The sequence below is a fragment of the Bombyx mandarina genome, chromosome 11 (genome assembly GCF_030267445.1).
Source record: "Bombyx mandarina strain Sakado chromosome 11, ASM3026744v2".
In the NCBI taxonomy this organism is placed as follows: Eukaryota; Metazoa; Arthropoda; class Insecta; order Lepidoptera; family Bombycidae; genus Bombyx; species Bombyx mandarina.
In genome coordinates, this window is record NC_143218.1 from 14,570,493 (window position 1) to 14,686,280 (window position 115,788).

The 115,788-nt window shown below is 37.9% G+C and overlaps 2 protein-coding genes and 1 long non-coding RNA gene across 3 annotated transcripts in view; 2 read left to right on the forward strand and 1 right to left on the reverse strand.

Annotated features, from left to right (window-relative positions):
* Positions 1 to 5,740, forward strand: part of LOC149502060 (WW domain-binding protein 11) — a 14,874-nt gene extending 9,134 nt beyond the window's left edge. Inside the window, exons 9-10 of the mRNA XM_089731044.1 lie at positions 324 to 482; positions 5,058 to 5,740. Coding sequence (XP_089587170.1) covers positions 324 to 482; positions 5,058 to 5,266 — 368 coding nt within the window. The 3' untranslated portion in view covers positions 5,267 to 5,740. The remainder of the gene's footprint in view (positions 1 to 323; positions 483 to 5,057) is intronic.
* Positions 5,310 to 10,640, reverse strand: LOC149502061 (uncharacterized). Its single transcript, XR_016323802.1, has 3 exons — positions 10,273 to 10,640; positions 9,337 to 9,514; positions 5,310 to 7,837 (listed from the first exon to the last, which is right to left on the reverse strand). It is a non-coding gene; the product is annotated as an uncharacterized LOC149502061 (long non-coding RNA).
* Positions 10,641 to 32,015: 21,375 nt separating this feature from the next.
* Positions 32,016 to 111,111, forward strand: LOC149502062 (ATP-binding cassette sub-family G member 1). Its single transcript, XM_089731047.1, has 10 exons — positions 32,016 to 32,258; positions 79,845 to 79,909; positions 89,113 to 89,233; positions 94,194 to 94,451; positions 95,078 to 95,264; positions 100,193 to 100,307; positions 100,655 to 101,044; positions 102,454 to 102,618; positions 108,884 to 109,140; positions 110,571 to 111,111. Exons 2-10 carry the CDS (start codon positions 79,855 to 79,857, stop codon positions 110,910 to 110,912), a joined length of 1,890 nt encoding a protein of 629 aa, XP_089587173.1. The 5' UTR covers positions 32,016 to 32,258; positions 79,845 to 79,854; the 3' UTR covers positions 110,913 to 111,111.
* The last annotated feature ends 4,677 nt before the right edge of the window (positions 111,112 to 115,788 follow it).

The window sequence follows — 115,788 nt, forward strand, 5'->3', positions numbered from 1 at the left end:
GCGGTTTATTAACTGTTTAATATCTGTGTAAGTGCACAAATGTGGGAAAATGAAACAAAGCCGCTGAGCTGAATCTCGGGATCCTTCAAAAAATCCACTGAAAAATTCTCAGTAAATGACCACCATTTTACTGAGATTATATTTCATCCCATATCATTTCATCTCATTTCATATGATTTTATTTAAATTCATTTCAGTTCATTTCATTTCATAAATTCATTTTTCATTAAAAAAAATATTCAAAGATTAGGCTGTATGGTATGATACCTTTGCCTTTCCAAGTGGAAAAATAATACTACTACTAAAGTATACGCGTGTGTAAGGTGTCCGGCCGGCGCTGCGCCTGGCGCCGCCGGGGCCGCCGCCGGGCGCTCCGCCCCGCCTGCTGCGGCCGCTGGTGCCGCCGCCGCCGCCCAAGCCCGCGCCGCACGTGTCTGTGCTCTCCGCCGCGCCACAACTCATCACCAAGAAGGACTCACAAGGTACCTCACCAAGCTTCTATGGAACACTTTAGAGAACACTACGCACCTACATGTTTTTTTGCTACGATGGGTGGACTAGCTCACGGCCTACCTGGTGTTAAGTGGTTACTGGAACATATAAACATTTACAACGTAAATGCGCCACTCACCTTGAGATATCTAAGGTCTCAGTATAGTTACAACGGCTGCCCCACCCTTCAAACCGAAACGCATTACTGTTTTACGGTAGAAATAGGCAGGGCGGTGGTACCTACCTGTGCGGACTCACAAGAGGTCCTCTATACCTGTCTTGCCATAAATACTGTGACAAAGGAAAAAAATCTATTGCAAATAACATTTATTACTTTTACAGTGTGTTAGTTTAATACATAAATATAAAACAATTTAAAGTATAAAAAGCTTATTCGAAGTGGTCTCCATTGGCTGCAATACAGTCCTTTAAACGTTGAGGACAGTTATCAATAGAAGCACGCACTCTTTCCATGGGAAAAATTTTCACTGCCAATCGTACGGATTGCTTTAGGGACTCCAAATTATCATAGCGTTTAGAGCAAGCCGTACTCTCTAAAACTGACCATAAATCATAATCCAGCGGATTAAGATCGGGACTAGACGACGGCCAGTCTTCAGCTCTGATGAAGTCCAAAACGTTCGTTTCCAACCAAGACTGCGTAGACCGAGCTTTATGACCTGGCGCCGAGTCTTGCTGGAAGGACCATTCTTGATTATTGAACATGGTGTTGTTAAGGGACTTCACTACCTTCTCAAGAATGGTATCCTGATACAATTGTGCCGATGTTTTGATACATTTTTCACAAAAGTATGGCTCAGTCACTCCATAGCTAATACCCCACCAAACCATCAGTGAAGTCGGATAGTGCCCACGTTGCACTCTGTCGATTAATTGGGAAGCTTCCTTAGAACTTTGAGCACAAATACGGTCATTTTGTTTGTTAAAATGTTGCTCAATTGTAAAAAATTTCTCATCCGTAAACAAAAATTTTCTATGACCTCCCTTTGCGTACCGCTTCAGTAGTTGTTTCGATTTTACCACCCTATTCTCTTTTAAATTATCAGTTAAGAAATGACCATTACGTCTCTTATAGGCTGCAAGTCCTAAGTCATCTTTTAAAATACGCGACATGGTTCTAGGTGCTATCTTCATCTCCCGAGATAAAATCTTTTGCTTTCGGACAGGATTTCGTCGAATTCTTTCCCTTACTGCTTTGACCACCTTTTTCGTACGAACACTACGTGGACGGCCAGCTCTTTTTCTGTCACAAACAAAGGAGGTCTCATTGCACCTATTAATAGCCCGGTACACAAACATTTTACTAATACCAAGCGTATGGAGAGTTTTAAAAATTGCATTTAGCTCCATACCTACTTTGTGCAATGCAATCACAGCGATTCGGTTCTCTCTATCACCCCACTCCATTTTACGAGGGCGGCACTGAAATTTTCGGGAATTAACGAAGTGACACAACATTACCATTTAAAAATGTATTTATTGCTTTTCGAAATATTCTCCGCGAAATTTGACACATTTTTCCATAAGATGGAACCAATCATTGAAGCAACCATTCCATTCGGAAGTTGGGGTCTCCAAAATGGCCGTTTTGTAGGCGTCCATAGCGTCTTCAGGTGATGAAAATCTGTGTCCACGCAATTTATTCTTTATTTTAGGGAAAGTATAGAAATCATTAGGGCTTAGGTCGGGGCTGTACGGCGGATGGTCTAATAATTCTATGTTTTCTTGCTCTAAAAACTCTTTTGTTCTGTGCGCGGTGTGAGAACTCGCATTGTCGTGATGTAGGATGATGCGGCGGTTGCAGTTCTCTTTACGGAGTTCAGAAACGACATGTGGCAAACAAATGCTAGCATACCATCCTGCATTAACCGTTCTTTGTCCCTCAAGAGGAATAGTCGTAACATGGCCGGTTTTGGAGACAAACGTGGCCACCATTTTTTTTGCAACACTCCGTGAACGAACAATTTTTGTTGGCTTTAACTCATTTTCGAACACCCAAACTCGTGACTGGTTTTTTGTTTCGGGTTCTTACGCGTATATCCAGGATTCGTCACTTGATACAATGTTGTATACAACATTTGAGGATCCTGCGTGGAATCTTTCGAGAGTTCTGACGCACCATGTAACGCGAGCCGCTTTTTGCTCTTCACAGAGCGAATGCGGTATCCATCGGGAAAACAACTTTTTTACACCTAATTGTTCATGCAAGATTATTTGTATTTGACTCATGCCAATGTCTAAAGTTGCCTGAATTTCGCGGTATGTCACATGTCGATCTTCCTCAATCAGCTTACGCACAGCATCAACGTTTTCTTGGGTGACTGCAGTTTTTGGACGACCTTGACGGGGATCATCACTGAGCTTGACACGTCCACGTTGAAACTCAGCAAACCAGCGATAAATTGTGGTTTTGGATGGGGCTTCATCACCAAATGCAGAAATCATCTGGTCAACACACTGTTTTTGTGTTAAACCACTTCGAAAGTCATAATAAATCATCGCTCTTGAATTTTCTCGAGTCAATTCCATTTTCTCAACGACTAAACAAGTTTGACAAAACCTCGTGACAAGACCGAGAATCTTTTTTTAAATAAATAAATGGTATTCGATTTTTAAAACCAAGGAGTTTTCAATTAAAAAGATTTTAATATGACAGGAACAGTGGAAATATTCCATTCCCGATACTTTTAGTGCAGCCTAGTACCGTACAATGGGGTAAATAGGGACAAAATCGACCTTCAGATTGAATTTTAAAATAGTTCCAATTAAATAGTCACTGCTCAACCAAAGAAATAAGTTGAGTCTTGAACGTACCTAGGTGATAAAAACCGTTACATTATTTTAATTATTCATTTTAAAGAAATAATCGGTAAAATAATGGCCGTCCCAATTTACCCAGCGTCCGGGGTAAATTGACACGGTTAAGGGTTAAATTGGGATATTTGTAAGGGTTGTCAACTCGCAGTACTGCGATATATAGGTAGGTGCCATATAATTATTTATATGGACCGAAATGATGAATACAATCCATAATTTAAGCACAATACACAACATAGTGTAAATTAAGCTGGTTTCTATTCCGAAGCGATGTGACATGAATGATAATCAACAATACAATGATCAAAAAAGTATGTGCATGTTATATTTTAGAAAATTATTATTTAATTTCCTTAAAAATCACAACTCTGAAACAAAATCATAAAATAGAATAAAAAATTGAAAACAAAAGGACTGGAAATGCAATAATACAATTTTATTTAATCAACATTTTCAAAATAATCTTTGAGCAAGAGTAAGATATCAGGTGAATAAGATAAAAAAACAGCTTTATCTGATTACTGCCAATAATAACAAAAATAAAAGAAATTCTTTCTAAGCGAAATAACTGAACTCAATTAATTCACTCACTCATAATTGGATATCTCGGATTTTTAATTAATGTTACATTTAAAATCTGAGGCCTGTTTTTATTTGTGTGTGTTCGTTGTGAATGTTAACACAATCATGATTCGATGCGTGAATAGATTCTGAAATAACAAAGGTTTTGATTTGTTTGTTCTTTTAACTTTTAATTTTTTTTATTGCTATAAAGAACATACGACCGGGCAGATATTACAAGGTAAATGTCGCGAAAAAAAAGTACTTATATATATACTTTTCTTTTACCTATAATACTTACATAAACTAACTGATAAACACATTAACCTTCTTTACATCACGCAATTAAGTGATAGTATAGGCTAAAAAATCTATTATAAGATATCAGTGACAACCCTAACAAGCCATCCCTATTTTGTCTTTTGGCGTTCCAATTTTGTGTTTTCTCGTCCCTAATTTTTCCAGTCTCGTTCCAAATTACCCTACATACGTCCCAATTTTCCCCAAAAAGAAAGGAAAAAATATACATTTTTTATTTTGTCGAAATATTGTATTTAAAATAAGAATATTGCAACTTACCGTTTGTTGTGGTATTTCCAGGTGTATTAAAAACTTATATAAACTGTGATCTTATTGAAAAAACAACGATAATATCACTTTTTTTAAAAGTTCTTTAAGCTGTTCTAAAACGCACTTTTCAACCACTATTTTAAATTTAATTTGACGAATTTTTGGGACCAACTTAACTCATGTTTAGTACTTCCATAGTTAACTTGGTTTTTCTTCTATACATTGATAAATATTACCTTAAAGAAAATTAGGTAGATTCCGTGCTACAAGTACTTTGAGAATCTTCCGCAGGTTTGTCCCAATTTACCCCAGGATCCCAATTTACCCCATGTCATGGTAATATCGCAAAATATTGGACAATGTATTGGCGCCAAAATGAGAAAACGCAATGAGCAATCATATAAAATGACAGATTCCAAATTCAAATGTAATTTGTTGTTTATTTTTAATTGTAACAGTATTTTTGGCCAGACTAAGTATACCTCTAAGAGGTATCTTCGGTTTCGTCTTTCCCGCCGCATAGGGTACCGGTGACCTACAAGGCAGTCAAAGGGCTAATGGACAATTAACAATTGGAATCTTCAATCGTTTTACAGGTGCGACTATAAGTGCGAAACCTCAAATAAGGAACCTGTCGGCCGACGTTACGAGATTCGTGCCGTCGGCTCTGCGAGTGAAACGCGAGGACAAGAAGTCTAAACCGATCAAGTCTAATGTTCACAAGCCGACAGATATTCCTAAACAGGCTCCCACTAAAGACGACGCATACTCACAGTTCATGAGGGAAATGGAAGGACTTTTATAAGCTATATTGATAGGTTTACGTTTTGAGTACCACAACGCAGATCGAAACAGCGTGCCTTTGAAATTCAAATAGTAAATTTATAGTAAAATTTAAAAAAAAGGTATTACAAGCAATATCCAATTAATTTTAATTTTAATTTGGCAAAATTTGTACTAAATGTTATTTAACAAAATTTTCTTTTTAAATTTTAACATAGAATACCTACAAACCGTGTTTGTGTAGTTAATAATCTATGGATAGCACTTGACGTAATTTGGTACTACGAACTGTGTGTATGAAATATTTTTTTTGAGAATTGCTTGTGGCATTAATTATGTAACTGAAGTATTTTATGAAGATATAAAATGTTTATGGCAGATGACAACTTGGTATGCAGCGCTCTTCGTAACGGATTTTCTGTCAGTCTTATTTGTAAATAAGTGTTAAAAATAAAGTATCTTTCAGTTCGAATAAATAGTACATTTAAGTACGGTACGAGTATTGTTTTCTTATTTTTCTAAACTAGGTTTTAGTATTAACTAAAAATATCTTGACAATAATAATTGCTTTAAATAATCTGTAGAAAGATTGATAAAGAGGGGTCACACAGGTGTATGGTGTGTACGCAGAAACCCGCTGAGTTTCTTGCCAGATCTTCCCAAATTCCGGTAGTTGATTCAAATTCGCGAAGCAGCTACTCTTGAGCTATTAGGTCTCCTTTGGAGGCGCTCGGGTAGCTATTAGAAAATCTTACCACTCCAGGTTGATCCCTTACCCGTCCACCTGTCCTGGTAAAACTGGAAAAGCCTCCGGCCCAACAGTAATCTCTCAAACATAAAAAAGCGCGCATACTATACACGCAAGCACGTCATCGCTAGTGGCTATTCGTATCACTGTTGCCCATTGAGTTGCGTCGATGTCTCTTGCGGATACGCCACGTGCCTGCTTGTGACGTCATCAAGCCGTGCATCGTAACGAATTGATCCTGCATTTTGACACAATGTACCTATCTAAGTAAAGGTTCGTAGCTGGTTTTATAAGATTCGAATCCCAACATACATTGAGGTCAGGTGACTAGGGGAAAAATATGTTCATTATAATAAATATATTCATAGATATTTTAAAATTTTCGAGTAGGAACACTTATACATAACCTATTCTAATTTTATCTTGTCATAAAATTTTCATCGAAATAAATATTTTGCACAGATATAAGCAATCTCAGGAAATTACTTGAACACTTACTAAAATTGAATTCAAAATATCACTTAAGTATAAAGTGAAGTAAAAGGTAAGTTTTAAATTTATTATTTAATTCAAGATTAAGCGTAAAATAAATCTACGTATATCTAGTTACTGCTCTATGCTGACTCTCTAAAGCATAATTTTACTAAAATTTCAATAAATAGTTTTACATTAATTGCGACGAAATTCTAATACATATATCTACAGACAGTTATAATAACCGGCAAACTTCTTGAGCATTTGTTGACGTAGTGGGGGTAAGTTTGCGCATGGTACACTCACGTGCAAAAACATTATTTACTCTGCGTCATAATGCAATTAAATTATTAAAATCAACATATGTATTTATTTATATATTATTAGAACATCAACAAAAAATATAGGTTAATAATTGTAATAATTTAATCTTGGGGTATGAAGATATTCGATTCGTAGTAATCGAATGTTACTTTTTTCAATTACCAGCTTCTGATTATTTTCTGTTTTTTTTTCCATCTGAAGCCTAGCTCTTTCATAATTCGTCGTAAACTTCATTCCGAGCCATTAAAATGTATATCTTCTTTAAATTTTTCGAAGCCTTTCTACGGTACGGAGTTTCGCTGCTTGTTATGTAGTTATTATGATTACATCTTTTTATTACAGATTGAACGAAACTATCCATTCCGGTAACTTTCTTCTTCCCTGATCTTTTCTTACCCGGAGTCCGAAACACGGCGAGCAAGCCAGAGCCTTTAGCTTCGTTAATAATGCACCTAACAGTACTCACTGATGTTTTTGTTGCTTCCGAAGTCTGTTTTAATTTTTCCATATCATTCTTCCCCTGTTTTATAAAGAAGCAATATACGTCGTACACAAATTTTCTACCCTTTCTTTTAAGTACTACACCAGTTTGTCACGGCATAGTGTATGTTTTATAAAAAATCAACAAACACTCAACAAATAGCAATGGCAACAAAGTCCACAAGCAATTATAACAAATAACTTAACGATTAATAACGATAGACTTTCCACTGTACGCAAGCGTACTTTTGGGAGCAAGCGGAATGAGGGCGCGGTGCGGGACGCAAGGTTCGACTGATCTACCAATAACGCGCTCGATACGATTTCCCCTGCCGTCGCGCCTCACCCTCACCACCAAAGTGATCTAAAATTCGGTTCTGCGCAGTCAAGGTCATTTGCTCAAGAAGTTTGCCGATTACAATACGTGTTATGTTTTCTATACATTTTCAAGGTCGTTTTAACACAAATACATCAATTCGGCGACTGTACAAGGATTCGTACAACACTTCCTAATCATTTTCTGTTGGAACTCCAATTTTCTAATATCCGTATCAGTAAACGGGTAACCTGAAAAACAAAGAAATATTGTACGCTCAGAAATAGTTTGAGATGATTTGCTACCTAATACACTGCCGACCACTGGAACTGAGTTCATCCACTTTTTTAGGTATTTTATTACCTGGTAACTAAGACCTTTAAGTCATGTCTTATTTTAATTTATACTCTTATTTTTATGAAAAATGATGAAATGAAATGAAGATGATTAATTTGAGACATTAATCAACTGGGATTAAATCAAATGAAATGAGATGAGATGATATGGGATGAAATATAATCTCAGTAAAATGGTGGTTATTTACTGAGACTTTCGTCGGACTTTTTGGAGGATCCCGAGAAGTGACGTCCAGCGGCTTTTTTCTTTTTCCCACATTTGTGCACTTTCACATATATTAAACAGTTAATAAACCACCATTATTACACATATAAACCTGAAGAAACACCAAATAGACAAAATAAAACAAATCACACAACTTCACTCTTCGCGTTCCCGTCAAAAAGTCCAGTTCATCCACTTTGTTGAACTAACCATAGATAATACACATTGTCAATAGTAAAAAGGTCGAAATTTTCAAAAAGTCTTCATAACGTACATGACTTATTACAGATTAATTGAATAGTAGCAGGAAGGTGTTAGCATAAATGGAGTTATAGACTATAACTTATAGTATACGAAACCTTAACTCTATAGTTCATTCCCTTCCCTATGTTCCAAGGGATGTAACATGACGCTTTCAAACGATATTTGACCAGTCATAAGTACATGGTTGGCAGTGGCCAAACTGTGCCCAAGGCATTATCGATACTTATGATAAATGGGAACCACTAACATATAGGAGTCACATGTCCCTGGCTCATCGATTGTGTTAAAAAGGGTATCTTCAAACTAGTTGCGTAAAAACTTAAGAATGTATACATGCCGGGCTTTGCAATGATATAATCGTCATTCAAATTCAATTGTAATTATGACGTCAGGTTTCAAGATTGGTGGCGGCATGATTCTGTTGTGTGTATAACTCCTGCCTCATCCTTCAAACCGAGGAATAATATCATAGATCATCAGGATTTGCAGGCAGGGTTAGGTGTTACCTATCCGTATGGACCTACAATCCGTCCCACCAGCAAACTTCCCTCTGAGCTTTTGGTATTTAAAACTAAGTTCCGTTTTACATTTAATTTTTTAAATCATGTTATAGTTTAGTCAGCATATCAAGTTTACAGAAATGTGCTTTAAAGGTCTTTAAAAACAGAATCCTATCGGTATGGACACGCGTGAAAATATTGTATAGCAGTAACGGAAATCTGATATCAAATATCTTTCATAAAGTTCGAAACCGAATCCCGTGGTACAGTAACCATGCTCACTAACCACTGGAACAACGAGGCGTAATATTATGTGGCTAGTATGATCATCTACCGATCTATGTCGATGAATTAAAAATCAAAGGACATACAGATCTGAGTATAGAGCGCCCTTGGTATTTTATGTACTTTTCAGTTAAACTTACCGCCATGTAAATGTCCGTATATCTGGCATAAGTCCTTGAGAATTAGTGTTCTTAGCATTCTGGGGCAGAATTTGGACGCTTCACCTAAAGAAGCGGTCAGGATGTGCGGATATACTATATTTAGACCGCATATTATCAGCACCCCGAACAACCAGCACTTGGCCTGCATTTTATAAACCTAAACAGAAAAAAAAGAAAAAAAATTGTACCTATAAAAACAAATTTGATATAAAATACTACAACTACAAAACAACAGTTTAAACCTTATTTTTACGTTTATTACTTTTAGTTAATTTTGTTGGGCTGAACAGAACAGTACCATCGCTGGAGCCATGTTCTTATCAGGTACGTGAATGGGTTAAGACATGTGATTGAAGACTTAATTATATTTTATAACCTCTACCGCACCCTTTGTGCCGGAAATATAAATAACTATTCAGCGTCAGAAATGATACGATGGTAATACCTACTTGTGCGAGCTCACAATAAGTCAAACCATCAAGTAAGTAATTAGGTGTTTTTATGATGGTGCAGAAGCCTTTCCAGTTTCACCAGGACAGGTGGGCGAACAATGCAATTCGTTCGTCGTACTAGGTTAAAGATATAATAAGCTGCTATGAGCCAGATTATCGCCGAAATTAATTTATACTTGTAAAAACTGTTAAAGAGGGGACAGATTTGTTTTTTAAGTTTTTTAGTAGTTTGGCTAATCTAGTATTAAATCCTTACCACGTCTCTAATTTTATTACCTACATCTAGATTTTCTTTATTATTTCTAAAAGTTTGTGAGTTACTTCAGCAGATGAGTTAATATTAATAATCAAAACGTATCGACTTAAAATAAATAAATCTGTGGCATAAAATTAAAAATTAACATTTTGAACCTACAATATGTAAGTGACAGAGGCAAAAAATAGAAAAACAACAAAAACTCACCTTAATAAGTTTTTTATTTATTTAATGACTCGCCCAGGGATATCCGAAAATCAGAATTGGATCCTTCTAAGGATACGTCTGTTTAAGATATGAACGAAAATTCTTGAAAGCCAGTCTTTTATACTTTCAAAACATCCCTCTTAAAAATATCAGCGTGCGTAAAAATTTTTTAAGTAATATCCTGACTTTTCTTATTATTTTTATCTATCAACACAGCTCATCAAATTCAGCACGTAACTCGCGTTCGGTCACAACATCAGCGACTACAAAACTTAAATGAGCCCTCGGAGAAATCACAAACATGTTGTTTTTTATATAAATTGTAATAACCCGACCATCATAGTTTATCGGTCAATTTAAATTTATCAAGTGCAAATTCTTCGTCAACTGCTAAACATAATATGTAAATATTAACTGAATAAATTGGAGTTCTCTACTCAAATCAATGAATACTTTAAAATATTCATTTGTGTTAACATTTTGCAAACTTGGTTCACATGATTCTAAAATATCCTAAAAAATGTTCTGCTCTGACGTGTTATGATAGGTTTTAAATTCCCTGGGGGACCGACTCTTGAGGCTTTACAACTCCTGCCTCGAGTCGGGACGGTTTCCTTCATCGTGGAGGACGGGCAGACTCGTGCTGTTGAGAAAGGAGGGGCGCCCGGCGGATACTGCTGCCGGGTACCGTCCCATCGTGTTGCTGGATGAGGTGGGCAAGCTGCTGGAACGCATTCTGGCAGCCCGCATCATCCAGCATCTGGTCAGGGTGGGACCCGATCTGTCGGCGGAGCAATATGGCTTCCGAGAGGGCCGCTCAACGGTAGACGCGATCCTTCGCGTGCGGGCCCTCTCGGATGAGGCCGTTTCCGGGGGTGGGGTGGCTTTGGCGGTGTCACTCGATATCGCCAATGCGTTCAACACCCTGCCCTGGTCCGTGATAGGGGGGGCGCTGGAACGACAAGGAGTGCCCCCCCTACCTTCGCCGGCTGGTGGGTTCCTACTTGGAGGACAGATCGGTCACGTGTACCGGACACGGTGGGATCGTGCACCGGTTCCCGGTCGTGCGCGGTGTTCCACAGGGGTCGGTGCTCGGCCCTCTTTTGTGGAATATCGGGTATGACTGGGTGCTGAGGGGTGCCCTCCTCCCGGGCCTGAGCGTAATCTGTTACGCAGACGACACGTTGGTCGTGGCCCGGGGGGGGAGTTTTGCTGAGTGCCCGTCTTGCTACGACTGGGGTGGCGCATGTCGTCGGCAAAATCAGGAGATTGGGCCTTGACGTGGCGCTCAGTAAATCCGAGGCCATGTGGTTCCACAGGCCCCGGAGAGTGCCACCTGTCGATGCCCATATCGTGGTTGGAGGCGTCCGTATCGGGGTCGGGGTGCAGTTGAAGTACCTCGGCCTCATTCTAGACAGTCGTTGGACCTTCCGTGCTCACTTTCAGAATCTGGTCCCTCGTTTGTTGGGGGTAGCGAAGCTGCTGCAACGGCCGCAACGCACCATCGCGGTCAGGGTCATCCGTGGTTATCGCACCATCTCTTTCGAGGCGGCGTGTGTACTGGCTGGGACGCCGCCTTGGGTCCTGGAGGCGGAGGCGCTCGCTGCTGACTATCAGTGGCGGGCTGACCTTCGTGTACGGGGCGTGGCGCGTCCCAGCCCCAGTGTGGTCAGAGCGCGGAGGGCCCAATCTCGGCGGTCCGTACTGGAGTCATGGTCTAGACGGCTGGCCGATCCTTCGGCTGGTCGTAGGACCGTCGAGGCGATTCGCCCGGTTCTTGTGAACTGGGTGAATCGTGACAGAAGACGCCTCACTTTCCGGCTCACGCAGGTGCTCACTGGGCATGGTTGCTTCGGTGAGTTCCTGCACCGGATCGGAGCCGAGCCGACGGCAGAGTGCCACCATTGTGGTTGCGACTTGGACACGGCGGAGCACACGCTCGTCGCCTGCCCCGCATGGGAGGGGTGGCGCCGTGTCCTCGTCGCAAAAATAGGAAACGACTTGTCGTTGCCGAGTGTTGTGGCATCGATGCTCGGTGACGACGAGTCGTGGAAGGCGATGCTCGACTTCTGCGAGTGCACCATCTCGCAGAAGGAGGCGGCGGGGCGCGTGAGAGACGCACAGGCCCGCCGCCGTCGAGCGGGGGCCAGGGAGGCGGATATCGCCCAGGCCCTGGCCCTCTAAGTGTTTCGGGTCCCCTCACATGTCGGCCTGGGGACCGGCGAAGGGGGCCTAAGAAGACGACGTGCAAGCTGCTCTGCACGCGTTTTATGCATGAGCATCCGGGTGATGGAAGGCCGGCTATCCTCAACCCACGCTGGTTCTGACCCAGCGGGGTATTCCGTAGGATAGACCATTCTAACCGGCGCCATCTAGGCGGGCTTCGGATAGCCTGCCGACCGAGAGGGCTGGTGGTCGTGGCGCCGACGACCGCCAGTCCGGCGTCCCGAGGGGGAGGGTGATGGGAGAGATGTGCTCCGCACTAAACGCTTCACTTTCCCCCCTTTGCCTTTTCATGAGTTTTGTCTCATGCGAGGTTTGGACGTTGGTTGTTGAGAGACAGGAGGTTTTAGTCGGTTCGACTCCGACATGCCCCGCCCTCCATCCCCAGTGAAGGGCGGAAGTCCGGCAATTTCCTCCTGACAAAAAAAAAAAAAGAAGGTTTTAAATTGATTGTAAGGAATTAAAAATTACCGACATACTACAGTAAATAATGCTTTTTGTTCACTGTCTTAGGAGTACTACATTTTTAAAAGCTCAGTCTCAGTCTAGTATTTCGAATGTATAGATGTATGAATAGGTTATCTCAGCCCTGGCGGAGACCAGCGTCGTTGGTCGTCGACTATCGCCTCTCGCACTCGGAGTGGCGCCGCGAGTTTGGTTGTAGTTTTTTCTCCTACCTACGCCAAAAGTTCGGTTTTCGTCCCCCTGTATAGGGAAGAAAGTAACTTTTCCTCCCTGGGTACCGACAAGTGCGCATGCGCGTTAGTGTCTATGTCTGCTCTCACGCACCTAATATTATCCGCCATTGTTATGCTCGGGTAATTTGCAATATTTTGTTTAGTGTAAAAGTGAAATAAACAAAAGGCAATAAAATTTAATAGTGAAGTATCAAACAAAGATGAGCCCACGGTCTGCTCTCAACATCTGCAGGTCATCAAGTCCCACACCCCGCGCGCCCCCCAAGCCACGCGCGGGGACCTCGTAGGAGGTTCGGCCCCCGTCCCGAAAAAAAAGGCCTGAGGTACTCAAACTAAAATGTCGTTGATTTGTAAAATTGCTTGATCTATTGACAATTACTCTACTCGAGTTAGTCTATATTCGTTTTTGAACAATAGCAAAATCAACATGTCTTCGATTTCGACTAGGATAGCCTTCCTGTAGCATCACTGACTTCGGTGTAAATAATATTTTGTTACGAGGTGCTTCCAAGTGGGGACTCAAGTTTAGAAACGTTGGCTATTATGTTGAAGCATCTTCGAGGAAGTAAGCAGCACAACATATTTTCGAATTTCAATTATTTTGCTATTGATTTAGGTAAGCTATTGTTTTATTTATGCTATTCTCAGGTCCTCTGCTGATGATTATGGAGGATGACATCTATAGATTAAACACAATTTTTTAAGCAATTTTATATCAGCAAAATGGAAACTGATATTCCTAATTCATTATACTACGAAGTATTAAGCAAGACTTATATTATATTTCTTGGGTACCAAAATAATATATACGGAACTTTATTATTGATCGTGACAAATAACGTAACACACACGGTCGCCTTTATTTTTATTTCGATAAAAGCTTTATTTTTAAGTAAGTAGTTAATGAGTTTGAGATTTGTCACTGATAACATTTCAGTTGTTGAAAATCATTTAAAACACAAACGAGCTTCGTAAAACCAAAAAAAGATGAATGGTGTCGTTGGACACCGGACAGGAACGAAGTTCCTTATTATAAAAAAAAAATATTCTTCGTTCTATTCGAGGCATACAGAAAACAATTATTCGGGCATACATTTTTTATTACGATTTTTTTATTGATAAAAATAAAAAAACTACTTTACAAAGTTATCAGCATTATTTTATTCACAATGATTTATAAAAAATATATAATAATAATATACAAAGAGACAGCTATTTATATGAATAATAATAATAACCGTCATCACGTAGACTATACTAATGTATACATTGAATAGCCATCATACTAAGACTAAATAATAAAGATCTTACGTTACGGACGTTTTTTCCTGGTTAAGGTACCTCTCCGCATCGTCCCATATAGAACTTCATTCCAAAAAAACAAATTTTATTCCAAAAATAGTTTTAGGTAATGGTTATTATGGTTATTAAAATTTATTAATTTAATTTTTACATCACACTTATTAGAAATTACAAGCTTAATATTTTTACTACCTATGTAGTTTATATATTTTTTATATTTTTATTTATATATTTTATATGTAAACTTATTACATGTAAAGATATCGTGTTTTTACATAGAAATATATACTTTATTTTTAATTGATACTACTTTTATTTCAAATTATAAGATATTCGAAACGTAGGAAATAACAAAAAGCCAGACAGTACCATAAAAGTGGTTTTAATTATGTCAATAAGTCGCGAAATCTGCAGAATATATTACATGTTTAATTGTTAATTTTGCTTTAATCAAAAATAGGGAAAGTGAAATGTAAATAGTATCCAGCATTGGTAAATTCGTGAGCTGATCAAATAATTGCATTTAAATTTTCTAATTTAAATAAGACCAAAAAAATTGGTTCGGAAGACGTCGCATTTAAAATAAAATACAAAAATTACAAAACTATTTCGTTTGATATAATAAAAAGTATACGATGAAATCGTTTTTGGCTTAAAGTTGGACAAACCAAAGTCCGACACAAATGAATATAAATTTCAACGAAACAGTCTAAAAAAAAAAGATCAAACGAAATTACTTGACCTACAAAACATTGTTGTTTTGGCTCGTCGCTCAAGATAACTCCGTTTCACGTGCGAGATTAAAAGACCTGCCATGTGATATTAAAAAATGGTATAAAAATTTTAAGTACATTAAAAGATAATTAAAACCCCACGGCTGTTCATTGTACAGAGTTGTCTTAACCTGGAATTCGATTTCCGGATCATTTAAGCTCATACTTGCTATAAACATTTTAGTAATTGTAGAAGTATTTTTATTTAAGTAGTAAAGTGGAAGATAAGTGCAAAAACAACTTAAATGTACTTATTGTGGCACAATTTTCAACTTGCCGGTTCGATTATATTTTTCGGATCTTTTTATTATTATTATACAAAGTTATATAGTTTCATAATATATTAGGTAATTAAAGCCTTATTGAATGACAACATGGTAGTTGATACAAGTACCTAACTCTCCGTTGTACTAGTAGTATACTCGTAATAATCCTCATGTCAAAATATCTTCTTGACTTCAATCAAATTAATATTAACAACTATATATGTAGTTCTATACACTTCACGCTACAAAACGCCTGATGTATTCCTGAAATTAACATTAACAAAGCAATAAACTGTGACTACAATAAAACTTTTGCTCGATCTCTCGTTGGACAAAGCATTATTAGTTGTATAGATTTGTAGTTTTGGAGATTACTATTTGTACTACAATCCTACAAAATATTTTACAATGAATAACATCTTTTGTAGCTAGTGTGCTCTTGAAATTATATCACTAAAATTTTTTTTCGTCTCTGCCCATTCGCTAGCCTAAGGGGCTATTCCAACTACGCCCGGACGAGTAGGTGAGCTCATGAACCCAGCCTGAGATATATTTGCTAACACTAGCCCTAGCTCTAGCAAAAACAGTGTTTCACAGAATCTACCACCACCGGATCGGAATCCCTACCCACTGAGAAGATCTGACGAGAAACACAGTGGGGCGCTATCATCAAATCTGGTTCCAGGTTCCGATGACTCTTGTACGTGTTTGTATCAAAACCCTTCTTCCAGCTGCTAAGTAGGTATAGAAAGTTTGATCTGATTTTTCAAGGCCGTCACTAATTTTTAGGTTAATATCCGATGACTGCCTGAGGCCCGACGGAGTATGGAGGTCTGTCCTTGAAACAACACTAACGAAAATGTCACTTCATATTACTTTAATTTAACAAAAATCTAATATAAATCAGAAAACCTTAATATAAACGGAAAAAAATATTTTGCCGTGTGAAGTATAAAATACGCCTTTAGAAAATATAAAGCAACGGAATCAGGCAATGAAAGCCAATATAATAGCCGGCAAACTTCTTGAGCATTTGTCGACGTAGTGGGGGTAAGTTTGCGCATGGTACACTCACGTGCAAAAACATTATGTACTCTGCTATTTATTTATATATTTATGAGAACATCAACAAAAAATATAGGTTAATAATTGTAATAATTTAATCTTGGGGTAAAATTGATATTCCTTCTATTAAGTCAAAACTAGAGCTGTTGCCAGGTCTTGGTTCAGTTGAAGCGAAGCTGGTATTTGTAATTTTTTTTTTCGTTATCATAATCTTGACCATCATCATCACTTTTTATCACCCGAGTTGCTATCATCGTGATGAGTCGACATAGGGATCATCGGTGTAGTTTACAACTCGGTCGGTTCGGTCTACTTTTTTGTCTATAATTAATTATTTTTTGAAGATATTCGATTCGTAGTAATCGAATGTAACTTTTTTCAATTACCAGCTTCCGATTATTTTCTGTTTTTTTTCCATCTGAAGCCTAGCTCTTTCATAATTCGTCGTAAACTTCATACCGAGCCATTAAAATTTATATCTTCTTTAAACTTTTCGAAGCCTTTCTACGGTACGGAGTTTCGCTGCTTGTTATGTTGTTATTATGATTACATCTTTTTATTACAGATTGAACGAAACTATCCATTCCGGTAAATTTCTTCTTCCCTGGTCTTTTCTTACCCGGAGTCCGAAACACGGCGAGCAAGCCAGAGCCTTTAGCTTCGTTAATAATGCACCTAACAGCACTCACGGATGTTTTTGTTGCTTCCGAAGTCTGTTTTACTTTTTCTATATCATTCTTCCCCTGTTTTATAATGAAGCAATATACGTCGTACACAATTTTTCTACCCTTTCTTTTGAATACTACACCAGTTTGTCGCGGCATAGTGTATTTTTTATAAAAAATCAACAAACACTCAACAAATAGCAATGGCAACAAAGTCAACAAGCAATTATAACAAATAACTTAACAATTAATAACGATAGACTTTTCACTGTACGCAAGCGTACTTTTGGGAGCAAGCGGAACGAGGGCGCGGTGCGGGACGCAAGGTTCGACTGATCTACCAATAACGCGCTCGATACGATTTCCCCTGCCGTCGCGCCTCACCCTCACCACCAAAGTGATCTAAAATTCGGTTCTGCGCAGTCAAGGTCATTTGCTCACGAAGTTTGCCGGTTACTATACCTATGTTGACATTTTGTGACGTGATATTAATTATATGAAATAATGCCATTCAGATTTAAATTCGCGTTTTCTCCGAATTAAGCGAGACTAATGAGGGTACTAACCTCTTACAGACAGGCTAGCAACATTATTTGCCATATGGGGAGGTTAGAGACAAAATATCCTACCGCGTTCGGATTAACGGAATGAAATACTACCCTTCCAGATTTTTGCAAAGCTCTTTGACAATACTGATGATGACGGTCGGCGTCATACGCTAGTCTCTGCTTTCGATAGTAAAAAAAATAAAATAATCACGTGTTCATTGATTAAAGATTTCGCTTGATTACATGATATATTAAAAGATTCACCAGACTGGTTATTCCATTACCGCCAAGTTCAAATGTGTTAATATTCCGTCACGTGACTTGTTATTTCTCGTTAGACACCTTCTATTGTCCCTTGAGTACGTAAGTGTCTCTAAGTAGATAAGTATAAAATTTCAAATAGGACATTTCTCGCTAATAAATATACCTAATATTGGATTCATATTATAAAAGTAGGTATTGCTATCAATTTTTTGTAGGATCGAAAGATTTTTTTTATTTTTCCTAGTAAATTACATTTACATACCTTTGATTTTTAGTTTTGTAGTATTTAAATGAACTAAAAAAGATAATTAAATAAAGAAAATAATATTCGTACTGATACAAGTTAATGTTTGGAGAACAGTAATTTGCTCCATCATTATTAGAAGGAACATGCTCAAGACTAACACAAGACAAAACATAAAAGGTGATAAAAAAAAAATACAAAAATTCGTAATAAAAATAAAACCAGTACTTTAGTCACCGCTTTCTGCCCTGATGTTTTATTCGACCAACATCACGTGTTTGAAATAAATCTGTCTCACTATAAGTCCGTGTACACAAGGAAACAATTTTATACTTTACTAACGTATTATTATAAAGTGTTCTGAGGAATTGTTCGAAATGATACCATCATCTCGTTTTTACCATCGTACCGCCCGCCACCGTAGTAGAGTCCATCCATACTACCTGGAGCCACTGCGATCATCCACAGTGCGTTTCCAGAGGTATTTTTTGCCATGTACCATCCGGCAATGGAATGAACCCCTCCACTGTTTCCCGAGCGCTATGACATATCCTTCTTCAAACGAGGCTTGTGGAGAGTATTAAGCGGTAGGGAGCGGCCTGGCTCTGCCCTTGACATTGCTGAAGTCCATGAGCGACCACTCACCATCAGGTGGGCCGCATGCTCGTCTGCCTACAAGTGCAATAAAAAAAAAAGTATGTAGCTATCTAGTTTCTACGTTTTCTGATATATATTCTACATGGAGAGCACTGTGGAGCTAACGGAGACTATTCTCTTTACAGTAGAAAGTCTCATCACGGTATTCATGAGTTTTATCTCCAAACACTTTAAGCTTGGTATACTATAATAAATAAGCTTAAGGCGTAAAATTGAGATTTTTTTCAATTGAAGTAAATGGGAGTTGCACTCCTAGCCCTGCAACTGAAAGGAAGAGATTACGATAGATCAGAAACATCACAAAGTGAATGCTGCTGTTCATATTGAAATATTAGATGGAATTCTCAATCTAGTATCGCTTAATATGGCTCTTCTAATCCTTAAACCGAAACGCACTGATGCTAAGAGCTACTATGGGTCAGCAATATTATGCAGTAACTATAGATAGACCGGGTCTTCTATCTGTAGTCCTTGAATAACCGGATGGACTATTATTATATTAAAATCCTCTGACCAAAATTAGCTGTTTTTTTCTTTTCTAACCTATGTTGATAGCCTTGAGAGGCTATTGAGGCATGTAGGTGAGCTCTCGGGGCTGAGCTTTATCCTTAACCGAACGTATGAAACGTCTTAAGAAGATTTAATTCCAAAGACCACCATGATATTGACCATGACACCGAAGCTTTCGGCAGCTACGGTAAGATGCGCATTGTTTTTTTTACCTATCCTGATAGCGTTGAGAGGCTATATCAGCTTCGCCCTAACGTGTAGGTGAGCTCACGGGGCTCAAACCGGAGTGTTGCTAACAATGGCCCTAGCAAGAGCAGTGCTTCGCAGAATCTACCACCTGATCGCAAACGCGACCTATTGAGAAGTTCCGGCGAGAAACTCAGTGAGCAGTTCACTATAATTTACATCATTGTTTCCCTAAGCCCTGCCTAGACAACTATAAGCAGATCGTACGCTCGGCAAATGAACTGGCAGTGGCCTTAAACGGACTTTAAAAGGACTATTTAAAAATTATTCAGTTCAGCGAAATTATTGTAAGAAAATTAAAGAATTTTATTTATGATTAAATCGATGCTTCAATTTAAATTCATTATGGATTGGCATTATGTGAATATAAAAAACATTATTTTATAAAATGAAATGCTATCATTTTCAAGGAAGTGTTTGGCTCCATCAAAGTATTAAAATATAAATGTACATGCCAGGAAAACGTCTGGTCCGACCCAAACTTTATTCGATGACTCAAAAAACAGTCATGTTCACAGCATGATTCGAAATTTTCGGAAGGCTACATTGCCCTTTTAACAAAATATTTTTTTTAAGCCTTGTATAAAAGTGCTACGAATGGCATTTGTATAACAGGTTTGAATGACACGCTAAATGTATGTATGTAACATTTCACTGCCAATTTCTTTATATAATTCAAAACCTGAAGTTCAGTTTCACTTAACTTTTTTCTTTCTAAACTCGGATTTTATGCTTAGAGTCGACACAGTGACCGGATTTACGCTTTACGTTCACAGCAATCACGGTCATAGTTCTCATTACCATTAATTGAGTTAAATCCGACTGATGTTCCTTTGTTGTTGAAAGCAAAATATCGTGAAACACATGTAATGTTATATTTTGTGTTACATCAATATTTTCATTAGAGCTAGTTCTCCTGACCCTTGGACGCTGATAGCTGTGGCAAATAAATTCATAATATACAAACAATATATTATACTTCTCTAGAATTATATATTAAGCATGAAAAGTGTTGCTCCCCAATTATTCAATGCTGGTATGGTAAATGCGAATGAAAAGTAAATAAAGAATAAGCTTTAGTAGTCTAAACATGCGATGTTTTCATTCAGAAATAAAAAAGATTGACAGCAATAACGTCGGAGATGTCTTTTATTGCTTCAACACCCTAAATTGCTTGACTCTTTGGAAGAAATAAGTCGTTAATCACTGTAGTACCCGGTGATTCAATTTAAAAAAACTCTAGTGTGTTGATTATTTTATCATGCTACGTTTTTGGTCTTTCCTCGTATCAAAAACTTCACAAGAAGAATTTTATTGGCATACCCGTTCAATGCACTTCGATATAAAGTGGAAAGAATTTTATATCAGTTTGAGATATTTTCGTTACGCGAAAACACGTTCGGTAAGATGCATAAATATATCGTTTGGAACCTTTGAGTCTGCGAAGGGACCTCGGTTCCCTCTATATTTTGTACCGAATGTTCCATGGGGAGTGCTCTGAGGAATTGTTCGAGATGATACCGGCATCTCGTTTTTACCATCGCACCGCCCGCCACCGGAGTAGAGTTCATCCATACTACCTGGAGCCACTGCGGTCATCGACAGTGCGTTTCCAGAGGTCTTTTTTGCCACGTACCATCCGGCTATGGAATGAGCTCCCCTCAGCGGTGTTTCCCGAGCGCTATGACATGTCCTTCTTTAAAAGAGGCTTGCGGAGAGTATTAAGCGGTAGGCAGCGGCTTGGCTCTGCCCCTGGCATTGCTGAAGTCCATGAGCGACGGTAACCACTCACCATCAGGTGGGCCGTACGCTCGTCTGCCTACAAGGGCAATAAAAAAAATAAAAAAAAATACATAAAGGATAATAATTTTTAACTTCAAAGCTAATTTTTAACAGTCTTTGTCAGTCAGTTGTTAAGAGGCTTAATCATTCTCCAGAACTTCGTATCTTGATAGACCTCACTCCTCTTTGAAAATGGTCACTTCACCAAATCATCAATGCGGCCAGATAATAACATTGTTGTACAGTACCCATTGAAAAGATTTTATAGAGCTTTGTATACAAACTCGGTCATTCAGCTTAATAAAATGTTTCTAAATATTAAAAAAAAAATTACACGTCGGTATTTTTTCCTGCAATTTTCCCATTGTCTATCGCCGAAGAATTTGGTGAAGAAGTTGATTTTATCTATTCCTTCTCAATTATGGGCAAGATAGGACCAATGCTTTTAATATTTTTTTAAAACTCACATTGTCTCTGGTAATATTAATTTCATTACATATATACTATTTTTTGCTTCCAAGCTTCGGATTCTTTCTTTCGCTGCTTTCTTTGTCTTTTTAGTACGTTATAGCCAAAATATTTTTCTGAGCAGCTGATGGACATTTCATAATACCTATACACAAATATTCGACTAATAATACAAACCAATGAAGAATTTCAAAGTTACATTTGGCTCCATACCTAATTTGGGAAGTGCAGTCCATTTGAAAAATACAAAATTATTTAAAAGAGATTAAGCCTGAAGATGAGATAACAAAAAATAATATTACCGAATATTAAGAATAAGAAGAAGAATATTAATAATATTACATATTATAGGTTCCAAATTCAAATATTATTTGTATTTCTAAAATTTTTTTGGTTTTCCTCGCCAACTTGTCGCCAGCAACGTGTCGTATGAAGTCGTCGTGGCCTAAGAGATAAGACGTCCGGTGCATTCGTGTTGAGCGATGCACCTATGTTCGAATCCCAGGCGGGTACCAATTTTTCTAATGAATTACATACTCAACAAATGTTCACGATTGACTTCCACGGTGAAGGAATACCATCGTGTAAAAAAATTGAAACCCGCAAAATTATAATTTGCGTAATTACTGGTGGTAGGACCTGTTGTACGACAGGTATCCTACCGCGGAAAATCGTATACGAATGCGTGCCCTACAACGCGACGTAAAGTCTCGCATCGCCGAAGCCCGAGATGCCAGATGGTCTGATTTCTTAGAAGCACTCGCGCCCTCTCAAAGGTTTTACTACCGCTTAGCTCGTACTCTCAAATCGGATACGGTAGTAACTATGCCCCCCCCCTCGTAGGCCCCTCAGGCCGACTCGCGGCGTTCGATGATGACGAAAAAGCAGAGCTGCTGGCCGATACATTGCAAACCCAGTGCACGCCCAGCACTCAATCCGTGGACCTTGTTCATGTAGAATTAGTAGACAGTGAGGTAGAACGCAGAGCCTCCTTGCCACCCTCGGATGCGTTACCACCCGTCACCCCGAAGGAAGTTAAAGACTTGATCAAAGACCTACGTCGTCGCAACGCTCCCGGTTCCGACGGTATATCCAACCGCGTTATTAAACTTCTACCCGTCCAACTCATCGTGTTGTTTCTTAAGTGTATAATCTATGGTGTTGTTGGCATCTATTTTCAATGCCGCTATGGCGAACTGTATCTTTCCCGCGGTGTGGAAAGAAGCGGACGTTATCGGCATACATAAACCCGGTAAACCATAAAATCATCCGACCGCTACCGCCCGATTAGCCTCCTCATGTCTCTAGGCAAACTGTATGAGCGTCTGCTCTACAAACGCCTCAGAGACTTCGTCTCATACAAGGGCATTCTCATCGATGAACAATTCGGATTCCGTACAAATCACTCATGCGTTCAACAGGTGCACCGCCTCACGGAGCACATTCTTGTGGGGCTTAATCGACCAAAACCGCTATACACGGGAGCTCTCTTCTTCGACGTCGCAAAAGCGTTCGACAAAGTCTAGCACAACGGTTTGATTTTCAAACTATTCAACACGGGCGTGCCGGATAGTCTCGTGCTCATCATACGGGACTTCTTGTCGAACCGCTCTTTTCGATATCGAGTCGAGGGAACCCGCTCCTCCCCGCGACCTCTCACAGCTGGAGTCCCGCAAGGCTCTGTCCTCTCACCCCTCCTATTTAGCTTATTCGTCAACGATATTCCCCGGTCGCCGCCGACCCAGTTAGCTTTATTCGCCGACGACACGACTGCTTACTATTCCAGTAGAAACAAGTCCCTAATCGCGAAGAAGCTTCAGAGCGCAGCCCTAGCCCTAGGACAGTGGTTCCTAAAATGGCGCATAGACATCAACCCAGCGAAAAGTACTGCGGTGCTATTTCAGAGGGGAAGCCCCACACGGATTTCCTCCCGGATTAGGAGGAGGAATCTCACACCCTCGATTACTCTCTTTAGACAACCCATACCCTGGGCCAGGAAGGTCACACGGAGTCAAGTACCTGGGCGTTACCCTGGATGCATCGATGACATTATACCCAGGAAGGATACAAACAGTAGATGTGAAAGGAAATAGATCTTCAGGCACCACGTTGAAAATGGGTGTACCTCAGGGTTCCATTTTGGGTCCTTTTTTATTTCTAATATATATAAACGATTTGCCTAGTTTTATTGAGTCCCGACATGAGGTCGTATTATTCGCAGATGATACATCTTTATTATTTAAAATTAAACGACAATTACAAGTCTATGACGAAGTGAATGATGCGATTTCGTGTGTGGTTCATTGGTTCCGTATCAATAACCTATTATTGAATAGTAAGAAAACGAAATGTATTAAATTTACTTTAAAATGTATTAAATCATCTTTAAATGTGAGACAAGTAGATAGTAATGTAATTGTTTCTGAGGAATCATTGGAGCTTGTTGAGTCAACCGTATTTCTTGGTATAACAGTGGACTCCAAACTGCAGTGGGGACCTCATATTCATAAATTGGCGAGTAAGCTTAGCTCTGCAGCATACGCAGTAAAAAAAATTAGAATGTTAACAAATGCGGACACGGCTCGTTTAGTTTACTTTAGTTACTTCCACAGTGTCATGTCCTATGGCATTTTGCTATGGGGCAATGCGGCCGATGTAGAAATGATATTTATTCTGCAGAAAAGAGCTATACGTGCTATTTATAACATGCACTCAAGGGAATCCCTGAGGGAAAAATTTAAAGAAATTAAAGTTCTCACTATGCCATCCCAGTACATCTTTGAAAATTTGATGTATGTCGTAAACATATTGAGGAGTTTCCTAAGATGTCGGACATACATAATAGAAATACTAGGAACAAACACAAGCTTGTTGTGCCGATGAGTAGGTTACATAAGATACGAAATTCTTTCGGGTGTTTGTCTGTGCGCCTGTACAACAAAATCCCACAAGATGTTCAGAACCTACATATACATAGATTTAAGAAAACTGTTAAAGAACATCTGTGCAATAAAGCTTACTATAAAGTCAATGATTATCTAGAAGATTGCACAAAGTGGGAATGAGTTGCTCGCTCCGGGAATTTCAATATTGTAAAATTGTTATGTTATAATTACTTATTGTAATATGAATATTTAAAAAAAAAAAAAAATTAAAATAAAAATAAAAATCTAATATTTAAAAAAAAAAAAAACATGCCCGCTGAGTTTCTTGCCAATTCTTCTCAGGACGGAGGCTAATTCTTGTGAATTGGCGGTAATTCTTTTGACGTTCAACAAGTATGTACTTTCATTTATGTTGAATAAAACTTTTTTGATTTGATTTGATTTGATTTGATTTGATTTGATTCCGCCCGCATATAAAATCAGTCCGTGACCCTGCCGCGTTTATTCTTGGTAGACTCTACCCCATGATCTGTAAGCGGAGTAAAATGTCCCTTCGGAAAAAGGTGACACTTTACAAAACTTGCATAAGGCCCGTCATGACTTACGCGAGTGTGGTGTTCGCTCACGCGGCCCGCACAGGCATAGACACCCTCCAATCTCTACAATCCCGCTTTTGCAGGTTAGCCGTCGGAGGACGTGGTTCGTGAGGAACGTTGACCTACACGACGACCTGGGCCTCGAATCTATCCAGAAATACATGAAGTCAGCGTCGGAACGGTACTTCGATAAGGCTATGCGTCATGAAAATCGCCTTATCGTTGCCGCCGCTGACTACTCCCCGAATCCTGATCACGCAGGAGCCAGTCACCGTCGACGCTCTAGACACGTCCTTACGGATCCATCAGATCCAATAAATAACCTCGCATTAGACGCCTTCAGCTCTAACACTAGGAGCAGGCCTAGGGACCCCGTTAACCGTACTCGTCGAACTCGACAAAGAGTTCGCCGTGCAACCTAACCTATGAATCAGCTCGCTGAGTTTCTCGCCGGATCTTCTCAGCGGGTCGCGATTCCGATCCGGTAGTAGATTCATTCGCGAAGCAGCTGCTTTTGAGCTGTTAGGTCTCCTTCGGAGGCGCTCGGGTAGTGTTAGCAAATCCCACCCCTCCTGGCTGAGCCTTTGCTCGCCCACCTGTCCTGGTGAAACTGGAAAGGCCTCCGGGCCACCAGTAATCTTTCAATCATAAAAAAAGGACCTCTTGTGAGTCCGCGCGGGTAAGTACCACCGCCTTGCCTATTCCTGCATGAAGCAGTAATGCGTTTCGATTTGAAGGGTAGGGCAGCCGTTGTAACTATACTGAGATCTTAGAACTTATATCTCAAGGTGGGTGGCGCATTTACGTTGTAGATGTCCATGGGCTCCAGTAACCACTTAACAACAGGTGGGCTGTGAGCTCGTCCATCCATCTAAACAATAAAAAAAATAAAAATATGCACACAAATAAAACATATATTAAAAAACCGGATGGTAATAGTAATAATAGCTCATTAAATCGGTGCGTAAGCAGAGTATCCGATGTCCTTCATCAATGAGGGCTTGTTATCATTTAATTTCGTAATGAATAAATACTCGGGGATAAATCACACCCAGATACCCGGCCACAAGCTAGAATTCTCTGTTCGATGGAAAACCGGGACTGATTTGGTTGAGGCTGTGAGTTTGTCTATCCTATTATCCCATATTGAGAAAAATAGACGAATTCGTTCGTCGGCGAAACCACTCGAAGCCAGTCATCTCGGTCAACGGTCCAGATAATGCCGCTAGTATTCCGAGATACCCTGGACCAGTCTGCAGGGTCAAACTGGAAAGCGACACACCGACAACCAGTCGCTCTTTAGTATCAAATTTGCGGAGCGCTAGAGTTCATTAGCGCGCCGCACGGTTTTTTTCCACTAACCTATTCTAGTAGCCTCGAGGGGATATACTACATTCACCGAATTAATAGGTGAGCTCACGGGGCTCAAACCTGATGTCGTTGCCAATACTAACCCTAACAAGAACAGTGCTTCGCAGAATCTACCACCGGATCGGAAACGCGACCCGCTGAGAAAATCCGGCGAGAAACTCAGTGGGCTATGTCTGTGGGTTAATTTACTCGCCGAGCCCTTCCTCGCAAGCGACGGGTTCGACGAGAATGACGACCGCGGCCTCTACCTCCTGTCTTCTCAAATCAAATGAACTTATGAGGCCCCTAAAGAGGGAACATAGATTCACCTTTTTTTTATTGCCCTTGTAGGCAGACGAGCATACGGTCCACCTGATGGTGAGTGGTTACCGTCGCCCATGGACTTCAGCAATACCAGGGGCAGAACCAAGCCGCTGCCTACCGCTTAATACTCTCCACAAGCCTCTTTTAAAGAAGGACATGTCATAGCGCTCAGGAAACACCGTGGAGGGGAGCTCATTCCATAGCCGGATGACCTGACATAAGTGTAGCGTTTCAGCCCGTGGAGCATTAAATCTGTTTTTTTTTTTTCAGAACTTAAGTCTGGTCGTTTCCAATAATCATAAAACACTAAGTATAACGCTGTTGATAGATGTTGTCAACTACTGTACTGTCGTTTGTATCTATAATTGAGGTGACACTTTTCAGCTACCTTCTTGTCAATTCGTCGATGCTTTGTATTGGTGTTCACTTTGTTGGTACAGCCAATTAAGGAAATAAAAAAATTAACACGGCTTCACAATAAGACTAGTTTTTGCCGCCAAAAAACACCACTGTACTGTATCCGTAGCTAACATGATGGATAATTATTATCAGCCTACTAGTTTTTCAAGTTTACGCGTGTAGGATACGAACCTGAAACTAGTTTGCGAAATACTAACCTTGACGAGCTAGTTTTTTTTCGCAGTTCCTCATTCGTTAATATTACCAATACTTAGGGTTCCGGTCGTTAAAAAGAAAAAAATTTAAAACCTTAATGGATCGCTTTTCTCTTTGTCTATATGTCTGTTTCAGAGATTTGAGAGGTTAAAAGCGGGCATTAATATCTTTCCTACGCGAAATTGAAGTTACACCCTCTGTGTGATGAAGAAGTCTAGGTTTATCTTAGCTCACTGCAAAAAACATATAGACGAGGCGTATTAAACTTCGTTTTGCACTTAAGATATTAAAAACATTATCTCGGGAAAGACTAGATGTATAAAATTTAAAGTACATAGTACCAAATACTGAGGTTTATGACGAAAGAAAGTATAAGGATCACAAACTTCTTTGATTGAGATACAATCAAAAGACATATTATGACTCTCAGAAAAACTTACTGAGCACTCCTCATTTACTTAGTGTGGTCACGACAATATCTTATAACCCAAGTAAATGGAAACGTCTGAAGATAATGTGTGGTCTATATGGTTTCTTTAAAATTTTAATATATTTTTGCAATTACCATAATTGTGCTTGTAGGTAAGGCATCAACCATTACGTAAAAAATGAATGGATATTTTTTGACTTGAAAATTATGTTTGTCTTTGCAATATCCGTTATATGGGAATGTCCAAAATGTTTGTGCCTAAAACGACTATGGTCGCAGTTATTTCTGTTTAATATCATCATTAATTGAATATCATTAATTTTAGTCAGCTTCTTAAGAAACTAACTATCTTAGAACCCGCAGCTTCGCATACGTGTACTGCACTTTCTACGGCGTGGGCGGAAACCCGTACTTCAGATGTGGGAAGAAAGGTAGCACAAATCCTAAAACAGAAGCGGACGGGTAAAGGGTACTCAGTCCATACAGCCAACTCTTATAACAATATTTAATTTATTAAACGTTTATTAGTTTAATTTGTTAATTTACATGCATAAATCAAGTACATGCACAACAGTTTCGGGTGAGCTACGTAGCCTTGTGTACGAAGAGCTTTAGATTGCATCCGGAACCCTCAGTGCGCGAATTTACTTGCACTTGACCGGTTTTCGTAATGTATTCAAGTCTTCATTAAAAAAGTTAGCATTGTGTTCGTGATTACTCATATTAAGAAGACTATGTTTCGCGAACACATTCGCTAGAATTAGAGTTAAAAAAATATCAAAATGGTTAGTAGTGCGCTACAACAGCTAGTAATATATTGTTATTATTATTTTTTCTAAGATGCGTGTTCATGCTCACGGCCCACATGGTGTTAAGTGGTCATCGGAACCTATAGTATCAACAAACTAAACGCCGCCACCAACCTTGAAACACGAGTTCTAAGTCTTAGTTTTTCAGCACAACGGCCGCCCGACCCTTCAAACCGAAACGCATTACGGCAAAAACAGGGAGTCGCAATTAAATTTTACGTAGTTTTCAAACGAGATTTCAAGGGATTTTTCTCACACGGCAGCGGTCTGTCTCTGTGCACCCACTACTGGTATCCAGCTTATCAAGTAGGTCCTCAATTGCCATCGACGACGATCATATTGACAGGATGGTGGCCCAACCTCGTTTGGGCATACGCAAAAGCTCGATAAGAGAAGCCCAGGATCGTGCTCAGTGGCGTGCAATTGGAGAGGCCTGTGTCCAGCAATGGACTGCTAAATGCAATGGACATGACGATGATATGAAGGCTATACCCATTTATCCGTGTTCCCAACACGACGTTCTCGAATAAAAGTTAATCCGTTTCCATAATTAGGTAGACACCCAGTTTTCACCCACACTAAAATACTTATTAATAACTAGCTGAGTCCCGCGATGCTACCCGCGGTTATTGTCGTACCGCGGGTGACACCGCGGGGCGAAGCTAGTCTGAAAAAAGTAGCGTTAGTTACTCCTTATATCATTAGCTAGCTATCAGTGAAAGTCTCGTCAAAATCGGTTCAGCCATTCCAGAGATTAGCCGGAACAGACAGACAGACAGACAGACAGACAGACAAATAATGTAAAAAATGTTATTTTGGTGTATGTACCGTATACATATTCATATGCATGTAGTAAAAAGCGGTTATTTCAATATTACAAACAGACACTCCAATTTTATTTATATGTATAGATGTATGCATACTTACGCATTTAGTAAAAAGTGGTTATTTTATTATAAAAAACAGACACTCTAATTTTATGTATTTGTATAGATAATAAATAAAACTTACGTCCGCTTACTATTATATATTGAACTTTAACTATATATTACTTTAACTTAACTATTTAAACATCTTCACGCATAGCTTTATACGTTAGCTAAGCGAAATACCGGCGAGGGGGGCCTAAGAAGACGACGTGCAAGATGCTCTGCACGCGTTTTACGCAAGAGCATCCGGGTGATGGAAGGCCGGCTATCCTCGACCCACGCTGGTTCTGGTCCAGCGGGGTATTCCGTAGGATAGCTCACTCTAACCGGCGCCATCTAGGCGGGCATCGGATAGCCTGCCGACCGAGAGGGCTGGTGGTCGTGGCGCCGACGACCGTCGGTCCGGCGTCCCGGGGGGAGGGCGATGGGAGAGATGTGCTCCGCACTAAACGGTTCACTTTCCCCCCTTTGCCTTTTCATGAGTTCTGTCTCATGTGAGGTTTGGACGTTGGTTATTGAGGGACAGAAGGTTTTAATCAGTTCGACTCTGACATGCCCCGCCCTCCATCCCCTAGTGGAGGGCGGAAGTCCGGCGATTTCCTCCTGACCAAAAAAAAAAAAAAAAGCAACATATTCATCCCTAATCGAAGTATCGAAAGTTTTTTTTTGGCTGCCTTGTCCCGGTCAAAGAATTCGTCTCCCTGAATTTTTGAATACTGCGATAAATTGTATGAAACAAACCAAACATTCTGAAGATCATGACTCTCCATACGTTGGTTAATTTTTCCTCATCTCAATTATTGTTCAAGCAACTTCATCTCGTCAATTCAAATACGGCGTAATTATTTCCTCGAACTGATTTGAACATTAAAAAAACAAACAATACTATTTAACGAAAACTTTATGATAGATAAAGTTAGTACTAGTTGTTACTGAACTAAATATTAAACATAAATTGTTTTTTTTTGTAATATATTTATAAATAATTTTAATTATATGCAAAACAATGGTTTTAATATTTTCCAATTTGTAATGCCATTGGTTCTTAAACAATTTCATTATATTTACTTAATGATAATAAATTTAATATAGGTACTTTATCTACGAGTTTCTTGTGGCCGTGTTATTTATCCATTTTATAAAACAATTAATGTTTAATTTTGTAGGTTTTGTTTGTTTCGTTGGAGCTTTGTGAGTTCAGTCGTCGCTCGATTGATTTATTTGAAAAGTTCAATTGGTTTTTAGCAGTTCAGGTCTTTTTTTACCATAGTTACATTAACGAATAGTCAGTACGGTGTGCCTGAAGTCCACACCGCTAAGTAACTACTATACAACCTATTTCTGCTACCACCTGCGTTTACATTTACATTATAAGAACAACCGTTATACCAATATAATTGAGAATTCGAACTCATTGCTGTAGTTAGAGCAGCATAGACTTGTGAGATCTATTGGTTCCGCTTCCAGGTCAACCGGAATGAAAATTGTTGGGACGACAAATATATATGCCCAACACCAGCCCATATTTAAAACATTCCCCATTTAACGCAAAAAAAAAGGTTGTAGTATAGTTGAATTTTTTGACACCAAAAAATCCACGCTAGAGGAAATAATGGAACTTCGGCAAATCACAATCAGATGTCGTTAGGGTAATGCCCTAGAAACTGTATTTATTTTACAAATATGTATTTAACGAACAAACACGAGTTGTCTAAATTGTATTTTACATAATAAAACTAACATTGGATCGATGCCTCAACTAAAACAGGGAACTAGGTCAAAATATTTAATATACGTTGAATCGTTAATAAATAAAAGAATCGAATTAAGTACAGTTTCATTTACTGAAATCGATCGTGGATTTAACCCTTTTTTAATCTCTAATTTATTTTTGTTAGCTATAATGTAAACATAAATTTTCAGGTCAGGAACGATCTAAGTTTTTGCAGCAATTTAGATTTTTTGTGTAGAAACTCAGAAACACACCGGACACGGAACCCCGATGTTTTTGAACAATGACCGCTGTTGTGTGTCAGTTGTTCGGCAATCGGTAGTTGTGGTCGTATTCCCGATTCGCGGCCGAAGTCAGTAACTCAGTACAGCGTCGAGCGGCAAGAAGCAATGGCTGCGCGTTAAGCTGAAAGTATATTATTTGAACATCGAACGCGGCTCAATGAAAATTCATTACGATTGTCATTGATTATTTTTATTAAATATTAATACAAAAGCGTTTGAATAGTTTCGGTGATATAGTGCAGCTTTAACGCGTTTGCGAAACAAGCTATTTGTGTTCCCGAATTTTGTTTTGGTTGCGCGTTATTTCAGACGTTTTGGAAGGTAAGTTGTTTTTGTTTTGTGTTTACGTGTTGCATGCATTCAAAAATAAAATTGATTACATGCTATTTAAAGATTCTAATAAATAAAATGATGTCTTATCTTAAAATGTTAAAATTTCAGTGTTCTTTTAAATATTTATTTTGACATTACAAAAATTGTTTGATTGTTATGAAAATTCAATTTAATGGGAAAAGTGTTTAATTTTGATTAATTTTGTAATCCTTTTATATTTTACAATTATCGTTTTTTCCAAATTGTAATAAAATGTAATCTTTATGAATTGAACTAAGAATGAATCTTCGATATAAGGTAAAATTTATAAATTATAAATTATTCATTGCGTTACTAAAACTAAAAATAGCTATCGGTCGGTACCTGCTCTTGTTTAAGATTGGTCCAGGTTTTTTTAGTTGACATCTTTGTTTTCCGAAACGTCCGTGGTATAGTAGAAAAGACAAAAAAGGTATTATATAGGCATATATAGGCAGGTAAAAAAAAGTTATATTTCTACGATGCTCGGTACACTCTACTAGCGACTATGTATCGGAAATTCGGGTAAAGGTTTTTTTTTTAAATAGGTCAAATACGTGCCAACAAATGATCTTGATTAAGTACCATGATAGCATCGCGTGATGATAAAGTCCCTAAATCATTTTGTAATGTTGTTTATAGACGCACTGCGTCGACGAAGGGACTCATGTTTGTGTGTTTTTTTTTGTTTTTTTTATATCGTTCGTTTTATATCATTCGCTTTATGGAGAGTACTGTGAGGAATTGTTCGGGATAAACCGGTTATCTCCTTTTATAATCGCATTAGTTTGTCGAGCCCAATGTTGAAACTGCATTCCGACTAATTCAAAAAATTATATCGCGAGCGTAAAACGGACTAATTACTATTTACTTACTGGTGGTAGGACCTCTTGAGAGTCTGCACGGGTAGGTACCACCACCCCGCCTATTTCTGCCGTGAAGCAGTAATGCGTTTCGGTTTGAAGGGTGGGGTAGCCGTTGTAACTATACTGAGACCTTAGAACTTATATCTCAAGGTGGATGGCGCATTTACGTTGTAGATGTCTATGGGCTTCAGTAACCACTTAACACCAGGTGGGCTGTGAGCTGGTCCACCCATTTAAGCAATAAATAAAAAAAGGTATAGCATCGACCTTAATCCCATTAAAAGCACAGCCGTGCTCCTCAAAAGGGACCGTCCTCCCGACACCACTCTATCTGGTCGCGAATTAGGCGCGGTAACTCTATTCTAGTCATCTAACATCTTTGACCAATCCATAATGTGGGCTTCGAAGGCCAAGTATCTAGACACGTTTTTTTTTTCTTCGGGCCGGTGGCCGAACCCCCTATGAGGTCTCCGCGCCTAGGGCGCGCGAGAGGTATGTGAGACTCAACGATCTGCAGGTGTTGAGAGCAGATCGCGGGCCCAAGGATTTTAGGGCCCACCCACTAAACTACTCCCCTGCACTCTTACACCCGACGTCCGATCTCCGTCCGGGGTCAGAACCCGGTCAGAGTAGGGGGGTTCCCGCGGTCAACACTACAAACAGACACGCGGCGCCACCCCGAGAACGCCCGACCGACGGGTCGTCGAGGCGATAGTCGACGACCAACGACGTAGGTCTCCGCGGTATGGCGTCCCTACCAGGCCGCCCAGGCGATGCCGCTGGTGTTCCGGGATACCCCGCTGGGCCAGAACCAGCCTGCCGGGTCGGAACGCGATACACCGCCGACCGGGAAGTACCTAGACACACATTAAGGTGTAGCTGAAATAGCGCCTTAGGCTACGAGCGAATGGGTAGAGGAAAAAAAAAAGAGGTAGAGCCAATGCTCGATATAGCACATTGGCTCTCTTGAGTCTTAGTTTTAACATTAATTAACACTATAGCTGTTTATTTTTATCGGCAATTTTAAATTTTAAGAACAGATGTGGGTTGTTCCGAGAAAATAACTTTATTTATAATGACGCTTTCGATCTTTCGATAGAGTTTCAGAGTTTTATCACACGTTTTTATAAGCTATTATCAGATAACTATCTCTTTTTTTCAATTGCAACGCGATTTAATATTTCCAAATCAAAATTATCACTTGATGCAGTAGATTCGTTTTTAAATTTTATCAAAACTAATATATTATATTTATCTTTTATTTTACTATTATATACGTTTTTGATATCTGTGGTCTCAGATAACCACTTAATCCCAGATGAGCTCGTCCACCCATCTGAGCAAATAAATTTTATTAAGAGTTTATTATTAGTAAGATTATTGATAAAATAAATGTTGACTTTACATTTTTTTTCCCTTAAATACTCAAATAAGTTAATTATTTACATTCTAATTAATATTTTATTTATTCAAGTAAACATGGGTTTGAAAAACAATGTTTGACGCACTTCCGAATAATAAAAAACAAGGTGCCTAATTAATGCAGGAATTAATTAAGTTATCGGAAAAATTCTTTCATTTGACATTGAAGTTTATTTTTAACCAATGCTCGAAGACGAGTGATCCGTATTAATAACTGTGTAGCCCTTGCAACTGTATTATTATTATTATACTACCAACAAGCTCATTATTATGGTCACAAGAGAATATTATTGAAGCCTTTGAATGTAGGACGCTTGGTCTTTTGCTACATTTCATTTCGTATTTATAAGTAACATCAATTAATATTAAAATATATTACAGTAAACTGCATCTTCCTTCTTTAAAATGTTAATTTTCAGTACATTTTGCCACCAATTACATTACTGTTTTTTGAAATATATTTTTATTTAAATAACTAACTATTTTATATTCGAGGAAGGGTACGGAAAAAAATCAGACGAGAGACAACCCTAACGTAGTGTAACACTCAACTTATCGTTGTTCGTGACCCTTGCGTCTTTCAAATCCCCTTGTTCATTTCGCGACTTCGCAGCTTATAATAATAATCATTTATTTTCTTTATTTAAATATTTTGAAAACTTAATAAAGCATCAGTATTCCTTTTTCGACCGAACCGTTCCGGAAAATTTAGGTTAGGGCTAATAAAGCCCTACAGCAGCGATTTCACTTCCCTTCGCTTCCACAATAGATTTAATTGTTATTTTTATGCTCTTTATGCCTACCATTAGAAAAGTAAAAAGCGTAAAAGTAGAATTGATGTCCGTAAACAAATGAAATGTCTCTTATTGATTTACCTGCCCTATGAAAAAATTGCGCTTTTTATGATACACAGTTTATTCAAAATTTGCAAGTAAAAAATATTCATTCTCGATAAATCTAAAGATTAAATCTCTTGAGTTAGTTACAAAAAATCCGAAAATATTAAAAAAAATTCACAACAACATGTTTATAGTTATTGCAACAACGATTAATTCAGAATGAGTACTTATTGTTCTGATATCTGTACATGAATAGAACGAACGTAAATTCAAAACTTTATAGACATTCCCATAATTTACAAAATTCGTTGTTGCTTAATGTCTAACATAGATAATTCTCACTCAAACGATTTTAAAATTTAACACACATAGTTTAAGATTACATTATTTTCCTAATAACTAATTCTAATAACTGATGTATACTTTTTTTTTAAAAAAAATAATCTTATCTTACTGCAGACCCTGCTCGACTATACATATTATGTAATTATTGTTAACAGCTTACCCATGTCAATGACCGAGAAAAAAATGTTGCATCAACTTTTTCGTAATGGTATTTTAAATAAGAAATTGTCTTAATTACGAAATAAAACATGACAAACGCGTAGAATTCGTTGGTAAGTTCTAATAATGACATAGTGTGGCAACTTATTATCATTATTACCATTATTTTATTTTATTTTTTATTTTATTATCTTATCACTATTATTTTAGATGCTACTTTTACTGACTACTTTGGAAACACAAATATAGGTCCAGAGTGATCTGATGGGAAGGGACCCTAATCGCCCATGAACATCGGCAATACTAGGACTCTCATCATTCTCCTGCCTTTTTCCCAGTCACCTGGGGTCAGCGCAACATGTTTTCTCCTTTCGTACTCCTCTATCATATACCATTTCTTTTCTTACTCCCTTCTTACACATATCGTCTTTCACGCAATCCATCCATTTCTTCTAAGGTCTACCTCTTCCTCTATATCCTTCCACATTCATAGTTAACATTCTCTTACCAACTCATTTTCATTTCGTTTCATCACATGTCCAAACGCGCACTTCTCAACTTTTCTGTCTTAAGTGCCACTTTCAGACTTCCTCTAACATGACAACACTAGGGCACTACAGCATCATTTTCTAATGCATTTTCAGACACGTAACGATCCTACAATTTAAATCCCTAAGCTCATTATTGTATTACGATTTAAATATTAAGCGAATATTTACATCGATCAAGACTTACAACTTGGACACGTAAAATTATAATTTACCGTGAATTTAAAAACGGTAAACAAACTTCTGCATTCCTAATACAGCAAACACCTTAATGTACAAAGAATGACCAATTAATTACTTTACGAAGCACACCCATGTTTGAAACATTACATTGATGAAACTCCACCCCTTGCATCAAATCCCTGTCCAATTTCGAAATCAAATGTTAGCTATTACATTACGTTGACCTCGGAGAACTAAATACGCGCCTTAAAGCGTATACATATATGTGTGTGGAACTGCAAAATTCACCAAATGTTTTTTTTTTGTTTTTTTTTGGTACTCGTTTGATCGTTCATGGTCAATGCTCTCGCGCGTTTTTTACTCGATTTTTTAAATCACAATCACCGATTATCTACATCATTGAAGCTTATAAAGCTCATGAATTATGAGTACGTATGAATTTCAGATATTGACAATGACCATGCTTTGATTGCAATGCCAGATGAGAATCGAGGTTGTTTTAAATGAAACAGTGTATGGATTAGGTATTAATTAATTGTGTAATACTGACTGAATCGGTGATGCAGTGGTTGGCGCTACTGACTGTTGCGCCGAAGGTCGTGGGTTCGATTCCCACATCGGGCAAACATTCGTGTGATGAACAGGTTTGTTTGCTCCTGATCTGGATGTCAATCTATACTAATATTATAAAGAGGAAAGATTTGTTTGTTTGTTTGTATTGAATAGGCTCCGAAACTACTGAACCGATTGGAAAAATTCTTTCACTGTTGGAAAGCTACGCTATCCCCGGGTGACATAGGCTATATTTATTATATTTTCAAAAAAATTAGGGATCCTTACTGAAACTCCAATAATGTAACCCAACGTGTAAAAAATTACATATTTTTTTTTACATCGCGTGCGCTACTACCCATGCTAAGCCGGGGCGGGCCGCTATTTATCTATATAAGTATATATTTTAACAAAAATAAATATGTTTATCAGTCTCTAATACCCATAACACAGGGAATCCTAAATTGAAGCCGGATGACCGTGCATCATTTGTTCCCAGTTATTATTATTTATTATAATTCCTTTGTCCACTTTATATTTCTATTATTCTAGGATTCTTTACATTATATCAATAACTAGCGACCCGCCCTCGCTTCGCTTCGGAAAATGGTAATTTATTATTGATTTCTCCACTATTTAATGGATGTTATTATACATATAAACCTTCCTATTCAATCACTCTATCTATTAAAAAAAACACATCAAAACGACTTTGTTTTATACTATGTAGTGATTAAGTAAACTAAACGAGACAAGATTGCTAATTGAAATATTTATTCGTACAGGCGCGGAAACTTGACTCAAAAAGAAGCGATAGCAAGTTACAAAAAAAAAAACTAATTGCAGAAATACACCTACAACAAAATTGCTTTCTAAATACTGAAAGCATTTTACAGACTTTACAAATTTTACCAACCGAAGGTCGTTGAGCTGTTCTTGCTTCATACCTCTCTCGACGTAAGAACCCAAAATCTATTTGCACTAAATCACGATTACATTCTGTATTGTCACTAATGCAATACATCTTTACTAGTACTGTACTACATACAATTTGTACTATTTGTCACTCTCTTTTGTTTTTATATTAAACTAGCTGACCCGGCAGACTTCGTAGTGCCTCAATCAATAAACAAAAGACCTAAACTTTTGTATAAAATAAACTTAAAACACACAAAAGGAATCCGTCCGACGGGATCACATCAAAGGAAAAACAAAATTGTTATTTTTATTTAATTCTGAGTATTTCCATGTTTATCTACCTTTTAAACCTTCTCTGGACTTCCACAAATAATTCAAGACCAAAATTAGCCAAATCGGTCCAGCCGTTCTCGAGTTTTAGCGAGACTAACGAACAGCAATTCATTTTTATATATATAGATAATAGCTGACCCGGCAGACTTCATAATGCCTCAATCGATAAACAAAAGATCTAAACTTTTGTATAAAATAAGCTTAAAACAAACAAAAGGAATCCGTCCGACGGGAGACACATCAAAGGAAAAACAAAATTGTTATTTTTATTTAATTCCGAGCATTTTCATATTAATATACCTTTTAAACCTTCTCTGGACTTCCACAAATAATTTAAGACCAAAATTAGCCAAATCGGTCCAGCCGTTCTCGAGTTTTAGCGAGACTAACGAACAGCAATTCATTTTTATATATATAGATAATTAATTTTTAAATTACCGACTAATCCCATAAAAGTAATATATGAAATTCAAATGGCAGCGAATTTCTTAAAGCCTCAAGTAATGATCGATTAAATTGCCGATAAGAATTGTGCACGAGATCAAGAAATAATGTTGTATTATTGTTTTATTACGAAAGCATTACCATCGAATGCATGCAACCATCACGCATTGAAATTCTTGTTACTCGTTTTATTTCCTGTGGAACAATGGCAACTCGGCAACCGACATAAAGGGTTGTTAAATTATTCTTCATTCATATGCGATAAATAACGACAGATATCTTGATGCGATAAGTTAACAAAGCACTTTTCCAGTAAAAAAATCCAAACATTAACATTCTTAAAAAGGTATTATGATTTTATTTATTTTATTAGATTTATTAGTAAATCATCCACAATAAACACCTATTCGCAACAAAAAAAAAAAAAAATTAGTATATCATTTACAATTATAATGTAATATAATATTTTTTTTTTTTTTGAAGCAACGCGTATGTGTTTCAATGTTATTTATCTTTTAACATGTTTTTATTTAATACATACAAAGTTTAAAAAAACCTACATATTTGTCTATAAAGGCAAATCTAATAAATTATAACGGTCGATTTTTTCTACTCTGCACTTACTAGATGTCACTATCTTAATGTTGAATACAAATTAGAATAGAATTAAATTCAAAAGCTTAGAAGCGATAGGTCACAAAGCGCTGAATTAGAAAAAGCTTAGATGTATGTAAGGCATGGCAAAGGCAAAGTATCAGAGTATTAGGTTTACTAACTACATAACAAAATATACTGGTACACAAATTCATTATCGTCATACGTAATTCTTACATATTTCGATGCTGTTCTAAATTTAAGCGACCCAAAAAGTTAATTAAGGGCCAAGAACCCGACCCGTATTGGTAAGAAACGTATAAATTTGCGTAAATTGAATGGTTAATTAAATTATTATACAGACGAACAAATCTGCGTCATATTATTGAAACAAAATCGTTATTGCTGGACCTCACAACGTGATATCACCTTGAGATTTATCTGTGGGCATCTTAGATTTATCATCATATAGAGCGTAAGAAACAATGCCTGAAAATGAAAGGATGCATCCTAAAATTTTAGTGGATTATTAATTTTGTTTAATTTTTACCATTTTATCGTATTAGGATTGTTAAACAAAACTATTATTGAAAAAAACAAATAATAACCCAAGAACTAAAAGTTAACCAAAGATCGAGGTCAATGGCACATCGCGGCCTCACAGATGTGCGATTTGTCTGATAGCTTTTATATAATGCGAGCGTTATTGATTCTCAAGTTTTGTACGCTTTACATTGCGAGTATAATACTTTCTTTTTGCTGTAATGGAAAGCCGAACCTTAATAAGCTCGTTTGTTATATTCCTAGTTTCCCGCATTAGGGGAACGATTAAATTAAAGATTTACGATTAAACATATAATCTCACATATATTTGTGTTGCGTCTATTTCTTATAGGTATCTTGAGGTGGCTAGGAAAATGAATAAATGCGTTTACTTCTTCAAATACTAATTATATTATATTATATTTAATTATTTTACAAATATAGAATTGACATGCGCGTGCATATTTTTTCTTCATGTAATATTTTTAAAATTTTGACAATTCGTGCCACTGTTGCGTTTCCTGATTTGTTATTGGTTCGTGCGATATGACCTCATCGTTGGCCAATCATAGCCATTAATGTATGATGCGACGTACATCAATTTGTTAATGTTAGAATACTACTATAATCGGTAGCCTCTCTCAGTTTCCCTTGATCGCGAAGTAAAAATAAAAACTGCAAGATTAAACTGTAAATCTTTAATCTAAAAAAAATGGGCAGTTTCGTTTGAACACACTTCCGTTTATTAAATTCTTACAGGTGTTACTTAGTAGTTACTTATTATATGAACTATTCCAAATTCATATGAGAGGAATTAAATATTAAATAATATCATATCATTTTAACAACGTAATACCAGACAACTGCGTGATTAATGATTATCACTAATTCGTAGAATATATAGGTTATTAAATTTAAATCAAGTAGCTCTAGCAAAAATCAAGCCATAAATCAATTTATGATAAACGATAATTATTACTTCAATGTCTTTTGTAAAGGGTTTATAAGTAGATTTATTAAAATGAAAGTATTTTGTTAGAGTTTAACACATAATCGATAATTCGATTTCCAATAATAACGTTTGCAGACTAGAAACCGGAATTCAAATGCAACAATTACATAATACCGATTTTATGTTTATTTAAAAGAAACAGCATCTGATTAAATTAATATCTAGTATATTACATAGATGCATTTATCAACTGTTTCAACATGCCGATATATTACAACACAAATAGTGCATCTACCTCGGCTCGTGGAAATTTGTGAAATGACAGCATAAATCGGTGATAATGAGCAGCTTTTAAAAATTGTAAAAAACTAGGTTGCTTGGTCGTTTTGAAGTATTATAAGAGAGACGTTTGCCTAATTGATTGACGAAATGTTTGACTATGATTGCAACGTGTTGCCATGAACTAGTAGTTGCTGTCTACATTCTAACGTATTTCGATGTGAAAAGTGCAATAAAAAGATCGGGCGACTCCTTTAATAGACGAAATATTTAATAAGTAAAATCATTAATGATGTTTTATTGGACGAAACGTTTATATCAAAACTTTATAGAGCAAATAATAAGACTAAAAAACGTGAGGCTGTCGTCTGGTTATCAGCGTTCAACTATGGCGCAGTTTGTTTTTTTCAAGGATTGCTTTAGGCTTGAGGTTTTACCAGCTCCGCCGGGACGGGTCGGTGAATTCTAGGGTCCAACCAGAAATCGAGCGAGGCGCTTGGATTACTGCTAGCTTTAGAACTAGTATCGTCCAGTAGCCTGAGAATGAGTCAGCTGGATCCATCAGGACGTGTCTAGGCTCACGACGGCGGCTGACCAAAGCATGAGCCGGGTCAAGAGAGTAGCTAACGGCGGTCACGATAAGGAGGTTATCGTGTCGCGTCGCTGTCGTGAAATAGGGTTCACACGATGACTTTAGGTACAAGACGTATAGATACAAGAGCTAGCTCATCGTAAAGATTTCTTTAGGGTGGTGCTTTGTATATGAATCGCTATTTAAAACCTTTGAAATCCCTGCAACCTTTATTATATACCTACCTAATACCTTTAGCCTATGTCTCCGATGGATTATGCATTAGTTTTTATGTCTATGTAAAAATGTAGTTTCATCGCAATCATGTTTTTATTCGTTTGCCATTTAATAAAAAATCTACGAAAGGTCAAATATGTTAATTTTCGAATGCACAAGTTTTGTTTTAAAATAAAAGCAAAGGCAGTTCAAAAAAAACCATCACAAAAATTTAATTGAAGTGATGATTTTTTGTCGACAGAAGAATTGTTCTGAAAAAAAAGGGTGACTTTCAGTTTTTTTTTATAACACGAATGCTTGGTTCTTGCCATAAATATAACACTAAAAAAAGTATAACAAAAAATTGTCGAATTATTAATATTCTATGTAAATAAATTTATGTAAATTATAATGTGTAAATAGGGGCACAGCTACACTACCTGTCATTCAGGACTTTTTTTCTTCTAATTTATTTATGAAACACATATGTACATAACAAATACGTAATAAAGGTGTCCCACCAAAGCCTTTACTTAAGGAAACGTCATAACGACTGATGAAAAAATTTTTTTTGTTGCCCTTGTAGGCAGACGAATATACGGTTCACCTGATGGAAAGTGATTACCGTCGCCTATGGACTTCAGCAACGCCAGGAGCAGAGCCAAGCCACTGCCTACAGTCCACAATGAGTCCATTCCAGATCCAAGTGGCACTGGGCAACAATTATCCCTGCAAATTCATTGCTGATGAACCCCGGTAGGATGGTAGGGCGTTTTATGAGTCCGCACAGGTAGGCACCACCACCCAGACTATTTCGGCCGTGAAGGAGAAACACTTTTGGGTTTGACGGGTGGGACAGCCGCTCTACTGAAAAACTAAGACTTAGAACTCATGTTTCAAGGCGGGCTGTGGCATTTACGTTGTTAATGTCTGTGGGCTTCGTTGATAACTTAACAGCAGGTGGGCCGTGAGCTCAGGCACCGATCTTAACAATAAAAAATGTTTAAGAAAAAAATCCGCTTTAAGCAGATCACAAAAACAAAAAGATTTTTTTTAAAGAATCGTCAAGAGCCTCGATGTTCAATTTAAATTTTATATCAAATAACTCTAAAAATAAACTGTTACCTACGTTGAACTGTTGTTGATGACAGAATAATACAAAAAAATATATAAGAATAACCAGTTTTTGTATAGCATCAAGCTTAATCTTAAAATTAATATGGATGTCGTGAAAATAATCTGTTTTTTTTTTGAATATCTATTTAATTATGTAAAAATTCCTTTTGATTCATAAAATAATATGGATTGGATTTTATAAATAAAACTGTTTTGTAAAATAACAATATGACATATTCGCTACAAGTTTAAATTGGCTATATAGAACATAGCCCAATGTTGAATATCATAGCGCAATGTATGTTTCTTAATATTCTTCACGTCCTTACGGATCCATCAGGTCGAATAACCTTTGCATTAGACGCCTTCAGCTCTAACACTAGGAGCAGGCTTAGGGTCCTCGGTAATCGTACTCGTCGAACTCGACAAAGAGTTCTACGTGCAACCTAACCCATGAATCAGCTCGCTGAGTTTCTCGCCGGATCTTCTCTGGTGTTTTAGAGAGTTCCGGGCTAAATTTATAACTGAAGAAGAAGTTGTATTTTCCTGCGCTGATCTCTTATCGGGGTAGTCGTACCCCCTTACGGAGGCACGGAGCGGGCCTCGGGGCAAACCCCACTACCCGGGCAGACGCTCCCTGCCACACAGGGCAGGGGTGATGTGGGTGCAGGACGAGAGTAAGAGGGGAGTGCTGTTCGCAGCGTGTACGGCTACACTACATCGACAAAAATATATACATATACATAATACGATGGGCTTGAAAGACTCCGGGAATGACGCCCGGCGGCAGGGCCCTCCGGCGTCGTGTTGTCCTCTGCTTGCGGTTTTTTTTCTCTCTTAAAAATGATTACAAACTAACTACAACTAACTAAAACGAGGGGCCCACCACCGACCCCATGCCGCGGCCCCACCTCTACAAGCCAGAGGGGGGGCCGCAGCACTAGTTAGGCGCTCACCCGCTCCGGGCTCCCCAGAAGGGGAAGACCGTCGCGGGAAGGGACCGACATAAGAACACTCCCCTTACGAAGGAGTGGTCCACCTAACGGGGGTGGGACATGGCCCATAGGGGGGCAACCCAAAAATGTGGGGGGAAGTGACGAGTGAGGACAGCTCAGTCCCATGGGGGCACTCATTATGAGCAGTCCCATATCACTCCGGTTAAGCCGACTATCTTACCATAGAAGGAGGTTTCACTAGCTCCCTTGGTAGCACCCGACCATCAGGTGGTCTGGCATACAAGGGAGCTAAATTGTGGAGATGCTCGTGGGGTCCACCGTCAGCCCGTTCGTAAATATTACGAGCTAGCCTCCGGATGAACTCCTCGAGCGACTCCACATCTGCGCTGATCTCGTCGTGGCCTAAAGGATAATACGGCCGGTGCATTCGTGTTGAGCGATGTATCGGTGTTCAAATCTCAGGCGGTTACCAATTTTTCTAACGAAATACGTACTCGATAAATGTTCACGATTGACTTCCACGGTGAAGGAATAACAACGTGTAATAAAAATCAAACCCGCAAAACTACAATTTGCGTAATTATAGTGGTAGGACCTCTTGTGAGGCCGCGCGGGTAGGTACCACCACCCTGACTATTTCTGTCTTGAAGCAGTAATGCGTTTCGGTTTGAAGGGTGGGGCAGCCGTCGTAACTATACTTGAGACCTTAGAACTTATATCTTAAGGTGGATGGCGCATTTACGTTGTAGATGTCTATGGGCTCCAGTAACCACTTAGCACCAGGTGGGCTGTGAGGTCGTCCACACATTAAAGCAATAAATTTTTAGGGATGTCTCTGGTCCATAAGCCGCTAGTCTATTTGTTGAGCTTCTGTTACATTAAATAGAGAACCAACTCATACGGCAGTGATCTTGGCCTAGAACACAACCAGCCCGTTTCTTCCCGTAGACGTAATGGACAGCAAGATACTTTATGTACCAAACCTACATACTGCGATCACCAACTAAAATTTATTGGCATTAGGGTAGTACTGTGAACCGGTACAAGTGAATAGCACCATATTTCCTATTTTTACCGCGAAGCAATGGACACCGTGAACTCACTCACATAACTACGCAATAAAAAAAATACTATCGCATGTATTATAGCAGATATAATAGGCGTCCAAGTCATATCATTCACCATGACAAAAATGTTGAAGTGGCAATAGGCAGAGCACATTGCTCGTAGAACGGATGAACATTGGGACGGAAAAGTTCTTGAGTGGCGATCGTATACCGGAAGACTTAGCCTGGGTAGGCTTTCCTCAAGATGGACCGACGACCTATTGAGGTTCGCGGGGATCCGCTGGATGCAAGCAGTGCAGGATCGATCTTTGAGGGGAAGCCTATACCTAGCAGTGGACATCTGTAGAATATTGTGTATCTCATGTGTTAATCTAGATTATAAACTATTTTTGTGCGAAAAGCATGACCATCCAAATCCGATCGGCCATGTTTGCCTGATTGATGACAATGACAATTTGCTATTGGAGATGAAGCGTGACGAAGATGACGTGGAAGCGAGAATCCATTAGCACCATCATGCCGCTTATCTCCCAACGGTAAATTTCGTACATCGCATTCGATTGTTCGCCGCTGACGTAAATCTAAGCCTTTTATCGTTAATTAAAGTTTACGATTATATAAATCGATAAATCGAGATTAATCGATTTAAATTTATATTCGATATATTTGGCCCATAAATATCTCGAGAAATAATGGGTTCTGTGAACAGTAAGCTGCCACTACAATAAGCTTAAACAATTTTTGATTGCCTTTCAAACACATACGTAGGCGGTTAGCACTTTTTATGAGTTATCATATTTTAAATGACTAAATTTGTTTATTCCAATTATGACAACAAGCGATTACTTCCTTATCACTGATAAGAACATCAACAATGCACTTGGCATTCTTCATCTTGGAAGCTTCTTTTGTTAGTGCAATCTAACTTAATAATTAACTAATAAGCTTTGAAAAATAAATAGAATCTCATTATTTTAGTTAAGTCCAACATTTTATGCTTAATAATTTATAATTGCAATTGGTATTAAATGAAATTACCTGATTATTTTTATTAAACACTAGCTTCGTAGTGCCTCAATCGATAAACAAAAGACACATCAAGGGAACACATCAAAGTAAAAACGAAATTGTTTGTTTTTATATAATTCCGAGCTTTTTTATATTTTCTCACCTTTTAAACCTTCCCTGGACTTCCACGAATAATTCAAGACCAAAATTAGCCAAATCGGTCCAGCGGTTTCGAGTTTTAGCGAGACTAACGAAAAGCAATTCATTTTTATATATAGAGATTATAAAATGTCTTAAAATATCCCAAATATCCGACACAATAAACAATATCTATCAATCCAACTTTCCAACTTTGCTTGATCTATTGTTCAAATATTTCAAATTATAATATTAAAACAAACCTGATCCTTTTATATTTAATTATTTCGAACGAACTTAGAATATGTGGTTGCGAATACATATTTATTATGTTTATATTTGGTTAATTCCGATCCGGTATTAAATTAAGCGAAGCCATGCTCTCACTAGGGTCAGTTAGCAATACTCTCAGGTTGAGCTCATGAGCTCACCTACCGGTCCATGTGTAGTTGGAATAACCCCCTAAGCTACCAACAATTGAGTTGGGAAAAAAAAGAGTTATAAATTTCGTCTGATTTAAAGTGTAGTCAGATTAAAGTTGTTAATGGTTAATTTAATGCAGTTTGTAAATTGATCTTTAGTCTTGTTAATAAGTATTTAATAAACAACAACATTGGTAAATAGGTTTCGGACCTTCGATTTTCACTATCAGTATTTATAGGAAGTGTTTGTCTAATTAATTTAAATGCAAAATACTGCGTAAATACATTTATTGTGAGTAATGTTCGTAAATGTTGCTCCTTTTGTGTGGTTTATTTTGGTTCACAACTCTGTATGTACATTAAGGTTCAAAATGAAAATGATCATTTATTAATACTAGTGGTCCCGCAGTAGTCGAAATTCGACTATAATTAATTGAAATTATAAGTTTGAACATTATTATGGTTATATTGTCAAAGACTACTTCTATAATCACAGATTTCGCCAAGACTTCAATATAGACAAATAATATAAAAGATAAACAATATTAACCTATTTTCAATTTGATCACAGACTTTAAGCAATAACTAAAGTTTGACAATAAACAAAGAGAATATAGACATATGTGTGTGTGTCAAATACATGGCAGTGTGTGTAATGTTTTCTTTATTGATTTAATGTACCTTTAATGCATTTTTTTTTTAAATATTATCATGGTGCACTCCTTCTCTATATTCTCTATAAGTGTGGGAAATTTTATACTCCTCCGTCCGCGCAATTTTCAAAAAAAGGGGTACAAAGTTTTTGCTTCCCGTATTGATATATAGATATTGATTTTTATCCAGTTTCAATTTTAATATCACACACATACATGATTTTGACAATTTATCTTGACAGTTATGTTTATCAACAGTGTTACCTTGACCTTAAATGCAGTTCTAGACGTCTCTTTTTTCTGTAATTGCCATTCAAATCAAAATATCAAATAAATACAGTAAAAACGCTGTCCGTCTAATCGTCCGTGACCACGAAAATTGTAAACAATTCGAAATGTCGGAAACGAAATCGATATCGAAATGTCAACATTTAAAAATGAGTGTACTCGTAATAAACGAGTTGTGTATCTGTAAACTCGTGACTCGTGAAAAAAGGAAAAGAAATATGCTATTGTATATATATCGACGCTTGAAAGGCAAACGTGACTAAGCGACAATGCGTGAACTTTACAGTAGACTAATTTAAAGTTGAAATACCTAAAAACAATAACTATTTTAACGAATCTAGCTGTGGGATTGAAATGATTTTAATAGACCTAGAAATTTTTTTTTTTGCGCATCGAATTTGGTTATTGCCTATCATTTATGTACAAAGCAGTTATTGTCGCTTAGTCATGTTTGCCTTTCAAGCGTCGATATATATTATGTGGATGTTAAAAAATATGTAGCTGCTAAAAACCCTTGACCAACACACGTCACATAATATGACATTTATACATAAATCTAAAATGAAACTTCATGATAATTGAACCGGAGTTCGACCACGTTTCGAGTTTATCATTATGAATAATAATATTGACACTAGGTCACATCATTTTAAGTAGTAAGTATTCAGACAATATGCCATATTTGTTTTTGTTTTTTGACAAACTATTTTGTTCTACTTTTTAATAATTGAAGTCGTTGTGGGCTAAAGGATAAGGTGTCCGGTGCATTCGTATCTAGCGATGCACCGGTATTCGAGTCCCGCAGGTGGGTACCCATTTTTCTAATGAAATACGTACTTAACAAATGTTCACGATTGACTTCCATGGTGAAGAAATAACATCGCGTAATAAAAATCAAACCTGCAAAATTATAATTTGCGTAATTACTGGTGGTAGGACCTCTTGTGAATCCGCACGGGTAGGTACCACCACCCTGCCTATTTTCTGCTGTGAAGTAGTAATGCGTTTCGGTTTGAAGGGTGGGACAGTCGTTGTAGCCATACTGAGACCTTAGAACTCATATCTCAAGGTGGGTGGCGGCATTTACGTTATGGATGTCTATGGGCTCCGGTAACCACTTAACACCAGGTGGGCTGTGAGCTCGTCCAACCATCTAAGTAATAAAAAATAAAAAAATACGGAAAACTACAATAAATCGGGATTGTATAAATCAAATTAGATTTACACGTATTTTTGTTTATTGGGTAATTGCGATCTATAAATACTTTATTTCCTTGTAAATGACAATGTTTTTGCAGGGGGTCCACGAAGACGTACGACAAAATAAATTAACATTATTTTAGCAATGATTTATGATTTAGGGATTTTTTGGTCATATCCAATATTTTTTATATTATTACTTGCATTTAATTAAAAATGATATACATGAATTAACTTAACTGCTTCTGAGATGGATTCATTGGAAAAAGATAATCCACGGAAACATCTTTTAAAAAATATGCACCTTGATTGAGAATTGTAAATTATATCCAAATTAAAATCATGAGCAATGACTAAATAATCAACACTTAAGGAATAGGATAGAAATTGAAAACTTTGAGGCCCAGCACACAAAAACTTATACCTATCAACATTATGGTTACAACGTAGAACAGATATATTTTCTTGTGTTCATAAGGGATGGGCATTACTTAAAACAATCTAAGGCTTAATCACGTGTTGAAGTGCAAATTTGCGGCATTTTGAGAAGGCGGCATGACATGAGAACCCTCTCATCGTGGCCGCTGGAAACTACATACCCGACCCAGTAGACCGAATGGTAAACCGTCGACGTCGCCCAAAGCACGTCATTACGGATCCTCCTGATCCATTAACGGTGCTTTTAGGCACCACAAGCACCGGTCACCGTCCTCGTCGAACCCGTCGCTTGCGACGAAGGGCTCGACGAGCGAACTAACCCATAGACACAGCCCACTGAGTTTCTCGCCGGATCTTCTCAGTGGGTCGCGTTTCCGATCCGGTGGTAGATTCTGCGAAGCACTGCTCTTGCTAGGGTCAGTGTTAGCAACTCTCCGGTTTGAGCCCCGTGAGCTCACCGACAAACATTAGGGCGAAGCTGAAATAGCCTCTCAAGGCTATCAGCATAGGAAGGGAAAAAAAAGAAGTGCAAACGTCAATAATTAAATAAAAAATGACTAAAAGGCATAAAATTAAACAGTAAAAACGTTTTTCATTTCATATCAAATAAAAAATATAGCTTTGCCGATTACGTTAAATAAATATACATGACAAAACAACAATACAGTATACAGGATGTAGATAATTTATAGTCGATATTCTCCATGGCCTGTGACATATGGATATGTTAGGATCGCGATTATATGCCAAAGCAAAAAAAAAAACCTAAATATATTTCCTCTGTAAACAATTTAATACTGAGATATTTACTGATATTGTAATATGTACACGTTTAAAACAAAATCAATAAATAATATAATTAAGACAATATATTTTTTAAATAATCTAACAACAGCCACATTGAGTATGTAATTTATATTCATCAATTCTGTTCATTTATTACATCCTGTAAGTTCTATATATTCTGGGATCATTTTAACCTCACACACTTCTTTTTCACAACTCTTCGTAATTATGATATTAATTGGCAAAGTCAATACTAATTTATTTAGTAGAACTCATATCTACCATTAGACTTGTATCGCATATAGGTCATTTAAACAAATAGATTATTTGGAACGATTCCACATGTTATTTTCCATGCAGATCACTTGACCACGTGTTCGGATGATAAACAATACATTATTAAATGCGTTTTGCAGACTGAATAATAAAACGTATTACAACGCATTATTTTCTTGTATTCTTGTGACTATATTACTTAGTCATCGATTCCACCCAGAACACATTTCTTTGTGTATGTTTCCTTATACTTCTGATATATTCTCCATTTAAGTTAAAACTTTGGATTAGGCTCTAGACTTCAACCCATACTATCCAGTTGCATCAATACATGTAGATTCAACTTCAAAATCTTGTAGCTACATAATTTTTAATAATATCTCATCAGCATATAATGGATCAGGAAAAATCATAAAATGTGTCGAATATTGTCTCTTGTCCAACTAAGTAGGTACAGAACAGCATTTATTTTAAACTAGCTGACCCGGCAGACTTTGTAGTGCCTCAATTGATAAATAAAAGATTGTATAAAATAAACTTAAAACAAAAAAAAGGAAAAACAAAATTGTTATTTTTATTTAATTCCGAGCAGTTTCATTTTTATTTACCTTTTAAACCTTCTTTTAAACTTCCACAAATAATTCAAGACCAAAATTAGTCAAATCGGTCCAGCCATTTTCGAGTTTTAGCGAGACTAACGAACAGCAATTCATTTTTATATATATAGATTTGCGGTGTCAGCCTCGAAAAACCACATCCAATCTCTTCCCGTTGAGGTCGTAAAAGACGTTTAAAGGAATCGTCGAAGTTTAGGCAACGATGTTCTTCGATGATCATTCCAGTGCTCTGCGATCACCAACCGCCATTTACTAGTTATATATATGTTACCGGAAATGTATGTAATCCGTCATTGTATACAATTCCTAGGAAATGTATGTAATTCCTAAAATCGCACGGAAATGTGTGAAATAAATTATATTATACTTACACATTACACATTTCCTAGGAAATCTATACATTTCCTAAATAGCAATCGGAAATGTAAAACATTTAAGATATTGGTGGGTACGCGGGGACAGCGGGACGAGTCTTACACTACGGTCAGTTGCCAACTTGCAATCCACTGGAACCGGCCAGGGATTTAAGAAGTGCGTTTGCAAGAGAAACTGTGCTACATCAAGATGTCTGTGTTTTAAAAATAAAGTATTATGTACTTCCAAATGTCATTCGAGCTTACCCTGCAAAAATAAATAGCTATATGGACTGACAAAGTATTATAATATAAAGATTTACTTTTATACTTTGACATTTATAATTACTTAATTATCAAACTGATTACTTGCCAAATGAAAATTTGATTTTATAAGAATAAAATATAAGTTGATTTTGTGATACGTTAAAATTTAATAGATAGTTGATTTTAGAAGTTTTAATTAGTAAGATAATATGAATATATTATTATTATTTTACGGTATGACTGTTACCCGATTGTCTCAATAGTGTTATAATAAAAAAATATTATTAACAACGTGTTTTATTACAGAAAGCATTTACTTTATACATTTCCTAATACGATATTGGAATTATATACAATTCCGAGGAAATTTATACATTTCCTAGGATATCTATACATTAAATAGTTTTTCAAACAATATTTTATACATTTCCTAAATAGTATCGGAATTGTACACATTTCCTAGGATTTGTATACAATTCCTTGATTTCATACATTTCCGGTAACATATATACCATCCTGCCCATGCCTGCCAAGAAGTAATCTTGCGTCCGCTTTGTAGAGTGGTACAGCCGTCGAAATAAAATGTCAAAAAGTAAAAAAAAGGTTTTTGGTAGCCATTATTGAATTAAAGCGCATAGCGCATTTGTACTGGTGGTAGGACCTCTTGTGAGTCCGCACGGGTAGGTACCACCGCCCTTCCTGTTTCTGCCGTGAAGCAGTAATGTGTTTCGGTTTGAAGGGTGGGGCAGCCGTTGTAACTATACTTGAGACCTTAGAACTTATATCTCAAGGTGGGTGGCGCATTTACGTTGTGGATGTCTATGGGCTCCAGTAACCACTTAACACCAGGTGGTCTGTGAGCTCGTTCACCCACCTAAGCAATAAAAAAAAAAGTCCGGAGGGCAATCCCGGAAACCAATGGTTATCTAACGAACACATTGTCAGTGCAAGCACGAGTGCTCTGACATAAGTACCCGACTAAGAAAAAGAACCGACTAAGGAATTATCAAACAATTTTGACGTGATCCTAAAGACCTCATTTGGCTACACTTGTATGTAATCCGTAAAGGTCACAATCCTCAGCACTGAGGAAATTGTGTGTTCAACACGATGCACGGATTCGTTTTGACAGTTTCAGCCAAAATGACTGAAATGAAGCTAAGCTTAACAAAAAATTGTGGACCGTCTCATTTCGATTCATGTATCTTTATTGAATGCTAGTGACCCGCCCTCGCTTCGCTTCGGAAACATTAAAACACACAAAAACCAAAAAAATAAAATTTAAAAAAAATTAAAATAAAGTAGCCTATGTTCATCAGGGACAATGTCGGCTTCTAATGGAAAAAGAATTTTTCAAATCGGTCCAGTAGTTTCGGAGCCTATTCGAAACAAACAAACAAACAAATCTTTCCTCTTTATAATATTAGTATAGAAAATATTAATCGCAACATTCTTGTGTCATATATTATGTAGATTTTTATGTTAATTTTAGACCACACCGCTATATTTATTACACATCGTCACAGCAGTTATTTAAAATGCAGTTAGACCACTCTTGGTTCCATGCTCTCAATTCATTAAGTCACATGCCATCTTTGAATGGTGACGAATTGGTTAAACAAATTGAGATGTATTGTAAAAAAAGAGTAATGTGGCTATTTATTTATATATTACATCTGCTATAATATATAGTAAATAATATAACATATAGTAGTCGTTGTTAAGTTTTGAGAAGCCTTCGCACGTTCCGAGGTGGATTTCAAGCCTATGGCTGGGCTTATAACGGATTAGGTAAGTGGTCTGTGGTAAGCCAAGCCGTAAACTTTGGATGGTCGAAGTTTCTCTTGAAAAAGTTTACTGCCGATCCAGTCTCAACTTTTGAATACAAATAAAATACTCTGGGATACAAAAACATAAATACTCCTTTCATACGCTCGAGATCTAACCTTGCAAACATGTGAGGTGTTTTCGAAGAACAAGATCTAAAAGCGCATAGTATACTGCTTACTGGAATTCATAGCCCATGATACCGTTCGAATTTGTTTTAGGCGTGTGCCGATGACTCCTTAGGTATAATTAAAAAGCAATGTGTTTGATTAGCATCAAATGCAAATGCATTCGCTCTATTTAAGATTCAATATGTCGTTCGATGACCCCTTAATATATATGTTTTTATTCATAAAAACTGATAAAGAATTAAATGTGCATTCCGGTTAGAGTGAAATAGAGGTTGTACGGTATATATTTATAACACGCGAAGCAATCGAATATTTCGGTTTGATATGTGGGACAACCGTTATATTATAATGCGATTGAGATCTCGACCTCATGTCTCAAGATGGGTAGCATTTCTGGTGTGATTTCTCTAGTATGGGCTCTGCTAAGAATTTAACACTGAGTGGGGGCCGTTAGTTAGCTTGTCTCTTTGTTTACGAAAACATAGTATATATCCAAATTCTATATTATAATTTTATTATTATAATCGCCTTATCGTTGCCGCCGCTGACTACTCCCCGAACCCTGATCACGCAGGAGCCAGTCACCGTCGACGCCCTAGCCCCAGCGTCGACGACACGTCTTTACGGATCCATCAGATTATATAACCCTTGCATTAGACACCTTTAGCTCTAACACTAGGAGTAGGGACCCCGGTAACCGTAGGTACTCGTCGAACGCGACAAAGAGTTCTACGTGCAACCTAACCTAAACATCAGCCCGCTGAGTTTTACGCCGGCTCTTCTCAGCGGGTTGCGATTCCGATCCGGTAGTAGATTCATTCGCGAAGCAACTACTCTTGAGTTGTTAGATCTCCTTTCGAGGCGCTCGGGTAGCTGTTAGCAAATCTCAACCCCTCCTAGCTGAGCCCTTGCTCTCCCATCTGCCTTGGTAAAACTAGAAAGGCCTCCGGGTCACCAGTAACCTCTCAAACAAAAAAAAGATACGCTGGAATACATGCTCGCGGGGACGGTGTCGTATCCTCGTGCATAGTGCACTATTTGAAGTCGTCGTGGCCTAAAGGATAAGACATCCGGTGCATTCGTGTTGAGCGATGCACCGGTGTTCGAATTTCAGGCGGGTACCTATTTTTCCGCCTGCTGAGTTTGTTTCGCCGGTTCTTCTCAGGACTGTGGCTTTTTTGGAACCGGTGGTAGAGTTAACATTGTTATTTATATTTTTACATTCAACAAGTGTGTCATACTGACATCTAAGTTGAAATAAATGATTTTGAATTTATGAATTTGAATTCTAATGAAATACGTACTGAACAAGTGTTCACGATAGACTTCCACGGTTAAGGAATAACATCGTGTAATAAAAATGAAACCCGCAAGATTATAATTTGTGTAATTACTGGTGGTAGGACCTCTTGTGAGTCCACCCTGTCTATTTTTGCCGAGAAGCAGTAATGCGTTTCGATTTGAAGGGTGGGGCAGCCGTTGTAACTATACTGAGATCTTTTAGAACTCACATCTCAAGGTGGGTGGCGGCATTTACGTTGTAGATGTGTAACCAATTAACACCAAGTGGGCTGTGAGCTCGTCCACCAAACTATGTAAAAAAAAAAATAAAAAAAATACTTTACATAAAACATCATGTACCTACCATCTACTGACGCGTTTACGTTCTTTAAACATTTTGCAATTCAATCAAAAATCAATGACTCATTGAGTAATAAAATAATCATAGGTTAATTATTCATTTATTATTAAATGATCTTTCAAAAAAGAACAGCTTGATTTATTGTGTTTTTTGTTATCGATTAATTATTGTCAGTCGTCACAGTTGTGCGTCACAGCAGTTTTTTAAGAGACATCCTTACGTCATTGCGTTATTTCACCGAGCAGGTAGCAAAAAATATTTACATTAGATATTGAACTAACGAAACTGCTTCTAATCCTATTTTTTTTTAATTACTTGTGTAGGCAGTATAGTTCATCCATACTACCTAGAGCCACTGCGGTCATCCATAGTGCGTTACCAGAGGTATTTTTTGCCACGTACCATCCGGCTATAGAATGAGCTCCCCTCCACGGTGTTTCCCGAGCGCTATGACATGTCCTGCGAGGCTTGTGGAGGGTATGAAGCGGTAGGCAGCGGCTTGGCTCTGCCCCTGGGATTGCTGAAGCCCATGGGCGACGGTAACCACTCACCATCAGGTGGCCCGTATGCTCGTCTGTCTACAAGGGCAAATTAAAAAAAACAGACGATAGGAACGGGACATAAAACGCCGCACACAGCTAGAATGCGCTGCTTTCGGTAAACTCACTGAGGTACTAAAGGGGAATACATCTGTGAAATCGAAGCGTCGAAATTCGAACAATGTGTGTTTTTTTATTACCCTTGTAGGCAAACAAGCATACGGCCCATCTGATGGTAAGTGGTCATCATCGCTCATGGACTTCAGAAATGCCAGCCAAGCCGCTGTCTACTTTTGTATATTGTGATTGTATATTTATATGCTCCACAATAGAGCTCCTTTAAGGGTAAGCCGGCAGATGTACATCGTGACGTCACGGCCATCAGTCAATTGGTTAAAATAAAAAAAGCTTCATAAATGAGATGTGTCCACCCAGTCTTAAGTTTAAAACCGTGAAGGCATGTGAAATTTCAACAACGTACGAATAGCTATAATTTTTATTAAATCTATAATTTAATGGGATCGTTTTCTTAAATAATTTCACGGACATCCTTAGTAGTTAGTACGATTCCCATTTATATATCATGGAACACATATAAACACTATCAAAATACTATTGCTAAGTATGAACTCTTATAAGTTAACGATCTGTTGAATACCTAACGTTGGATAAATAAAATATTCGGCTTAATTACGGCTGATTCACGATGTTCTGTGTTATTGGGAATCCATGGAAATTGTTACATGGTTACATAAACTCTTACCAGCAGCTTACTATTATTTAAGTTTTGCAATGAGAAAATGTTATTCGTTAATAAATAAAATTAAAAATAATAAAACTGCTGCTATCAAAGTAGGTACTATATTAATCCATGAATTTTCATTAAAAGTATTTATTACGTTATTAAAAAAACAGATTAGCTGCCTAATAAAATCCTCTTAAACTACAATATTTCCTACATAGTACATAAGTTCTTTTGCACATAAGGCGCAAAGCGGTGTGCGTTGTCAAAAACATCAAACATGTGTCAGACTCTCAGTCCCATGTTGCTCGGCAAAGCTAATTAATTTAAACAGCTAATGTAAATATAGAATAACTGAAAGGTGAGAAATAATGAAAAATAATGAGATAGTCTGGTTTGGATATATTATGTATTTAAATGTGATAATTACTACCGCCAAGGTTAAAATAAATTGACATGAAATTTTGCTTTAAATGTCGAATGAATACTTGGTAAAGATTACTAACGATTACCTAACTAAAACTAATTAAAGCAACAAAAGTAAGTGAAATTTTTTAATTATTAATTATTATGTTTTAAGTTAGTTAAGTCCATCTGTAGACTGCTACAGGCTGATGATGATGATGATCATTATGATGGAGTAACATAACGGACTTAATTGTAATAAATCAAATACCTTGCACGCAGCAAAAAGTGGTAATCCACTCAAAAGTTGTCGATTATTTACATGAACTCTATGTGGGTATGTTGCGGTGTAACATTGACAATACATTATTATAGAAAATATATAGATATATACCGCTACATACAATAAATAGATATATACCGTTTACATATAATATAAAACAACTATTTGAAATAGCTTAAGGTAATATAAAACAAAATTTTGCAAATTGTCAGTACTAATTACTTTTTTAACGTAACTACATATTCTGACAGAACTAGCAAGACCAACATAACTCTATCGCGCGTTGCGATGCCAACAATATGTTTGGTATCCACGACAATATTATTAATAAAGTTAGTATTGTCTTAGGTTTTCCCGAGCCGTAGTCAGAATCAAAATTACTTTGACGGCATAAACTCGCAGCTTATGATTTTCGCCGTGAGTAACCACAAGATTTTTTAAAGTATTAGTAAATGATGAATTAAAACAATTAAACATTAAAATTGTTCATAAGAAATCTCTGTGCACATTTATTCTTATATATTGTTCTCTCTCCGTTCATGCTTACTTTTTTACTGAGCACTCTTTAATTAAAAATGTATTACAAGTCATTTAACATTTTTAATAATTTTATTTTTGGAACGAAACTCCTTATGGGACGATGCGGAGGAGTACCCTAACCGGGAAAAAACGTCCGTAACGTAAGATTTTTATTATTTATGTATAGTCTTAGTATGATGGCTATACAGTGTCTAACTCTAATGTATAGTCTACGTGATGGCGGTGGTATATTATTATTATATATTTTTTATAAATCATTGTGAATAAAATAAAGTTAATAACTTTGTAAAGTAGTTTTTATTTTTATTTTTATCAATAAAAAAATCATAATAAAAAATGTATACCCGAATAATTATTTTCTTTATACCTCGAATAGAACTTAAAATTAATATTTTTACAATAAGGAACTTCGTTCCTATCCGGTGTCCCACGACACCACATACCTTCTTTTTTATTTATTTATATTAAATAATATATTATTTACATAAATAAATAAAATAAAAAAATATTCGTTGCGGGAATGGCCCATTTGGAAATAAATATTACGAATTTAAGATGACTTTAAGCCACATAATATAATTTATAAATATAAATTTTCACCGCCGCAGTATATAATTTTTAATGAAATTTAAAATTCGAAGTGATCACGACACGAAACTAAATAAAAATGTTAACAATAACCTTTAAAACATAGACTTAAAAAAAACGTTATTATTGAAAAAATACATTATTATGTTCAAAAAATTCGCAATACGAAAAGACTTACCAAGTAAATTCAACTAAGAACGACAGCACACTGAGTTTCTCGCCGGATCTTCTCAGTGGGTCGCGTTTCCGATCCGGTGGTAGATTCTGCGAAGTACTGCTCTTGCTAGGGTTCGTGTTAGCACGGGGACGGACACCCGGCCTGTCGGCTGTCAGTCGGTGGAGGCGTGCTGCGCGTCATCTGGCGTACGCTAAATAGAGGGAGCGGTTGCTGGAGGAACTTCATCAAACCTCAACCACCCGCCGGCGCACCCTCGAGGCCCTGGTGCCCGTGCTGGAGACATGGTCAGATCGGCGACACGGCGTGCTCTTCTTCCGCCTTACGCAGGTCCTCTCGGGGCATGGCTGCTTCGGTAGGTACCTGTGGAGGGTCTGCAGGAGAGAGCCACATCCGGGCTGTCATCAGTGCGGGCATCCGGATGATGACGCTCAGCACACACTCGAAGCGTGCCCGCGTTGGGAGCACCCGCGGCGAGATCTCATCGCGGTGCTGGGAAGGGACCTCTCCTTGCGGGCTGTCATTGGGGGCCATCCATAAAGTACGTCACACGTTAATGGGGAGGGGGGGTATCACCGAAGTGTGACATCGTGTGACAAGGGGCATGGGGGGTCAATACTTTTGTGACGTCACATGTTAAAATTTAAAATACTAAAACGCAAAGTTTGTATGTGAATTAAAAATTTTAAAAATTTACAAACTTCTATATTTATTAATAATTTTTTGATATATATGACGGAGTAGGGACGTCCGTAATGTTTGTAAAAAGTGTGACGTCAGCCTTGCGACGTCACGGTCATTAATTTGTTGACGAATGACTCATGTTTGGGTTTCCGAAACAAAACTTCACGAGAACTTCACGAGAACTTCGTATATTGCACGAGAAGCTTATCAACGTTACAGAGATATCCGTACAGTACAACGGCTCGGACACGAATCAATCTGTGCTAGACAGCACGGCCGTATTTATGGGGCTTCGTACCCGTGAGCGTGTTGACACGTTTTAAACACGTGAGCGTGTTTACACGTTTTTCAAACACGTGAGCGGGTTCACACGTTTTTCAAACACGTTTTAAAGTATTGAAATTACAATAAAAGGAACTGTTTAACATCAATTTCTTATCACAGAGTAATTAGTTGATGATCAGTAGGTAAATAGTCATATTTGCGCCGACACGGCCATACTGACAGGCGGTGCGCGCTCTGCACCAGCCGCCCATGTATGGTGTATCACCAGAGAGTTCTTGGAGTCCATCTGAAACAATGGAATGTCTGTTTCTGAGATTGGTATCTGTGTACCTTTTTATGTTACTTTGAAAGTAACTTATTTTGTGTAGTTTTATATTGTGACGTACACTGTGGTACTTATGTAGTGGACGTACACTGTGGTACTTATGTAGTGGACGTACACTGTGGTACTTATGTAGTGGACGTACACTGTGGTACTTATGTAGTGGACGTACACTGTGGTACTTATGTAGTGGACGTACACTGTGGTACTTATGTAGTGGACGTACACTGTGGTACTTATGTAGTGGACGTACACTGTGGTACTTATGTAGTGGACGTACACTGTGGTACTTATGTAGTGGACGTACACTGTGGTACTTATGTAGTGGACGTACACTGTGGTACTTATGTAGTGGACGTACACTGTGGTACTTATGTAGTGGACGTACACTGTGGTACTTATGTAGTGGGCGTACACTGTGGTACTCATGTGGTGGCGTACACTGTGGTACTCATGTGGTGGCGTAATTTTATTAATCAAAAATAAAAACTTATCCTTATGCCGATTGTTGATTTTGTTGTTCGACCATCCTGTTTTGTGAAGTAGATGGTAGAGGTTCATCGGCTAATGCTGGTGGGTAGTCTTCTTCCGCCGATACGGTTATCTGGTCTCCAGGTTGTTGCTCAGCGGAGGCGGCATGTGATCCCACTTGGGCGGTGCGCGCTCTGCACCAGCCTCGTTGATTCTAGTAGGTTTTCTTTGATCCCCATTGATCTGCAGGAATAAAAAGTTTCTCTGAGTAGCGCATCTGTTATACTTGCGTTACTTGTAACTATGTAAGTTTGAGACTATTAATGCGATTTTATTGTAGCATTCTCGGAGGTTTTCGTAGATTTCTCAGAGGTTCTCGTAGATTTATTGAAGGTGGGATAAGAATGTGTAAGGTGTTGTTCGTTGTGTAAGGATATCATGGTCTTCAGATGAATTTTGTGGTGAAATTTTAGTAATCAAAAATAAAAACTTATCTTTTGTATTCATTGATCAGTTGATTGTTGATTCCGTCGCTCGACCATGCTGGTTTGTGAAGCAGACTGTACAGGCTTATCGGCTGATGCTGGAGGGTAGTCATTATCCGCCGATACAGTTATCTGGTCACCAGGCTGTTGCTGAGCGGAGGCGGCGTGTGATCCCGCTTCTGATGACGGAGTAGGGACGTCCGTAATGTTTGTAAAAAGTGTGACGTCAGCCTTGCGACGTCACGGTCATTAATTTGTTGACGAATGACTCATGTTTGGGTTTCCGAAACAAAACTTCACGAGAACTTCACGAGAACTTCGTATATTGCACGAGAAGCATAACAACGTTACAGAGATATCCGTACAGTACAACGGCTCGGACACGAATCAATCTGTGCTAGACAGCACGGCCGTATTTATGGGGCTTCGTACCCGTGAGCGTGTTGACACGTTTTAAACACGTGAGCGTGTTTACACGTTTTTCAAACACGTGAGCGGGTTCACACGTTTTTCAAACACGTTTTAAAGTATTGAAATTACAATAAAAGGAACTGTTTAACATCAATTTCTTATCACAGAGTAATTAGTTGATGATCAGTAGGTAAATAGTCATATTTGCGCCGACATATATTTATTGATCTATATTTATTAATAATTTAGCGAAAATTCGTCCTCAAAGAATTGCGGCTAGACGTGCCCGAGAAATTCTCTGTTTAATGAATGATGACGATGCTTTATGGATGGAAGAGAATGATGTCGACACTAAGGATGTTCCTGACGTTCAAATTCAGAACGAAAATGAAGTGCCTGATTTACCAGTAATAGCTGATATAAAAGAGTGGATCCAAAGTCCATGGACACTCGATAATTAAGTTTTTTATCTTTAATTAATATAATTAATCGTTTATTATTTTCTAACTAGTCGTTTGTTTTTTCGGTTTTATGAAATGTTGGACTTTATGTTGATTTTATTAGATTATTATTTAATAAAAATAAGTAAAAAATTAAAATAGCTGTTTTCTCTCGATTATTTTTAAATACATATATAAATTTAAAAAATGTGTGACGTCACATCAGGAGGGGGGGGTTATAAAAATGTGACAACCTGTGACAAGGAGGGGGGGAGGGGAGTTCAAAAGTCCTAAAATTCGTGTGACGTACTTTATGGATGGCCCCTTGCCCGCATGCTAGAGGACGAGAGTTCGTGGGAGGCCATGGCCAGATTTTGCGACCTGGTCATGGTATTCCGCGAGGCTGAGGAGCGCGAAAGGGAGTGGGCTCACTCTTCGGCTCCTCAGCGAAGAAGGCGGGGTGGGCGATGCGGGCACGATGCTCCCGTTAATCTCCCGTAGGGACTTTTGGGTACTGGGTGCGGGGGCGCCCGGTGCTCTGCTGTCGGTTCCGTGGTGAGACGGCGCAAGGTGGCTCCTATGCGCCACTCACGGTGTGTCTCCCGAGACGACGTCCTACGGGATCTTCCCGGGGATGGGATCCCGTCCTATTGTCAGGACGGGTACCGGCGACAACCCGCTTGGCGAAAAACCAACGCTGGTTTTTTATCATGCACGGGGTATGACAACACGAACAAACTGAATGAACACCTTGTACATATACATATCTACTAAAATTATAATAAAAACCTAGCAAAACACAAGTAAACAATATGGATATAAATACTATAATTATGTAGTATTCAAATTATTATGTATTTGATTAAAATATCAAATCCTAAGGAGTTTTGTCATTTTAATCTTTAATGCTTGAGCAAAAATCTGCTTACCGAAAACCGATGTGTTATAATATAAAACAAATCAGTTTACATATTCATTGCAAAAACATCAGATGGGTTTTACAATATTTCGGAAAAAAATTGCATCATTATTAAACACATTTGTAGTGAAGTCATTGTTATATTATGACGGAACAATAAGTTTTTTTTCAGTTTAATATATTTGTTATCTGTCAAAATGAATTGGATTTATTAAATAGGCTGGAAGGCTCCTACGAGGCTTTAGGTTATTTAAATTTTCGTTACTGGCCAATTCTCTTTAATATTGATTCAGCTGACATTTACGAATATGAAATTCAGTTAATAAAATTACATAAATGGATTGGATGGAAATTACATAAATGGATCATACTACGAGTAATACATAATATATAATAATATGTTCGTATCAAAACACTTTAATCTAATATATAAAATTCTCGTGTCACAATGTTCGTTCCCATACTCCTCCGAAACCGCTTGACCGATTCTCATGAAATTTTTTATGCATATTCAGTAAGCCTGAGAATCGGCTACTATTTATTTTTCATACCCCTAAGTGATTAGGGTTCTCCAACCATAATATATTTTTTTTAAATTGGACTTTTTTTTTTGTTATAATGAGGTATTATGTGGTTGAATGAGGTTTTGTTATTTTTATTATATATTCCCTCATCGTTCACAGCACTACATACCTCTTTCACTCATTTACTACATCCTTACACACTTACAATAAGTTAGGTTTTTTTTTTCTACACTAGAAATTCCCTAGAAATCTTATATATGGCAAAACAATGTTTGCCGGGTCAGCTAGTATGTAATAGATTTTGGACTAGGCTGCTCGGATTGATAGTATGTACTGCAATTCTCGTGAATATTTTCGAATACATATTTTCAAATAGGTAGGTACATAATAATATAGGAATATATATTATGATATTACTAGTCCTTTGATAAACTGATTTAAGATGAAACCAGAATGAAATCTGACTGGTTTTAAAGAGGCTCTACGGTACTGCAATCGAACCGAGAAAGTTAGGAACGCGATATAAAAGAAAGTAACGTGATAGTGTACAGTACGAGTATATTCTATAAACAACTGACAAAACTGATCAAGAATAGCGCGCTCAGTATTAATAATTACCTCTGCGTACAAAATGTAAGGTGGGTGGCGCATTTACGTTGTGGATGTCTATGGGCTCCAGTAACCACTTAACACCAGGTGGGCTGTGAGCTCGTCCACCCATCTAAGCAATTAAAAAAAAAGAAATAGAGTATTAACCTAAGCTAATCGTGCACGAAATTACAAAAAACATAGTAATTACTTAATAAAACAATACGAGTCAAAAATTGTCTTTATTTTGCTCCTACAGGGTTGAAGCCATGAGAACTTTTCTTCTTAAGTTCCCAAATTCCGTTAAGGAACGAACAATGATAATGAAGGATGTTCCTGTACACGGTAATCCCCAAGTGCCCACGCCGAGCCTGATGGAGGTCAAAAAAAAGCATGAGAATGTCATCCATATTTATAGGTAACAGCAACAGCGAAAGTCCATAAAACTGCAGATTCCCACTAAATTGGGTGAATTTTACCTCGGTGGTATTTCACACCTCTCAACTCATTCTTAAATCAAGAATAAACGTCACTCATCTTGAGCTATGAAGTCGAAGTTAATTGTATTGGAATAACTGCCGTTCTACCTACAGACTAAAATCAATTGAATGATTTAGAACAAACATATCAAGCATTGAACACCTTTGCAAACATGCACGTAGTTGGATGTAGTGTTTTTAAAATCAAAACGCGTACGTAGCTAGCTAACACACTAAAAAAACAAAATAAACACTAAAGTAAGCACTTTAATTGTTGAAACTAAGAAAACTAAATTTAAGTGCCTAAAGTTTTTGTGGAGATTGAGACGAGATATTCTTTGTAACTTTTTTCAATACGAGTGTTGATATAGAACTATTAACGCGATCTTAAGCGTTGACGTCATTGTTCAAATAGTGATTTTAGGTCGATCTTGAAATTAAAACGGTAAAAAACTTCCTCGATTCTGAAGGTCACCTTATTAATGAGATAAGAAGAAGGATCGGTAAACATAAAGGTTCCTAAAAATATTTTTTTGCAAGATAAAACGTTTTAATATAAAAATTGTTGAACAGAAAACGTCTGTATACTATTACCTTTTTTTTTTATTGCTTAGATGGATGGACGAGCTCACAGCCCACCTGATGTCAAGTGGTTACCGGAACCCATAGACATCTAAAACGTAAATGCGCCACCCACCTCGAGATATAAGTTCTAAGGTCTCAGTATAGTTACAACGGCTACCCCACCCTTCGAACCGAAACGCATTACTGCTTCACGGCGGAAATGGGCGGGGTGATGGTTGGTACCTACCCGTGTGGACTCCCAAGAGGTCCTACCACCAGTAATTACGCAAATTATAATTTTGCGGGTTTCATTTTTATTACACGATGTTATTCCTTCACCGTGGAAGTCAATCGTTAACATTTGTTGAGTACGTATTTCATTAGAAAAATTGGTACCCGCTTGTGGGATTCGAACACCGGTGCATCGCTTCATACGAATGCACCGGACGTCTTATCCTTTAGGCCACGACGACTTCAAAAAGTCAAAAGTCAAACACGACCTTTTTGTGAAAGCTCAGAATTTGTATACATAATATTAATTAAATAACTAGATACTATTTACTAATAATACTTGTCTTCACGTCTGCCCTTGGGTGATAGATATCGCCACAAAAAGGGTTTGGCAAAAAATAAAGGTAAAAAGTAAAATACAGGTATAACTGTTACATAGCGTCTAAATTAATAAACTCTAGATACGAATGAATTGGGATCAACTGTTGACCAGTAAATAAATAAAATACACACTAGAATTGAGACTCAAAATATTGGAAGCTATTACTATTGACTACTTAATTAAAACCTGCTAAGAGCGTGTCTGTAACTCAAAAGTAGAAAAAGCTATAAAAACTATACAGGTCATGTTTTGACATAAGCTTCGTACAGTGACCTCGAAAACGTAATAAAACTTTCTAAGAGTTATCTTACTGTCTTTATGCTATCATTTTACTTTCTACCGAGCAAAATGCGGTCATTATTTGTGCGCCATGCAGGTTTAAAACAGGTCAGCAATGACTATTTTGGTTATCTTGTGATATGATACACAGTTATTCGCGACTAGGCCAAACCTTATAAAATAAAATCAGGTAATAATGTCACCACTACACGTAACGGTATCGCTTCTCGGTGCTCATAAACATAAAATAAGTTGATTTAGTAAATACATGCTGATTGATTTAGAACTTATTTTTTGAAGTTTTAATGTAATGTTTATTTATTTGATGCAATCTTCCTTACCTTTTTAACAGTTTTGGCGTAGTAGTTCCGCGTGAGTCCGCACGGGTAGGTACCACCACCCTGCCTATTTCTGCCGTGAAGCAGTAATTCGTTTCGGTCTGAAGGATAGGGCAGCCGTTGTAACTATACTTAGAACTTATATTTCAAGGTGGGTGGCGTATTTACGTTGTAGATGTCTATGGGCTTCAGTAACCACTTAACACCAGGTGAGCTGTGAGCTCGTCCACCCATCTAAGCAATAAAAATAAAATAAAATAAAAAGTAGTATAATTTTTGGACCGGTGTGAGCTGTCCGCAGAAGTTTCTGCCAAGGCTCACTGGAAAGTTTAGTACATTCAAAGAAATAAAAATGGTCAGTATACTTAATATAGAAACTGCGCTTTTTCTCCAATACTAAGTTAATCAGTTTGTTCAGTGTTGGATTATGCACATCTAGCTTTCCCAATTTACTAGTTCATTTTCTACAAAACGGCAGACACCTAGAAACAAGACGTAAGATTCGCATTCTTTCAAGGCCCGCGCTATTATTGAGCACTAGTCAAAACTTAAACTTAACCTATATGAAAAAATTAAGCCAGTTATCTAGCATAGATAATCTTAACTATCGTTAAGAACACAGAATTTTAAAAAGAAATCATTCAAAAAAATCACCACTTAGGTACATATTTTATAAATACCACAGTGAATTCCCCTAGTAGTGTTTTTTTTTTCTCGGTATTATCATAATTACAACACAATTTATGCTGTATATTCGGAACAGCATATAAAAATTAGGGCACAAAGATAAAATCGTATTCGTTCTAAAAAAATATGTGCCAATGACAAATGATTATTATTACTTCTGTGCATTAATTAATTCAGAATTTGTAACTTTGAAGTTGTTCCATCTATTTTAATTTAAGTCTGACTAAAAATAAAGTGCGATTTCTATAATTATTTTCCGGTCACAGCTTTGAGTGCCGAGTGAATGAGGCCGTTGATTTTCGGATGAGCACATTGTGTATGTAATTTTAGGCGGGTACTAGACGGTAACATGAGTTTTGCCGTACACCTTCATACTGTCCCGTATCGATCGTAGGTATCAAAACTAACAACTTATTGATTAGGATGCTACGCCCCTCTAAGATATTCGTCGCAAGATTACTAATCAGTTTATTGACTTTGAATATAATATTATCACACCATAAAATTTAGGAATTAAATATTACAGTCAATAATTTTTTTTACGGTATTTCGTTTGCATCGTGACGAGGAGTGTGTGAGAGGGGTGAAATATTATTTGGTTTAAGCGACATTTCCCTTAATACGCGATATTTGTCTTTGTAATTAAAGATGCGTTTTATCTGGTATTCGCTTCAACAGTTCGATATGTTTAATTGAACTTCAATTAAGTTTACTCTATTGAAATAGCTGAATACATTTTTTAAGAAATTTTTTCCAAATTTGAAACTTTAAATGGCTCACCTGTAAAGTTATAAAAATGTCGCTAAAAATCAAATAACCTTGCACCCCGCGATAATGTAAATTCCGTATGTTGAGACGAAGTCTCAGTCGTATAGTGTAACGCTTTTTTTTTCGTGCCGGGGGCCGAACCTCCTTCGAGGTCGCCGCGCCTAAGGGGCGCCCGGGGTATGTGGGACTCAACGATCTGCTGGTGTTGAGAGCAGACCGCGGGCCCAAAGAATTTTAGATCCTACCCACTAAACGACTCCCCTACACTCTTACATCCGACGTCCGATCTCCGTCCGGGGTCAAAACCCGGTCAGAGTAGGGGGATTCCCGTGGTCAACACTACAACCAGACACGCGGCGCCACCCCGAGGACGCCCGACCGACGGGTCGTCGAGGCGATATTCGATGACCAACGACGTCGGTCTCCGCGGGTATAGTGTAACGCTGTCCTATCCTTCAAACCGGAACGCACAACTGCTTCGTGCCAGAAATAAGCAAGGTGCTTACCCCCTAACCCATGCATCAGCATGCTGAGTTTCTCGCCGGATCTTCTCAGTAGGTTGCGATTCCGATCCGGTAGTAGATTCATTCGCGAAGCAATTGCTCTTGAGTTGTTAGGTCTCCTTCGGAGGCGCTCGGGATTGGATTGGAGGAGTGTGATTTGCTAACAAGTGGTTAGCAAATCCCACTCCTCCTGGCTGAGCCTTTGCTCGCCCACCTGTCCAGGTAAAACTGGAAAGGCTTCCTGGCCACCAGTAATCTTTCAATCATAAAAAAAGGTACTTACCCGTACAGGCTTTCATTAGCACACCTACCCGTTAGGCCGTAGCTGAAAGAGGCCCTTAGGCTACCAGCGAATAGGTATGGAAAAAAACACAACTTTATTCCTATACCGTGGAAGTAATTCGTAAACATTTTTCAGAGACATACCTATTATATAAATTATTAAATGAATGAGTTAACTCATTTCCGAAATAATATTTAACAATGTACGAATCTTATTTTATTAAGAAACAAGTTAGTGAGATTAAATTGCTCGAACCGCAAAAAACTTGATTTTCTTAAAGCTGAATCATTTCATCTTATCTACATATTATAAAAATGGTAAGCAATGATAAATAGTTAAGTATAATCTTGTTTGTCAACGGATTACCTTTGTTTTATTATGATTTTTTATGAGCATATATTGTATCGATTTATGAAAAATAATTTAATTTTCAAAATGCCAAAGCAAATGAGAAAATATTATAGTAATCGGCACAAGTCTTGAGCTCTCGACAAAAGAGTGGGGAGCCGCGTGCGCATCGTGCACTTCAGGTCAAAATAAATGGTTCATTCATGCATTTAATATATTTTTTTATAATTAAATTGACCTTGTTCGATTCCGGATTTAAAAATATATTGGTAATTTTATAATAGTATTGGCCCGGGTTTCGCTCGTATTTTAGTCAGATATAACCCTATTTTTATCCAACTTAAAAAAGGCTATCAATTCTACTTTTTAAAAATCAAATTAATCTAAATTTCGAAATATCAGTCATTACTGTCAAATTCGATCGATTTTCACGTGGACGTTGTCGGCGTACGTTGTCTTTATCACTGTTCTTCTTCTTTATCTTCTTCTTCTTCTTGCCCTCGTCCCACGTTATGTGGGGTCGACGCAGAATAGTCTTCATAAGAGTCTTCTTATCATGCCGCATAAGAATTTGGCATGAGTTTTACGACTGGCCGCCTGCCTGACATCTACTCTCTTTCGGTTAAATATATATTGCAAGGTACACAGGGAGGGACTTTTTTGCTGTTTCATTTACATCACTTGTTTTTAATTCTATGATTTGCATTTGATTATTATAAATATTTACACAAAAATTTTAATTTTCAAATACCGAAATATAAAAATGTAACATTTCATTCGTGTTTATGTCTTCGCCTAATACTTATTTAAAAAAAACTTGTTTTTATCAATCAATTTAAATAATACATTATTTTTAAGATAGGCGGGCTTTCCTTGATTTTTTTTGTTATTTCACGCCTTCTACAATAAAATCCTCTCTGGACAAGTTAAGCAAATAGGTTAAAAGTTTAATAAAAAAAAAAACAATAGTTACTGCCCAAAAAAAATTAGGTAAAAAAAGTCAAAAGCAGAATGTATTCAAGTAGCTTCGTTACAATTGTAAAAATTAGCATGCACTTGAAATGTACTATACCACAAATAGAACAGTCTAACCATAGCACTGGATACAAAGCCTTTGGTAACCGCAGTCCTACGGTTTCACTCATTAGAAACCTTAACGATTGCGGCTGTGTTAGTTCACGAGTTGGTTGACCTCACCGCAACTATAATACGTGAAGCACTGGAACTTGTATTTGAAAAAAAAAAACTCGGCCAATGCCGTGAAACGGTAACTCGGAATTCACTGAAGCCGAAAGTGATCGTTAGGCCATCTTGGAAAACACTAAAACACCATTTTGAATGTTGTTTGTAAGCCCCATAATTTGTTCAACATTTTACAATCATACCGTGAGTTGTTGAGTAGTGTTGGTGAGGAGACTAACTCCTGGTCTAGCTGGTGCTAATTGGTTATCAAAGCTTACAAATATCAGAACGTGTATAGCGTATCTCACTTTAAAAAATGATGCCTTACAACATTAGGGCTTCAAAAACGACTTGCCGGATGGACAGTGAGTCAGTACCAATAGACCAAGAACGTCATAGCTATCTAACAACATACTGGGTTATGACAATATTTTATGTCTTACTATACATATATCGATCGATCGAATCAGTTCCACTGGTAACAATTTCCAATCTACAACATTAATTTACTCTATATCTATTTCTGTCGTTTTTACCTGTAACGGTAGACGATCATACAGCACAATGGTCAGTGAGTAGTCACTGATGCTTATGAGCATTAGCATTACCAGGCACAAGAGACGCCGACACGTTTGCCTTAATACTAATTAAGAAACTAATTTTAGAGAGCTTGTAGAAAAATCGAATAGACAAAAATTAACGAGAACACAAATAATAATAATAAAATTAACAATAATAAGTTAAGAGAAACTTAACAATAATAATGACAAATATCAGATAATACAAACAAAAAAAGCTGTGTTCCTTTGGAGCGTAAAGTAAGAAATTAAAAAAGTTTATGCTCGTTTTTGTTAAAGTTTCCCTTGCTTGTGCGAATTAAATTTTTTTTGTCACAACTTCGCTTCCTTGTGAAACGGAAGGCTTTAAAATCTTTCCATTCTATAGAAATACTATCTAGACGGATAAAAGTGAAAGTAAATATGTAAATACCTCCAGTGGTGTGTACTTTCCGAGTTCTTAATGTAGAAAGTACGTCGCCAATAACGAGAATGTATACGGTTTTTCATATTTCTTTTAAAAAAACGAACACACACATACTTATATACGCCGCAGTAGATTCATCTGGCCTAAACGTACATATTTTTATTCCCAGTCAAAATGTTTCGATAAACTTTGTAATAATACCGCTATAAGCATTTCATCCAAATACCTTTGGTATTACTTAAAATAAGGAAAATGTATCTTTAAATTAATGTTCATTAAAATGTCGGAGTATTTAATCGCAAAACTTGAATCCAACTGACATGGATATAAGGACATTCTTTCGAAGAATTCAACAGGTACACGAAGTTGCAAAAAAAGTTAATAAACTACATGGTGAAATTTACCTTCCTTGATCTTTTTTTATTTTTATTTTTTATTGCTTAGATGGGTGACGAGCTCACAGCCCACCCGGTGTTAAGTGGTTACTGGAGCCCATAGACATCCACAACGTAAATGCGCCACCCACCTTGAGATATAAGTTCTAAGGTCTCAAGTATAGTTACAACGGCTGCCCCACCCTTCAAACCGAAACGCATTAGTGCTTCACGGCAGAAATAGGCAGGGTGGTGGTACCCACCCGCGCGGACTCACAAGAGGTCCTACAACCAGTCCTACCACCAGATCCCCGCTAAATGATTTGAATAAATGTAAAGTCATTTGTTATTCAAATTCAGTCATTCATATCAAGAATCTGATGGAGCTACAGAGCTCTTAACATTTAAACGTAGATAATGAAAGACACATAAATATATTTTTATATTAATAGCCGAACACAAATGTTCAAACTTGATGTTTGAGGAACTCGATACAGTGGTTTTCGCCTAAAATGTTACCGAAAATTCGCATACAGCCATGATATTATCATGATTTTTCTACAAATAAATTCTATAAAAGTAGTTCTTTTTTTCAAGCTTTATTTGTTAATTGAGTATTTCCTAAGGATATCGCTTTGTGAACATAATTACGACGGCAACTTATATGTTCATTTACACTTTTAGGACGTCGCCTGACCATGAGAATTGTGAAATGTTCGATATGCCCGAAATTACATATAAAATGGATAGAATATTAAAACCAAAATTATGTTATTTTTTTTATTCTTTAAATGGGTGGACGAGCTCACAGCCCACCTGGTGTTAAGTGGTTACTGGAGCCCATAGACATATACAACGTAAATGCGCCACGCACCTTGAGATATAAGTTCTAAGTTCTCAGTACAGCTACAACGGCTGCCCCACCATTCAAACCGAAACGCATTACTGTTTCACGGCGGAAATCGGCAGGGCGGTAGTACCTACCCGTGCGGACTCACAAGAGGTCCTACCACCAATAACGCACAATAGGTCCTACCACCATTAACTCACAAGAGGCCCTACCACCAGTATGTTAGAACAAAAAGTATTTTTTTCCATACCCATTCGCTGGTACCCTAGGAAGCGGGCTCACAGGCTCAGCCTGAGAGAATTTTCTAACACTAGCCCTATCAAGAGCAGTTGCGGAATCTATCACTGGATTGGAATCGCGACCCATTGAGAAGATCCGAAGAGAAACTCATTGGGCTACGTAATTATAATATAATAGTGTATTTTCAAGGAAAAAATGAACAGACGAGCCCATAGTCCATCTGGTTTAAATAGTTATCAAAATTTTTATTATAATATGAAATCCATTCCAAATCCATTCAAATTTCATTTGAATTGTGTCCCGTCTTTCAAGTCGGAACGCTTAATTATTTCTCTAGAAAAATAGGTAACTGTTCGCGTAAGACTGTATATGTTTTTGCTTTTTAAGTTAGTACTCAACCGCACCCGATTCAGAGAACACACTCTACATAATGCATTTGCTAATGTAAGAAAGACACAAGTTATTATTTAATACATAATATTATTTATATCATAAATATAATGTAATACAATTGAGATTTCAAACTCATGTTTCAATGTTTATCTCGGCATTCACGCAATAATAAAATCTCATTTTAATTCAAGTTAATTTAATCTATACATAAAAAAATTATAGATCAATGACTATCTCTATATTCGTTGTATTTTTATAGAACTTTGTACCCATCAAAGCGACGCGTGCTGTTCTAATCGCGTCTGTGACTCGAACAATAACTTTATTGTTAGAATTTTAATGACTAAAACATAGATAATAATATAAACTATATAGAAGTGAAATCGTGTAATGAAAATCGAACCCGCAAAATTACACTTTGCATAATTAAGTACTGGTGGTAGGACGTTACGCACGGGTAGGTACCACCATCCTGCCTATTTCTGCCGTGAAGCAATGCGTAATGCGTTTGGGTTTGAAGGGTGGGGCAGCCGTTGTATTGTAAAAAATGAGGTATTAGAATTCATTTCTCACGTTGTAACTAAACGTCTATTCGCTCCGGTAACCACTTAACACCAGGTGAACCGTAGACTCATCCACACACCTAAGCAATAAACAAAAACAAAAAACTAAACGTTGACAATAATGCATCACGTTGTTCTGTTGCCATGATGTAAGCTATATTAAAATGGTAATTGTGGCGGGTAGCCATCATACAACGCATGATATTTGATTTGACCTGAATCTCGCTTACGACATTTTCAAGATAAGCTTGCATATATACAAATTCCGAACAACAACATTTGGACCGTCGGTCTACTGAATAATATCACCCGCTCGGTGGAAGGCCTTCCCTTTGTCGTTTAAGCCTCACCAAACTGATGACCTGCGACGTGATAACTGCAGCCTTCACACTTCATCATCAGCGCATCGAGAACTTCGGCTACCACAGTTCCTGCATTCTTGCAGATAAAAGCAATCATTGACAGTCGTCCCACAGCAAACCAGCAAAGCCTCTCCAAAGTAATTTGCATTTGAACATTTTACAAAAAATATTCTAAAATGTTTAAAAAAAATAAAACAATCTAATCCAAAGTGTACTGCAAATTAGGCCATTTTGTTACAATAACGCCTACTGCAATTAATTCGATTGTGGACTCTTTATATTGTTTCTTGTGGACTAGCGGACTATTCTTGTACATAAAAATTTCTCCTTCCAAAGTACTCTCTATACTTGCTATTACCTGTCCTGGTGAAACTAGAAAGACTTGCGGGCCACTAGTAAACACCTTCATAAATAAAAATTGCTATTGCCGAAGCCATTCGTGAAGACGAAACCGACATAAACTACTACTATAAATTAAACGGAAAACATTATTTAATATTAATCGTCCACCAAAATAAACTTGTTGTTTTCCTAAGTTCATAATTCGTCAAACCGCAATAGAACTCTACAACAACCGGCAACCGCTCTTCGTATCCTCACGAGTCCGTAGAGACGCAAGTAGAACGTAGATTTTTAAGTCAGTATAAGTTGCATGCAATAAAAGGCTTAATTTTTTATGTTTTTAATCATCGGTATTACCATTTATCTTCGTTTTCAATAACGATTCTAACACACCCTGTATTACTACTGCACAAACTTCTCATTGCTTCGGACGGTACGAGTTTGTCCATGCGAATCCCTATAATCACGAATCAAAAGTACAACCATAAGTAAAAGACAATTGATATTTACGAATAAAACAATAAAATTAATTGTGGATTTCTAAAAGGCATTTCAACTTTCTTCTACAATCCACAGCGCACGCAATAAAGCAATGAAAGTGAAATGCAACTTAAAATCACTGTCATCAAGATATTTTAAGGAGATTTCGCTATTGCATACCTGTGGGTAACATCGTCGTTGTCTATTTCTGCCGCTTCATGAGTTTTGGTTGGAAGAGTACGATACTTCGAAAGATCTACAAGTACAGTGCGTCTTTCTATCAATGATAATGAATATAGTTTCTGCCGTAATATGCTTTACTTGTGGTAACAAGTAAAGTACAGAGAAAAAAGTAAGCCGAAAAGATTGTTCAGTGAAACGTCCTTAACAATAAGAAAAAAGGATCGAAGTAGTAATTCCATTTTTAATTAAACAAAGTATTTTCTCATTATCATTTCGTTGAAAGTTCACGAGGAAATGACATTTGTGGACGACACTCATTATACATACTCGTGGGCACTTGAAACTTGAATGCGAAAGTCATATTTCTTTTTTACATTCACCAAACAATTATACCGACATTGAACTTTGACCACATTGACTTACGCGGAAAGGATCCAGTACATATGTCATTTGCATAATTGAATTGTAAAATATTTGTTAATGTATTTATTGACTTACTGGTGAATTAAATTTTTGCTTCGTTTGCACTGAAACGATTTTTTTTTTTTTATTCTACCTAAGCTGGTAGCCTAGAGAGGCTATTCCAGCGTAACCGTAACTAGTAGGTGAGCTCACGGGGCTCAAACCTGACGACGATGCTAACACGAACCCTAGCAAGAGTCGTGCTTCGCAGAATCTACCACCGGATCGGAATCGCGACCCACTGAGAAGATCCGGCGAGAAACTCAGTGGGCTGTGTCTGAGAGTTAATTTACTCGTCGAGCCCTTCTTCGCAAGCGACGGGTTCGACGAGAACGGTGACCGGTGCTTGAAGTACCTAGAAGCACCGTTAGTGGATCGGGAGGATCCGAGATGACGTGTTTTGGGCGACGTCGACTGCTTTCCATTCTGTCCGCAGGATCGGGAATGTAGTTACCGGCGGCCACGATGAGAGGGTTCTCGTATCGTGCCGCTTTATCGAAGTGGCGCATGGACGCCGACTGCAGATACTTACTGGTGGACTCTAAGTCCAGGTCGTCATGGAGGTCGACATTCCTGACGAACCACGGGGCTCCGACGGCTATCCTGCAAAAACGGGATTGAATGACTTGGAATGATTTTAAGTGTATGCGGGCCGCGTGAGCGAACACTACACTTGCATAGGTCATGACGGGGCGTATGCAAGTTTTGTAGAGTGTCACCTTATTTCTAAGGGACATTTTAATTCGCCTGCATATCATCGGGTAGAGACGTCCTAGAATGAAGGCGGCACGATCGCGTACCGTCTTAATATGGGGGCGGAATGTCATCCTTCTGTCGAGGGTGACGCCTAAATATTTGACATTCGGGGCCCACGGTATGGGCTGGTCGAACATCGTGATTGGGCGAATGGCGGAGGCGGAGGTGTCGACGCGCCTAGTCGGGAGAGGGATGCTCAACGTGGTGTTCGGAGGGCGACCCCTTTTGAAGAGCACCGCTATGCTTTTCGTGGGGTTGATGTCGATGCGCCACTTCCGGAACCACTGTCCCATGGTGGTAGCTGCGGTCTGAAGTCGTCGATGAAGCAACGCCTTCTTCCTACACGAGTAGTAGATGGCGGTGTCATCGGCGAAGAGCGCCAGATGGGTCTCCGGAGACCGGGGTATATCATTGATATACAAACTGAATAGTAACGGGGAGAGGGCGGAGCCTTGCGGGACTCCGGCTGTGACGTGACGGGGCCGGGAACGCGTTCCCTCGACTCGATATCGGAACGAACGGTTCGACAAGTAGTCTCGTATGATGAGCACGAGTCTGTCTGGCACTCCCATATTATACAGTTTGTATATCAAACCGTTGTGCCAGACTTTGTCGAACGCCTTCGCTATATCGAAGAAGAGGGCTCCTGTCGGAATGGGTTTCCGCCTGTTCAGCCCTAGTAAGATGTGCTCCGTGAGGCGGTGCACTTGATGGACGCACGAGTGTCTGGCGCGGAATCCAAACTGCTCGTCTATAAGAATTTTATTCGCGGATACGAAGTCCCAGAGGCGTTTACGAAGGAGCCGTTCGTATAATTTGCCTATCGCCGGGAGGAGACTGATGGGGCGGTAACTCGCGGTTTCGTTCTTTGGTTTGCCCGGCTTGTGTATGCCGATAACGTCCGCTTCTTTCCACGCCGCGGGAAAGATGCAGTTCGTCATAGCAGCATTTAGTATGGTGGCCAACATCGTTATCAGTTGGGCTGGTAACAATTTAAGCGCGCGGTTGCGGATGCCGTCGGAGCCGGGAGCTTTCCGTGGTTGTAGGCTATCGATCGCTCGAAGTGGCGCATCAACGCCGACTGTAAATACTTACTGATGGACTCTAAGTCCAGATCGTCATGGAGGTCGACATTCCTGACGAACCAAGGGGCTCCGACGGCTATCCTGCAAAAACGGGATTGAATAATTTGGAAGGATTTTAAGTGAGTGCGGGCCGCGTGAGCGAACACTACACTTGCATAGGTCATGACGGGACGTATGCAAGTTTTGTAGAGTGTCACCTTATTTCTAAGGGACATTTTAATTCGCCTGCATATCATCGGGTAGAGACGTCCTAGAATGAAGGCGGCACGATCGCGTACCGTCTTAATATGGGGGCGGAATGTCATCCTTCTGTCGAGGGTGACGCCTAAATATTTGACATTCGGGGCCCACGGTATGGGCTGGTCGAGCATCGTGATTGGGCGAATGGCGGAGGCGGAGGTGTCGACGCGCCTAGTCGGGAGAGGGATGCTCAACGTGGTGTTCGGAGGGCGACCCCTTTTGAAGAGCACCGCTATGCTTTTCGTGGGGTTGATGTCGATGCGCCACTTCCGGAACCACTGTCCCAAGGTGGTAGCTGCGGTCTGAAGTCGCCGATGAAGCAACGCCTTCTTCCTACACGAGTAGTAGATGGCGGTGTCATCGGTGAAGAGCGCCAGATGGGCTGCAACGATATTTGTTCGACAATTCAATTGTAATGTAGAAAAAATAATCTAATACTTAAAAGTTTTTGTAAAAAGATAATAACGTCATCTATACTCTATACTAATATTATAAAGAGGAAAGATTTGTTTGTTTGTTTGTTTCGAATAGGCTCCGAAACTACTGGACCGATTTGAAAAATTATTTTGCCATTAGAAGCCGACATTGTCCCTGATGAACATAGGCTACTTTTTTTATTTTTTTTTTTTATTTTTTTTTTTGGTTTCATGTGTGTTTTAATGTTTCCGAAGCGAAGCGAGGGCGGGTCGCTAGTATTGAATAATCTCATAAAAACTCATCATTTAATAATTACATTTTTAATTGATTTGCTCTTAAGGCATATTTGTATATTTGTTCTTAAAATATTATCTTAAAAATTCGTGGTGGCCTCCTAAGGCCCTGGATACTTATTTGTATCGAGCGATGCGACGATGCCGATGTTTCAATCCCCCGGGTACCAATTTGTCTAATGAAGTACGTTCACAAATGTTTTCGGTTGTCTTCTACAATAAAGGAATAACATCGTGTAATAAAAATCAATACCCCTAAAAATATTCGTTTGCGTAATTAGTATACCTGATACCACCGCCTTACCGATTTGATTTTGAGTGGGACAGTTGGAACCCTATACACTCGAGACTTAGATCTCTTGTCTCAGGTAGCCGCCGGGATTCACGAACAATCATTTCGGATTACTTAGATCAAAAGAATTAGATAACTGAATGCAAATTACGAGCAATGCCTAACCTACAAACACAGAAATTCAATGTTCCACCGAATCTTCTCAGTGGGTCGCGTTTCCGATACCGTGATAGATTCTGCGAAACACTGCTCTTGTTCAGAGCTCACCTACTCGCTCGGTTACGCTAGCATGGCCTCTAAAGGCTACGACCAGCTTGGTGAGAAAGAAAAGAGCAATGTGGGCTGCGTTGTTGTGCATCCCCAATAATTTATTTAGCATTTTTTTTACAATTTATTTATATTATTATGTGCACAATTTTTTTAATATTTTTTTTCAAGAAATCAATATATTTCGTAAAAATATTAAAAGTAACTTTTTGGTCAAAAATAAAATTTTGATAATATTTGTAAGGAAGGGACTTCGTTCTTAATCGTTAGCCGTTAGTACTGTAGTAGATTATGACAATGTCTTGTCTCAATAATCCATCCACTTAAGCAGCAAATGAAAATGTCATGAAGCGTGTATGCATGTATGTATGTATAAATTAAGTATGTATTAATAAAGTTAAATGAAGTTTTATCCGTGTGCGAAGATGAAAAAAGTAACTTGATTGAAATTGTTATGAAGAAAAATTTAATTGTTTTTCTGTTGTTAACTAAGAACACAAAGGTACATCTAAGAGAAGAGTTATTTTGGATAAAATTAAATCGGCAAAATAGCGTTAGAGCTCTGTTGCAACAACTTGTTTAAATGAAAATTTAGGAACTGTATAATGTAAGATAAATGTAAGGGTTAAGGTTTTAAGGGTAATAAGATTGTAAGAATCAGCGCACGTGATCAGCATCATTATGTATGTTTTTCGAACCAAATCTCAATGCAATCGTCGAAAGGGATATTGTCATTGATAACGTTCCAGTCTCAATGATGGTGTCATATTGACAGTTGACAGTTAAAATTTTACACCTGAATAGCTTGCAATGCCTATCTATAGGATTTCACTCGTTTGATTCCCCGATTAATATAATTATGAGGCTATGTAATATGTTATATAATATATTGTTTTGAATAGTTCAGTTGACCTCTGCTCAATTCTTATCATCTGATATTATATTTTACGTGAAATGAGCTATAGGTACGGCCAAAAAAAAGATACACCATGTCATAGACAATTTTAATGCGTAGATATGTTTATGCGTAAAAACTGATCCAACTAAACACTGATATTAAGATTGAATATAGTTTTATTTGCGAAGTCCGTTTAAAATATGTAAACCGTTCTTTTGATACATAACTTTTAAAAAATGAGATTCCAAAAGTCGAGTCCAACTTCAAACACAATTTTTATGTTAATTAACGTCTTCAATTCTGTTCAAGAAAAGCAACAATGGATCCAAAAATATCAAATAATTCGATGTAGTATGTAGATCAAACAGGTAAATCCATGCGTAAAAACTAATGTAATTTACAAAATGAATTATGCAATATTCTTGTAGCATTAGCTCGGTTTTCTTCAAACGTAACGCCCGCGACTTTCGCGTTTGTCAAGTGCGAATAGTGATAACTTAAGTCATTTAATCAGAAATTTTATAATAATTAACGGTAAAATAAATAAACAAACATTATTCTAGCTCTAATATTAAAAAAGTGTTGCCAAAACAACACGACAGTGATTGGAATGGAGTTTTCGTAAAATTTCAAAGGCGGTAATGAGAAGTCGGTTTTAAAAGTGTTTTTTTTTTGTTTCAGATTACTGAAAATGGATTTAGAATTTCGAAATCTCACTTACACGGTGCAGAGTCGTATAGCTAAAGGTAAGGTTATTCATTGTGTTACAATGCCATTAATTATTCTTTAGAATTCCTCCATACACCTTGAGACATGAAGTGGAGGTTTAATTCTATTTTATAACTGCCGGAATGCGATAGAAAGAGGCAAGCTGATAGCACTGCTCGAACTTACCGCTACACAAATTTATAAATCTTACCGATATAATTTTCAAACACTTCTTTAGTCAACAAAAAATTCTTATCTTGTCTGAATTTTTGGCTGGATGGCCTGACATACAATCTCAACTCATATTATAACATCATGATTATTTTATAATAGTACGTTACATGGCAGTGAAAGGTAAATCAACTGGTAGAAAGTAAAAAATAACATTATGTAAAATTTATTTTAAAATAATTTAATTTAAAAAAAAAAACGTATATCTTGAAACTTTTTTTTGGGTTAAATTAAATCATCTTTATATCAATGAAATATATACAAAAAATAAAATATTAAAATTTGGCTGGTGTGCACAAATAAGACAACTCACGTCAATCACAGGTTACTGTTCGGGGAAAAAATTAATTTGGCAATCGAAAAACGCAGTTTTATAATTCTTTTTTTCGTTAAAACGAAAACCAGTTTTTTGTGAACTTATACATATTTATTGTGAACGGCAATTTTTTCTGACGTTTATCATCTATACTAATATTATAAAGAGGAAAGATTTGTTTGTTTGTTTGTTTCGAATAGGCTCCGAAACTACTGGACCGATTTGAAAAATTCTTTTTCCATTAGAAGCCGACATTGTCCCTGATGAACATAGGCTACTTTTTTTATTTTTTTTTTTTTTGTTTTCATGTGTGTTTTAATGTTTCCGAAGCGAAGCGAGGGCGGGTCGCTAGTCTAATATATAAAATTCTCGTGTCACAGTTTTCGTTGCCATACTCCTCCGAAACGGCTTGACCGATTTTGATGAAATTTTTTGTGCTTATCCGGTATCTATGAGAATCGGCCAACATCTATTTTTCATCCCCCTAAATGTTAGGGGTAGTCCACCCCTAAATTTTTTTATTTATTTTTTAGACAAAATTTTTAATTTCTATTTTTTTATGATACAACATACAAAAATACATACAATCCTCAATTTTCACCTTTCTACGATCAACCCTTATTTTTTATTTGCTAATTAAAAACTTTAATTTTTTTTGCGAGATTTTTGTTTTTTTTTGTCATGACGTAGAATAAAAAAAATCATATTACTCTGAAATTTTCACCCCTCTACGATCAACCCCTATTTTTTATTTGTTAATTATAAACTTTAATTTTTTTGGCAAGATTTTCATTTTTATTTTTATTTTGTCATGAATTAAAATAAAAAATCTGATGTTACTCTCAATTTTTCATCCCTCTATGATCAACCCCTATTTTTTGTTAATTATAAACATTAATTTTTTTGGCAAGTTTTTTATTTAGTTTTATCATGACTTAAAATAAAAAAAAATCATATTACTCTCAATTTTCACTCTTATACGATCAACCCCTATTTTTCCATCCGCAATAAGGTTGCAAGATGGCAATCAAATATTATAATTGTAGTACGATAAATTCTTATTCAGAGTTTATAATTTCAAGTTCCTTTAATTATGATTTTTTTTAAATTGAATTTGATCTCCCGCGCTCGCCGGTCGACTACTGATCAACTATCAATCGATCAGCTATCCCCACCAGGTGTCACCACTGATCCAGCAAACATCACGTAGTAGGGATGGGGACGAAGCCGGTCTCCTGTCTTACTTACTCACTATACATCATAGATTATACACTTAATATATTTGAGAGCTATACAATACTATACATTTTTCAGCCATGTTTTGTTGGTTTTATTTGTGTATCAATAGTATGTTCAGTAGGTCTGAGAATCGGCTAGGTACTGTCTATTTTTCATACCCCTAAGTGAAAAGGGTTGTCCACCCCAAACATTTATTTTTTATATTAATTTTTTGGATATATTTTTTTGTTTATAATGAGGTATTATGTGGTTAAATGAGTGAGGTTTTTATTTCTACAGTAGAATTTCCCTAGAAATCTTATTTAAGGCAACACAACGTTTGCCGGGTCAGCTAGTAAATCAATAAAATATATAATCTGTTGTTGTGAGAATAAAGCGGAATGTCGTTGTTTTATTTTTAAGAACCAGTTATAGTCACAAAATTAAAAAAATGCGATTAAGTTTGAAGCTTACGTTCTTTTTCTTCTTTCTTATTCTTATTAATTCTTTATTTATTTATTTAAAAAAAGTACTGCCACATCACAAACATTTAACATTGATAATAACTTAAACTATCTAATTTATGGCCTGATGCATATGACGATAATGGCGTACGTAACATTGGCAATTCATCGACTCTAAGATGGAATGCAATAATAAAAAAAAAAAGAAAAAGAAAAGAAAAGAATACCTACATACTTCTACAGTGAAACAGCACAGTCACGCATTCCAGCTTTATGGGACAGCGGTTATAATACTCCTTCTACTTATTGCTTCGACTCTATGTCTCAGGGTGGAGAGAAATATTCATGTTATGTCCATGGGCATTAGCCACCGGTCAGGACCACTTAGCACCAGGTAAGTCATGAGCTTGATGTCATATCCGATGCAATAAAAGTTTAATAAACAATATTAAATAAACTCCTAATTATTATTCTTTCGTAACAGAGAATTTTATGCATCCGTTGCTTATTAACGACGAAGCTTATTCGATAAACGAAGATATTTAAGATATAAAATATCTCATTGGAATCTGATGATAATTTAAACAAAATTAAAATATTAAGCTTTATTTTTTAAGTATTTAGTGTACTTGTTACTGAAATAAACACAACAAAGCTATGTATTATACTTCCCTGATGCGTAGTTATAAAGTATAATAATATATATATAGCTACTGATTTCCTCAATATTCAAACCGCATGCTAAAATAAATCTAGCACTTTTCTGAAGCGTGCCAGATTACATTTTATTCACTGCACTACGTTATTATTATAATATGATTATAATCTCTCAATCATAAAAAAAATATATATATAATATGAATACGGGAGAAAGTAACTACTCAGCGCATTTTGTTTTCTCTACCTATATAGTCGCTGGTAGCCTAGGGGGCTATTCCTAAACTAAGTTAGCGCATACATTTCGTACCGGAGTCGACAAATCGCTCTTACTTCATCGTATTCATCTTCTCGTGACACTCACATTAGAGAGAGATCGAGAACTTTATCAAACCATGGGGGAGTATCGTGTTTGTCAGGCCATCATTGGCTTTAAAAACCAAAATAAAGTTAAAGTTAGTATAATAAAAATATACTAATAAAAATGAGTCTACATATGATAGAAGATAAAGTAGGAAACAACAGCAGAACATCTAAGTCAGTCCGACAATCTTTCTAACATTAACAACGAAGTGCGAATTAAGAATGTGCCATAAAAATTTAATCACCCAAATCTACCTAGCAATTAAATTTGACTACGCGCAACACGAGTTTATTTTATACCAATGTGTGTGTGTGTGTGTGTGTGTGTGTGTGTGTGTGTGTGTGTGTGTGTGTGTGTGTGTCCGTTCCAACAATAAGCCTATGTGTGTGACACTGACACGTCAATGCTCAGTTTTTTTTTTCCTACCTACCTAAGCTGATAGCCTCGAGAGGCTTTATCAGCGTAGCCTTAACTAGTAGGTGAGCTCACTGGGCTCAAACCTGATGACAATGCTCAGTGAAGAATTCCGTAGATAGAATAGCTTGTAGTAGGAAATATGAAGATGTTATCGCACTTCAATTTAAGTTAAATATTTTAGGAGTAAAACGTATAAATACTAAACAATTCAAGCCCGGAGAGTAAAAAAATCATAATGCCAACCCTGAACTTACAGGTGAACGAGTTGTGAAGCCCCCACGAGCACTTATGTAATTGAGAATTAGAACGTCTCAGGTTGGGTGGCTGCATTTATGTAGTGGTCTCTGGTGCCCACTTAAAACCGGCCGAGCCGTGAAACCTCGTTTACCCATTTAGGCAACAAACAAAAAAAGTTAGCTTAGACAGGACAACCTTTCTCGAGCATAGGTCCCGGCCCCGGTCCCGTGAAGGTCCTAAACACATCATTATGGATTCTCCATTAACGGTGCTTTTAGGTACCTCAAGCACTGGTAACCGTTTTCGCCGAGCCCGTCGCTTACGACGAAGGGCTCGACGAGAAAATTAACCCATAGACATATCCCACTGAGTTTCTGGCCGGATCTCCTCAGTGGGTCGCGTTTCCAATCCAGTGGTAGATTCTGCGAAGCACTGCTCTTGCTAGAGCCAGCAACACTCCCGATTTGAGCCCCGTGGGCTCACCTATACGTCAAAGAGAATCTAAAATAACATCTCAAGGCTATTAGCTTAGGTAGGAAAAAGAAAACCGGTGAAGGTCACGGGGCGACTTGAGGGGAGGAGCACTCTAGCGCGCCGCCAAAGAGTAACATCGTTAGAGCAACTGGTTTGCGGTGTATCGGAAAACATATTTTATGTATCCAACACGTGCTCATGAAAGATTCACGAAAAAGGAATAAAAAACAAAGGGAAGATCTTTCACCGATGGTATGTATTTGCTTGGCAGTCAGAACGATCGATCATAGTAGCACATATAATTATGCAAACTAATCTTGAAAATGTCGTTAGCATGATTCAGGTGTTTGTCGGATTTCTTCTGTTCTAAAAAACCTATTACAATAAAAACATAAAATAAAAGAATATTTGCTTTTGTAATAAAAATTAAATCCACCAAATGTATAAAATTTGCCTAATCTTAATTACTATTTGTTACAATTCTAAAATTCATTCATACGCAAATGTGTATGTAGATCAAAGGCGGAAGAACAGAAATAGCTGCATTTGTAACGAACAGAAAATAAAGGTCAATTCGAGAACCTTTTGTTGGCACCGAAAAGAGTGGGGTGACCGAAAAGAGTGGGGTGACCGAAAAGAGTGGGGTGACTGAAAAGAGTGGGGTGACCGAAAAGAGTGGGGTGACTGAAAAGAGTGGGGTGACCGAAAAGAGTGGGGTGACTGAAAAGAGTGGGGTGACCGAAAAGAGTGGGGTGACTGAAAAGAGTGGGGTGACCGAAAAGAGTGGGGTGACCGAAAAGAGTGGGGTGACTGAAAAGAGTGGGGTGACCGAAAAGAGTGGGGTGACTGAAAAGAGTGGGGTGACCGAAAAGAGTGGGGTGACTGAAAAGAGTGGGGTGACCGAAAAGAGTGGGGTGACTGAAAAGAGTGGGGTGACCGAAAAGAGTGGGGTGACTGAAAAGAGTGGGGTGACCGAAAAGAGTGGGGTGACTGAAAAGAGTGGGGTGACCGAAAAGAGTGGGGTGACCGAAAAGAGTGGGGTGACCGAAAAGAGTGATGAGCTCGAGAAATTTCAGGCTCTTCTGGCTGATGCAAATGCTCACGGTTCACCGCTGTGGCTGTGATGAGAGCGCGGAGCTTACTTCCACAGCCTGCCCCGCCTCGAAAGACTAGCATCGTATCCCGGTCGTTCAAATTGAACCAGACTTGTCGCTTTTGGTTGTCGTGATTACGATCTTCGATAAGTTCTCGAAGGCGATGATCAGCAGGGATGATTCGTAAAAGGCGATGCTCAACTTCTGCGAGTCCACTATCTCGCAGAAGGAAGCCAAGCGCCATAAGAGAGAAAGCTATCCTCTCTTCGAACCGGTCGGCCGCCGGCAAGCCGCGGAAACGGAAATCAAGGCTGCGTGGCGCGCTATGCGTTAGTTAGTAATTACTCATCAATTGGCGGTGTATCAACTTCTACCCGGCAGGCTAATTCCTACCAGTAAGGTACACCGAAACACTAGCGGCACCGCCTCGGTGGCACGACGTGTTGGCGAACGTGATGACCGTAGAAAACTGTCCGGGGACAACACCGTCGATCAAGTGTCCTCGGGATGATATCTGGTTTCAGGATTGACCACGACCACTCCTCCAATCTCTCCAGGGTTCTACTCTGTGAAATGTGCAGGAGAGTCGTTTAGCTGGTCGCTTAAACCACTTTCCTCCATCGTCGGTTACACAATATGCTTCAGCGGGAGTCAGCCCTAAATACACTGCATTGTAAAAAGTTCGGCCTCTGCTCATATTAAGGCAATACATCAATATATTCTCGTCGATAGTCACGTTGATCTTTTTAGGTCCGCTTCCTTATCGGAAGTAATAGTGTTTTTGTTCTAGGTGTACTTATTGTTGTCTCGTATGTGTGTTTCCAGCACCATAATTCAGTAATAGATGTAAACACAAGCTGTCCAGTGTGGAACGTCTAAATAAATAATTATGCATGTCTTGAAATAATAATTTAAGTTAGTTTCATTCATTAATCACGTCACGATAGACCCAGGGCAATACTTACGATCTAGTATCCAAGGCAATGAAACTGTCACGTCGATCAATTATAAATAATCATAATGCCGTATTGCATATTTAAAATCATTTTGTACTTGATAAATAATAAATTGCGAATGAAAAATGAAGAAACTATGTATTCATGACTTGAAGATTTACATTAAACATTTATTATTAGCAAGGAGACTTGTTACATGCTATTGATTTCGTGAGTTTTGTTGAATTAATAATTATATTAATTCATTTGATCAAATAGCTGGCTACATCTTAAAACCTTCGATTTTTTTCCTACCTATTAGGTAGCCTAAGAGGCTATTGCAGCTTTTCACAATCGGGTAGGTGAGCTCAGTGGCTCAACCTGAGAGGATTTGTTAACACCATCCCTACCAAGAGCAGTGCTCCGCAGAATCTACCACTATACTATGTATGGGTTAGGTTACACGTCAAATTCTTGGCCGAGTTCGACGAGTACAGTTACTAAGGTCCCCAAGCCTGCAACTAGTGCTAAAGCTACAGGCGTCTAATAATAGTGTTAGTGGAACAGAAGGATCCTCCATTGTTAAGTTTACGCATGCAGGTGTGTGAACAAAGAGATGATTGTATTCCTAATAATAATTTTATTTTTAAATCAAGGGCAGTATTTCTTGAAACTCGTTTCTTAATTCATCATAGTTAAAACTTCTGATTATGGTATGATTAGCATAAGTTGATAAACTAGGAAAGAATTCGCAACAATAAAAACATGAGCTACTCATTAAAATATCACGTTTTTAATCATGCTGTTATTATTAGACCAGATTTATAGAAAACGTGAATTAAAAAAATGAAATCGTTGAATAAACATGTATATAAATCGTTCTAATATCATACATAAAGTGTGTACTAAATGTATACTGGCGTATACGATAGACACTAGCTTTTTCTTAGAATTCCATAACTTTAGCCAAATTTGGCCTTTGGAAAAAACGGAACATAATTTCTTCTTATCCGTTTGTCCGTATGTTACAACAAAAGAAATGAGGAGGCTAATGAACTAGCAAAAAAGGACTGTTATTAGACCAGCGCCATTTTGGAAATCTCAAGCCCAATACCGTGTTATAAGAAATAATTCCTACAAGATTGTAATACAGATAGACCATCAGACATTTGAGCACGACAATCGCCTTATCGTTGCCACCGATGACTACTCCCCGAATCCTGCTCACGCAGGAGCCAGTCACCGACGACGCCCTAGACACGTCCTTACGGATCCATCAGATCCAATAACCTTTGCATTAGATGTTTTCAGCTCTACCACTAGGAGCGGGGTTAGGAACCCCGGTAACCGTATTGGTCGAATTCGACAAAGAGGTCGACGTGCAACCTAACCCATGCATCAGCTCGCTGAGTTTCTCGCCGGATTTTCTAGGCGGGTCGCGATTCCGATCCGGTAGTAGATTCAATCGCGAAGGAATTGTCCTTGAGTTGTTAGGTCTCCTTCGGAGGCGTTCGGGCAGCTGTTAGCAAATCCCACCCCTTCTGGCTGAGCCTTTGTTCGCTCACCTGTCCTAGTGAATCTGGAAAGGCCTCCGGGCCACCAGTAATCCTTCAATCATAAAAAAAAAACATTAGAACACTTGTAAAGATCTTTGCAAGCTATACTTGGCAGAAGTTTTCATTGCAGATTCAACATGCAGGGTAACAAATGTATAACACAAACTTAGTCTATAAAAGACAAGAATTGACATCTAAAACGGCTGCTAGCCAGCTGTCGAACTCGCAAAGTTCATACGAACAGTGTTTCGATTAATCGAAAGATATCATTAGAAGAAAGAATGGTTGAAGTAAAGCAAAGTACTCTGTCAGAAGGCGTTGTAGCTGGTGCAATTTTTTGTTGTTTTCGTATTTTTATTTTGTGGCGCCATCTATTGAGAACTTTTTTAAACAAAACTTGTAGTAAAATAGTTGTACGTATTGTGTTATTGATGATTTTGCTTATAAGCTTTTTGATTTACTAAAATTAAACACTTTGACTTTATTAGTTAATGACTTAAAAATGTTAAATAATTTCAATCTTCATTTTCTTACTGCTGTGTGCTGTATGCCACGATGTATGTGGGTGGACGATCTCACAGCCCACCTGGTGTTAAGTGGTTACTGGAGCCCATAGACATCTACGACGTAAATGCGCCACCCACCTTGAGATATATGTTCTAAGGTCTCAAGTATAGTTACAACGGCTGCCCCACCCCTCAAACCGAAACGCATTGCTGCTTCACGGCAGAAATAGGCAGGGTGGTGATACCTTACCCGTGCGAACTCACAAGAGGTCCTACCTCATATTGTCCTACCATGGCCACTGTCAACTTTTTTGATTGAAATAGGACATGAAATGGTTCCGGTGTAGTACAGGATAATATTGAAAAAATCATCTCTGGAAATGCATTGTGGATAAAAGTAGCAAGATCTGGATTGTATGGATCTTGTCTGTTCGATGGCGGGTCGTTCTCTAGGGTATACCTACACAGAGTAGCAACGTCTTCTTGTAACCCCATGTCTTCTAAGATCGGTACCTTTAGGATCTCCAATGGCAAAAGTAAATTATCAGAATATTATTCGGACTTTCAAATATCGCTTCGCTCTAATAAAGACTGCCGCATTTTACAAGCTGTGTTTATTTGAATTTAAAATACGAGGTCGCACTTGGGTCGTGGACATAATAATTATTCCAACACGTGTGAGATTGCGAATGTTTGCTATCCAAATAATAATAATAAAAAATGAATAATTAATTGACGATGCACGACTAACTCCGGATGTTTTTTATTGCAGCAACAAAAAAGGTTGTCGTCAAAGGTGTCGACGGTAAATTCACGTCGGGCCAGCTGGTCGCCATCATGGGGCCATCAGGAGCCGGCAAGAGTTCCCTTCTCAACATCATATCCGGTTATCGGTGAGAAAATTAAATTACACGTAAATTAAAATAATTGAATTTAGCACTAATTATATTAGGTTAATGTTAATTAATTTATCAATGTCAAATGAAAAAAAAAATTAATAATAATAGTATGTACCTAAATATAAATTAAGTTTGTTAATAAAGGCTTCTTTATCTTATCTTAGGTTAAGGTAACACGAATATAGTCTGCCTAACTACGATTACGGGACCCCAGCATTCTGATTTTCCATTATTATTTGCTTATTGTTCTACATGCATGGACGGTTCACAGTCCTCCCAATCAATCTAACCTATCTTTAATATTGAAACCCATCAACTGAATAATAAGTTTTTGCCATTTCAACTACATGCAAAATATCACGTTTGTAAATATAAAAAAAAAAACAATTATTATGTGAACGCAATCCGGTACTTAATTACCAATTTATTTTTAAGAACATTTTTTTTTCGTGTATTTTTAATTTTGTTCTCTTCATTATCATAGTATTGTATTATTGTGATTTTACTACATAGCAACTAATCGACACATTATTTATTAGGAAACCATATAAACGAATGGTTCCGTCATTACTCAACATCGTTATATCGTTTTCTTTCAATTCTAAAAAAATATTTATCAAACTAGAAAATTCTTCGAAGATTAGAATGTTTATTCAATAAATGTTTTTGGTCAGGAGGAAATCGCCGGACTCCCACCCTCCACTGGGGATGGAGGGTGGGGCATGTCGGAGTCGAACCGACTAAAACCTCCTGTCACTCAACAAACAACGTCCAACCCTCGCATGAGACAGAACTCATGAAAAGGCAAGGGGAGGAGAGTGAAGCGTTTAGTGCGGAGCACATCTCTCCCATCACCCTCCCCCTCGGGACGCCGGGCCAGCGATCGTCGGCGCCACGACCACCAGCCCTCTCGGTCGGCAGGCTGTCCGAAGCCCGCCTAGATGGCGCCGGTTTGAATAGGTTATCCTACGAAATACCCTGGAAATACGCTGGGTCAGAACCAGCGTGGGTCGAGGATAGCCGGCCTTCCATCACCCGGATGCTCTTGCGTAAAACGCGTGCAGAGCAGCTTGCACGTCGTCTTCTTAGGCCCCCTTCGCCGGGCCCCAGACCGACATATGAGGGGGACCCGAAACACTTAGAGGGCCAGGGCTAGGGCGAGATCCGCCTCCCTGGCTCACGCTCGACGGCGGCGGGCTTGTGCGTCTCTCACGCGCCCCGCCGCCTCCTTCTGCGAGATGGTGCACTCGCAGAAGTTAAGCATCGCCTTCCACGACTCGTCTTTGCCGAGCATCGATGCCACAACACTCGGCAACGACAAGTCGTTTCCTATTTTTGCGTCGAGGACACGGCGCCACCCCTCACATGCGGGGCAGGCAACGAGCGTGTGCTCCGCCGTGTCCAAGTCGCAACCACAATGGTAACACTCTGCCGTCGGCTCGGCTCCGATCCGGTGCAGGAACTCACCGAAGCAACCATGGCCAGTGAGCACCGGCGTGAGCCGGAAAGTGAGGCGTCCTCTGTCACGATTCACCCAATCCACAAGAATCGGGCGAATCGCCTCGACGGTCCTACGACCAGCCGAAGGATCAGCCAGCCGCCTGGACCATGACTCCAGCACGGACCGCCGAGATTGGGCCCTCCGCGCTCTTACCACACTGGGGCTGGGACGCGTCACGCCCCGGGCACGAAGGTTAGCCCGCCACTGATAGTCAGCGGCGAGCGCCTCCGCCTCCAGGACCCAAGGCGGCGTCCCAGCCAGTACACACGCCGCCTCAAAAGAGATGGTGCGATAACCACGGATGACCCTGACCGCGATGGTGCGTTGCGGCCGTTGCAGCAACTTCGCTACCCCCACGGCCAGGGACTGGCCCCACACGGGTGCCCCGTATAAGGCCATTGACCGCACCACCCCCGTATAGAGTCGGCGCGTCACCTGGTCAGGCCCCCCGATGTTGGGAAGAAGCCCGCTTAACGCGCCGGCCACCCCCAACAAACGAGGGACCAGGTGCTGAAAGTGAGCACGGAAGGTGAGCACGGACTGTCCAGAATGAGGCCGAGGTACTTTAACTGCACCCCGACCCCGATCCGGACGCCTCCAACCACGATATGGGCATCGACAGGTGGCACTCTCCGGGGCCTGTGGAACCACATGGCCTCGGATTTACTGAGCGCCACGTCGAGGCCCAATCTCCTGATTTTGCCGACGACATGCGCTACCCCAGCGGTGGCAAGACGAGCAGACTCAGCAAAGCTCCCTCCCCGGGCCACGACCAGCGTGTCGTCTGCGTAACATATTACGCTTAGGCCCGGGAGGAGGGCACCCCTCAGCACCCAGTCATACCCGATATTCCACAAAAGAGGGCCGAGTACCGACCCCTGTGGAACACCGCGCACGACCGGGAACCGATGTACGACCCCACCGTGTCCGGTACACGTGACCGATCTGTCCTCCAAGTAGGAGCCGACCAGCCGGCGAAGGTAGAGGGGCACTCCGTGTCTTTCCAGCGCCCCCCCTATCACGGACCAGGGCAGGGTGTTAAACGCATTGGCGATGTCGAGCGACACCGCCAAGGCCACCCCACCCCCACAGACGGCCTCCTCCGAGAGGGCCCGCACGCGAAGGATCGCGTCCACCGTTGAGCGGCCCTCTCGGAAGCTATACTGCTCCGCCGACAGATCGGGTCCCACCCCGATCAGATGCTGGATGATGCGGGCTGCCAGAATGCGTTCCAGCAGTTTGCCCACCTCATCCAACAACACGATGGGACGGTACCCGTCGGCAGTATCCGCCGGGCGCCCCTCCTTTCTCAACAGCACAAGTCTGCCCGTCCTCCACGATGAAGGAAACCGTCCCGACTCGAGGCAGGAGTTATAAAGCCTCAAGAGTCGGTCCCCTAGGGCACCAAGAGCCAGGGCCCAAACCTCAATAAATGATTAACTGATTAGATAACTAGAAAAACAAAACTCCCTTATTAGTCACGGTTAGTAGGGCATAGGGAGGTGGTCACGACCCTCAGTATTGTGGAAACTGAAGCAAGAAGAAGTAGGGCATCTTGTAGGCCTGTTGTGGTAAAGAAAAAAATCATGGCCCGCAAGCTTCTATATTAAGATTAAACATTGAAGAGATTTAACGATTTTCCTACAAAATTGCTACAATATTTAATGACTGTATTGAGTGTTTCCTGATCTAATGAAATATAGTAAAATAATACCGTTATTTAAATCTGGTAGTACTTTTGACCCCTCTAACTTTAGGCCCATTTCAGTACTACCTACATTGAGTAAAATTTTTGAAAAAATTATTCTGGAACAACTTTTGAACCACTTCAATTCCAATAACCTGCTTCATAACAAACAATATGGATTCACTAGAGGTCGGTCAACTATTGATGCAGGTGTAGATCTCATTAAAAATATTTTTCAGGCTTGGGAAGAGTCGCATAATGCCCTTGGGGTTTTCTGCGACTTATCTAAAGCTTTTGATTGTGTTGAGCATAATACATTGTTGAGGAAATTACACCATTATGGTATTAGGGGCGTTTCATTAGAACTTATTAAATCTTATTTATCCGGAAGAATCCAAAAGGTAGACGTTAAAGGAACGAGATCTTCCGGTGTCTTACTTAATATGGGTGTTCCTCAGGGTTCCATATTGGGTCCCTTCCTATTTCTTGTATATATCAATGATTTACCTAAGTTTATTGAAACCCGTCACGAGGTCGTATTATTCGCTGATGATACATCATTATTGTTTAAAATTAAACGACATTTGGAAGATTATGACGATGTGAATGATGCTATCTCGCGCGTGGTACATTGGTTTAGTGTTAATAATCTGTTATTAAATAACAAAAAAACAAAATGTATAAAATTTACTACACCTAATGTTAGACAAGTTGACACTAATATTACTGTAAGTGGAGAGACACTGGAGCTTGTGGATTCGACAGTTTTTCTTGGTATAACAGTTGATTCTAAGCTGCAGTGGGGTCCTCACTTATGCAAGTTAGTGAGTAGGCTTAGTTCTGCAGCGTTTGCGGTAAAAAAAATACGAATGTATATTAATGAAGATACGGCACGCTTGGTTTATTTTAGTTATTTTCATAGTGTTATGTCCTATGGCATTTTGCTATGGGGCAATGCTGCCGATGTCGAAACGATTTTCATCCTGCAGAAGAGGGCTATTCGTGCTATTTATAATATGCACCCGAGGGAATCCTTGAGGGACAAGTTTAAGGAAATCAAAATTCTAACTTTAGCGTCCCAATACATTTTTGAAAATTTATTGTACGTGCGTAAAAACATTGAAGAATTCCCCAGAGTCTGCGATTTGCACAATGTGAACACTAGGAACAAAAATAGGCTTGCGTTGCCGGCGGCTCGAATTAAGAAAATAAGCAACTCTTTTAGGGGGCTGGGTGTACAGCTTTTCAACAAGATCCCACTAAACGTTCAAATACTACCTGTTCATAGATTTAAGAAAACTGTTAAGGAACGTTTGTGCAACAAGACATATTATAAAGTTAAGGATTATTTACTAGATGGCACTACGTGGGAATGAGGCGCTCGCTCCTGGCCTTTTCATTTTTCATTATTATTATTATTTTTTTAGACTTGTTTTTTCTTTTATTGTGAATATTTCTATTTATTTAAAAAAAAGAATATATTTGAGAAAAAACAAAAAGAAAAAAAAGCCCGCTGAGTTTGTTTCGCCGGTTCTTCTCAGGACTGTGGCTTTTTTTGGAACCGGTGGTAGAGTTAACATTGTTATTTGTATTTTGACATTCAACAAGTGTGTCATACTGACATCTAAGTTGAAATAAATGATTTTGAATTTGAATTTGAATTTGAATTTCCATTTCCTGGCATTTCCACACTGATCTCTTTAAAGTACATACTGTACCGGACAGCAATTATCATCGAATAATGTTAAAAGAGTTTACTTTTTTAGTTCAGCAGGAATCACTGGCGAGCTCCTTGTGAACGGTCAGCCTCGAGACGAACACCAGTTCCAAAGATCGTCATGTTATATCACGCAAGAAGATCTACTGCAGCCGCTTCTCACAGTCCGAGAGGCAATGGATGTCGCCGCTAAACTAAAACTACCCAGAGGTACCAAAGCTCCGTCCGAGGAAATACTCCAAGAGCTCGGACTCTTGGAGCATCAGAATACAAGGACCGATTCACTTTCGGGCGGACAGAAGAAAAGGTAATTTACACGGCACAAATAGATATTTCATAATCTTAACGAGATTCTAATCAATTTTTATATTTGACTTTAAAATAAATTAAATACTAGCAGAGGTTCATGACATAATAAAACTTGGGCTTATTTTTAGTTATAAAGTATATAATAGTTTCAAAAAACTAACAAAATACAGGATGGGCTTATTAGTTATTAGTTATAAAGTAAATAATAGTTTCAAAAAACTAACAAAATACAGGATATTATCAAAATATTTATAACTGATACCATGCACGCTTTTTTTTACGATAAAATCATTTTTTCTTACACTGTTTTTAATTCGAATTTATTAAAATTTATTTTCTATTTTTTAGTTGGATTTTCTATAAAAGCGTATTTTATTAGTTTTTTTTTAAACTATTATTTATTTTTATTTTTTTAGCTGTATTTCAATTTTTTAAATTTTTTTTTTAATTTTTTTTTTAATATTGAATTGTCGTCGGTCCTTAATAAGTATACTAAATTTCGTTAACCCGACGTGTGGAAGGGGGTCAAAATCATGTTCAAAGATTCCGTTACAAACATACATACGTCTGAAGCTAATAAAAGCGTACTAATATAGATATTTTTTTTTCAAAATTTCTTAACAGGTTATCGATTGCGCTAGAATTAGTTAACAACCCACCAGTATTCTTTCTCGACGAGCCAACTAGCGGACTAGATACAGTCACTACTACACAGTGTGTAAAGTTACTTAAGCAACTGGCTCGACAAGGAAGAACAATCGTGTGCACCATACATCAACCAGCGGCTTCGCTTCTCGAATTCTTTGATCAGGTAAGATTGAACAAAGTTACCAAAGATACCTATGTCTATGGTTAGATTTTTAAAAAAATACGTTTTTCTTTTATGCTATAATTGTATCTGTTTTAATCCTTTGCCTGGCCATGAATATTCTCACAAAAAAAAAACATTTAAATTTGGAATCTGTCGTTCTCATATGAATAGAAATATTCATTTTCGCGCCAGTCTGCATAACTTTTTTGCATATGTTAAAATAGAGTGGAATAAGAATAAAAAAAACCGATTTGTTTTATCGCATAACTCAGATAAGGATTCAAATACAATTTTTTTAGCTGTTCTTCATCTCGATATTACGTGGTTAAATATTTGAATTTCGACAGGTATAATGAAGTATCTTTTAATTGTGACAGAAAAAGATCTGCCTACTAGATAGGTATAAGAAAGATCTGCCTGATTAGACCTTTTAACATGATTATATAGACGTATTATTCATGCTAAAAGGTCTGATCAATGAAGGAAAAGAAAATAAATTTCTGTCTGAAAACAAAAAAATATATATATATAAATGTATATCCAAAACCATATTGTGTATTATGTATTTCTTGCAACAGCAATAGAAGCATAGCATAGAAAAAATGGAAATTTGATAGAAACTGGTGGTAAGACCTCTTGTGGGTCCGCACGGGTAGGTACCATCACCCTGCCTATTTCTACCGTGAAGCGTGAAGTAATGCGTTTCGGTTTGAATGGTTGGGCAGCCGTTGTAACTATACTGAGATCTTAGAACTCTTATCTCAAGATGGGTGGCTGCATTTACGTTGTACGGGCTCCGGTAACCACTTAACATCAGGTGGGCCGGGAGCTCGTCCACCGGTCTAGCAATAAAAAAATAAAAAATAAATAAAAGCGAATCGCACCAATAACATTTATAAAATTAAAAATAATGATGACGTACCTATATGTAATCGGAAAATTAGCAACGCCATCTAGTGAAATTTTATTTACTTGGATTATTTTTTTGGATTTATTTACTTGTTCATACGATTATCGTACACATGGTGTCCATGCAGTCTGGCAGCTACTTATAATACCTACTTATCATAAAAATCTGAACCCTTCCCATCTACCAGAGATTAAATAAACTTTAAGTAGATATATCGGAAAATTATATGACGCAAACGGCTTATAATCATGTTATTAAGATTGCTTTTAACAACAGTAATAAATTATTGGAATGAGCATCATAATGCGTGAATTGAATAAAGTTAATAAAACGACACAATTTTAAACTAGGTATAGTAAATTTAAAAGCAACCAAACTGATTAGCATCGAACATCGTATCATTCAAGGTGTTAACGGGTAAATTTGTCATTTTTATTGCGTCACTGGGATTGTTAGAATATTTTTCAAAAAGTAAACACTATTATCTAATACTATAGAAATAATATGCTATATACTATAAAAATATATTATAGAAGCAGTTACACTATATATTTGATTATGTTATATGTTTGATATGATGATTGTTGTTTATAATATATTGAATGTAGGTAATGCAATCGAGCAATAATATTTTAGGAATACTTTTTGCACTGCATGTAATTAAAACAAATATTAAAATTAACTGCGTTATCTAATGCAGTCCACGTGATGGAGCGTCTCTTTGCTATACATTGCGTATCTTTCAATCCGGCTTTTCCTTTTATGCTGAGCTTGCCATAAGTGTCGTTTTAGACTAATATTAAAAAAAAAATATGAAGACCTAAGCATTTTTCCCTTTTTGGCTTCAGTAACAATCAATTTACACTCTGTGTCAATAGCGAAAGTGACTGACTAAACTACTTTGACCCTCCTCTTATCGATAACCTTCTTATCGCGGCCGCCGCTAATTACATATCCGACACTGGCGATGGAGCAACGTAATGCCGCCCTTACTCAAAACATCTCTTATCGGATCCACTGGATCCACTTTCGATGTTTGTAAGCTCTTCAAGCTCCGGTCGCTGTCCTCTTCGAATTCGTCGATTACGAACGAAGAGTTCACCGTGTGAACTAACCTATAGACCCAACCCACTGAGTTTCTCACCGGATCTTCTCAGTGGGTCGCGATTCCGATCCGATGGACGATAGTAGATTCTGCGAAGCACCGCTTTTGCTACGGCAAGTGTTAGCACACTTTTTTAGGTTGAGCACCATGAGACCAAACATAACGTAGCTGGAATAGTCGCTTAGGCTACCAGCCAAGAGGAGTGTCATGGCGTGCAACCTCTTTGAAAAGACATACGACCTACAACGACTAGACATAGTAGACTAAGACAGAGACTACACAGGTGATTCGAAAATTAACAAAAGAAAACAAATGGAAGAAGACGAACGTGACTAGCAGTAGTGATTCTTATCAATGCGCTTCTAAAATACATGAAATAGACAAAAAAGAACGAACCGACCGTTCACATATATGTACATGAAGTAGACGACAAACGAACGAACCGACTATTCAAGGAGGGAAAAAAGTGATTAGTTCAAAGTTACAGAATATCATACGCATCGTATTTTGTTTTCGAATCTTCCTTCCAAGCAACAATCTCTTTATTAGATAAAAAACCTAACGATGATCATATAAGAAAAGTATTATAAATAAATATAGTATTATAGTAACTAAAGAAAAGGAATGCATTTAAAATACTTTTATTTATAGTTCTGCTAGTAGTTACTTAAAATTAGTATCATGTAGGTTATATGTAAATCAAATGATACCTCTTTGTACGCATCGTGAAAATAAAAGAAAAATAACTTGTCACTCACAACTCTCGTGTACCGTTATAACCTATGATCACAACGGAGTTCAACAATGATCGTAATAAAATAGAACAATTATTTGTTGTTGCCGTTATTTATTCCACTGTATTAATGTGAATAGCTTTGAACTTTGTATTATTGCGCACAGTAATTTTAATGATTACTCACAACTTTGTTTGCAAATCAAAATAGGAATACAAATTAGTTGTAACAAATGGTGGCACAACGATTTTAGATCTTAAAACAATAGATGATATTTGTAACACGAAGAATCAACGAAATTATGCGCCTGCCTTCTTTTTACATATAAAATATCATTGACGCCTGCTCAACAAGTTAACAGGAAAACAACAATGCAAATATTAAATTTTAGCTTGCTTTTATCTAAATTTACTAGTGACTAAATTACAATGGTAGTACTTTAGACGAATGAGTCGTAACAACGAAAATAACATGGTACATTTTCGAAACACCGAAGATTGTAAAATGAAAGTAATTGTTTAAGGACGACATTATAAAAACAAACCACGATAAAAATTTAAGGTAATTCTAGAATCTTAAGGTTTTAATTTTTGCTAACACAAAAACTGTACTAGAAGGTAAATTAAGCCCCCAGACAGAGTTTTTTTTGTAGAATCTATAAATATAACAGCGTAAGAGACCTTAGAACTATATCTCAAGGTGGGTGGCGCATTCACGTCATTTTTTTGCATTACGGCATTTATGTCTATGGGCTCCAGTGACCACATAACACCAGTTGGGCTGTGAACTCGTCCTCCCACCTAAACAATAAAAATAGGCAATACAAAAAAATTTTAGATCTTATATATGATATAGCCTAAATTCGTCATTTTAAACATTAAGCTGTATGTTCGGTATAAGCTTTAAAGAAAAATGGAAAACAAAATATATTTACATAATTTTTATAATCATAAAGCTAGTTATTACATTCATTAATTGTATGTAAAGCTAATAATTCTCAGTAATGAAATTAATAGAATAATTTATCATATTTATTTTCATTTGGCTGAACGAAAATTTAGAATTATGTATTACTGTTTATGAATCAGAAACTTAATAATTGGGCTTAAATGTTCTAAATTAATGTAAAGTTAGTTGTTCCCAGTTAGATCACTTGTACATACGTACTCGTATTATCTATATATTAATACGTAAAGGAAAAACTTTGTATCCCTTTTTACGAAAATTGCGCGTACGGAGTAGTATGAAATTTCCCACACTTATAGAGAATATAGAGAAGGAGTGCACAATGTTAATATTTTTTTAAACTATACCTAACAAATACGTTAAATGAATAAAAAAAACATTACACACACTACCGTGTATTTGACGCAACACGCATGGATACTATTTATTTATTGTCAAACATTTGTTCTTGACGTCTGTGGTCAAATTGAGAATAGATTAAATATTGTTTGTCTTTATTAATATTTTTCTATAGTGTAGTCTTGGTGAAATCTGTGATTAGTATAATAGTCTTTGACAATAGAGCCATAATAATGTTCAAAATTATAATTTCAATAATTTTAGTCGAGTTTCGACTACTGCGGGACCACTACTAATGGAGAAATAAACATTTCAACCAAGTACTTAGTATTCATGCGATTCGATTTTCACCCAAATACCAACACTTAATCTAATAATATACACAAGTAAGCTCTTTTGGGATTATCAATAATCATTTAACAACACACGTGTAGTATGGAATCTTTGGTTTTACGAAGAGACTTTTGTTTTGTACTGTTTTGGTCTTTCATATTGTATGATCCGATCTACGTCAATTGAAACAATACTTTTAGAAGGAACACAAAGAATTATCTATATAAGTAAATGAATGCTACCAACATTCGATTTTAAATGTATAAGATACAGCAATATCACAAAAAAAACTGTTTTTTTGGTTCTCCTGAAAAGAACCACTTGTGCCCTAAGCCAATTGAAATTATAAGTACTCTAGTAGTAGATAGGTCCTATAGAAATAGTCAATCCTTATATAAATGGAGGAAAACGAGACACTAAGCTTACAGTTGGCCCTAGAAGTCCAATTGCTATGATTAAGTTTAATTTTATATAACGTATCTTTGAGTCAAGAAACAAGAGTGTGTTAAACAAAAAGTCTAAAAACAAATGTTTACTTCAGCTCTATATAATAGCGGATGGATACTGTATATACCAAGGCGATACGCCAGCTATGGTGCCCTATCTTGAAAGTGTCGGTATGCCCTGTCCCAGACATCACAACCCTGCCGATTTCAGTAAGTATAAAAATTCAGTTATAAAATCACGCTTTTTTTATCTCAATCGAATCGTTGGTAACCTACGGAGCAATTCTCACAACGCACGACTGGGTAGGTGAACTCGCGGACTCAACCTGAGGGAATTTGCTAATACTAATCCTAGCAAGAGCAGTGTTTCGCTGAATCAACCACCGGATCGGAATCGCGACCTACTGAGAAGATTCGGCGAGAAACTCAATAGCTCCTTTCTATGGTCTAGGTTGCACGTCCGATAACTATATGCTCTCCCAGTTACTGAGCGATCGTTCAAAAAATACCATTTAATAAATATTATTCTTATCTAACTATACATAAATTACTTACAGTCATCGAATTAACAGAGAACCCGGCTACTGTTAAACTATTGTCGCAAGAAATATTTAACGGAAAAATATACAAAACCTCCAAAATTGACCAGAACTGTACGGAACCGTTGCCACAGATGCAACTAAAGGTGTGCTATCAAGCCGAAGACAACGCCCCAGAAACAGAAATTATGCTGACAAATGAAAAGTGTGTTTACAAAGTACAATCATACAGTAATACAGCTTCTATGTCTTCACTGAGTAGTCAGCTGTCCGGAATCAATAACTCCTCTGCATGGATGAAGATTCAAAAGCCTTCCGATTATGATATATCGTATTCCACTTCATATTTTGATCAGTTTAGTATACTTCTCAAGAGGATGTTGCTGCAGATCTCAAGAAATAGGCAAGGTGAGAGAAAATTATATTCTTGCTTTGTTTTAATAATAACTATATAATGTTTATATTGATAAAAAAATAAAACAATGAGTCATTTTGGGCATGATAGGTGTCATGTCAATAGGCTCCCTTGGCCAACTAACAGTGGCCATGCGGGACTGGAAGGTTAGTAATACATAGGTATTACACATTACCTTTTCGAGAAATAATACCTTGTATGTATCATAACTAAAAAACTGTCGCTCATACACTTAAAAGAAAACTGATTACTTTGAAGTTTAGACAAGAAACCTGTGTACACTTGAATTACATTTAATAATATGTGTAATTACTGAACATTGTTGAAGCTGTTGTTTGTCTTAAGTGTAAATGTTAACCTCTTGTCTTTTAATAAATTGCTTTACAACGCATTTGCAAAACTCTGACATACTCAAATAAAGCAATTAGAAACTCATGAACCTTAGAACAATGAAGATATCTGCCGAAACACGGAAATAGTAAAAAAATTATTACTAACAAGGTATGAAAAAATACGTCCAAAGAAAATGTCTGTAGATGTTTCGCCATAAATTTTAAATTTTATACGGGAATAATCAAATTGAATTAAAAACAACTTTTGTTAAAGTGTTTATAATTTAAATAAAAATACATATACACACTTATTTAAATAAAAATAAATTTATTGCTTATAAAGTATTTAATACATCGATTTCTTTTCCTCGTTGAACACCTGAGCGTATTTTCATTATTAATTAATATTTACACGACCGCCAAAATTTCATTGTGTCTATTCAAAATGTAAGTATGTACATTCAAAATTTCGAATTATACAGTTAAAAATTGTATTCCTTTCAATTAATATTTATGTATTTGATATTGTATGTAACTTGCTACCTATTGTTTTTAAACGGTTTTAGCAAATACAATAGTTTATATTATGTTTATAACCATAACGGCATTTATAACCATAACAGCTGTTTGCAACAGAAATAAATAACCGTGCGTGGTTACAACACACCCTACCAGTATTAAATTTTGTCGATTTGGTGTCTTTAAAATTTATCTTCGCATACGAGTATTCAAAATTTCATGTTCTATATATTAAATACGAGCAGTTTTATTCGCATAGTTTTGGGAAAAAAACTCAAAACTGACATTCAATTTTATTAGCGAATGTTTTGGCAAAAATTTTACTGACTTAATTAGGACTTAAGTACGTATAATTTAAATCACGCTTTTATTGCTTTGTTATTAAATCGTGTGAAGAATTCGAGCTATAAAATGAATGATTTATACGAATTCATCGAATTTCGTGGTTTTAGTGGTTTACTATCGATAGACAAAAAAGCTCACGACCCACCTGATATTCAGTCAGTTAGCAGAGCCTATAAAAAGTACATAAAATTATATTACGTTTCCAGGGCTTTGGATCCAACTATTACATCACTTGATGTGCGGGCTTCTGATAGGAGCATGCTTCTATAATATGGCCAACGACGGAACACAGATGTTTAACCACTTGAAGCTGTGTGTGGGAATTGTGATATTCTTCGCGTACACGCAAATCATGGTACCAGTTTTAGTTTGTAAGTATTAAAAGTTAATAATCATCAGTGTGCTTAGTGTGAAGTAATTAACGTTCTCGATAGAGTAAAAGTTAACCCAAATTTATAAGCAGCTGGAACAGCGCCCCTAGCGGCAAAGGTAGGCAAACATTCCAACTCCATACAAAGGGCTAACTTCACGCTATAGAGCACGTTAAATAACTCCCGCTAAGCACACAGATACGGATGAGATGAATGCAAGTACTTTTGCCGCAATTCCTATATACATACTGATTTAATGAAATAATTTCTATTTTAACGCAATTTTATTGAAGCGACAAAAATCCTGTTCCTGAAAAGTTCTTGAATTCAAATTTTATTACGAACATGCGCATAATTCATATTTCGTTTCTTGGCTTATAAAATTAACTAATAAGTAAGTAACTGTAATGATCTTGAAGACTGAAGACCTAAAATTATTTGACCCCACTGAATTTCTTGGATCTTCTCAGTGGCTCGCGATTCCGACCCCCATTTAGAACCTATATAGTATCTGAAGACACTAGACAGCGTCAGAATGCTTGTTCACAAAAGCGACGCATCACGATAACTCTCTTATCGTGGCCGCCTCTAACTACATATTCGACCCAGGCAGAGTTCGACGTGCAACCTAGACCTCAGAAAAAACCTATTGAGTTTCTCGCCGGATCCTCTCAGTGGCTCGCGATTCCGATCCAGTGGTAGATTCAGCGAAACACTGCCCTTGCTAGAGCAGATGTTAGCAAAATCTCCAAAGCTGAGCCTCGTGAGCTCGTCTACACGTCCGGTGACGCTTTTTTTTTTTTTTTTTTCCACAGGAGAAAATCGCCGGATCCCCACCCGCGCGGCAGGTGGGGTATGTGGGAGTTGAACCTCACTAAAAACTCCTGCCGCTCACAACCGGCGCCCTACCTCAGACCGGGCCGGAGCCCAGTCGGGGCTATTGAAACGGCGGGACAGGGTTGACGCAGAGCACATTACATCCATCCCACCGTCCCACGGACGCCGGACCGGTGGCCGCCAGCGACACGACCACCGGTTCCCTCGTTCAGCGGGCCGAGAGCCCGCTTTGATGGCGCCGCGTTACACCTTCCCCCAGAGCGGTCGGGGGAACGCGGTCTACCATCACCCGGCTTCCTATTGCGGGTGAGCGTGCAAAGCACGCCACCCCACGTCTGAGTCTCTCCCCGTACAAAACGGGTGCGACCCCTAGCTCTTAGGGGGCCAGGTCACGGATACGACCCCGGTCCCGACCCCCTGCTCGGCGGCGGCGGGTTTCTGCGTAGTGAGGAGAGCTTTCCCTCACCCGCCCCGCCGCCTCCTTCTGCGAGATGGTGCACTCGCAGAAGTCGAGCATAGCCTTCCATGACTCATCGCTGCCAAGCATCGACGCCACGACGCCAGGCAGCGACAAGTCAGGTCCTATCTTTGCGACCAGGACACGGCGCTGCACCTCCCAAGCGGGGCAGACAGCGAGCGTATGCTCCGCCGTGTCCAGGTCGTGTCCACAATGGTGACACCTCGTCGTCGGCTCAGCCCCTATCCGGCGCAGGTACTTCCCGAAGCATCCGTGCCCGGTCAGCACCTGCACCAGACGAAAGGTGAGACGTCCTTCGCCACGATTCACCCAGTCATCAAAGACCGGGTAAACCGCCTCGACGGTCCGTAGCCCCCACGTGGGGTTGGCCAATCGCCTCGACCACGACTCGAGCACGGACCGCCGAGAATGGGCCTTCCGCGCCCGCAGCTCACTTTCGGGTCCGGTGACGCTAGCATAATCCCACGAAATTACTGGCAATAGGTAGGCAAAAAAAGGCACGTTTTTTGTTTTTGTAGAACAAAATACGTTTTATGGCTGTATTGTGTGGAATTAAAAAAATACATTTTAATTATGCAAAAAAGAAACTGCAAGCTATTTGTGGGTACCTAATTTTTGAATTTTTTGTCCATTCTGTAATCATTAGCATTTTGTTCATTACCTATTGCTTTTTGTTAAATTCAATTTGTAATAAAAACGGTATTTACGATATGATTGCATACCATGATAACTGTTTTTTTTATTAAGATGAAGTAGTAATTTGAAATATAAAAATTGAGTTATGTAGGTAGGTACATTAATAACAATGTTGCGTCAAGAAAACAAAAACACTAGTTCTCGGAGATCAAGTTTATATTTAAAACACAGAAGCTTATAAAGATGTCAGTTTCGAAAAAGCCTGTAACTTTAATATTACTTAGAAGATTTTTACCCATTCTCTTCAGGAGTAGGATGTCCATGATGAAAAAATAACATCGTGTACTAAAAATATTATCCATGTTTTTTTTGTATTTGGGTAAAAACTGGTAGTAGTGTCTATTTGTGAGTACGGAAGTCGGTGATGACATACACTACGTGACGTTAACAAGGTGGAAATTATACCAATTATACAAGAGCTTCGTTACCCTCATCCATCCATATACATACATCTTTATCTCTGATTGAGTTACGCTACAGCTAAAAACACTCAACCAAGTATTAATTGCAACTTTATTTTTATTCGATGTATAAAAACGTCAAATTGGCGTGTATTTTTTCCTTTTTATTGTTTAAATGGGTGGACGAGCTCACAGCCCACCTAGTGTTAAGTGGTTACTGGATCTACAAATTTTTTCTCAATGTATTATATGGGTAGACGAACGAGCTCAAGTCTCAGCTGGTATCCTGGTTACCGAAGTCCAGAAATCACAACACTGGCCCTAGCAAGAGCAGTGCTTTGCAGAATCTACCACCGGATCGGAAACGTGACCCACTGAGAAGGTCCGGCGAGAAACTCAGTGCACTGTGTCTATGTTATTTGCCGAGCCTTTCGTAGCAAGCGACGGGTTCGGCGAGGACGGTGACCGGTGCTTGAGGTACCTAAAAGCACCGTTAATGGATCGGGAGGATCCGTAATAACGTGTTTCGTTTTAATATCCGATGTTATTATACCTTTATTTTTATTACGTGGATGGGTACATGAGCTCACGGCCCAGCCGGTGGTACGGGATCATCGGAACCCATTCTGTGAAATGACATTGTTGTCACGGTTGTATAGTGTATGTACTAATATGGAAGTCGTTCGTGATTAAATTTTCATGTTTGCGGGTGACCCGATTGCCTTTCCGGTTCACTAGAACAGATGAGCATACTAGATTGGTAAGCCAGAAGGAGAAGTTTGCTACGAACTGCCCGGGCGAGCCACGAATTAAGCCTAACCGCTCAGAGGCAGCTGGAAGCTACTTTGCGAGTACCTATATCTACCGCATTGGAGCAGCGACTCGCTAAAAAGATCTGACAAGAAACTTAGTGAATTTAAATGTCACTTCTAACTCTTCGACGAGCACGGTGATCTGTGCTGTGGTTGCTGCGTTGCTGAGTTAATCAGCTGTATCCATCGGGATCTGGCTGCTCCGTGAGTCAGATTGTAGTAAGTGGCAGCCACAAGAAGAGAGATATCGAGAGAGAGAGAGAGTATATACCGATGGGTACGAGATCTAAATCGTCGTGAATATCTACATTTGTCACGTATCATTGTGCTTCGACAGCTATTTAAGGAAGTGAGATTGAAGAATTTGGAGGAAGTCTCTGTGTATGTGAGCTGCGAGAACGAACTCCTCAAGCGCATAAGCCATGATCGGATACATTAAAATTTTTGTCTGACAGTTTTCTCCACTTGCAGATCTCATCTTGTTCTACCCGTACACGATTTGCCTTATTGCAGACGGTGTGATACATAAATTTCCTTAAAAAACTGGTGTATGCCTTCGAGATAATCATATCGCTTGTAACTGAGACTGAGACCTTAGAACTCATACCTCAAGGTGGTCTCGTCCACACATCTATTCAATAAAAAATTAAATATTATATCTAATATATAAAATTCTCGTGTCACAATGTTCGTTCCCATACTCCTCCGAAACCGCTTGACCGATTCTCATGAAATTTTTTATGCATATTCAGTAAGCCTGAGAATCGGCTACTATCTATTTTTCATACCCCTAAGTGATTAGGGTTGTCCACCCCTAACATATTTTTTTTATTGGGACTTTTTTTTGTTATAATGAGGTATTATGTGGTTGAATGAGGTTTTGTTATTTTATTATATATTCCCTCATGGTTCACAGCACTACATACCTCTTTCACTCATTTACCACATCCTTACACACTTACAATAAGTTAGTTATTTTTTCTACACTAGAAATTCCCTAGAAATCGTATATATGGCAAAACAATGTTTGCCGGGTCAGCTAGTATTATTATAAAATTCTCGTGTCACAATATTAATTACCATACTCCTCTGAAACGGTATGACCGATTTTTCTGAAAATTTATATGCATGTTAAGTAGTTCTGAGAATCGGTTACTATCTATTTTTCATACCCTTAAGTGATAAGGGTTGTCCGCCCCTAACGTATTTTTTTTTTTGTAATTTATTTTTTTACAATATTTTTTTTGTTATAATTAGGCACTATGTGGTTGAATGAGGTTTTGTTATTTTTATATTCCCTCGTCGTTCAGAGCGCTACATGCCTCTTTCACTCATTTATCACATCCTTACACACTTACAATAAGTTAGTTTTTTTTTTTTTCTACACTAAAAATTTCCTAGAAATCTTATACATATATGGCAAAACAACGTTTGCCGGGTCAGCTAGTAATAATATATAAATGCAATATCCGTTCTATCCTAGGTCGACCTACAATATGTAGTTACGTAATTTTATTTTATATAATAAACGATTGCATGTTATGAAATTGTAAATAATGATTAATGATTAAACTCAGATCCAAAGTAAGGTCAAATTATAAGCGATGATTGAACACAATTCTAAATATTTTATTCAATATATTTAATTACACGTGACTTTTGATTGAAATCCCGCTTTATTATGTTTTTTTATTACGAAACCAAATAATAAAATGATTAATGTGATAACTAAACGAATTCGAAGATCCTTTACTGAAGGTCATAGCAGATTTGCAACTTATACATTTGTAATTACTTAGTCGTCTTCAAAAAATCATTAACGACGAACCAAGCAAGCGTCGGTTCTGGAAACAAAAAGAAGCGAAACTTTTTTACTATTTATTGTTAAGAAATTTAGCTATTCGCACTGTTAAGATAGAGACACATTATAGCTATACCTACTCGAAAATGGTGCACATGATTTTAACATATAAGATTAGGTAAGATAAGGAAGACTGTCAGAGAATGACTATGGCATTAAGTCCGCCTTTATACTGTGTACCTAATATATAAAGTTATAATTAAATAAATAAATAAATCCTCCAGTCATAGGGAGAAATAAAATAATTATCTATATTATGTGACCAGCTGTTTTCAGTAACAGTAGATATGATCGACGTCATCTGCCTTCGTCTGTCGGCTCGTCTACTTTCAAAGACAATACATAAAACACAAAATTATTGTTTATTATTTCTATTTCAAAAAAATTTAAGGTTTACCAAGATATTTTATTACACTTTGACAATATAATTTCGACGAGTGAAAGACTGTTTGGTTTAAGGGACATTTCGCCTAGTATGCGACATTTATCTTTGTAATCAAAGACGCGTTTATTTAGTATCAACAGTTTGATATATCAACAATGTTTTCAATTGAATATTAATTAAGTTCACTCCATTCAAATTGATGAATAAGATTTTTGGTAATGATATTTCTTTCCAAATTTTTATGTTTATATGGCTCTCCTGTAAAGTTGCAAAAATGTCGCTTAAGCCAAATAATTAGCCTTTCAACCCTAGATTTGTTCTATTCACTTTTATGATTTTGTTATTTTTATTACGTAGATAGGTGAATATAACCGAAGTCTATAGACATAAATGCACCTTGACATGAGATCAAAGTCTCAATTATTTTGTGTAACTGTCCCACTCTTCGAACTGAGATGCATGACTGCTTCGTTTCCAGAAATAGGCAGAATGCTGGTATCTATATTTTTTTTCTTGCTTAGTTGGGAGGACGAACTCACAGCCCACCTGATGTTAAGTGGTTACTGGAGCCCATAGACATCTACAAAACCTTGAGATATAAGTTCTAAGGAATCAAGTATAGTTACAACGGCTGCCCCACCCTACAAACCGAAACGCATTACTGCTTCACGGCAGAAATACGCAGGGTGGTGGTACCCACCCGCGCAGACTCACAAAAAGTCCTACCACCAGTAAGGTCTACCCACGTGGTTTTACATTATAGCCTACTTTTATTAATTTGGACTTTTATTGCAGATCCACAAGAAGTTAAATTGGTGAAAAAAGAGTATTTTAACTGCTGGTACAGTTTGACTCCATACTACGCCGCGCTTACAGTATCGAAGCTTCCAGTACAACTGTTTTGTAACATACTGTTCTCCACAATAGTTTACTTCATGGCTGGTATTCCATTCAACGTAATGAGGTTCATAACGTTCTGTGTCGTGGGGAACATGGTGTCTTTAGTCTCCGAAGGAATCGGCTTGGCTATAGGATCAGTCTTCAACGTCACGGTTAGTGTTTTAAATTCTATGACATTGAACTTAAGTCATCTGTTGCAACTGTGCAATTAATTAATATGTAATTCTAAAGGCAGTTTATGTTAAAATTGCAAAAATAATTAATTATGTTACGCTGCCATGTGTTATTTTTTTTATTTTTTATTTTATTTTTTATTGCTTGGATGTGTGGACGAGCTCACAGCCCACCTGGTGTTAAGTGGTTACTGGAGCCCATAGACATCTACAACGTAAATGCGCCACACACCTTGAGATATAGTTCTAAGTTCTCAGTATAGTCACAACGGCTGCCCCACCCTTCAAACTGAAACGCATTACTGCTTCACGGCAGAAATAGGCGGGGCGGTGGTACCTACCCGTGCGGACTCACAAGAGGTCCTACCACCGGTAATTACGCAAATTATAATTTTGCGGGTTTCATTTTTACTGCACGATGTTATTCCTTCACCGTGGAAGTCAATCGTGAACATTTTTTGAGTTCGTATTTCATTAGAAAAATTGGTACCCGCCAGCGAGATTCGAACACCGGACGTCTTATCCTTTAGGCCACGACGACTTCAAAATACATTATATTGTATATTTGAATACATTATACTTGTATTAATTTATACTAAGTCTAGGTCTAGTACTAGGTCTACCCCAAAGCAACAATGCGTTCCAGTTTGAAGGATGGAACTGCCTATTGTTCTATAGAAGTGAGACTTGGAGCTCATGTTTCAATCACTTAAGACATGAACAATGAATAAGGCAATTGATATTAACTTCGGCAACGGCGAACAGTAGATGCAGTCAACAGTTCTCATCACGGAATAGATAAATAGATAAATATCTATTCCGTGGTTCTCATAATGAGATTCATTCATTATTAACCATACATGTTACCAATCATATAATATAATCAATAACACCTTGGGTTACATTATTGAAGTTTCAGTAAGGATCCCTAATTTTTTTCAAAAAAGGTTATAAGCCTATGTCACTCTGGAATAGTGTAGCTTCCAAACAGTGAAAGAATTTTTCAAATCGGTTCAGTAGTTTCGGAGCTTATTCAATACAAACAACAAACAAACAAATCTTTTCTCTTTATAATATTATATAATAAAGTACTAGCTTTTGCCCGCGACTCCGTCCGCGTGGAATAGTTACTTTGGCATAACGCTAAATTTTACCGCCACTTCATTTTCGTAGAAAGTGAATATATTTTTCGTAACTTTTTTTTTTTTTTCTTAATAAAAAGTATCCTATATTACTTCTAATACCTCCAAAAATATGTGTACAAAGTTTCATGATGATCGGTCGAGTAGTTTTCGCGTGAAAGCGTAACAAACAAACTTACATTCACATTTATATATTAAGTAGGAATAAAGTATAGTATACGTATTGATACTCGTTAAAAAGAACTTAATGAAACTGTTTGCTTGCAGAACGGATGCGCAGTCGGTCCGTCAGCGATAGCGCCATTCCTGGGGCTAGGAGTCTACGGATTCGACTTTGCACACCAGATCCCGCTCATCATGAACATACTGATGAAGCTGTCCTTTATTCGATGTGGAATCGTCGCCATGGTCCTCACGGTGTTCGGGTTCGGAAGACAGCCTCTCGAGTGCAGCGAGGTTTTCTGTCATTTCGCTAAGCCAAACGTTCTAATGCAGTATTTAGACATCGACAAAAGCTCAGTCTGGATGGAAATCATGTTCCTCTTAATAATCATGTTAGTGTTCAGGTCGATGTGCTATATCAGTCTCAGGTGGAGGTTTGCGACGTGAACGTGCTTAAGTCAATAAGTCGATGTCGAAAATGAAAATTTTTAAAGGCCGATACCAAAAGCAAAAGCAACGAAAATTGATTGAGCTATAAGAAAGCCAATGTTTTATACTTATCTGGAATACTGTATTATGTTACGTCTCGCGATAGACCGTTACAATAGCACTCCAATCAGAAAGTAAAATAATAGATTTAGAAAAAGTTTTTTTTTTCTAGTTATAAATCGGTCATTGAATACGTTTGAACAGGGGATGGTGGTGTGTGTTTTTATCACAGATTAGTATAAATAATAGTTACTACATATGGTTTTTATAGGACTTTCTTTCTGTCACTAGACGTAAGGTGAATGAAGTTAGCCCCTCAAAAAATTTTATTTTCCCTTTTTTATACTTATTTTCTATTAATTCGTTTGTTCATCATTTGTTCATGATTGTTCACTGTTAATAATTGTTTGTTCTGCATTTATTTATTTAAAAAAAAAATTTAAAAATATACCTACAAGTTAGCCCCTCTAATGCAATTTTTAATATTTTTTCATCCTTAATGACTCGTAAATATTCATTTTCGATTGTTCTTATATAAAACACGTTTGTTCTCTTTCGAAATTACTCGTTTTTTGTTTAATTTACTATTTTTATTATTTGAATAAATGTATGCAAAATATGTGTACTGCGCATGCGTCAACTATAATGCCTAAACTTTCTACGCGGTTTTAATCGTGAAAAAAAAAACAAATATAAATCCTGTAGGAGCATTTAATTGGTATACTGTTTAATTAAAAAAATTAAAAAATAAATAAATGAAATAATGTGCATTGGCGTTAAGTTAGACCAAATACATTTTTTCCATCCTCCTACTTATCGTTATGAAGGTATAAAAAAGATAGGGAGTTCACATAGGTAATATAAACAAATAAGTAAATATATTCATTATTTATCTTTCAAGAGATAATATAGGTATACATTATAATAACTTTTTTACACAGTCGAAATTATATTCCTAACATTAGTAAAATAACATTTTAATACGATAGGTAAGAGGATGGAAAAAATGTATTTGGTCTAACTTAACGCCAATGCACATTATTTCATTTATTAATTTTTTTATTTTTTTAATTAAACTGTATACCAATTAATTGCTCCTTCAGGATTTATATTTGTTTTTTTTTTCACGATTAAAACCGCGTATAAAGTTTAGGCATTATAGTTGACGCATGCGCAGTACACATATTTTGTATACATTTATTCAACTAATAAAAATAGTAAATTAAACAAAAAACGAGTAATTTCGAAAGAGAACAAACGTGTTTTGTATAAGAACAATCGAAAATGAATATTTACGAGTCATTAAGGATGAAAAAATATTAAAAATTGCATTAGAGGGGCTAACTTGTAGGTATATTTTTAAATATTTTTTTTAAATAAATAAATGCAGAACAAACAATTATTAACAGTGAACAATCATGAACAAATGATGAACAAACGAATTAATAGAAAATAAGTATAAAATAGGAAAAAAAAATTTTTTTGAGGGGCTAACTTCATTCACCTCTAGACGTACGCGAGAGTGCAAGGATAGATAATACAATTAAAAAAATCGTATTAATGTATTATTAACGCCATCTGCTTTTATAGAGTATTACTAATTAGATGTGGTCTTAGGTATCTAATTATATGTTTAAATGCCAATGCTATACGTATTATATTATTGAAATGAGAAATATAATTTCCAGTGTAGCGCTAAACGCGTGTAGCGGATGAAACCAACAACGCCATCTGGTTGATTTTTATCGATTTGTTTTGCAAATGCCCACGGGATTATGGAACATAAGTTATACATACAATGCTGTAGCTATTTACGGCGTAAGTACAAAACTAACATGACATGTGATAATGACAGATAAGTTGTTTATTATAAATCTGTAAATATTACATACGAATTTAAATTATTAGATAGTTATGAAAGGCAAGTTAGGTAAGGACGACCCGTTGAAGGTCCCTGGAATTCGCTGGACTCGGTCAACGCGCGCTCCGCTGTAGAGGCCTTGGAGAGTGGGAGTCATAGATTATACACTTAAGGTGGGAGTCCTCTGTCCAGCGGCTGAGGGCTTTTTTTTAAGGGATTTTATGACCTGGTAACTGAGACCTTTAAGTCATGTCTTATTTTAATTTATATTCATATTTTTATGAAAAATGATAATATGGAGTGAAATGAAATGAAAATGATTAATTTGAGACGTTGATTAACTGGGATGAAATTAAATGAAATGAGATGATATGGAATGAAATATAATCTTAGTAAAATGGTGGTCATTTACTAAGATTTTTTCAGTAGACTTTTTGGAGGATCCCGAGAAGTTGCGTCCATCGGCTTTGTTTCATTTTCCCACATTTGTGCACTTTCACAGATATTAAACAGTTAATAAACCACCGTTATTACACATTTAAACCTGAAGAAACACTAAATAGACAAAATAAAACAAATCACACAACTTCACTCCTCGCGTTCCCGCCAAAAAGTCCGCAGCTGAAGGCTTTTTTTTTTTAAGATATTTTATGACCTGGTAATTAAGACCTTTAAGTCATGTCTTATTTTACTTTATTTTCTTAATTTTATGAAAAATGATAATATGGAGTGAAATGAAATGAAGATGATTAATTTGAGACATTAATCAACTGGGATGAAATTTAATGAAATGAGATGATATGGGATGAAATATAATCGCAGTAAAATGGTGGTCATTTACTGAGATTTTTTTCAGTGGACTTTTTGGAGGAACCCGAGAAGTTACGTCCAGCAGCTTTGTTTCATTTTCCCACATTTGTGCACTTTCACAGATATTAAACAGTTAATAAACCACCATTATTACACATTTAAACCTGAAGAAACACTAAATAGACAAAATAAAACAAATCACACAACTTCACTCCTCGCGTTCCCTCCAAAAAGTCCGGCTGACGGCTGTAGGCTAATGATCATAGATTATACACTTAATATTGATCATAGATTGTACACTTAATAATATTGACTAATGATGATCTTACGAAAGGCTGAACGCAATTTCATTCTCATTCATGATTATTTTGTAAACCTTTCTCCGTCAATTGTGATTAATTAGAGGTTATTGATAACAACATTTGTAGGCATCGTTTATATACACGCGAGCAAAAGTTTGGAATCACTTACTTGAAATTGGTTCCGCGCGATCTTGCTTACCGAATAAATTATTAATTATTATAAAAATCACATAATTTTAAAGGTTCAACTGTCAACTTTAAATTGATACCAAATTCATTCAAATCGAGCCAGTAGTTAATGTGCTATTCCGGATTAAGTGAAGGAGGTAGGAAAACAAAGAAATATGGAAAAATAATGAATGAATAAAACAACAAAAATTAATAAATAAAAATTTCATTTAGCCTTAAAATTAAATGTCAGTACTTTGTGTGTCCCTTCCCTTGCCCTAATAACTCCTCGAAGACGATTCTTCATAGACCTGATCAGCTTTTGAATTGATTCTTGTGGGATACCTTCCCACTTCTCAATCAACGCCGATTTCAGCTCATTCAGGCATGAAGGAGCAGAAGTTCTGGAACGAACCCTTCTCTTCAGTTCATCACACACGTGCTCAATAGGATTCAAGTCAGGGCTGAGCGCAGGCCAGTCCAATGTGGCGATATCGATTCTTCGATTCTTCGAGGTATTCAGTTGTTACACGGGCAGTGTGACAACGAGCGTTATCGTGCATAAGGAGGAAGTCATCACCGGTATATCCCGCATAGGGAACGACATGTTCCAGCAGAATATTAGAAATGTACCGGTCCGAAGTTAGACCGCCTCCTCGTCCCCCGCCAGGCACGAAAACAAGCTCGGTTTTACCGTCGAAGGAAATGCCGGCCCACATCATACAAGAGCCGCCCCCATAAGCCACTGTTTCAGCGAAACAGCACTGCGTAAATTGCTCCCCAGGCCGCCTGTAAACCCGACCTCTTCAGTCGTTACCGTGCAAACACATCCTGCTCTCGTCGGAGAACAGGATTTGCCTCCATTGTTCAACCTCTCAATTAAGATGGGTACGAGCAAATTGAAGGCGTGCTTGTCGGTGAGCTACCGTGAGTTTCGGGCCTGTGATAGGCCTTTTTGGAGTCAGATTCGCTTGCTTGAGTCGTCGACGAACTGTCCACTTGCTGGCTGCTACCCTACGAACATCTCGGAGCTCATGTTGGACGTCGACACCAGGTTAATGCCGATTTCGGAGAGAGGTTGACACGATAAAACGGTCATTCCTCTCCGATGTGCACCGGTTCCGTCCAGATCTTGGTCTCGAGATAAAGCTAGCAGACTCCTGAAAGCGCTTGCAAACTTTTGAAACACAGGACTGGCTTATTTGGAGCCGACGAGCGACAACCCGCTGGCTGAGCTCTTCTTGCAATAGGGCTACGATTTGTGCTACTTCTGTAGGTGTTGTCTCAATTGTCGTACAAGGTAAAGGGTCAAAAGTAGCGGAGATATGTACCAGTCAACGTGTGAAAGTCGACTGATAAAGAAAATCCGTTAACAGGTGCTTTTATAGGGGTCAATAGGCCGCAACTCGCGACGTATCAAACAATTGAAACACGTCTTTTTCGTTATTCCTTCACTTAATTCAAGATAGCTTCTTAAATACTGGCTTGATTTTTATGAATTTGGTATCAGTTTAAAGTTAAGAGTTCAACCTTTAAAATGATTTCATTTTTATGATTATCAAAAAAATATTTAGTACACAAGATCGCGCGGAACCAATTTCAAGTAAGTGATTCCAAACTTTTGCTCGCGAGTGTAGTATTACAAAGTTTGCCTTTTTCTTGTTTAGAAAGTATTATTGTATTTAACCTCTAT

Excerpts from the sequence above, each read along its gene's own strand:
- LOC149502062 (XM_089731047.1), top strand. The coding sequence starts at position 79,855 with ATGGATTTAGAATTTCGAAATCTCACTTACACGGTGCAGAGTCGTATA. Across the intron at positions 89,234-94,193 it reads AACATCATATCCGGTTATCG|TTCAGCAGGAATCACTGGCG; the intron begins GTGAGAAAATTA and ends TTACTTTTTTAG. Across the intron at positions 102,619-108,883 it reads CATGGTACCAGTTTTAGTTT|ATCCACAAGAAGTTAAATTG; the intron begins GTAAGTATTAAA and ends CTTTTATTGCAG.